Source organism: Stenella coeruleoalba (genome assembly GCF_951394435.1).
Source record: "Stenella coeruleoalba genome assembly, chromosome: 21".
In the NCBI taxonomy this organism is placed as follows: Eukaryota; Metazoa; Chordata; class Mammalia; order Artiodactyla; family Delphinidae; genus Stenella; species Stenella coeruleoalba.
In genome coordinates this window covers 4,578,003-4,722,181 of record NC_137167.1, presented here as the reverse complement: position 1 = coordinate 4,722,181, position 144,179 = coordinate 4,578,003, and positions in this window count along the sequence as shown.

Sequence of the window (144,179 nt, the reverse complement as noted above, 5' to 3'; positions counted from 1 at the left end):
GAAACAGACAGATGGACAGACAGCAATCTGCAAGACTAAATTGCCCACCTAAATTCTGTTTGCTTCAGTTACATTCTTCATAAGAAACATGGGGCTGAAAGCTGTCATTAATTCCTGTCCAGAAATGCACAAGTTGACAGATGCTGGAGAACTGAATGAGGAAGGGCGGCTGCCTTCCACAAAGCTGGCGGGTGACCGTGACAGAAGGCACCTTCCAGATCAAAGGGCTGCACGCGTGAATATGACTACGGGGCCCCCTGCCTGCCAGGACCCATGTCCTGACATACAGTCTTCTCGAAAGTACCCATCCAACTTGTTTACAAAACCTGCCGCACATCATTCCCTCATTTGTAAATCGGGGTATTATTATTTCTAGGGCTGTGGAGAGTATGATGGCAAATCAACCTACAAAGGACCGTACAGATGTCCTAGCACTTGATATTAAGGGACCACGTCTTGGAATTGGCGAATATTCGTGGGACACGCAGTCACTCTGCTCTATTAGCCCAGATGTCAGATCAGCTCTTGGAGTGGGACCAGAAGATGCTCACAGGGGCAGAAAAGATGCTCCAGGCACAGAGCAAAGCCTTGGGCAGTGAGGTTTCATTTCCTATTGCTTAAGGAAATTCTCAAACTGTCCCGTGATACACTCCATATGGAGAAGAGTCCCTGGGGGTGTGACAGTGTCATGCAAGGGACCTGCCATAAACCAAAATGTCTTCAAAAATGCATATTTTATTATGAAAGTCACGCCAATTTTGTATTCTACTCCAAACCGTTTGTTTTAGTACATGAGTTAAAGAATGAGTTGCCCCAAATATTTGTATAACACTGAGTTTCCAGGAAGATGCTGCATATTTATGAGTAGCGTGGGGTTTGAGAAACACAAGCCTCAAGTCTCTAGTCTGCCTTCTGCCTGGCTTTCAGAGTCAGGTGAAACCTGGCCCCATCCCACCTGGGTAACTTCCTCCACCCTCATCCTCATGGACCACGATCCCATCACAGCCTCTCTCAGCATGCTCACTCCAGCCTCCTTGCCTCGCGGTGGCTGCCCCAGTGTCTCCCTCGCACCTGCCTTCTCCTGTGAGATCTCAGCCGTCCTCCAAGGTCCAGACGCATCTCTCCTTCCGTCACTTCTCCCGTCTGCCAGGACGCTTCAATTTTACCTTGCACCACACAAGTTAAAATTAGTTACATTCTTGTTTGTATTTTCATTATTGTTTCCATATGGCCATTTTCATATCTGCTACTCCATGTTACGTTTATTTGGTAGCCTTAACACCACCCCCATGTCACCCCCAAATCCACAGTGATACCCACAGCAGTTAGGACAGTGCAGGCCAAACACTTAGAAATCCCAACAATGAACAGTTGATGACAACATGGACAGATCAACTTCTTTCACGGCTGGAAGAAATGGACATCTGGTAACATCTAGCGCAAGGGTCATCCCGACCTGTTCAAAATGTTCAGGGGAGAGTGTAGCATCCCATCTGGCCTCATTGGCCATCCAAATGCATATCACACTTAGCATCAGTGGAAAGCCAAGAGCTGAAAGCATCACACTGACAGCAGGACCGGATTTTCCCTCCTTCTACTCCCTTGTTCTTCCTGCAGCAAGAAGGGAGCCTGGGTAAGGCCAGAGAGGTTTCTTTTAGCATAAGAATGCATTTAAGTTACCAAGGAAAAGTGATAAACATTAGCAAGGAAACACTGGTCTGTCATGAAGACATATTTGAAGGGAGTACTTTCTATCAAGCATATTTGCCTCCTTTGAAATGAAGAGAAAATCCTGGGGGCAAGGCAGGGGTAGAAAAACTGTGGAGAGCTGGAGTTGAAGAGGGAGACGAGGGATGGAACTCCTGGACTCTCATCCAACATGGTCACTGCTAGCACTGAAAGGTGTCTGATGGAAAAAGCAAATTAGTGTTTTTGCACAATCCTCTGCATTCTATGTTTGGGATTGGCTGGTACTAAGAATGTCTTCAGGCTGGACTTGGGCTGCACACCTTTCCAATTGCTGTGACATAACCAGCAGTTTCCTTTGCAATGCAACAGAAGTAAAGAGTTGGTATAGCAATCCCCCCAAATTGTTAGGGAATTACGTTCATCAGTACACTCTCTTAGGAGAGCACCACGTGCCTAGAAAAGGCAGCTCCCAAGGGAAACTTATTCTCCAAGGGTTACTGTACACTAGTCATCTTCCCCTTCTGTCTTGGAAGTCACCTTAATAAGCTGAGTATGTAAAAGTCTGAGATAAAAAATGCAAGTAGAAATTAATTACACATAACAATTGTGGGCTTTGGTTAACTAAGTGTCCAGTGTTCTTTAGACTTAAATAAAGACTCTTAAATCCCCTCATGCTCAGACTGCTGGAGCGTTTCTCCCCATCACCTGGACATCTATTCTGAGCTACTCTCCAGAAGATGGGTGTTCATTTCCTTTGTAACAACTCCCAAAATACCAACTTCCCTTGGTTTCTCCACACCAGGACCCCCATTGGTCTGCTGGTAGACCTCTGAGCCTTTTATCCTCTGTCTTGACAAAGGCTCTGGACAGCTCTTTTCAAAGGGGAGCCAATAAGATACCCTCAGGGTCCTGCTAGCCACCAGCCCCCACCAAAATTGTCTCCTTTCTCCTCCATGAGAGATGGTTCTATTTACTACTGGCTTATTAATGGAAGCAGATACTTTTTTTTTAACTTCATTTCATGACTATATGACAATCAGGTCTATTTTAACAAAATCCCTTTGCACGTGGGAAGAGTAGGGCATGACCAGTCATTGTCGATTCCCGCAGAGACCAGGGCAGAAGGCATGGGACAGATGAAGCGACAGTCCTGGCATATGGACTGGAGACGGTGCAGCTCTTCCAGGGATCTTAAGAAACAGGAAGACCCTCTCCTCTTGTTGAAATGGTTTAAACGAACGTCTCCCTGAAGGAGCGGCTGCCATGTTCCCTCAGACCTTTTTCTGATTTCTAAATTCTATTGATTTATCTTTTCTGATCCCCTCCTCCTTTCCCCTCCTTCCTCTTTCTCTCTCTCTCTTTCCTTTTCTTATGACTCCTGTTTTCTTTTTCAATTTTCAATATTAGACCCTCTTGATAAATATTCATAAAACTGTCATTTTCCTCTTGTAAGTTAAACTATACTGACCATTGAGCCATTTCAAGCAGAGGAGATATGAAAGTCTAACCAAATGGAATAAATAAAACCCCACCCCTTTGCCTAGATTGTCTAGAGAAGAAAAGAAGAGCAGACGTTCAGTTTTAAAGGATTTCAGGCTACAAGTTGTTTGTGAGTGCAGAGTGACATAAAGGAATAGCAGGTGGGTCTATGGAACATTGCCTTGATTTTTCTCAGGAGTTGGTTTGGGGAGTTATTCTCAGGTAACCTCAGCAAATGACTCCTTGGTGCTGAAATTCATTAACATCAGTCCCATTTTGAAGCCTGTAGCATGAATGTCTGAGGGGGCTGGGTGACAGAGAGGAAGGAAAGAATGATGGAGCCAACATTTCAGCTTAAATCTTCTTAACATCAGTTTTATTGATACAAAATGTCTGAGTGATGGAGTTTCAGAATCCAGCTCTGCTTTTTAGCTATTAAAGAACACTTAAGAAGGGCTAAGCTTCCAGAGGAAAGCTTGGAAATCGACACAAGCTCCTTAAGACAATCTCCATAGCCCAGGATATTGAAGGGCTGAGGAAGAGGATAAATACGCCAGTGTATCTGCAGCAATATCACTGCTGTGACTAGGAGTGGCCTTTAATCGTTTTTTGCCAACTTTCAAGGCACTGCTGGGCTTCTGAGATCTACAGCTTCTATGAACTGGTGTTGTTTTTTTGGTCCTTCCCTCTTGACTCCACTGGGAGCAGCATTTGGCTAAGGATATATGGTCCTTTTGCCCTTGTAACGGTCGCAGTGCAATGACCTGGTCTGTGAGAATAAGAGCACAAATGTGGCAGATTTGTAAGTGGATGTTTTAATAAACTAACAATCAGCTTCGCAGAAAGGCCCAGATGGGATTCTCCATCTTGACTGATTAAGAAGATATTTCCTGAGGTTATGAAGTACATGCAGAGCTTCTCCAAAACTGCGAAAATTCTACTGAACTCTTCACCCTGACACTAAAGGTCTTGAGAGGTGGGGGGCGGGAGGTAGTCATCAAGAGAAGTGCATCAAAGAGCCCTGACCAATAGAACATTTTAAAAACCAAGATCAACAAAAAGAGTGTTTACTGCTCAATACGTACCAATGATGGGAGATGGGGACTCTAAGAGCACAGCACCTGGTACCCACCAGGGCTCCATGAATATGGGTGGAAGAATGAATGAGGGGGTGAGTGAATTGTATCACTGGCTTAAACCTTTGGCTCATTTAACATGAACTTTCATTTCCTGGAGTAACGCATTGTATGTTTATAGGGGGAAATGATTTCCTTTCTTAACTTTACATTTAAAGATTAGGAACGCCTCCTGACCATCACATCTTTGTAAGTTCCTGTGCACACAGGCGACAACACACACAAAGCTACTTCCAACTTTTCCAATTTATTTCCTGAGATCTCTTCACCAGGTTTGGAGGAGCTCCTAACGCTGCCTAAAATCACCTCTGGGTAAAAGACTTTCTTAGGTCATCCTGGAAGGACCCCCTCACGTCATTGCTAACCTTTTACTTTATTTTCATCTGATCGGTGTCAAGGCCATTGATGGTGAGAAGGGTTAGTGAGGAGTTGGAGTTTTAGGAAACTATCCTAAAATAGAATGTGTTTGTATTAGTCAGCTTGGACTGCTGAAAGAAAATACCATAGACTGGGTGGCTTAAAAACAGTCATTCATTATGTCACAATTCTGGAGGCTAGAAGTCCCAGATCAAGTTCTGGCAGGATCAAGTTCTGGGGAGGTTCTCTTCCTCATTTGCAGATGGCCATCTACTCACTGTGTCCTCCTGTGGCGAAGAGACAGAGCTGTCTGCTGTCTCTTTTATAAGGGCACGAATCCTATCAGATCAGGGCCCCACCCCATGACCTCATTTCACCTTCATTACTTCCAAAAAGGCCCTGTCACCTACAGTCACATTGGAAATTGGGACTTCAACATATAAATTTTAGGGAGACACAGTTCAGTCTATAGTCATGATCTTTTATCTTATTGGAATAGTGTGAGTGTAATTCTTCCTGAAGGTGGAGAAATGGAATGTATGGCATCCCAATATCTTATACCTTCCAAGTTGTATTTGTGTGTGGCTTCTGGAAATTATCTTCATTTCCTTTCCTCATATTTTAGTTTAGCTATCAGTTATGACTCTAAGCCAATCTCTAGCTTCTAACAGATGCTTTTTCTTCAGCCTCTTCTTTTTCTTCTTGCTGTCATCACCATTAAATTCACTAATTTTTAATATTAGAACGTTTTTTTAAATATAATAGGACAAAATCCCTACTATTTGTACATTATGATACATGATGCCTGCACCATGTTTTGCAGTCTGCTGTATCCCTCCCTTTCATGGCCTCCAACTGCATCTTCCACCTTTGAAGCACCCTCCAGAATCCCAGGTCTGCATACTTCCCCTTGAGTGACCTCCTTCTCTGAACCCTGGTGTGACTGGCCCTCCCAAGCCCTACAACCTTCCCCTTTTCCACGTGAGCAGACGTGCAGGATGACAGAGCACCTCATCCACCAGGAGATCTCTGTGCAAGAAAGTAGGTGCTCAATAAATGCTTATAGAAGGAATGACACATCTGCTGGTCTGACATAATGGCCACTCTCAGAGCAGGTTGAAAAAAAAGATATAACTAGTTGACCGATATTTGGCATGTTGTTTTTAACCTGGCAAGAGCTGAATTAGGAATCAGCGGATCTGGTGTCGATTCTCAGCTATGCCCTTTTCTATCAGAGCAAGCAACCTTGCCTGAGGTTTAGTTCCCATAACTTTAAGAGGTGTATCAATTCCTATCTTAAAACAATGTTAGGAGGATTATTACATGAGCTAATGTATCTGAATTCATCAGCAGAGTGCTGGATACAAAGCAGTTCTCAATACATGTAATTTCAGCCTGTCACAGGAGAACAATGCATGACTTCTTGATAATGTATTAATAGAAGCTTGCTGGACTGTTTACTACATTTTAGGTAAATTCTCCTTGATTGAAGTACACTGCTACAAAGTAAATTATGATTCCTTCCTTACGAATTATAAAATAGCTCCTCTTAAAATGATTGCTTGAAAGGAATTTTGCAGGCCAAAGATAATAGTAATTTCCCTTTTTTTAAAGAATAGCAGTAAAAAAATATGTTAATCTTTTAAAACAATTCAAAAGACAGCGTTCAGGAACAATGTATTAAAGAAATGAAACAATAAATACAGTTTGGCACTTTAAACAATTATCAAAGTTATTTTAATCTGACCTGATTTTATTCTCCCAAATATGAAACTTTATGTACATACTTGTGTGTATCCATATATAGATATTGGCACAAAGGCTAGTGTGAGGCTCAATGTACAACAAGCATTTCCATTAAAGTAAAAAACAGAATAAGTATATCTATGGGAACCACTTTTATTTAACATTGTTCTGGAGACACTAGCCTATACAACTATATGAAAGAAACAAGTATGAATTTTGAGGGAAAGGAAGTACAACTATTATTATGTGTGTGTGATATATAATCATATGCTTAGAAAATAAAGTTACAAGTACTACAAAATTTTAAATGCATAAAGATGTCTGGTATATAATTAATATACCAAGCTAAATAATTTTTGTATAATTAAAAATTAGTTGGAAGATATAATGAAAATATAGTAAGAGTGAAGTTAAAATACTTGGGAATTTACATTAAAAATGTGTCACCTGGGGCTTCCCTGGTGGCACAGTGGTTGAGAGTCCGCCTGCCGATGCAGGGGACACGGGTTCGTGCCCCGGTCCGGGAAGATCCCACATGCCGCAGAGCGGCTGGGCCCGTGAGCCATGGCCACTGAGCCTGCGCGTCCGGAGCCTGTGCTCCGCAACGGGAGAGGCCACAACAGTGAGAGGCCCGCGTACCGCAAAAAAAAAAAAAAAAAAAAAAAAAATGTGTATCCTGTATGTGATTAAAATTTTTAAATGCATTAAGGGACGCAAATGAAGCATTTAATGAACAAAAGGCATGCCATGTTCTTGAGCAGAAATATGTAGTATCACAAAGATATCAATTCTCCTAAGTTAATCTGTAAAATAATGTGCATAAAACCTACAGGACTTTTGGAAGGAGAGCGGCAAATAAACAGGTTCCATTCTGTACAATAAAAAAATCGACAAGAAGGAAGAGTGAGAGTAGGAGTGGTTTTTATTTTGTTTGTTGTTGTGTGGTTTTTTTTTTTGGAGGACTTATCTGCTTTAAAACATTTAGTTTAGTTTTTTTTTATTTTTAACTTTTTATTTTATGCTGGCGTAGAGCCAGTTAACAATGTTCTGATACTTTCAGGTGCACAGCAAAGTGACTCAGCCGTACAGATACATGTGTCCATTCTCTCCCCCAGATTCCAGACTTCCCTGGAGGTCCAGTGGTTAAGACTCCAGCTTCCATTGCAATGGGCACGGGCTCGGTTTCGATCCCTGGTTGGGGAACTAAGATCCCATGTGCCGCATGGTGCTGCCAATAACTAAAGAAAGAAAAAGAAAAATAAAAGTTGAGCCCCACCAATGGATCATGGAAGAAATCAAAGAGGAAATCAAAAAATACCTAGAGACAAATGAAAACAAAAACACGATGATCCAAAATCCGTGGGACACAACAAAAGCAGTTCTAAGAGGGAAGTTTATAGAAATACAATCTTACCTCAGGAAACAAGAGAAACTACTATTAAAATATATTGTAAGCTATAAGAATTAAGAGAATGTTGTGCTGTTTCTTGACTATACAGAATAATTAATGGCTCTAAATAGAAGTCCCGAAGTAGATTCGAACTTATGTTATAAAGGTAGCATTTCAAATCAATGTAGAAAACATGGCTTATTTTATACATGGTACTAGGGTATCTCGGCTACTATCTGAAAAAAATAAAGTAGAATCTTTAGTGCATATTTTACATGAAAGAAACTTCAGATGAATCAAAAATTTAAATGTAATAATGGGAATACTAAAAGTAGTCGAAGGATACTGTGAGGAGATTTTGTATGACAGATTTTAATGGGGAGAGCCTTACTAAGTACGATAACAAAATCCAAACACGGAGCGAGAGATCCACACATTTGTTCACAACAATAAAAAAGCTTCTGAACTGCCAACGGGGTGGAGGGAGGGGGGAACAGGGGAGGTGAGAGGCACCCAGTAAACAAGATCAGAAGGCAAGTAACAAAATGGAAGTAAAATTTGTGAATAGTGGTACAGAGAAACAATGAATTGCCTTAATATATAGAGATCTCTTGTAAATCAATAAGAGAAAAGACCAGTAACTGGTAGGAAAATGAGCAAAAGAGAAAAACAGAATAGTTCTGCAAAGCCTCTTAAACATAAGGCTGTTCAATACAACTGAGTCTGAATAGAAATGAAAAATACAACCAGATATTTTTCATCTACCGTAATCGCACCTAGCCTAAAAGTGAAAAACGTTTGATAGGGTGTTGGCCACGGGGGCTAGAAACACGTACCCCAGTCTTTGTAATGCTCTAGAAATGTAACAAAATGTAAGACACATCCTCTTTGTCCTCACAATTTCATTTCTAAGGATTTATACCCCAGATAGATCCCCTTAGGTGTGAAATGATGTATGTACAAAGATATTTATCACAGTATTATTTGAAATAGCAAAAGAGAGGACGTGACCCAAATGTGCTAAATAAATTCTCGTACCTCCAGACAATGAAAGACGATGCAGCCACTTAAAGAGAAAGAGGCGACTGGATGGGACCTGATGTGTTAGCAGCCCCCAAGGGATGTTGCAAAATAATAAAAGTAGGATGAAGGATGCTACAAATAGCAGAGAAGTGTGTAGTTATGTATGGTCCTGTCCACATATGGGATGCTCTGGGGGGCACGTGGAGACCTGTTGGCAGTGAGCCCGAGGGAGGGGACCTGCGTGGCTTGAGCCAGGAGTGAGAGGGAGACCACTTTCTGAATCTATAATATACACTATTGTTTTAAAAAATAAACAATGTTTAAAGCCCTTGACTTTGTTCTTTGCTTTAATGCAATCTTGAAGGGAGAAAAGAGCATTTAAAAGGCAAATAGTATTAGGGAGATATGGCCAGAGACCAGAAAAGTAAATGTTACCTATTCTGCTTCTCATCCACACAACTACATATTCAAAAAATAATATTTAAATGAGTTTTCTGCATAACAACTATATCCCTGTGACTGTAGGGAGATTGCCCCTCCTCTGCTGGCCTCAGTTCCTGCATTTTTGTAATGAGATCATTGGACTGGATGCTCTGCAAGTTCCCTCCAGCTCCAGAATTCTATAAAACACTACCCCGGTCTTTCCCTGAGGTCATTTTATTAACTTGCTTCAACATTAGCCCACAAATTAGGGATTACCAGCTGCTGACTACTGCCTGAAACTTCCTCTTCATTTAAATAAAATGGCTCCCTTACCAACCTTTCGCTTAAAGACAAGCTTATAGTAACACACTCTATCGGTGTATCTTTTTTTACTAACAAAGCCTGTTTTCGTATACAACCCAATTTATACCATTGTCTGTTTTCTAAAAGCCAGTCTTCTTTCTGGTTCAAAGGATGCGTAATCGAAATTTAAAACATGGCAAACTTTACATCCAAAGGGGAGTAATGAAGTAGTTTCGCTTCACAGGTTTTCTTTTTAAGGCAAGACAATGCTCAGGAAAGAATTTTTCACTTCCAGTTAACAATCAGTTTGCAAAATTGTCCTCTGTTCTCTTTTCTGAAAGGCACCGGGGGCCTAGGATATGCTTCTCCACTGGACCAGAGGGGTTTCTAAAAAGTGGGTCTGTTTCCAGGGGCCGATTTAGCCAGTGGGTTTATCACCCGAAACCTCAGGCTCCTTTTCATTATTCCTGCTTGATCCTGACTTTTGATAATTTCCAGTAAAGCACTGTTGTCTTATTTTCTGCTTTAGTGACAAGCTTGAGGGAGAGTTTCTTAAGTCACTTGACCAAAATATATTTCGGAGTATGGAAAGAACATAGTTTGGTTTTTTTTTCGTAAAAGGATTCAAAATCGTGTTCACTGACTTGTTAGTTGTGATGTAGTGACGCGACGAATTTCTCAGCCTGTTAGAGGCTTTAATTTCTTTTTCACAAAATGTAAAGAATAACACCTACCTTGCAAGGTTTCTTGCAAAGATTATAAAAAATACGTAGTGCATAAAATAGATAATATATGTAACATGAACAGTGGATATTGTATATATATAGATGTCAATGAAAAAAATGTTGCCTGCCGTATCAGTAAACAAAGGATGTTGCAACCGTCAAGCCATCACATTACAGCCACCCAGATGGTGCACCCTGAGGAGACTCAGGATGGAAACAGGATGCCCTCCATCTAGCAGTCAACTGCTACAGCCTCCCCTGATGGTGAACCCCGAGGGAACTCAGGATGAGAACCCAGGATACGGGCCCACATAGCTGAGGTGCACATCAAAGGAATGGTTTTTGTGAGCCCAGACTTCTGCATCTTCCCATACATAGAAAAACACTAAAAATTCATTAACTCGAGATGTCTGGTTTTCTTTAATTAACAGTAATCTTTCGATGTTCCGACTACCTGGTCTTTGTTGCAAAAACTCCTAAAGTTGATGGCCTCTCCCTCTCCTTTTTGGATCAGTCCCTCAGAGTGAGCTGAGAGGCTGTGTCCCAGGCTTAAGTCCTCAGTTTTGCCCACCAAATAAGACGTATTTCTCAGCTTTGAGGTTATGCTTTTTTTTCAGTCAACATAATATATATGTTAAATATACATACGTATTATATATATACACAAATATACATATATATTAGTGTAGGGGTAAAAACACGGACTTTTCCTTGTGATTTAACCACTCTGAACCTCAGTTTCCATTTCAGCAAAATAGACATATTAACAGGTCCTAAATCACAGAGTCGTCAGGAGGGCTAAACACACATAAAGCAGGTACCCACTGTCTGGCAAACAGTTAGGAGCTCAACAAATGTCCGATGGCAAGGCAGCCCTTGAGATACCAGCAGTCAGTACGTGGTGGGTGTTAGGATTATTGTTCATTTCTTTCAGGGGCAATCTGGAAGCCCAGAGGCAGAGGTTTGGAGGAATTTTAGGGGTCCACACAATACACCCAGGAGGGAACAACACAGGTCCCCTGAGTGGGGTTCAGGGAGCACCTCAGCAGTCCTGGAACTTCCTGCTCTCTCAGTTGGGAGGGTGTCAGTGCTGGGCTTTGTATTTTCAAAAGATGGCCCGGGCCTTCTTCAGAGAGGAGGAGGCGACAGACAGCATGATGATGGCTGATAAAGGTGTGGGGTGATGAGCGGAGAGACAGCTTGTGCCAGAAACATCAATACTCAACCGATGCCTGGCTCTACTTCCTCACCTGTTTATTGATGACTAGGCTTTATCTAGTTTCAGGACTAGAGTAAAACACAACGATTCGAAATAGAGTCACAGATGTAGAAAACAAACTTATGGTTACCGGGGCGGGGGGGAAAGTGGGGAGGGGAGAGGGATGAGTTGGGAGATTGGGATTGACATATACACAACACTACCTATAAAATAGAGAGCTAGTCAGGACCTACTGAATAGCACAGGGAACTCTACTCAGTACTCTGTAATGACCTGTATGGGAAAAGAATCTAAAAAAGAGTGGACTATATGCATTTGTATAACTGATTCACTTTGCTGTACACCTGGAACTAACACAACATTGTAAATCAACTAGACTCCAGTAAAAATTAAAAACACACACACACAAGGATTCTCCAAAGATCTCATGTTTGGACCTGATTCCTAGATCTTCTTCTGGGAACTGGGGGTGGGAGGAGAGAGAGTAAAGGAAAGAGTGGGGTGGGGGAGGGCATAGGGAAATGAGCGCTTCAGGATGGAAGCACTGAAGCACCACAAAAGGAGTTCCATCGATCCTGGAGAAATCCCCTCAAGTCCCCTCCAGGAGAACTTCAAAACTCAGGGCTGTCGATTCAGCGTATCTGAAAAAAACAGAGCAGATGGACGTCAGGATCCCCCGTTGGGATCCTGCAGCTCCATGGCTGCGGCCCCAGCAGTTTTGAGGGCAAACAGCTCACTCCAGAGTATTGATCCAGCCACAGCAATGTGCAATCTGCTTAAAAAAAAAAAAAAAAAAAAAAAGTCTGTTTGAGAAATAGACCCACAGACACAGAAAACAAAATTACGGTTACCGAAGGGGAAAGGGTGAGGGGAGGGATAAATTAGGAGTTAGGGATTAACAGAGACACACAGATGTATGATATATGTAAAATATATGAACAACAGGGTCCTACTGGACAGCACAGGGAACTATATTCAATATCTTGTAATAAACTATAATGAAAAAGAATCTGGAAAAGAATATATGTATGCATGCATGTATACGTATGTGTGTATGCATAACTGAATCACTTTGCTGTACACCTGAAACCACCAACAATGTAAATCAGCCATTCTTCAATTTTAAAAAAATAATAATAATTTAAAAATAATTTTAAAGTCTGTGTATGTACAGCAACCCTACCCCGTCAAGCCGGGAAGAGGAACAGCAGTAAGTGTAGACAGAGGCAGCCCACCTCATTGTCCGCAGCAGCAACTCCAGACATGGCCAGAAGCCTTTTACTGCCTGAGAGTTTAAGCCTATGAGGGAGAAGCTTTTCAACTCAATTAGCATTTAATGGTCCTGATGCTCAATCACAGGGATCAGCTATGAAGTTACTAAAGCCATTACAAGGGCTGGAGTCGCCAGTTGAGTTTGAAATGTCAGTGCCTTTCCCCTGACACCACCCCCCCCCTTCCCACTGTCCCTCCCAATCAGAGGTCCTGATAATCTGGTAACCTTTCACAACAGCAGGGAGTCATCCTTCAGTCCCGGGATCAGGGACTTTGAAATATCCAGGGAGTCAATTACAGCTTGGCTCTGTCCCTGGGAAAATAAAGCAGCAACCGAGAGGTGGAAGGAATTGGGGTCCTGGGCAACGCGGGCAAGTGAGCTCCAAGACTCCTTCTCCCAGATGCTGCCTGCACCCCACCAAAGTTTCCGAGGAGACCACAGCCTGTAGGGCTAGAAAGAAGAGCCTGGGAAGACCCAGCTCTAGGTTGCTATAAGCAAAAGAGAATATGAATGGAGAATCGCCTAGAATTAGAGGAGGATTGCAGGAATGTAACCCTTTGTATTCTAAAGATCTGAGAGTGAATTGGTAGGTAGGTAGGTAGGACCTTGGCTAGCTGTTAATCAATACCCATTGGCCCTTTCTCTTTGCTGCATCCAGATTCCCTTCTACAGCCCCCTTGCCTCTGGGTGGGGCCCTGTGACGAGCCTCGACCAGTGCACCATGCGCAGAAGTGGCTCTGTCCTCTCTGGGCAGAAGAGGCGAAGAGCGTGAGTGCCTTCTCCAAGCTCCCTTCTTCCAGCGTGGGGCTCTGAGGACCTGAGGAAGGTGACACCACAATATGGAAGGACCCTGAGTCCCTCACATCTGCAAAGAACAGAGTCCCCCACTCCAACCCTAGCCAGTAAATCGAGCAAAAAGTAAAACTTTAACCTGTATAGATGAAGAATGTCGCCTGCCCTGTCAGCCAACAGAGAGTGTTGCCATCAAGCCATCATCAGCCGTGGCAGCCATCCCCGATGGTGCACCCGGCGGGGATTCTGGCTGGAGAAAAGCAGGATGCTGGCTGTAGATAGTTAAAACGCACATCAGAGGAATGATTCCCACGAGCCCAGACTCCTGCCTCTTCCCATACATAGAAAAATGCTAAATTCATTAACTTGAGATGTTTGGTTTTTCTTTAATTAACAGTAATCTTTTGATGTCCCGAGTACCTGGTTGTTTGGGGGTTTTTTTGTTTTGTTTTGTTGTTTTGTTTTTGCAAAACTCCTATATGTCCTGGTTCCTCCCTTCCCTCTGCAGTGCAATCTCTCAGAGTGATCTGACGCTGCCTCCCGGGCTTAAGTCCTCAGCAAGTCCGCCAAAAAAAAAATGATTCTCAACTTATAGTTGTGCATTTTTTTCAGTCCACACCTGCTAAGCCACTGAGATTTTAGGTTGTTTGTTAGTACAGCTATCATCAATTATCCTGACTGACAAAAATGACATAATCAGAATTACAAACAAAAATATCCATCATATAAATATATTTATAAACAACAAAATAACTGGATTAACTGTCCAATAAAGGGAGCTGGTTAAATAAAGGATGGTACACGATACAGCCATTAAGACACATGTCTTTAAAATGATGCTGTTAACAAGAGGATACGATAAAAAGTGAACTTATTTTTTTTTATACTACAGAGTAGTAACCAAAAGGTAATTGTAAAATAATTTAAGTACTTTGCTTAGAGTTTTTGAAGGGGATTTATGGATCACAAATTTTTTTTTTAATTCTCCCTTTCCCTTCTTACCACAGCACTTGCTCCCACACTTCCTTCTTCAAATATTCTTGCACAAAATCCCCACCACTAGCCTACTTACCTCTAGCCTCCCCTTCCTTTTTTCGCCAATACTGTGCCCCAAAACTAAAGGAGAGTCCACCATGCAGAAAAGGAGGAGTAGGTGGAAGGAGGGCAAGGATGCTAACGGTCATACATCAGCAATGCTCACCCATAACCTCTGGCAAAAGGAACTTCATTTTTCTACATCTTTCCAGAGTCAGAATCGTGCTCACCTCTAGCCCAGGCTCAAAGGGAGTTCTTGTCATCAGAGAAAAATTAAGGAGTCCTCCACTGCCTGTGAAAGTAACTGAGGATGCTTTCTGATACATTGCAGGCAGGGAGAGAGAGCATGTTTAGCTTAGTCAAGGCCTCTTTCATGAAAAGAGGTCAAAGTTACATTAAAATGAAGAATCAAAGAGTTCTTTGATTTTTGAAAGAAATCATTAATTGCATGACTTTTGATCAGACTGCATGTCTTATCAAATCTGGAGCTCACACTTGCACTTGGATGTATAATACAAGAGTCCCCACGAGATCGCGCTTCCTCTGCAGCCCCGCGTTTTTCTAAACACTTTGGCTGGTGACAGTGGTTTTTTCCTCTACGTGAGTTGGATGGGTTGGGAATGTGCCACTTTGAAAAGAAGATGCCCTAACACCTGTCCATAGAAAAGGCAGAGTTCTGGCTACCTCAGCCCTCCCGTCCATTCTGGGCACCCACTCAGGGCTCCAGAATGATCCTGTTGGCTGGGCCTTCACAGTAGATAGGTGTGAATTAAATGACAAAGCTCTGGGCTGCGTCGGACGGGGGCAAATCACAGTGTCTGATAGGACAGGTATTTCGCCTGTTTTTAAATTTCTACACGATGGGGGATCCTTTTCTAGGCTGACCCATCTGGAAGTTGCTTTTCCCCCCAGGTATCAAATTTAGCCTCAACAGAACATGGGCCTCAGAGATGCCACAATCAGAGAGACCCCAGAAAGAGAAAAAGGACAGCGCTGTAAACCTGGATCTCAAGGAGGACAGAAGCAGCCATTCTGCAGACAGCATGAAAGGAAAGCACAGAAAATGACTCCACTTAAAACAGAAGTTTGAGCTACAACAGCTCCAGGGACTTGAATTCTCTCCAGTTAGTAAATACATAGTTTGCACCATCTTACCACAGAATAATCTGAGATAAGATGAGAGACAAGGTACTAAAGATCGACAAAACCTAGATTTTGAGTGAGGAGGTCTCTGAAATGGGCGAGAATAGAGACATTTGCACTCAATACAAAAAGCTGAGAGTTTTGTCCACCCTTGTGAGGAAGGTGAGTATTAAGAACCTCAGTAAAAATGACTTAGAGTCTTCAATTAATCCTTTTGTTGTCTTAGTAAAAGTGGAGGGAGATAAACAACCTTAGTAATCGTTAATATATCTGGATTATGGGTGTGTCGTTGGCAATGATATTATAACCGTTCATGGAGTATTACAAGGGGCTGGTCACTGTCAAGGGCACTTTCAAATATTGTGCTGCTCTGCCCGCGCGCACTGCAGTGTAGATGTGACGAGTCCCACTTCACAGAACATAAACCGAGACTCAGAGAGGATATATGATGCTTGATAGCACCAAATACAGAAAAATTTAAAGAAAAAAATGTCCCGTAGTCAAATCAGTACTGTTATTTTAATCACTTTTTCTGCACTTGTATTATTAAAATTTTAACAAAATGAAATACTCCATCTAGTATTTTGTGCCCTGCTTTTATACTACATCTTCCCACCTTAAATATTCTTGGAGAAAATCATTTTTAATGAATGAACTGTTTTCCATTTTTTTTTAACATCTTTATTGGAGTATAATTGCTTTACAATGGTGTGTTAGTTTCTGCTGTATAACAAAGTGAATCAACTATACGTATACATATATCCCCATATCTCCTCCCTCTTGCATCTCCCTCCCACCCGCCCTATCCCACCCCTCTAGGTGGTCACAGAGCACCGAGCTGATCTCCCTGTGCTATGCAGCTGCTTCCCACTAGCTAGCTATTTTACATTTGGTAGTGTATATAAGTCCATGCCACTCGCTCACTTCGTCTCAGCTTACGCTTACCCCTTCCCGTGTCCTCAAGTCCATTTTCTACGTCTGCATCTTTATTTTCCATTCTTAAGTTGGGCCATCAGTTATTTAACCAACCCCCTATTGTGGGATTTTTAGTTAGCTTCTAATATCTTTTCTATTACACTACTGGCTGAGATGAATATTCTTGACCATAAATCTTGTACAGAAATTTGACTTTCACCTTAGGATAAGATCCTGAAAGCAAAATTACTGGCTCAAAGTGTACGAACATGTTAAGGCTGTTGATACACAAATTGCCCAGTTACCCTCCAGAAGGTTCGCACCAATTTCCATCTCCATGAGCAGCAGCAGATGAAAACGGCCTTTTCCTTACATCCTTAGCAGCCAAGTTTGTGCATTTTTAAAACTTGCTACCAATTACATGAGCAAAATAAAATAGATTTATAACTTGCATTTCTTTGTTAGGTAGTGAAGTTGAACATCGTTCCATATTTATGGGGGATAAGCTTCTGTTCTATTGTGAATGCCCTGTCACATCTTCCACCCGTTTATCTCTCACTGTGTTGGAAGATGCTGGGAGGCAGAACCTTCTTCGGTGCCTGGTGTGGTTCTACTCCTGCTGATACAGAGTCCTCTCTCAGAGGAAGATGGTTGCTCCTTAGTCCTGAGAAATGTTAGCACCCCTGCAGCCTGCTGTGGGCCTGGAAGTGAGGTCTCGGTGGCTCTGGAGGAATTAAATTCAGGTCCCTGGATTTAGCAACTCGCCAGCAACCAGAACTGGTACTTCACGACTAAATGACTCTGCAGTGTATCAGTTCTCATGAGCTTGACCTTCTTCCCACCTTTTCACGCAGTGACTGAATCAGGCCAAGCTGCGGTGGAGACGCAGCTTCGTCTCTCTTCTCCCGGGAGTGGGACTGAAAAGCCAGTACAGAGCAGATCATCCCTGCAGACACGCGCTGGGTGACCCTGGGGCACAGCAGGACGGTGCTCATCCTCACCCTTCCTGGAGGGTGGAGCCACGTTCCAAAAATAGATGCAGTGAGCACGAACCACGGGACAACCCAGGGGAACTTGACCTCAGCAGTTGGAACGAATAACCCCTCCTTTCTGCAAGTCACTGCTCACCCTGTGCCTCTCTCCATTGGTGAGTGGGTCCTTCTGGCTTGAAATCACTACTGGTGATTTACCACTGCTGGTGGTTTACATTGTTGTTTCCCCCACTAGAATGTCAAGTTCGGGGCACCTAGTTCCTCCGAGTGAAACTCTTTGTAGTTGCTACGGGTGAACGGATGAGTGAGTGATAAATGAACAAAACAATGTTTCCCTAGCACTTCCATGCTGTTTCTAAATGACAGATTTCCACAGCTCCGCCCCCCCCCATACAACCACAGACTCTTTGAAGACATTTCTCTCTCTCCCCGTATGCCTGGCACAAAGGGGGATAAATGCTAATCAAGGGAATGAATGAACCAAACCTTATCTGGACCACCGTAACGCCTACTTGAGCGCATCTTTCTTGAAGTTCTTCCCTTAGGAGACGTGTAAACTGCAGCGGATTCTCCACCTGTTCCCCGTGGTCGCTTGTGCTAGACGGAGCTTTGCAGTGCTCTGTGCCGGCCGTGGGCCGCTGGTGGAACACTGTGTGACGGCAGCCTGCACAGGACTTCGGAGATAATGAAACGTCTGTCTTCCCAGCCTGACGCTGCTGAAAACCACGCTTCCCAGAGAAGGAGAGAGAGCCAGCTGGTCCACACCTGCATACACATTTGTTGACATGTGCAGATGACGGCAGGCTCTAGCAGGACCCACATCAGCCTAAATTCAAGAACTCGGGTGCCAGCCCTTGACAGCAGCTGAAGAAGCGTTTACAAGAGATGCGACCTCGAACCATACCCTAGGCTGAATCAGAGATGCTGTCAGAAGAAATAGGCCGTTGTGTCACTTTAACGAAGAGTTTGGCCACGAGAAAAGTCCCCCGGAGCCCAGCACTGCGGGAGAGGCCTCACTCACAGAGCAGGGCAAGTGTCCCAGGCAGGGTCCCCCGCGCCTGGCACCCCATCAACCCAGCAGGAAGGTGCACCCGCCTACGCCCCAGACAACGGGAGCTCTCCCTTCCTGAATAATTGAGCTTCTCATCCAAAAGAGGTTCTCTTCCCACCCAAACATTAGAGCTTCTAAATATTTCAGGATCCCTGGGTTGTAGAGGGTCACTCGCCGCGCCTTTTGGTTAAATGAAGCCAACGTCAGCTGCTTCTGGGACGGCCTTGAACAAAACCATCAAGATGGAAAATCTCTGCTCCTTCCTCCCGTCACCCCCAGTCAAGCCTTTGCTGCTGCGTGCAGTGACCCGGCTGTTTTGTGAGCAGGTGAAAAGCACCTGCTGTGCGTGCAGTTCTGTGGTCCCTGCAAAGACGAGGTGGGTACGGGGGGCCCTCAACCATGCTGGCCTCTGCGGCCATCCCCAGGGCCCTTGATACGGGCTTCAGCACAGCACAGGCAGCCTCCGAAGGCCTGTGGGACCACTGGGAACGCTCCCACGACTCCAAGGCGAGCCCTGCCAACACCCAGCTGCACCAAGCTGACACTCCTTACCTTTTCCTGATTCCGTTCGCATACCCCCCCTCATACGCATTCTCAAAGCTTCCAAGGGGGTGACCCCACTTCTCTGCTACAACTCCACTCTGAAGGCAGCCCCCGCCTGACGGCACCGCCCGCCCCCGGCAGGGCAGCCCTGAGTAGCTGCCCCTCCACGTGGACTGTCCGTCTCTGGGGCCCACGCCAGCCCATCGAGGGGTGGAGACTCCAGGAGAACCACTGTCCGCTGGCGCTGCCCCAGCATCACCACCGCCACTTGCATCCGCTCTGCATTTTCATCCTGTGTGCTTCCCCACCCCGGTCCCCTGCGTGGGTCCCCCGCTGCGTGTACACAAGCCTGTGCAGAGACACAGCACGGCCACCAAGTCTGAGCCTCGCCACTGACTTCTGTGCTCGGAGAGGCTGGAGGAAGCTGCTCCCCAGTCGGTTTCACCGCAGGGTCCTGGTACCCAGTCTGCCTCCATCAGGGAGGTGATGGGACCCCACGGAAGGATGCCCAGAAGCTCCCCCTGCCTGCGGGGTCCGGGGCTGTTAAGCTCTCTAATGCTGGGTCCTTCAGAGATAAAGTCTTCCGTCACCTGCCTGGGCACCCCATCCCCTCTGAAGATACAAACTAAACCTCCTCCAGGGGCTTGGCCCGGAGGGAGGGGCCGCCCAGGGTCAAAGCCCATCCCCCTCTCTGCCCACCTCTAGACCTGTGGGAAGGGCTCAGGCTAAACACCCGGTGCCTCCTCTCTCAAACCCTCAAATGATAAGAGAAGAGGTATGTCTGTCCACCTTGCAGGGTCCTTACTCCGCCTGCCAGCAGGTGGCGTGGTCCTGGAGGTCCTTCTAAAACTGCCCGTCTCACTGTCTTAGCCTCGGAGTTACACACACCCAGGAAGGACCCCGGGTACACGGGCATCCCGTTACTCCCAGCTCCACTCCTGAGCTTCAGGGTTAGCTGACAGCAGAGGACGACCCATTTCAGGGATTTCTCATTTCCAAGGGCTCTTGAATGCAGAAAGAGTCCTAAGAGTCAAAGGAATTAACTCCACTGGTGAAGTTACGAGTCATCCGGCAAACACTTACAGCTGGAGCGCCAACTAGGCACCTCCCTAAATTTCACCACACAGACCTGCGGATCCAGGCTAGCCGGTGTGGTTCTCCTAAGGTTACTTGTGATACTGTTCATCTTGCAGTTAAAGACACAGCCTGAGGAAGACGGCTGCACCCAGACCATCAGGCAATCATGTTTCCCCATTGACCTACCCTCTTCCTCCCTCACTTTGGAAGCTTTAGCGAAACATGTTTCAATTCCCACTTTAAAATGAAATCATTAGCCTCTAAATAATTAACCTTGCCTGGATAGGAGGGCAGGCAGTCTGCACACACACCTGTGCTGGTCAATCTGTCCAGTGAAAGGGAGAAGCAGAGTGTTCCCCAAGGGCCTTTCTCGGAGCTTCTGAGGCTGAATTTTGAGGATTGACGGGGTGTCCACGTTAGGAAGTGAAAGAGAGAGACTCCAGTGGCAAGAGAGGAGGGGAGAGACTCTCAGTGCTCCTCCTAGGTGGTGAGCTGTCGGAGCGAGTGGCATTCCTCCCTATCACGCCCATGAAACAGTAACACGGCACATGTCTCTGTGTCCTTTTCCTAACAATGAGTTCGTTTTCAAAATATTTTAACTTTGCGTGTTGTTGTACAGGAGGGTCACTGAGTGATATATTTGAGACTAGGACCCCTAACTCCATGAATAGCAAAGTTAATATCTGATGCAGCCAGGAAGTTGCAAAGCCTCTTGGGACCCCAGGTACCCAAGATCACTGTGCACGGAAGATCCAGCTGCGCACTCGCTGCTTATCCACCTGCAGGCTCCCCTGTCCGTTGCTTACGTAGCCTCCTGTCTGTATGTTCCCTGTTGCAGCTCATGGTGCTTGGCTAACTGAGCCCGAAGCATGCAGAGCCCCTTCTGCTGGGTGCACAGAGCACGGATCCCAAGATCTGCACCACGAAAATAGGATTCTAGGGTCGACAAAATGGGAAATCTTGCACAGTTTATCCTCTTTCTAAGGATCCACCGTACTTTCTGTTAGTAGAGCCTCTTAGATAACCTTTAAGAAAGACAGCTGGTTTTCTTTCCAAACTCACTAAACTTTTCCCATGATGAGATTTTTATTAATATCCTGCAGACTCGTGCTTCACAAAAACACTCAGGAAGTCTTTTCCAGAAGCGTACAGATCGTGTCTGCAGCAGTAGTTCTTGCGCAAATGCAGCAGTGAACTTTGCATGACTGTTTCAAAGATGTTTAATTAAAGCCAAGGGCATGATTCCTAAAATGCAATTCAGTGAAGATAATTATACAAAGAAATAAACTAATATGGTTCCAGTAATTGGCCTCTGGTAGTCCAGTGAGAGGCATCTGTTTCATAGTGCCTACAGGGGTGGATGGGGCGGGGGAACTTGGATGGTCACTTCTAAATGGTACTCCTCTCCCGGACTTTGTAAGTACTAAACAGCCAACAATTCGAGGTTAGACTCTCAGAGGGAAATCAAAAGCACTGTTATCTTGCTTTAATAATTGAGGATAGGATCTACATGCTTTGGAGACGAGAAAAGCAAATGGCAGAGATGCCATCCAAGTAGGAAAATTGATGAGCGAATCAGTATTCTCACCGGAATGGAAGTCTCTATCCTCCTCTAGGACTGAGGCAGGGACAGACTTGCCTGAGGTCATATAGCGAGCTGGTAAGAGGAGCAAGTCAGACTTATCCAGTTCCCTGACTCTGTTCAGTGATTACTCACCCTACCAACAGCCCAAAGACCTCAGCTCTTCTTGAATATTTTGAACTCAGTTGTGGGCTTGTAAGGTACCCAGAAGCTCTTTATGGTTTTGTTTTATTTTTATTAAGTAGCTGGAAGTCTGAGACCACGGTTGATGCAGAACCAGAGGAAAGGGAAGGAAAAGAGGAAAAAGTAGGTGAAGTGCGTCCTCCTGAACTCCTCCTATTTTGTTTTCAAACTTCACTTCTCCGTACTCTGACCGTGAAAACACCAACGGTCATGGTGATGGCAGTGGCTGTGATTTACTGGGCACCCACGCTGTGCTATGTCCCGTCTTAAGCAGGCTCTCTTGACCCTCATGCTGGCTCTGTCTCATTTTTCTGACTTTTAAACCTTGGAATGTCCCACCCACTCCTCTTCTCTGTCCTCACACGCGCCCTTGATGATCCCACGCAGCCCCAAGATTTTTAATGAACTACAATACACACTGATGATCGTATCCCAGCCCCGGCCTCTCCCGGGGCCCCGGGTGCTCACACGCCTCTGTCTACCCATCACCCCCACTTGGGTATCCAACAGACAACTGCTGCTTAAGATGCCTGAAGCCAAATTCTTGATCCCTGCACCCCACAACCGAAGGGCTCTCCTTTCACCCCGTTCTCCGTTCCAATATGTGACAACTCCAGTTTACCCATCGCTCAGGACAAAATCTTTTTTTTTATTGCAAAAGTGTTGTTTCTTTTTTTAAAAATTTTTATTGGCGTAGAGTTGATTTACAATGTTTTGTTAGTTTCAGGTGTACAGCAAAGTGAATCAGTTATACATATATATATATCCACTCTTTTTTAGATTCTTTTCCCATATAGGCCATTACAGAGTATTGAGTAGAGTTCCCTGTGCTATACAGTAGGCCCTGATTAGTTACCTATTTTATACACAGTAGTGTGTATGTGTCAATCCCAATCTCAGGACAAAACCTCGAGGTCTCTCTTTGTGTCTCACTATTCACCCAACCCACCCCTCATACGAGCTCATCCTACAGGTTCTACCTACAGAATATTTCCAGATTCTGAGGGTCATTTATCACAACGACCACTGCTGAAATCCAAGCTCTCTTCCTCTCTCACCTGAAGATGCAGTCACCTCCGACCTGGTCTTTTGGCTTCTCCACTTACAGTGTTGTGTTTTGTTTTTATTGGAGTATAATTGCTTTACAATGTTGTGTTAGCTTCTGCTGTACAGTCAAGTGAATCAGCTCTATGTATACATATTCCCCCTCCCTCTTGGACCTCCTTCCCACCCCCCATCCCACCCATCTAGGTCATCACAGAGCACCGAGCTTACAGTCTTAAAATCTACTTCCCATTGAACAACCAGAGTGGCCCTTCTAAAATGTACATCAGGTCATTTCTCTGCTCAAGGCCACCAGTTGTTTCCCATCTCACTTAGAGTAACCCTGCCAGGCTGCATGATCCAACCAGCCCCTGCGCACGCGCGCGCGCACACACACACACGCCCTCTCTGCCCTCTTCTCCTTGACCCCCACTTTCCCACCCCTCCAGCCACACAGAGCTTCTTCATGTTCCCTGAACTTGCCAAGCTCTCTCCCACTCCAGCATCTTTGAAATTGCTCCTTGCCGTACCTGGATGTCTATATCACACCTCATTTTCTTCTAGGTTCTGTTTAAGTATCATCTTATCAGAGATGCCTTCCTTGACTGTCCTTTAAGAAAAGTCATCCCCACATGCATATACTGTCTCCCCTACCCCTCGCCCCGGCTTTATTTTTCTTCTAAGTATCATAACCACCTGACACAGATGTCATCGCCGAGTTTTTCATCTTCCCGTGTTAGACTGTAAACATCCGAAGAGGAGAGACTGTTCTGTTTGCTGCTGGACTTCCAGCACCTAGAATACGCCATAGTATGTATTTATATGTTTATATTATTTGTTAAATCAATGAGTGCAGGTACCGTGATCCAATTTTACAGATGAAGAAACAGAGACTCTTAGGACCTGATGACCTGCCAAAGACCAGTAAGCGGCAAGTTCAGCCAGTGAGTTCGTCAGACGCTAGAGTCTTTTCCTCGGTGTCCAGTCCCCTGTGGTGCCGCCACGTCCATCACATTCACGGCAACAAGGCATCTCCTTCTCCGACCTCCCTTCTCCTGCTTCCGGGACACAAGCTGCTCTCGGGAGGTGTGGTGGGGAAATGCACAAACCAGCAACAGGCAGAGAGAAGTGCATGGTGTGTGCGCTTTCATTGGTGCCACACACCGGCCTCTTCTGTCTCTTGTAATCGAGTCGCTGAAATGTGGACGGCTGGCCCAGATGCCAGGGCACCTACCCCAGAGGAAAAGCGGGGCTTCCAAAGGAGGCTGGAGGTGCCCACGGTCACTTTGCCGGGACTCATCACTCGCACTGCTCAGGCTTCTGGATTAATCATGAGGTGTGGAAAAGAGCAGGAAATCTACCTCCGTAACTGCAACTCAGCTGGGTTCCTTAGGACATTTCCCAGCAGGCAGAGTGAGCCCCGCTTTGCCAGTACTGCAGGCCCATCATTAAGCCCAACATTTGCCATCCCCTCCTGGGAACAGCGTGCCTGACTCGCCCTCCAACCAAGACCTGCCGGGGGAACCAGTGGACGCCCCTGACCCAGAGCTGCCAACAGAGGCCATTGCCCACCTGGCTGCCACAGGATGGGGCCGGGAGGGACAGGGCAGCTGGGCCCAGTCCAGCTTCACCCCCCCCCCCCCGCGCTGACTCCCTCCAGCTCTCCCCCACCCACCCCCGCCCGGGAGCCGCAGCCCACGTGCTCTGCAGGCTCGGGAGCAGGTCTCTCAGCTCCTGAATCTCAAGCTGCTGCCCTTGTACCCCGCCTCCCAGGCTCTTCCCTCAGGCCGAGGGAAGAAACCTCCTCAGAAGAACATCAGTCTATTGATATGGGTCCCAGCCTTTGTGAACAGAATACCAGCGCCTCAAGCCTGCTCTCTGTCTCCGCCACCTCACACCCTAACTGCAACCCAGGCTCTCTTCCCGGTTCCGTGGGCCCTGGCCTGGGCTCTGAGGCTTCAGGGTCTTTCCTCAGCCTGAGCTGAGAGGTGCCGAGAGTGGTGGGCAGTGGGGAGGGTGGGAGACAGGCAGAAATAACGACAGAGAACTGGAGCCATGTGGGGACGAAGCCAGCAGCCCTGCTGCTGTGGCTACTTCAGAAACCTCACTTCTCCTCCCGCCTGTGACCCTTCCACATCCCAAGGACATGTCCCAAGGACACGTGGCCTGGGAGTCTTGCTTCTTTCCATTTCGCAGATTGATCTGGGAGCCCGAAGACAGGTTGACAGGCTGGGTCCTGCCGCCTCACTGCCGCCTCTGCTGATGGTGGTGATGGTGACGGTGATGCTACTGCTGCTACTGCTGATGACGATGGTGGTGCTGTTACAGCATCTCTTCTGGTACCTCCCCTTTCCTCAATCAGCCACTTTCTACTTGTTGCCCTACTCGTGAGCCCATGAGTTCCACATGAGTCCCTGGGATATTAGAAGTCATCACGTGTGTGGAGAGGAGCAATGAAGGGGCCATGGGGAGTGCAATCGCAAAGTAGGCAAAACCGAGTTCAGGGAAGATACACAAATTTCTTTACTGCAGGACTTCTCAGAGCCTTTAATTTATGTGTTTAGATTGGGAATGCCCAGGAGGAAAATGAAGTAACAGTATTCTCTAACTTATTTTTTAAGAGAATGCAATTTTCAAGGCACTCAGCTTCAGACAAGGGCTTCAGAGTCCTATTTTGTGAAACATCACTGTTGGCATGAAACTTGGCATGAGGCTTGGGGGCAACTGGAAAGAGCAGACGCTGAGGTGGGACAGAGAGTCCCCCTTTCAGAGAAGCAAGATGCCCCTGTCAGCACCGCTCAGTCCTGGGAGGCCTTGCCACGTGCTTGGAAGGGAAAGACAGGAGGGTCTGTACGAGGTGGACACCCAGAGGGGGCGGGGCAGGGAGACGAGAGAAGGGAGTGCTGGAACCCTGGCGGAGATGGTCAGCTGCCTCCTGAGATGTGCCTGAGACCCCCGTGCTCTCCCTTCAAGCCTCGGCCTGTCAAGGAGAGAGGAGGGAGGAAATCCGAGGCTGTCTGAGGCTTTGCTCCCAAAGTTTAGGGTTTGTTTTTAATTCTGTAAAGTGAGTCAATGGAACTCAAGCATTTCCATGCATTTCGGTTTATTTGAACCAGTATTTATTGAATGCCTAGGATGGGGCCGGCTAAGTCAGGGGCTGTGAGGAATGACAGTGTGAAACCCAGTTGCCACTTTCAAAGAGTTGGTAGCATTACTGGAGCGACAAGACCACAGCAGCGAACGATCAGGGAACAAAAGGAGACAATGAAGAGCAAAGGGAGAATTACCAGCATGGCCAGGAGGGTAGGGCTGTGCACAGGGAGGCAGATGGCAGGGAGCCTGGGAGGGTTTCCATCTACAAAGACATGTGGATGGTGGGGCACTCCTGCATGAGGACACTCAGGGAGGCACCCTCAGCAAATCCCTCCACCCCAAGCAAGATGGCCGGGAGCCTGAGACGCCCGTGGACATGAAAAGGCTGGAGGGATGTTGATGGCTAAGGCCACATCCCCTGTTGGGTACCCTTAGGCCTTGTAGAAGGGCAGAGGGGTAGGGATAGTGAGGGCCACTGGGGGCGTATAGGGATGGTTAGAAGGTCACCATGTGATCTTCATCACTTTCCCAACTGCCAAGTGGGGATGTTAGGAGCTGAATTGTGTCCTTCCCGCAAAAATTCATATGTTGAAGATCTAACCCCCAGAACCTCATAATGTAACTATTTTTGGAGAGAGGTCTTATAAAGAGGTAATTAAGTTAAAATACGGTAATGAGGGGCCCTAATCCAATCTGACTGGTGTCCTCATAAGAAGAGGAAGTTTGGACACAGACAGGCACGGAGGGAAGACCATGTGAAGACACAGGGAGAGGACGGCAGTCTCTAAGCCAAGGAGAGAGGCCTCAGGAGAAATCAGCCCTGTCAACGCTTTGACCAGGACCTTCCGCCTCCAGTACTGGGAGAAAATGTGTCTCTGTTAAGCCACTCAGTCTACGGTGCTCTTTATGGCAGCCCCAGCAAACTCATACAGGGACTAATGCCGTCTCCCCGGCATTCCCGGATGGAGCAGAGCCTGTCTTCCTATTTCCTCCATCACTTAGGCTTCCCTTTTCTCCACACTTTCATTGTCAAGATCAAATACCATAATACTGTATGGGAAGAAACTTGGAATGAACTTTCTATAAACATCTGGCACCAGGCTGGGCAGTGGAGATTCAGGAATGGGCAATGCAGTGACCCCACTTTCCAGGAGCTCCCAATGGCGTGTGGATGACAGTCACACACATGAGTGGCTGGAGTTCTTAACAGGTGGTAACACAGTGGAACCAGTGAAGCACAAAGGAAGATTGTCCAGAGAGGGGGCATTTGAGCTGGGCTTTGAAGGGTTAATAGGAGTCTATCTGGGAAAGAGGGCAGAGTATTCTCAATAGAAAAAGGAGCATGTGCAAAATCCAGAGGCAGAGCGCATGATGCGTTCATAGAACAGTGAGTAGTTGGGGTGTCTGCATGGACCACGTGGGAAGGGGTGAGAAGGGGCTGGGAAGTCTGATGGGGGTTGTAGTCCAAGGGCCTCTGGGAAGGAAGCTGGCCTTTGTCACCAAAGAGTGAAGAGCTGTGGAGGGTGCTAAGAAGGACTCCAGTGCAGTGTGGACAGAGCCTGGTAGAGTGAGTAGATTAGAAGTCTGCTTCCGGACCGTTTGGCAGCCTGTGGCTCACGCATCTGCCAGGCAGTGACCACATGGGTGTAAAGCTTAGGAGAGGGATTGGAGATGCAGTGGAGGATGTGGGAAGGTGGTGTGGACAGCAAAATGAGGAGGCAGTGGGGGCTGGGAACCCACCTGGGCTAAACACTTAACCCTTCTGGCCTCAGCTTACTCATCTGTAAAATGTGGAGAAAAGAGTTCTCATCCCACATGACCTCATAAGGATGAAATAAACCGAATAAAATAACGTAGAAACTCTCAGCATGGCCTGGCAGGTACACTCAGCAACGTGGGCCCTTGCTGCTGTCTCTGGTCCTGGAGGGACAGGGTGGGGAGCCGGTCACACAAAGTGGAGTCTCCACAAAACAAGGAAAGCCATCAAAGCCCATCAGCAGCCCGTTTGCCTCGGCGCCGCATTTCTGCAACTGTGCATTTGCACTGACCCATTCGTCCCTGACTCAGGATGAAACTGGTTCTGAAGCTGGAGGAGAGCGCGCAGCAGTGTGGGGAGCCAGGTAGGCAATAGGACGGCAGGCTGCCGAGGGCATGCGTAGAGAAAGGGGGGAGGCTTGGGGAGCACAACCCTCGGGCCTGGGGAAGAAAGGAGAAGACGAGGCTGTCCAAGGAGTTGTCAGGGAAGGAGGGAAACTGAAAAACTCACTTTCATGGAAACAAAGAGAGGAGACAGTTTCAGTAAGGAATAGGCTCTTCAAATCCTCCAGGAACAACAAAGTGATGGAGAAGCAAACCAAGAAAAGCTAAGGATGCTGCAAGGGGAGCCCCTCGGTGCCTGGGGATGCAGTTTCTGTGGGGTTGGGAGGGAAGAAGCAGCCTCATGGGCTTGGGCAGCCCCTGGCGTTGGAGAAGTGGAGGCTGGGGGCACAGACCACGATTTGAGGGAAGGTGTGTCAGGCTGGAAGCATTTGGGGGCAGCCGAATCAAAGAAGGAGTTACTTCAGGGGAGACTTGAGATTTTATTTATGTCGGTGGGAGGGAGAAGACCTTGTGAGGAAGAGAAGCAAGGTAGAAGGCAGGCAGGGTCCCCAGGGAGAAAGGGAGGCATGGAATCTAAGACCACCTGGTGGGGAGCTCTTCTGTCTCTGCACATGGGGAAAGGGGTTGAGAGCAGTGGGCAAGGAAGGAAACCTGAGGGAGAAGGAAGGAAACCGAAGCAGCCTTCATCTCCCGGCTTCCATCAGACAGGCTGGTCATCGCCTCAGGAGGGCAGGGGTGAGGGCAGGTGGCTGATACCTGAGGAGAAGGAGAAAGGTTGACAGGGCTGCTACAGGAAAGGCAAAGTGGATATGAGGAATGAAGGTCAAGTCTGACTTAATAAGGTTTCCCCAACGGCAGATCCTGGGATACTGATTTGGGGGCTAGTCTTGGATTTAGGAGGTGACCCCAGGAAGTGTGGCAGGGAGTTGAGAATTGAGACAATAAAAGGCACATTTGTGGGTGAGTAGCTGCTCTAGGAACATGGGCTGCAATCTCTCAGGGTTGCCTTTTGAGACTGGGGAACACACACCTCAGAATTGTCTCACCAAGGGACCTGGAAGCCAGGGTATTTATCCACCAGCCTTTCCTTCACTGGTTGAGGTTATCCCTTGCACTTAGTGTACCCCCAATGTTCCTGTGGCCAGAGAAATCCCTCAAGCAAAGAGACCCAGAGCTTGAGGTGAGAAATGGTGGTAGTCAGAATTCTACGATGGCCCCTAAGAATCCCTCTTCCTGGAGACACATCTTGTCTAATCTCATCTCCTTGCATGTGGTGTGGGCTGCGAATATGATGGGATATCACTCCTGTGATTTATGTTACATTATGTGGCAAAAGAGATGCTGCATATGTATTTAAGGTCCCCAATCCTTTGACTCTAAGCACCATCATTAAGTGATACTGAACGAACCAGGTGAGCTCTTGAAAAAGACAAGAAGCAGTAGTGCATGCTCTCCCCTCCCATGGGCTTGAAAAAGCAAACTACCATTTTGAGGTCCGGAGGGTAGTCTCCAGGAGCCGAGGGTGACCCCAGCCGGTGACCAGCAAAAAAAATGGGGACCTCAGCCCTATAACCACAGCCATGAGGAACTGGATATTGCCAACAACCGGTAAGTTTAGAAGAGGACCCCATCTTCAGCTGACACCTGGATAGCAGCCCGCAAGATGCCGAGCAGAGGACCCAGCTGAGCTGAGCCGACTCCTGACCCACGGGGACCGTGAGGGAGGAGAGGTGTGCTGTCTTAAGCTGCTACCTCTGTGATGGTTCTCTGTGCAACAATGGGAGACTGACGCAGAAGCCAGCAGCGCATGCAAGCCGCGCCTACCAAGCGGCAGGTGACCTTCAGGGTGGCGTGAGGGGAGATGGACCAAGCATCTTCAACCTCCTCCCTCATCCTGAGGCTCAAATCCAATGTCAAGCCCAGGAAGAGGTGGGGTGAGGCTCTCTCCTCCAGGCACTGCAAGGATCAGCTGATCTGCTTGCAGATACTAACACGGGGTGCTGGGCTCCTGGGCTGTGTGTTCTGGAGGCTGGAGCAGGCTCCACCAGGCTTGTTGAAGGAGGTGTTCTGGGGCTGCCGTGGTTGCTGGGCACAGGCAGGTGATTTGCTTCTCTCTCTTTCCTTGAGTTTTCCCATCACTCTTTGGGCCTCGGGCACTGTGATAAGAAGCCCTGGGTTCCTCTTCCTCTTTGCACTGGAGGCGCTGCGTTTCCCTCTGTTGGATGTCAGATGCTCTCTTTGTAACTTTGGATACTCATCCCTCTCCTTCCCTGCTACTCAGCTGCGTAGAAATTAAAGCCAACAGAGGCAACGTTTACAAGGCAGACCAAGAAAAGGTACTTGAAATTACACACAACTCCACATTGAAAAGTCTGGGATCCCCTCCATGGCTAGACGCTGCGCTGAATCATTTTGAAGTGTGGCGCTGAACGTATTACCGCAGAATTTCCTTGTCTAATTGAGGCTCTTGCATCTAATGCAAAAGTTTTATGAAAGATTGACACTCAGAAGGTTAACTGGGAACATGATTCTGTATTAGGCCGTGCTTTCTGTGTGTTTTTTTGTGGTAGGATTACCAAGGGTCATGGTCTGTCTGGGTCTCAGTTTTACAGATTACTGAATTAGATTTTATTGGTTCATCTAAGGATGAGCACGTATTTGGGAATGAATGCATAATCATCAGATTCACAAAGGACTGATGGGTAATCCTCGTGATGGGAGCAGCAAGTCCTGTAGAATCCCCCGCTGAGGTCATGGCCCGGGTTTAAGCTTTGGAGGGTAGGATGACCCCAAAATAAAATTTAAAGTCTTACTCAACAAATATCTTCTGAGTCCTTCCTACGCGCCAGGCACCAAGCCAGACACGTGGTGGATGCAGCAATAAACTGTACTTCGGTCGTGCCCTCAAGAAGCTTCCTTACACATAAGTGTGATGCTGATGAGAAGGTGATACTATTTTTTTAAAAAAGAAAATCTGCTAGGGGAATGCAGGTGGGGGAGAACTCCTTCCAGCAGGGGATGGAGGGAGTGGGGAGGAAATCAGAAACAAGAGAGACAGTGTTCGGGCTGCATCTTGAAGGAAGTGTGAAGGTTAGTACCCAAGGGGTTGGGGATGGTGAGCAAAGACACAGAGGATGGGAAATGAGTAATGTGTCTGATGTGGTAGAGGGAAGGATGCTAAAAAGACAAGGAGGTACCAGGTTATGCCTCGTAGGCTCAGAATTCATGGGATGTGTCAAGCAAGCAGGGAAAGCTTGATGAAGTCACCTTGTCCGGGGTAGGGCCTTCTGTTTACATAATCAGTATCGGCTGCTTGAAACTGCCTCTTCCCCCAGTTGGGGGAGACCCCCTGACATGCTTCAGTTGGCTCTGCTTAGGCCCCTAATTCTTCCTCAGTCATTAAGGTCTTCTGCCATCGTGACATGACTCCTGACGGCATCTCACAGCTCACAAGACTGTAGCTTATCGTGCATTAGTTACTCTGTGCACTGGTGTCTTCCTGCCAGCCTTCTAGAACGTGCCTGCGCTCTGTGGTGAGAGCTACGAGCCTCTGCTCTCACCAACCACGCGGAGACCCACTGCTCCTGAGGGCGCATCCTTTCTCCACCTTTGGCAGAACTTCATTTGCTCCCGTGACAGACGGAGACATTGCCTGACTTCATCTCCATCTTCAGGGTCCACAAGCCTCCCTGACTGCCACAGGACTGGAGAAGGAAATGACCTTGGGTGGGTTGAACATGGCAATCTGGCCCCGGGGTGGCAGTTCGACGAGGTCTTGTGAGTTTCTGCTGCAGAGAACCAGACATAAGAATTGGCGGGGGATATGTCCACGTTACCTAACCGTCCAGAGCTCCAAAAAAGCCCTGGACCTTGCATTTGGTGAGATGTATTATGGCTGGGAAGGCAAGTTCTTGTCAAACAGAACCAGCTCTGCTACTTACCAGCTGTATCACCTTGGGCACGTTATTTAATCCAAGCCTCGGTGTCTGTGTATAAAGGGGGGGTCGAGATCACGCTTACCCCCTAGGGTGGCTGTGAGACTGGCCGAGATGAGGTCTACACTGCAGCCAGCACCGTGCTTGACCCGTAATGGAGCTGGGTAGGTGGTAGCTGTCATCGACACAGACTCAGAGGGCTGGCAGGGGTATCCGAAACTTTTCAGCCAGTGGGAGGCACTGCCATCTACATCCCTGGTAGGCAGGGAGAGCTGGACCGGTTGCCAGCCAGTCCATCCCTCAGTCCCTGAGGCAACTGCAGGGGTTCCTACCAGCCCCTCCCTCCTTCCTGCATCTGACTCTTATGCCATCAGCAGTCAGTGAGCCCAGAGGGACTCTCCAAAGCTCCCCTGCGTTTCCAGTTTCTAATTTCTATCATGATGACCTACCGTGGGTCCAGAGAAAGGCAAACTCTTGGCCACCTGAGGGACAGGGAGGCAAGGTACCCAGTCTCGCTGTGGCTGATGGTAGAAAGCACGATGGCAACTCAGGTTTCTAAGCTTCTAGAGACAGTGGGACCAGGCATGTGCCTACCAGCTTGGGTGAGTCTATTGCTACATCTTGGGGAACTGTGTTAGCCACCTGGCATCCTGTTGGTGACATGACCTGGGTCACAGTGAGAGTGTTAACACACAGAAATCAGCAGACGTTGCCAGTGAAGGTGCCTCCCCTACCCCTACCCCCAAGAGCTGATAAACCTTTATCAGCACACCACCCAGGAAGACTGTTCTCACTCCCCACCCCTGCCTTGGTTGCTTTTAACTATTCCTCTCACACTACACACCCATCTCAAGTGTTCCTGAAATAAACTACCAGAGACAGGTGATGAGAAGTCACTTGGGATGTGACAGGGTGGCTGATCCCCTGAACTAGCAGTAAGGCTCCACCTCCCACCCTTTACTGTCTGTGCTCCTCGGAAGAAAGTTCACCAGCAGGTATTTGGATACAAAGACTCATCACCAAGATGTTTGCACCAGTGCTCTGAGGTACATGTGGACCAAAGAGGAAATCAGAAAAATGACTCAGAGCCCCGGAACTCTGACCTCTAGGGGACCACCTAGGGTCACAGAGACTTGTGGACTCCACCCAGTCCCCGTGGAGAGGCCTAATGAGGAAGAGCTTTTAGGGCTGGTGGAAAAGGAGGGCTATCCAGTGTCAGCCGGGATCAGCAAGCTCCGCAGAGACCTCATCTTCTCTGGGGTCACATCTGCATCTCCCCTGGAGGAAGCTGAAAGGAATGCAGAGCAGCTGTCTTGAGGCTGAGGGAGACGGAGCATCTCTGCCCCCATGACCTTCACCAAATGGACACTGGCCGTTCTGTTCCACCAAGAGCATCGCTGAGCGGCAGCTGCTTCTCCAAGGACCCGGGAGCCCCAAATACTGGGAGTGGCACCGCGGAACCCCCGATGGGCATCCCACTCCCTCCGCCTCTCTCCCCCAAGGAACCCTTTCCCTCCGCAGCGGTAGGCTTCTCCTTGAACTTCATCCTTAAGTGAATCTGGTGCATTCTCTCCTACAATATTTATGACCCACATCAACTTTTCATTCATCCCATCACTCAGCTTCTCAGGCGAGTTTGGAAACTTTCCCTTTGAGTTCTCCTTCTGCTGAGGGTGAGATGGGGACCGGAATAAAGCCCCAGGGACCTGCTGCACCATCCGCCCCGCCATCCTCCTGCCTGGAGAGCCAGTGTCTGCAACGTTAACTGTCAGCCCCTCCGCCACGCTTTCTAAGCCGGTCACGATCTGATTACACCTCAACATCAAACCTTACACCCCACCTCTGCTGCCCCTGCCCCCCCGCCTTCTCACTGTGATCTGCAAACACAAAGCTTCCCCTCCCTCTCTGGGTGCGGAAAGGGGGTTCCCATTGCTTCTGACCCTGTCCTTCCTTTGGTGCTTCTGGCCCCGTCTCATCCTCCAAGCCCAGACCAATTCCACATCTTCCCCCAAGCCACGTTTCCCCTCATCTAACCCCCATACCGTCTCCTTGCTCATCCCTGTTTCACTTCATCCAGTAACTAATGACTCAGTATTTAGCTGTTCTTTAACTATTCTCTCTGGCTGAAGTGTAAGCTCCCTAAAGATAGAGTCTGCACTTTCACTCTTCTGTGGCCTGGTTCCCATGGGGCTTACAGTATATAGCACCAGCTACGTAGTAGGTGCTTCATAAATAAATAGCGAAGAATAAAATAACATAATAAAATGATAAATAATAAAATAACTATAAATAAACGATTTAACACGTAACGCGGTGGAAATCATTTGGACTTTTCTCTATAATAATTGGGTCTTGTTCTTATCTGGTCTAAACTCAGATGTAATGATGATAACACAGAGATGTTCTTATCTCTGAGAAATACGACAGTATGTTAATTATGTTAATAATACTAACGATTGCTCCAAGTTATTGAGCCCTTACTCTGTGCTGGAAGCAGCAAAGTGTTTTACAGGCACTATCTAGCTGACCTTTCAGGGAAGTGTTGTTATAACCCCCATTTCACAGGTACTATTCTCAGGAAACAAGAACAGAATGCTCTAATACCAAGATGGGGCAATTAGAGAATAAGAAAGCTCTGTAAGAAACAAAATTAAAATAATTAATGTTAAAATGTTAAAAACTTAGTGGAAGATTCAATTAAATCAAGTAAATATCCCAGAAAGTACTTTTAAAAGGCAAGAGGAAGAGAAGAAACAAACAAATGAGCTATAGATAAGCTGATAGGAGAATTCAATGAGCAGTTCAGGGGGTCCAATGCTTAACTAGTAGAAGAGGTTCCATAAAAAGAAAACAGGGAAAGAATGGATGGGAAGATAATAACAAAGACATAAAGGAAACAGTATAGGAAAATTTCGATCTGGACAGATTAACAGGGCCCTTTTAATAACCAATGCAATGTATCAAAAGAGGCCCAGAACAGGAAACCCTAATTATGAAATTTCACAATCAGGATAGAAATGATAGTTGAAAGAAAGGGAGAGAGAGAGGGAGAGGAAAAGAATGAGGAGTAAGCAGAGGAGGAGGGAGAGGGAGGGAGAAAGGAAGGTTATATATGATGAAATGAGGATCCGAATGTCATTGGATTTCTCAAGAACAATACCAGATGTTTGAAGGCCTTGGAAGTTCTGGGGGAAATATGATTTTCAGTTGTCAATCAAAATTAAACGCTTGGGGGCTTCCCTGGTGGCGCAGTGGTTGAGAGTCTGCCTGCCGATGCAGGGGACACGGGTTCGTGCCCCGGTCCGGGAAGATCCCACGTGCCACGGAGCAGCTGGGCCCGTGAGCCATGGCCGCTGAGCCTGCACGTCCGGAGCCTGTGCTCCGCAACGGGAGAGGCCACAACAGCGAGAGGCCCGTGTACCAAAAAAAAAAAAAAAAAAAAAAATTAAACGCTTAACCATCAACCAAGTTTGCGACATTTTCAGGCATGAGAGTAAGTGTTCTATCTCCCATGCATTATTTCCTACAAGGTACCAGAAGAGGAGTTTCAGGAATAAAGCGTATGTGCACACATACACACATATAAACACGTGCGTACACGCCCGCACACATACACACACGTACATGCACGCACACACACAAATACACACACGCACACACACACACACGCACACACACACATATACATAAAACAAACTCAGGGGAAGAGGGAGGCAGGAGTAAACCAAGAAAGAAGACCAGATCCAGGAAACCAGTGAGACATCAGAGAAACTGAAAAAAAGCTCCAAGACAACAGTCAAGTGACATGCGTAAAGAAGGGAGCAGAAAAACAGAAAGCTTCTGGAGAAAGAGATCCAGGAGCAAAAGTAGAACAACAACAAAAAAACCGTTACAGTTCAGGGAGTCCCCGGGTGGCCTAGCGGTTAGTATTCTGGGCCTTCACTGCCGTGGCGAAAAAAAAACCGTTGGTTTGCTTTTCTGAGCAAATCCTGATCAATACTAAGTAAAGTAAATGAAAAGAATTTCTAACTCTAGGAAAAACAAAACAAAAGGATGTATAAGAGCAAAAATATAACCAGAGTACGGCATGTGGCTTAGCAGTGAACAATATTTGCATGAACTTAATAAGGTAACGACCAACTACTAGTTTATCTAGAATGCGTGACGTAACACATTCTAGATAATTTAATATTGAGAAGATTGAAGGGGGCGTGTACATGTGCAGGTGGGAGGGGTAGGAGAGCTAAATCCTCATCCAAGTTTATTCCCGCCTCTGGGCTCTTGCACTGGCAGTTCCCTCTGCCTAGAACACTGTTCCCCAAACAAGGCATGGCAGCCCACGCCCTTATTTTACTCAAGTCTCTGCTTAAACGTCCCTTCTTTTGCCCAAGATGTCTAAAATAATGCTCCCCCAACCTACAGCCTGCTTAGCATCTCACTCTGCTTTATTTGCCTTTATAACATTTCTTAATCACGTATAATGTAAACCTTACAGAATAGTGCGTGCCACACAGCAGATACATAACTGATTGAATAAAACAGTGAATGAACTACCATGATGGGAAATCCATAGTCCATGTCTGGCTCAACTTGAGTTTCTCCGGAAGCAGACCCTCAGATAAGAGTTAATCCAAAAGCTTACTTGAAGTGGTTCCCCGGGGTTTAGCGGGGAGGTGGTAATAAGGAGTTAGTGTTTAATGGGCACAGAAGTTCAGTTTGGGATGATGAAATTCTGGAGATGGGCAGTGGTGATGATTACACAGCAGCGTGAGTGTACTGAATGCTGCTGACTTGTGCACTTAAGACTGGTTACAGTGATAAGTGTTATGTTATGCATATTTTACCACAATAAAAATGGTATGTATGTGTTTTTCTTTTTTTTTTAAGGAAAAAAAACCTTACTTGGGAGAAACAGAAAACACCATAGAGAAATAAGTAGAACAATGAGGCCACTGATGACAGTGTGTGATCAGGGCTTCCCTGGTGGTCCAGTGGTTAACACTCCATGCTTCCACTGCAGGGGGCACAGGTTCCATCCCTGGTCGGGGTGTGGCCAGAAAAAAAAGAAAAGAAAAAAAAACAAAACGGTGTGTGATCAACCAGAGTCCACCAGAGCAACTAGATCTTTTTTTTTTAATTAATTTATTTATTAATTAATTTATTTTTGGCTGCGTTGGGTTTTCGCTGCTGTGCACGGGCTTTCTCTAGTTGCGGCAAGCGGGGGCTACCCTTCGTTGCGGTGTGCGGGCTTCTCATTACAGTGGCTTCTCTTGTTGCGGAGCACAGGGTCTAGGTGCACAGGCTTCAGTAGTTGTGGCTTGCGGGCTCTAGAGCACAGGCTCAGTAGTTGTGGCGCCCGGGCTTCGTTGCTCCGCAGCGTGTGGGGTCTTCCCGGACCAGGGCTCGAACCCATGTCCCCTGCATTGGCAGGCGGATTCTCAGCCACTGCGCCCCCAGGGAAGTCCCAGAGCAACTAGATCTTAATCCCACAGAGAAGCTCTGGGGGTGGATAGTGCACGCCCCACAGTCAGGTCCACCAGCAGCGAGGGAGTGAGGGCGTTTATACGCCAAGTCCCATCAGGCTGGGGGCTACTTCTGGGGGATTCCTCAGCACTTCTGGCCTGCCCTGTGCACAGGCAGGGTAGTCTTTGAAACAAGTCCCCAGGCAAAGAGATGACATATCAGCAGCTAGAAGCAGACCAGCTGCTCTGAAGGACTGAGGCCCAGGGGACATGGCTGAGGCACTGACAGGTCTGGGACAATGCCTCAAATTGATACTACATGCGGGTACTTAGAATCATGGAGTTAAACACCTCAAGCCACAGCCAGAAGAGTTAAGAGGGACTGCATCTGGGGAGCAGGACTGAGAAATGGGAAGGAGATTGCTCTTTTTGTCATCAATTCTGATTTCTAAAAGTATTATTTCATCTTTAAACTATGTCCATGTATTATTTTGAAAAGGAAAAAAAAAAGACGAATTTTAAATGAGTTTGAATATCACCGGGAAGTCATCCCACACTGATTTGGTTCTAATTTTTCATGAGAAAATGTCACAAAATGATTAACCAGCCTCGTGGAAAAGGAGCTCAGTGAATGTTAATTGAAGAGGACTGTAGCTGAACACACTAGAAACCGGTAATGAGTTGTAGGCAATTCCGAACACTTTTTGTTAAGCTCCTACTAGGTGCCAGAATCCATGCCTCATGTCAGCAAGATGAAGAGGTGAGACCCTGATCCTGGGGTAAAAGGTCTCCCTGGAAAATTCATGTCCACCCAGAACTTCAAACATGTTCTTATTTGGCTGTAAGTTCTTTGCAGATATAATTAGTTGAGAGGAGGTCATACCAGATCAGGGTATGCCCTAAATCCAATGACTGGTGTGTTTATAAGAAGGCATGTCAAGACAGAGACATGGGGACTTCCCTGGTGGTCCCATGGTTAAGACTTCACCTTCCAATGCAGGGGGTGTGGGTTCAATCCCTGGTTGGGGAGCTAAAACCCCACATGCCTTGTAGCCAAAAAAACCAAAACATAAAACAGAAGCAATATTGTAACAAATTCAATGAAGACTTTAAAAATGGTCCACATCAAAAAAATCTTTAAAAAAAGACACAGACATAGAGAGGAGACGACCTTGTGAAGATGGAGACGGAGAGGAGTGGGATGCGCCTACAAGCCAAGGTCACCAAGGAGAGCTGGCAGCCACCAGAGGCCAGGAGAGGGCCATGGATCAGGTCCTTCCCTAGAGCCTTCAGAGCGAGCGTGGACCTGTCCACGCCTTGATTTCAGACTTCCAGCTTCCAGAACTGTGAGAGGATAAATTTCTGCTTTAAGTTTGTGGCCGTTTATTACAGCAGCCCTGGGGAGCTACTACACCCCTGTTCCCAGAAGTCTGTGGTCTGGGGAGATGACCTCAGCCTAAGGAGGTGTGTCCTTCTGGGACCGTGAAAGGAAGCTGAATATGTGAAGGGAGGTGAGTCATCCAGGTAGAAGCCCCTGGCAGCCACACTGGCCCGGGACTGCTGAGTCACGTGTGACTTGGAAGTGAACACCTACATTGTTTAGGCCACTGTCATTTGGGGGTTCCTATCTCTTCTTGCTCAACCTAACTCTAATTCATCCTGGGAGACAGATTTGCCAATGAAAAGGTACAATTCAGCGGGGTAAATAAATATCTCAGAGACAAGCCATGGGAGGGGCACCAAGGAATGAGTGAGTAACCACGCTGGAGAGATCAGGGAAGGCATCTCACAAAAGGTAACGGCAGCCGGATTCAAGGACACACGAAGGAATTTGCGGGGCAGCCAGGCTGTGGGGTGGCAGGTGGGCGTTTCAGAGGGACATCCATGGTGGAGTGAAAGAACAGTTCCTTCGATGCACCTGTAGTTCTGCACGGGGGAAGCAGGGGACAAGGCAGACAGGGACGAGACTGAAGGGGGCATAGAGGCAAGGTGACAAAACCCTTAGAAAGCCATTCTTGGTGCTTGTCATGGAGAAGAGCCCTCCACGAAGTTGTAACAGTGGAGCAGTAGCATCAGATTAACATGGTGGAAAGACCACGCAGCTAAGGTGTGGGTGGCCACGAAGGTGTAACAGTGGAGCAGTAGCATCAGATTAACATGGTAGAAAGACGGCTCGGCTAAGGTGTGCGTGGCTACGAAGGTGTAACAGTGGAGCAGTAGCATCAGATTAACGTGGTAGGAAGACCGCTCGGCTAAGGTGCGGGTGGCCTGGAGGGAACAGGGAGGAATCAGAGAGACCTGGTTGAAGATTCTTGCAGGGGCTGCTGAGGTTGGTGATGACAGCGTCAACATGAGTGAAGAGACATTGGGGACAAAAAGGAAGGGACAGCTTCAAAATACAATTTAAGAGGCTGAAGTGATGGGCTGTGGGACATGAGAGGACCCCGCTTGGCCGGTTTGGAACATGAACAGGTGAGCCTACCTGAGACCAGGAGCTCAGGGGGAGGGGCAGGTGTGGAGGTGAATGATGGAATATTAATGATCCATTCGGCTCCGATCATCCTTCTGAATTCTGGAGACCCCATTGCTCCATTTCCAGGGGATTCCCTGTTTTCCAGCCACAGGAGGAGGGAAGAGGCTCCCTCGTGTCTGGCTGGCTTCCCACCCGGCTGCGCACCAAGGATGCTCTTCCACCCTCCAGAACCAGCCTGATGTGTCCCTTCAGAAATCCCAGCACCAGCCGACCAGCATCCCTCCTCAGAGCCCGGGGTCCTGGTGCTGTGGTTTCTGCTCCAAACTCCCGAGGTTTCAGCCCAGACAGGCTGAGCTGTCTCTGTGTGGCCCGAGTCTCATCTCCTCAGAGCCTCTGGGGTCTGTTACCTCGACCTCTTCCCGCCTTTAGCGGTGGGAGCTGCTTCTGACAGTTACCTTGGACCCTCTCTGCGTCTTGTCCTCTAATGTTTCTTAACCAATTTCCTATGTTAAACTCACTCTAATAAATACTGCTTCCTGACTGATACAGCTATTGGTACCCAGGGCGGTCTCAGGGAATAGACCCCCAAAGACAAGACTCGGCTGGTTTGGGTGGCTTCCCTGGGTCTCCTGAGGTCACCAGGTGGAGCCACTGGGAAGCAGTGATTAGCCTGCAGTCAAGAAGGGCACTTTGGGGCTTCCCTGGTGGCGCAGTGGTTGAGAGTCTGTCTGCCGATGCAGGGGACACGGGTTCGTGCCCCGGTCCGGGAAGATCCCTCATGCCGCGGAGCGGCTGGGCCCGTGAGCCATGGCCACTGAGCCTGCGCGTCTGGAGCCTGTGCTCCGCAGCAGGAGAGGCCACAGCGGTGAGAGGCCCGCGTGCCGCAAAAAAAAAAAAAAAAAAAAGGGCACCTTTGTGCATCCTCAGTGTTGCGATTCATCCTTTGGGGCACAGAGAAGAGAAAGGGATGAGGACGGAACCCCGAGGAGCCTCAAAGTTTAAACAGCAGAAGAAGAAGCACTGGGGTAGAGGCAGAGTTAGACACAGTGATCTGAAAATTAGGAGAAAAATTGGGAAAGGCCAATGTTGGCCTCCCAAGAGAGGAAGGTTCTGGGAGGGAAGTGGCCCTCATACACTAGCGAAGACGGTGGCAAAAGCAAATGGTGGCCTTGGGAGCAGCCACTCATGACCTTGCGGAGGGTCCCTCCAGTGGAGTGAGTGGGGCGCACAGAGGGCCGTGGCGAAGCTTGGGGAGCTGATGGAAGATGAGACAGGCAGATGGGATATTAGCTAGAGGCCAGAGGAGAGCATTTCTATTTTTACCTGAGGCAGACTTGAGCTCCTTTAGAAGCCCTGGGAAGATGCCAACGGAGGGGAAGCAGGGTGAGAAGGAAAAGAACGAGGCGAGCTGGGAGACGAGCCCACAGCAGCCACTGCATCGCTTTCTCTGAGGCCATGTGTCTACCAGCAAAGGCTTCAGTGTCCAAGGTGGGACAGGCACTGTTCTAGATGCTGGGGATGGCAGGAAATAAAAGAGATAAAAATCAGAGGCTGGAAGCAGGTGGCTAAAAGGGGCTCAGAGTGCGTAGTCTAAAAGCAAAAGCTTCCCAGGTCTCTGGGAGAAGGGGACAGCGGGTTTAGAAAGCTGATTCTGGCTCTATTTTCCCCTGAAGTCATTGGCAGGTTATCATCTGAGGGACGTAGGGAGACCACCCCTACCTCATGACTGATGGCTGCACCCCAAGTAAGGATGTTCAGTTCACCCTGGGGTCCCCTGTCTTAGAAAGAGAGGCACAGAGAGTAACTTGCCCCAAATCTCCTTGATACGACCTTGCGCTGCACAGCCCACGGGGATAGCTCTGACCATTCTTTTGACCTTAGATGCCCGGCAGCGCTGTTTCTCCCTGGATATTGTCACTGCGATCATAACGTGTTACTGTGATTACAAAGAAGGCTCCAGACCCATCTTAAAGGCAGCAGCAACTAAAGCTTAAAGCATGGGTCCAGAGCTGGGAGGGCGTGAGACCTTCTCAGGCAGCCCCGTGCTGCCCAGAGGGTGAGGCTGGATTGATAGGACAGCCCTCACTGTCTCCACGGTCCCATCCCCTCTCCCTTCCAATCCAGTTGCCAAATATGCCGTTTCCCACTTACAACCCTTGGCGTCCGAAGACCTGAGCCTTACCTACCTGTAGCAGCCTTCCCCATGGACACCCTCTGACCCTCTGGTTCAGCCACATGGAATGCGCGGCCCTCCGCGCGCCATGCTGCCTCGCCAGTGTGCCGATCTTTCTTTCTCACTGTTCTTTGGCCAACTTCTACTCCACCTTTCAACTAAACCCAAACATCACCTCCCCTAGCGCCCATCACTGACTGCACCCCATGTTGGATATCCTGCAGGCATTCTCTTTAATACGGACAATGACCTTGCAAGGCAAGTACTGAGGCAGGGCCCAATGGAGTTTTATCCCTTGTCAACCACTCAGGAAAAAATCCAGCAAATAAAACACATCACTTGAGGACTTATTAAAATATAGATTCTTGGACCCCACACATATCGACGAATTCACTGATTCATTTGGGCATGGGCCCGCTATTATCTGTCAATGCAGGAGGTTAGGAAATTTAACTCAGGGCCAGAAGAGAAGTGAGTGATCTCAGCATTATAAAGCCAGTATTATTTGTTCATAAGAAATAAAATCAGAGATATGATTTTAGCGATCATAAGTATCGATCCCCAAACTTGTGTGTAAGAAACACCCATTTCTTCATTCTCTTGAAATCTGATTTTAAAGAGATGGCACGAAAGTGCCTCACTAAGCCATCCAGCATCACTTCCAAGAGCTCAGCTTCACGGGATGCCCAGAAACTGTGCAAGGCCACCAGCTCTGACTCAGCCATGGTCAGTGCCGGCACTCAGTGTCCACAGCGGCAGTGGACTCTTGGAGATCAGAGGTTTGCCTCTTGCATGCTGTCTTTGGGGCATGGGAATCTTTGCTGAGGTCGAGAAGCCCCGGTCCTCTGAGATGACAGCCCCTCTCCTGCAAGCTGCCGCAGTTGGGGTTGCCTGCTTCCCACTGCTTGCCGAGACCATCTGCCCTTCCCCAAATCTCTTCCTTCTCTCTCCCCTCCATCAAAAGCTCTCCTGTCTCTCTCCATGCCTCTAATTCATGACAACTAATAAATCTGTGCAGCGATCTCAAGCCTTGGAGAAAACAAAAGCCTGGAACAAAGTCATATGTGCAGCATGCCAGGTGCAGAGTTCACCCTCCCCTCCCCCGCCGGAGACCTGTCGGTCCCTGAGACCAGAGGCCACTGTAGCGCAGCAGCTGATAGGTACAGGGAAAATGTGGACTGCCTACAATGCCAGCAGACATAAGAAGGGACTGAGAAAAAATAACCTCCTGAAGATGTATAGCTTCTATCATGAAGTGTGACAGATCCCAGGATAAAAGAAGAGGGGGAGAAAATTAAAGAAAAATGGTTCGAGAAAGAGAAAAATGGAGGAACCCATATTATACAAAGAATGCCTACAGACCAAAAAGAGAGCGGGGTCAGCGGGGGGAGACAATCAAGAAAAAACTGGATGAAACACAAATACTTGATGGAAGAAGAAACACAAATAGCCAATAAAGATAAGGAAAGATGCTGGACAGGGCATCGCAAAGAGAGGCGTGGACATATATACACTAACAAACGTAAGGTAGATAGCTAGTGGGAAGCAGCCGCATAGCACAGGGAGATCAGCTCGGTGCTTTGTGACCGCCTGGAGGGGTGGGATAGGGAGGGTGGGAGGGAGGGAGACGCAAGAGGGAAGAGATATGGGGACATATGTATATGTATAACTGATTCACTTTGTTATAGAGCAGAAACTGACACACCATTGTAAAGCAATTATACCCCAATAAAGATGTTAAAAAATAAAAATAAAAAAAACCACAGTGAGGTTTGTTGCATAGCCACCCTATTAAAATGTGGTCATAACAAGTGTGGTGAGAACACAGAGAAATGAGAATCCTTGGTAGGAGTGAAACTATTACAATCACTTTGGAAAACAGCTTGACATTGTCTAGGAATGTGAAGCTGTGAATACGCGTTGAATGCGGCCACTTTGTTACCAAGTACGCACCGTAGAGCACTGGCGCGGAACGTATAGCCCCCAAACCCCCAAGGGTCCCCGAGACTCTTACAGGGGTCCTGCAAGGTCAAAAAAAGAAAATATCATTCTAATACCTAGAAGTGATTTGCTTTTTTCCCTGTGTATGCTCTATTATCATGTACTTACAGTTTAAAAAAACCAACTTTGCCTTTATTACGTAAGAATGTCCTTAACACAGTGAAAGGCATTAATTTTATTAAATCTCAACTTTTGACAAATATCTTTTTAATATTTTAAGTGATGAAATGAGAAATACACCTGAAACACTTCAGCTGCATATTGAAGAGTGAAATTTGTCTTGAGGAAAAGCCCTGATTTGATTGTTAGAACTGTGAGCTGAACTGACCATGTTTTCTGTGAAACACTGTTTTTATTTGAAACAAATACTAACAGACAAACCTAGCCGCTCAGACTTGAATATTTGAAGGATATTTTCGCAAAAATGAATGAAGTGACCCTTTCACGCTCAGAAAAACTAATATTATTTGTTGCCAGTGGTAAAATTCCACCTTTCAGATTCCATATCGCAACTAATACTTAAGAAATAGTCACTTGGCAAGTTTTGGTATAAAATCAGGGAAGAATACTCATAATTAAGTGAAAAGGCTATTAAAATATTACCATCTTTTTCAAGTCCATATCTGAGCGAGGCCAGGTTTTCTCCACATGCTTCAACCAAAACAACAACTACTAATAGGTTGTAGAAACAGACATGAATATCCAGCCATTAAAGAGGTTTATAATGTAGAAAAAATGCCTTTCTTCATTTTTAAAAATAGTCATTTTTCATAAAGATATGTTGTTTTTATCAATATACAATGTTTTTTGGTAAGACTTTACTTGTAGAGGAGTTTTTAGAGCAGTTTTTAGTTCACAGCAAAATTGGGAGAAAGGTACAGAGATTTTCCCATATAGCCCCTGACACCAGACATGCACAGCCTCCTGCATTATCAACATCCCCACCAGATGGTACATGCACTTGTTACAATTAGTGAACCTACACTGACACATCATAAACACCCAAATCCCATAGTCTGCACTACAGCTCACTCTTGGTGTCCATTCTGTGGGTTCGGACAAATGTATAATGGTGTGCATCTATCATTACGGTATCACACAGAGCATTTTCACTGCCCTAATATTACTGTTATTTTAAAAGAATTAATACATATCTTTAAACAGTCTAGATTTTAATTCCTAATACAACAAATATAAGTAGATACAGCCCATATAATCAATAGCTCTTTAAAGTCCTCAAAAATTTTTAGAAGCGAAAAGAGTCCTGAAGACAAGCAGTTTAAGAAGTTCTATTGCAGAGAAATACTCACTCATGAACAGAGGAGAAACATACAAGGGTGTTTATAGCATCACTGGCAGTGTTACCTAAACACGAGACAACGCACTCAACATTCGAATGAATGATAAGGAAAACAGAGTATGTTCATACAGTGCAACAGGAGTGAATATTATAGACAATTTCACACTCGTGAAAAATGGTCTAGAGCAACAGAGATTAATTTCACTAATGTAACGTTAAGGAGAAAAAAGTAAGTGAAAGGAGAATACAGTCAGTATAATTCCATTGACGTACAATTAAGGAATAATCCAAACTAAAAATAAAGGATTGAAACCAAAACAATCCATATATCATTACGCACACTACCAGGACGAGCAATGGAATGATAAACACAGAGTTCCAGAGGAAGCTTCCCTCGGAAGGTAGGTCCTCAGGAATGGATTGTGGAACGGTGCGTTGGAAGCTTCACAGATAATGTTTCATTTTATCAACTAGGAGTAAGTACATTGTTGTTTGTTGTATTTTTATTCTTCATACAGTACACACACTTTATAAAGATTTTGTATCTATCCAGTTTTATCAAAACCAAAACAATAAAAATTATATAGACAAAAAAAAAACTCATGAAAAGTTAAGTCAACTTTGAAAATGAAGAATAAAGTGGAAAGACCTGCCCGCTAAATACACGATCAACCCACAGTAACAGAAACAGGGCAGCACATGTGAGAACAAACACAGTCCATGGAAAGGGAAAAAAAGCGAAGACAGAGCCCTGTGGATATTCGGGAATGGTACAGCCCCACAAATTAAACTGGAACAGACGGTTAGTATAAGGAGTTGGGAAGGTTGGCTCACTAGATTAAGAAAAATAGGACTGGACCTTTATCTAACCCAACATTTCAAGATAGACTCCAGAAGGACTAAATATCTACAATCGAAAGATAAAACTATGATGTAAATCGATAATGACAGAAGCCAACAGCTGTATGATCCAGGACTAGAAAGGAACTTCATAAACAAAATCTAAAAAGCATAGGGTAACAACAATTAATGGATTTGAAAACATCAAAATTAAGGATTTTTCTACAATGAAAGTTAAGTAGCAAAATGGAAAGGGGTATTTACAGCGTTTAAAATTGACAAGAGGCTAATATCGAAAAATCTTCAAGGAACCCCCACAAATCAAAAAATCAACAAGATAAAGTCAGAAGCCCCCAAAGAAAATGCTCGATAACCATGAACAGTCAGCTCCCCAAAGGGAAATCCTGGGGGCACAAGCACACGGAGAGATGCTCACATTGATTAGTAATTAGAGAAACGCAAATGAAGCAACAAGGCTCCATCACTTAACAACTACCAACTTAGCAAAAATTAGAAAACTGGATAAAGCCAGTGGGTTTTGAGGGTGTGGACATGTGGGAGACCCTGGACAGTGTTGGTGAGCAGTGTGGAGGGTGCAGCCATTCTGGGGGCCGTTCTCGAAGTGCTTAGATTAAGCACTCAAATACTCCATGGCCCAGCAAGTCTGCTCCTGGGTGTAGATCACAGAGAAACTCTCAAAGGTGCCCATGTGAGGCCAGTTATTGAGCGTTGATTGTGTCGGGAGTGTCCATTTATGGGGAAAGGATAGAATAAATATGGCGGACACACATGATGGAACACTCTGCAGCCGTTAGAAGCAACAGACCAGAAGTACACAGACCAACAGGAAGATACAAACACATTGCTGCATTTAAAAAAAAAAAGAAGAAGGAAACAACACAATTCTATTTATAAACATTAAAATACTTGCACACTATATGTACATAATCTGCTATAACACAAATCAAAATGAAAGAATATGTAACAAGTACATTAGAAAGATTTCTTAAGAGAGGGAAGGAAAAGGGAATGAGAATAAAAAGGAATAAATAATAGATCGTACCAACAAGAGATGGGCTATTAGATAGATAGATAGATAGATAGAAGATAGGATGGGGCAGGGTGGAGAGGAATTTCATCTGTATGTAGAGAGACAAGAGATGCATTCCAGGAATTGGCTTATACTCTCATTGGGGCTGGCAAGTTTGAAATCCGTAGGGCAGGCCAGCAGGCTGCAAACTCTCAGGCAGGAGTTGAGGCTGCTGTTACGTCTTTCTCAGGTAAGCCTTGGTTTTGCCTTTAAGACCTTCCAACTGATTGCATGAGGCCTACCTACATTATCAAGAATAATCTCCTTTACTTAAAGTCAGCTGATTGTAGATATCAACGACATCTACAAAATCCCTTTACAACAACTCCTAAGCTAGTGTTGGATTGAATAACCAGACACCATAGACCAGCCAATTTAACACATAAAGCGAATCATCACAGATGGTAACCAGATCACATGAGAATAGCCTTTGGCAACAGGTTCATTACAGACAATTGGGCACCCAGGGATATCTACTCACAAATACCATCCTGTTACTAAACTCAGATTCGACTGCTCACTGCTCGAAAGCCAATAATCAAAGAGAAAGTGTCAATAGAAAGGAAGGATGCTTTATTCAGAAAAAACAGCACTCTGGGGAGAAGGTGGACTCATGTCCAGAGACCAACGCCAAAGATTCTTCTCAGCCATGACACTTTTTAAAGGGCAAAAGGGGAAACAATCTCAGTTGATCATTAAGGTAGGAGGTCAGATTCTGCACCATTTTTCCATTGTGTGCAGACTGCTGGCTTCTCTTGATCTCCCTTTGGACGCTGTCTTGCCTGTGTGGTCCACCTGCAAATTTGCTAAGGGGGAAACTCGGGGTAGAGAGTCAGTCATTCTTTAACTGCTTAATTCTTCATTCTTACTCCTTTTAATCCAGGGAAGGAATCCACAGGTTAAGCGAGGCAGTGTGTACATTCAGTAAAGCAAAGATGAGGAGTGAGGTGAAATGTTACCTAGTGATCTCATTTTTAGGATTAAGGTTTAAGGGGAACAGAAATAGACAAACAGGAAAGGGGCAAAAGAGGGGCTTACAATCCAGGCAGAACAAGGATGTCATCTCCTCTCCCTTCCTTTCTGCATCTCCCCTCCTCACTCCCAGCAAAGCTAGAGCTCTGCCCTAGCAAGCAGGTTGTAGTATCATCTTCATTTCACAAATGACGAAGCGTGCTCAGGGTGGTAATTGACGTAACTTGCTCTAGGCCACTTGCTAGAGCTGCTGTGTCATCTCAAGTCAGGCTGAGTCCCTCCACAACAGTAACCCTGCCTTGAACATATCACAGCGTCCTAAGCTTCTTCCTCTGGTCCTGTTAGCAGTCTCTCCCTTGAGCTCTCAGAATAGTCCATAAGAACCTCAGGTATAGCTCTTGCCTCTCCAAATTGTGTCTATTCAGTCACCTGTCTTCCCCACCAAACTCCAGATTCCTGGCTCTCCCTGTGTTCCTGGCCTCATCTGATTCTCGCACATACCTGGTATAAGAAAAAACAGTGCCCAGTGGTCGCCTTTTCCAGAAAAGACTGAGATACAAAGAGGTGGGGGACCTCAGTGTTCACACTTCTGTGACGACCCTGCCTCTCTGGCAGGGTGTACCCCAGACCGAAGCTGGGACAGTTACCTCATCTCATAGATATCTGAAACCCAAACCAGTAGAAGGCCCGGTAGTGACCATGAAGAGGGTCCTAGTAATGGCAGGATCCTAGTAAGATCCTGCTGCTGGGACATCCAAAGCTGCCCCCACCTCCTCCAGCCTTAGTTGTTCCACATCTCTCTCCATTCACAATCCTGAATTCATGAGGGTCAAGGTGAAACAGCTAAAACGCAGAGCCCCAAACACAAGGGCTCCGGCCAAGCATAAGCTCATTCCTTGTAAAGGGACAGTCCAGCTCACTGCCAGCCGCCCTGTCACCCTCAGCTCCACGAGTGTCCCAAAGTCACTGCAGTAAAGCTACTCCAGCCAGAGAAGGAGCGAGAGATGTGAAGGATGTGCCTGTGAGGTCTTGGGGCGCAGCCTAGTGGCGGCACCCGAAACTCCCACTCCCACTCTGGTTGCACCAGCTGTAAGGGTGGGGCTGCGAATGTTGGCCCCGCTGGAGGGCCCGCTCCTGCTTCAACACCATTACTATGGAGGAGGAAAGAACAGCCTTGCTGGACACCGGCAATCCCCGGCTGATAGCTTCTGTTGACTCTTCCCTCCCTGCCCCCAGAGAAGTCAGAGTCTCTTTCTTTTGCTTACAATCAAAGGAAACTGAGTGGAGCCAGTAGGTGCCCTAGGTGAGAGAAGGGTTCATTGGTGGGTCCTTTAGAATATCCCCCGGGAGTGGGGTCCTGGGGGAGATGAGCACAGACTACACCTAATGCATCTAGGGTCAGAGGACAGAGGTCAGAGGTCTCATGCAATCAAAGCCTGGGCCTCGGGGCTTGGGGAGAGTCTGAACTACAAAGAGGGGCTGCTCTTGGGGACCCAGGCCCGGAAGGGGACGCAGTGCCTTTGATAAGGACGGGACCTTATCAAAGCAGCCCAGTCCTGTGTATAAAGCGGGCAGAGTGAGGGCCCAGAAGCACGTGCCGAGGGCCCAGTGCTTACAGAGACCCCACAGGAGTGACCAGAGGTAGCTAAGGTCTTGGTTTCCCGGCCATCGCCTCAGAAGAGTCCAGAAGGGGTTGAGAGGGTGGCCCAGGGCCCAAGCATCTGTGAACATGGCCCCGCCCCCTGGCCAGCCCAACATCCTACAGGAACAGAGGTCCCCCAAAGGCTTTCAAAGTAGAGGCCTTCATGATCATTGGATGAGCTATTAGGCTGCCCAAATACAACTGAGCCCTCCCCGGTCCAGAAGGACCCAGAACTGACTGGATCGGGTTCTGGGACAGAGCCACACACCCAGGAGGGCTGTGGCCACTGTGTCCCTCGGGAGCCTCCCCCTGCCCCTCACCATTCCCCTCTTGGGGAAGCACCTGTGGGCTCCTATCTGTAACCAAGGGAGATACTCATCCCTCACATGTTACCGGCAGGGGTGTTTCCTTAAATCACACACAAGAAAACGAGAAGGAAAAGGTCCACATAGCCAAAGGGGGTGACCCTGTGCATAGGTGAAAGGACACTTCAAGCTGTTCTATAGGACTCTTACAGGTGTGCCTTTCACTTACTCATTTATCTGTCATTTTACATACATGATCTCACTGGAGTCTCAAAGCAACCCATTGTCCGAATAAGAAAACCAAGGATTTCTTATATATATTTTTTATATTTCTTATGTTGGTTTCTTACTTCTAAGTCTGGTGACCTTAGCTTCAGAAATAAGAATAATAACAATTAACATCTGTGAGCACTTAGTACATACCAGGCATTCTACCATCATGTATACTATCTTATGTAAGTCCCAGAGCACATAAACAACACGACGACAGAGGCACTTGTATTATTCTCATTTGACGTATGGGAAAGCAGGCTCAGAACTTGTGATATAAAATCTGAACTTCACAGCATCACAATATTTTAAGGCTGGGTGGTTTCTAGAGCTGACCTAATTCTTTCATCTTCCTCCATCCAGAAACTAAACAGTTGCAGAGATTCAAGGAGATAATTTCACCACCTCCTCTGGCTACTCGCACAAGGCTCTAAATGTTAATTGCAGGAACCTTTCTTTTTGACGCAGACACAACTATTTTAAAAAATTTTATATTGGAGTATATTTGATTTAAAATGTTGTGTTAGTTTCAGGCGTACAGCAAGGTGATTTAGTTACACATATACATATATCTATTCTTTTTCAGATTCTTTCCCCATATAGGTTATTACAGAGTACTGAGTAGAGTTCCCTGTGCTCTATAGTAGGTCCTTGTTGATTATTTATTTTGTATATAGTAGTGTGTATATGTTAACCCCAACCCACTAATTTATCCCTCTCCACCTTTCGCCTTTGGTAACCGTAAGTTTGTTTTCTATGTCTGTGAGTCTATTTCTGCTTTGTAAATAAGTTCATTTGTATCATATTTTTTAGATTCCACATATAAGTGATATCATATGATATTTGTCTTTCTCTGTCTGACTTACTTCACTTAGTATGATGATCTCTTAAGTCCATCCATGTTGCTGCAAATGGTATTATTTCATTCTTTTTTATGGCTGAGTAATATTCCATTACACATATCTACCACATCTTCTTTATCCATTCCTCTGTCGGTGGACATTTATGTTGCTTCCATGTCTTGGCCATTGTGAATAGTGCTGCAATAAACACTGGGGTGCAGGTATTTTTTTGAATTATGGTTTTCTCAGGGTATATGCCCAGTAGTGGGATTGCTGGGTCATATGGTAGCTCTATTTTTTGTTTTTTAAGGAACTTCCATACTGTTCTCCACAGTGGCTGCACCAATTTACTTTCCCACCAACAGCAGACACAACTATTAAAGCATGGAAAAACCCCCCAAATTAAGCTATAACAAGAGACTCCTGATTGGCCCTGAACCACCTTCTCCCCACTTCATACTCTGCAACCGAGAGGCACCGTGCACATTTTACATTGCTAAGAATTCTGCAGCTCTAAAGTAACTTAAAGTACGAAGAAGCTTGGAGTAATAACTTTCCTCCTGGGAGGCTCTCTCCTGGCTGTAAGCGATCTCACTAGGCCCCACTTGTGCCTCAGCAACGGTGTGGTTGCCCAATTCCAGATGGATTTTCTGGGTTTCAGGCCACACGTCCAGGACTCTAAAAGCTGTGGGCGAATTAAAGCAAACATCACTGTAACACACGTTCACTTTCACTTAAAAGGAATCCAAGTCTCAAAAGCAGGCAATCCCTTAGGTGCACCTCTTTAAAAGAAATCCACAGTTTCAATGGACATTAGCCCAGGTGGAATCACTGTCAAGCACCCAAACCAGGAAAGCGCTTCTGTTAGCAAACCAAGCTTGGGTCTGCTCACGTGTGTGCAGTGAAACCCATCTCCTGACATGGGGTCGTGATGAAGGAAAGTGCAGTGTTTATTGCAGACACCAGCAAGGAGTCCAGGCAGCTAGTGCGTAAAAGGCTCCAACTCCCTGATGGCTTTCAGGGGAAGGTTTTTAAAGATAGGGCTATGGAGAGGGTAGCGGAGTGCGTGATCGGATTGTGGGCGTTCTTCTGATTGGTTGTTGGTGAGCTAATCAGGAGTCAACATCTTCAACCTTCTGGGTCCAACCAGTCTGCCGTCTACGTGCTGGTGGGCAGCATGCAGCCAACTTCTCCCACCCGGTGGGAGTTTCAGTATCTGCAAAACAGCTCAAAGGACGTGGCTCAGAATATTATCTACAGCCCTTGAGGAGGAACAAAAGGTCTTTGACTGTGTTTAATGGCGAAATTATGATTCTTTTGTCTTGCTTGACTGTTTTCCTTTGTTTCTGCATTTTCTCATTTCTCTGATTAAATTTGTTCTTAGGAACTAGGGGAAGGCCTAGGAGGCTAAAGTTTTTCTGCAAACAAGAAGCAGGCAGACTCCCATAGGGTCCTGCTCAGTTACGCTTTCTGTCTTGGACAGGGAATAAGAAATCTCCCAAGGATGGTCAGATCTGCCTAGGAAGCTGTGGGCTCACTTAGTCCTGACAGTTGTTAGTTTCATTTGTCAGTTTTCAATTAGACTCTGTCCCGCCTGCTCCCCTCCACGTTGTCCCCACCCCAGACAACTTGGGTTTGTTTTGCATGGATGACAAGGATCCCGGACTGGATCTGCACTTTCTCACCTCTGCCAGCCTGCAGGAATCCTCACTCAAACACACTGTAAACTCTAATTGCTCTTTGTCAAACGTCTGTATTGCTTTTCCATGTGACTTGTTAATAGTGTTCAGAGAATTTGAGTGGCAAAACCCCTCATTTTTAAAATGCTATTAGGGGGCTTCCCTGGTGGCGCAGTGGTTGAGAGTCCGCCTGCCGATGCAGGGGACACGGGTTCGTGCCCCGGTCCGGGAAGATCCCACATGCCACGGAGCGGCTGGGCCCGTGAGCCATGGCCGCTGAGCCTACGCATCCGGAGCCTGTATTCTGCAATGGGAGAGGCCACAGCAGTGAGAGGCCCGCGTACCGCAAAAAATAAATAAATAAAATAAAATAAAATAAAATAAAATACTATTAGCAGAGATGTGACTCTGTCAACATTTGCTGGTAATGATGCTCCAGCCACCTTCTGCCTGTTCAGTTTGGGTGTTTGACCAACATAGAAAAGATGCAGTTTGGGTGGAGAGCCCAGGACAGCAGGTTGTGTCAGACTCACGCATTCTCTGTCCCCTGAATGGCCACGGTGAGGATGGCGAATGTGTCCTGTAGGGAAGACAGCAGCAGCTGGGTAATTTGCTTGAGAAACGTTGCTGAAGAGTTTAGTGCAATGGAGAGGCGTGTCTCAGGTTTGCCAGGGTTCAAGGCACGGCAGTCCTCACAGGCTGGAGCTTAGCGTTTATGCAGAGGTCACGTAAGATAAACTTGCAAAGATGATCCCCATTTCTTGACAATCAGCTGAACAATCTGCTTTTGATGATAACAAACACATGGGCCCCATGTAGCAATTTCATTGTTTCCCTTACAATCTGCAAACTGAAAAATAAAAGCTTTGGTCTTATGGACAGGACTGACCGTCAACTTGATTTAATATGGGGTCTGGGTTTTCTTCCCATTTCATCCACTTGTCACCTGCGGGAAAGCAGGCAAGTTGCTTGTCCACGTTTCAGGGAACAGTGGGACAGGACGCAGAGGAGGACGGCAGGGCAGAGGGGAAAGAAACTGGAAATACAGCGTGTATTCAGTTTCTTGTAAAATAGCTGTGGCCTCACAGACGCTAGGGGACCTTGCAGTTTAATGGAAATCTGTAAATGTTTTTTAAAGAGAAGGAATCTCTTTGCATTATTATTAATTACTTTGAAAATAATTAAGAACCAAAGTACTGAGCTTTATCCAGGTGGGTTACTGGTGGACATCTTTTGCTTGTACCACACTGAGGAGGACACCTGGACACCAGGCAAGGGGGCTGGGCTAAGGTCAGAAGGTCTGCATTCAAGTCCCAGCTCTGCCCCGCATGATCTATGGGATCTTGAAGGAATCCCTTGGCCTCGTTTTCCCTGCAGAAGATAGCCAGGCAAGGCTGTGGTGTGTAAGGTCTGGGGCTTTTAGTGATGTTAGGTTCGGGGCACATGCCGCAGGAGACAGGGCTTGTAGTCCAGGCGGGACCCACTGAACCCCCTTCTGTGTGTGCACACACTCCCCACCTCTGCAGGCTTCATGTCTAAGGCCTGCACCCGGACTGCTTCCCTGGGCTCCCAGAGTCAGACGGGCCCAGAGAACTGAGGCGACTGGGAGTTTACACTCCCCTCCCCCCTAGGCAACAGCGGCTTTGGGTGTGAAATCCCAGCAACTGGGCTGAGCAGATGAACAGAGGAGTGACTGCCGCTCCACAGCGGCCCCCTCCCTTGGCCCGTTCCCTCCCCTGTCTGCTCTCCCACACCCTTCCCACTTTCTCCTAGAAGATTTCCTTGGTCTGCTTCTGCAGAACCTGACTTAAAATGCACATCTGATAGGCACAGCAAAATTAATAGTAATCATAAAAGAGCCGTCTGCATCTGAGGTGCGACCTTACTGATAACTAGAGAGGTTTGCACCTGAAATAAATAGGCACCTAGAACTGCAGCGCATACCTGAGTCTCCAGGACTGGAGGCTGAGGGGATGTTCTTATGAGGGATCACATCCGGTTTAAAACTCTTCTGCCTCCAAGTGGTCCTGAAGAAGCACCTATGCACCCTGAATTTGTGAGTCTGACAAATGGGGGTGATGGTGAGAAGCGGTGAAGAAGCTTAGAGGTAGAGGGAGGACAGAAACGCTGAGGAAGAAACTTGCTAAGAGCCTATGTTCAGTGCAGTTGAGTGAACCAAGGATGGAGCCAGGGAGCAGAGTGTCATCCCACTTCTCCCCCAAACTCCCAGATCCGGAGGAGTGTTGAATGGCCCTTCCCTCCTCTACGGCCACCTTGCCCTTCTCCACCTTCCCCTCATCCTAAGTCCTTCCTTCCCGCCCCGACGAGCATGGAATGGCCATGTGTCCCACACCCAGTGAAGCCCTGTGCATCTGAAGAAGAACCCATCCCATCACGGTGTCTGTGGTCCAGGCAGGACCAGAAGAGGTGCAGTGGGTGTGGTCAGGGGGTGTTTTTAAGGGTCTGGAGGGAGGAGTCTGATGGGCGTGTCTAGGGGTTAGAAATGTCCTCCTGGAGAGCAGGACCTGGAGGTGAGCCTTGAACAATGGCAGCAGGAGGAACGAGACAGGCATTCCAGAAGCACGAAACAGCAGGGCTGCCCAGAGAATGACGTCCTGTGGCCACAGCTTGTGTGGTCGGGGAGATGGGGCAAGAGAAGAGACCAGGTAGCTGGGAGAGGGAAGCTACAGAGGAACCAGCCCAAAGCACCTTCAGTCCACAAAAAGGGGCTTGAACTTCATCCCGTGGGCAGTGAGCGGCAATTGATGGGACTGACCTTCAAGTACCTCCAAGGTCACTCAGAGGCGTCTGAGTTCCTCAGCCTCGAAATCTAGGGAAACTGATTCCTTTTCCCAGGACTCCCTATTCTGGCCCCAGTACCAAAGCCCGAGGCTGCTCATTTCAACTCCCATTACGCTCTGCTGCAGGGCCCCGAGGTCACTTAATGAATAGGAGCACGATAACCTGTTCTGCGCAAAAGGAGGAATTAGGAACTCATTTGTGTCAGTGACGCGGTGGAAGGGGAACAGCAATCTCACTCCAGCCGATCTCAGAGATTCCAGCCCCCGCTTTATGGAGGCTTGATTAGATCTCCTCGGCCCCCTTGTTTTTGCTTCCTGTTTGCCTTTTTAAAAACAAAGGAAGAATACCCATCACCTCGCACCACCGGAGTGCACATTTTATGGAGAGACTACAGACGAAGAGGTTCTGCTTTCTAACGACTCACAGCGGGTTGAGGGGTGAGAGGAAGGCGGTTTGTTCTGCATGAGGCAGGTGAATAATTACTTTTCCTAATGAACCCACACTCAAGAAGCACCACCAGCTACCTGCGGAGGATGCTTTACCTGCCGCCCAAGGTGGCTTCCTGACTGGGATGGGGGATGGGTTAGAGCCGGAGGAAATTGGAACCACAGTCAGCGGTTGCGGTGAAGAGACTTCCTGTGTGTCTTTTTCATGGTGTTGGCATTTTCTGAACTACCATACGACCCAGCAATCCCACTCCTGGACATACACCCAGAGAAAACCGTAATTCAAAAAGACACATGCACCTCAATGTTCACTGCAGCACTATTTACAAAAGCCAGGTCATGGAAGCAACCTAAATGCCCATCGACAGAGGAATGGATAAAGAAGATGTTACTCAGCCATAAAAAGGAATGAAATTGGGTCATTTGTAGACATGGATGCACCTAGAGACTGTCATACAGAGTGAAGTAAGTCAGAAAGAAAAACAAATATCATATATTAATGCCTATATGTGGAATCTAGAAAAATGGTACCAATGAACTTATTTGCAAAGTGGAAATAGAGACACAGACGTAGAGAAAAAACATATGGATACCAAGGGGGGGAAGGGGGCATGGAAGGAATGAGGAGATTGGGATTGACATATACACACTACTGATACCATGTATAAAATAGATAACTAATGAGAACCTACTGCATAGCACAGGGAACTCGACTCAGTGCTCTGTGGTGACCTAAATGAGAGGGAAATCCAAATAAGAGGAGAATATATGGATACGTATAGCTGATTCACTTTGCTGTACAGCAGAAACTAACACAACATGGTAAAGCAACTCTACTCCAATAAAATAAAATGTTACCAAATCAGAAAAAAAAGAAAAGAAAATGTGAGTGACTCAGGAAATTCAGCAGAAAGTCACTGAGAAGGGAGCACACGCGGGGAGTAGGTGCGAGGCAAAGACAGGTGCCGGAGCCAGGAGACTCAGGCTCACGGCATTGTGACGCTGGGCAAGTTATTCACCTCTCTGAATTTTGGTTGACTCGTCAGTAAAACATAGTGAAATTACATCCAGTGACCTCCAGGGCACCATCCAATTCCTATAGGCTTCATGCCCGTGAAGAAAGGGTGACACCCCAGAGGTCGAGCTGGAGGTGGGGAGACAGGGTGACCCCAGGGTGACAGAAGGACATGCATGTCCTCTGAGGGCCTCCACTGGTTTCAGGTGACATCCAAAAAAAGCCAAAAGATATTTCACCCCAGACTCTCAAAGCCATATAAGCCAGCCTGGACCAGAGTCCCCAAATGTCTCCCTCAACCCCCAACTCTCTGAGGTTGGTTTTGTGCCAGAGAGACTCTGAATTGGAGGCTCAGCTGAGCTTGGAGAACCAGCCTGGCTGAATTATTTTCCTCACCATTCGTTGTGGAGATGGGCACTCGCATTTTTCCCTCTTGAGCAATTCCGCTCCGTCCTCTGGCATCACTGTCTCCATGTGTATAGTTTCGGTGGGGCAGTCGGAGCTGGGGTCCAGCCCGACTAGGAGACACAGCCAGTGGGTGGGGCTGGGTGACCAAGCTCATGTCAGAAATGCAGACGTCACGATCAGCAAAGAGATGCAGCACAAAGAAAAGAAGGTCAAGAACACAAGAGACCAAAATCAAGGCATCAAGTCAGAGTCATAAGCTTAGAGAAGGGACAGCAAACTACAGCCCGGGGGCCAAATCCAGTCTATTGCCTGCTGTGTATTTCACCGGAGCACAACTACACCCAAGCACTTACACGTGGTCTAGGGCTGCTTTTGCATTAAAACAGCAGAGCTGAGTGGTTGCAGCAGGAACCGTTGCCCACAAAGTCAGAACTGCTCACTATGTGGGACTTTACAGAAAAGGCTGGACATTGCCGGCTGTGAGTGTGGGCTCAGGTTGCCCCCCTATTTCTGCCCGAAGAGTTGACACTCCAAGCCTCCCACTTGACCTCCAAGCAGAGCTTCTTTCGGGAGCCAGGCTGCTCAGGGGAAGTCCCGTGGAAGCAGCAGCCCCGGGTCCATCTCCTCCGCCCTTGGGAAGGGAGAGGACGGCCCTGCTCTCTCCCAGCTTCACCCACATACTCGGCCACGCTCCTGAGTACTCCCACATCCCAGACAGGGTGTGTCAGCCCCTCATCTTTTTTGGTCAGCACAGGAATCTAACTGTCCAGGAGGTCACTCTGATCCACCCACTAGCTGAGCTGCTACTGAGCTCCCACTCTGGGCCGGTGCAGCCCTCAGCTCCTGGAGGGAGCCTGCTGCCCACAGCCCGCTGCCTGCAGCCCTCAGCAGTGGGCGTGCAGAAATCCCTGCTCCCAGGTCAGGCAATTACTTATGACTCATAAATGGCAGCTAGCCAATTAGCAAAAGACGGAAAAGTGGAGAAAGAGTACGGCTGTGAAGAAAGAACACACACTGCTCCTTCGGTCCAGGGTCGCTCCCGGCTCCCCCGTCACTCCTTGAGCAGCTCCAGCTTCACTTCCCAGCCTCCCCCAGTGGCGCCCCCCTCTGCCCTAGAGCTGCCTCTGTGCAGGTCTCCATCCCACATGCAAATAACCCCCTCCCATCCAGCATCCTCCCCCCAGACCCTTAGTGCCTCCAGGGCAGGGCTGTGTTCTATCCATCTTCCCATCTCCAACTGGGATATTACACAATAAGAAGTAAAAGAAACCAGCAGGCAAATGCCTGGTGCATCTGCTGTAAGAGGGCGGGGGTCCTGACGGGGGAGGTGTTCTGAAGAACAGCTTGACTGAGAGACCCCCAGAGAAGGAAGTCCCAGGAGGATGCCCCGTCCCAAGCAGGCAGGCTGCCGTCAAGGGAATTGCCGTTCCCTGAGAATCCGTGGTCCGTCCCCCGGTTCTCTTCTGCTGCTCCAGACCTCTGCCCCCTCAGCCCCCTCCACACCCACTGCCAGCTCACTCATCCCCAGCTGCTACACCAAGCATCCCAGCAGCGGTTCTGTCACAAAATCACCACCTGTGAGAGGCTGAGGGCCTTCAGGATCCCAGGCTGGGGCTTCACGGATATCCCGCGAGCCGCGGGGTGGGATGGAGACACCCCAGGAGCCACCTACACACACACAGTCTGGGGGGACATTCTGCTTGGCAGGGCTCTGGGCCCCCCGAACCCTCCCCTTCTCAATCAGATCAGACCTCCTTTTGAGCTGACCTGTAATAATCATAAGTTTGGCTTCCACAAGAAATGTCTTTTATTTTTTAACATCTTTATTGGAGTATAATTGCTTTACAATGGTGTGTTAGTTTCTGCTGTATAACAAAGTAAATCAGCTATACATACACATATATCCCCATATCCCCTCCCTCTTGCATCTCCCTCCCACCCTCCCTATCCCACCCCTCTAGGTGGTCACAAAGCACCGAGCTGATCTCCCTGTGCTATGCAGCTGCTTCCCACTAGCTATCTATTTTACATTTGGTAGTGTATATATGTCCATGCCACTCTCTCACTTTGTCCCAGCTTACCCTTCCCCCTCCCCATGTCCTCAAGTCCATTCTCTACATCTGAGTCTTTATTCCTGTCCTGCCCCTAGGTTCTTCAGAACCATTTTTTTTAAATATTCCATATATATGTGTTAGCATACAGTATTTGTTTTTCTCTTTCTGACTTACTTCGCTCTGCATGACAGTCTCTAAGTCCACCCACCTCACTACAAATAACTCAGTTTCGTTTCTTTTTATGGCTGAGTAATATTCCATTGTATATATGTGCCACATCTTCTTTATCCATTCGTCTGTTGATGAGCACTTAGGTTGCTTCCATATCCTGGCTATTGTAAATAGAGCTGCAGTGAACATTGTGGTACATGACTCTTTTTGAATTATGGTTTCTCAGGGTATATGCCCAGTAGTGGGATTGCAGGGTCGTATGGCAGTTCTATTTTTAGTTTTTTAAGGAACCTCCATACTGTTCTCCTTTTTGACCCACCTCCTAGAGAAATGGAAATAAAAACAAAAATAAACAAATGGGACCTAATGAAACTTAAAACCTTTTGCACAGCAAAGGAAACCATAAACAAGCCGAAAAGACAACACTCAGAATGGGAGAAAATATTTGCAAATGAAGCAACTGACAAAAGATTAATCTCCAAAATTTACAAGCAGCTCATGCAGCTCAATATCAAAAAAACAAACAACCCAATCCAAACATGGGCAGGAGACCTAAACAGACATTTCTCCAAAGAAGATATACAGATTGACAACAAACACATGAAGGGATGCTCAACATCACTAATCATTAGAGAAAGAAATGTGTTTTTAAAATAATGATTCTGTCGGTAAAACAAGATGGAAAACCTTGAAGACTGAAAAAGGAAGGTCAGGTATCCAAGGTCACAAGATCAGGAAATGACAGATCATGGTCCAAAACTGGGCTTTTTCACTCCCTGCCCCTCTTCCTCCCTCCATCACCAGCCTCTGGTGGCAGCAATAAGCCAGTTCCAAACCCATCGGCACTTCAGGGCTCTGGCCTAAGCACATCCTTTTTTTTTTTTGCGGTACACGGGCCTCTCACTGCTGTGGCCTCTCCCATTGTGGAGCACAGGCTCCGGACGCGCAGGCTTAGCGGCCATGGCTCAGGGGCCCAGCCGCTCCGCGGCATGTGGGATCCTCCTGGACCAGGGCACAAACCCGTGTCCCCTGCATCAGCAGGCGGACTCTCAACCACTGCGCCACCAGGGACGCCCCACATCCTTTCTTTAAAAATTTATTTATTTTTTGTTGAAGTCTAGTTGCTTTACAATTTTGTGTCAATTTCTGCTGTACAGCAAAGTGATTCAGTTATACATCTATTTTATTCAATGATGTATTTCAAGTGCCTCAAACAGTGCCTGGCTCACAGTAGCTACCCCACAAATACTGGTTGTTGAATGAACGATGGGTGGATGGATGGACGGTTGAACACAGCTGGTCTGTATATTAACACTCAGTCCCAGCAGGAGGTGGGTGGCCACATGACATCTCTTAGCTACTGGGGAGCCCACAGCCTCTATCTTCCTTAGCCTCCCTGGTTTGTGATGCTGTCCTACAGGCGGCACCCCTCACTGGGTGAGAGTCCAGGCTGGGTGGTCCAGCCTGCTTGTCTACCCTCAGCAGTTGATCCGGATATAGGGAGTTGGTGCAGAGCCTCCGGTCTGGTGGGTGACAGGAGCCTGTAAACAGGAAACTGAGTCCGGAGGGTGGTCCAGAGTGTAGGAAGATTGAAGGAGACGTGCATGTAGGGAGCAAAATGAGGTCACGATGTGTGATTAGGGACTGAGTCTGTGATGACATGGGTCACTGCTGGGGTCTGTTCTGTGAGGGTGTGGCTGGCATCAGCACAGGACAGGCTTTCAGACTTTTTTCCATGAACGCACAGACCCTGGCAGACGTGCTCACCGCCGGACGGCCAGTTTCTAGAACAGTGCCTGACACGAGAGGGTGGATGGTGAATAATCATTTATGGGATGGATGGATGTTTGTAGAAAGGGGTTCTGCAGTAGGATGAGACAGTCCTCAGTCTGGTAGCTGTTACAGGTCCCCAGATCTAAACTCTTATCTAGTAGCCTGACACCCTCCTCCCACACCTGTGATCAGAAAGATTCCTTTGTGCAATCGATGCTTACCCTGCAGCCGTTCTGTGGTCTGTTCCGTGGGCTCCAGAGGCACCTCACCTGGGGTTGAACCCATCTGTGTGGCTCTCCACGACTCTGCTTCATCTATCTCTAGGGCCGCATTTCTTCATCCATAAAACGGGGTAGTAACGCTTCCCACATCATGATGCTGTCAGGCCTGGGTCATGTACTCACAGTATTTATCATTCCCGGATAGGGGTCTGGAACTGCTCACTGTATTCAGAGTCAGTGGCTGGGTCCTTCATCCTCTAAGTACATTTCTGTGAAATCGTGATACCGTAGGTACTCACTTGATTCCAGGTTTCAGACTGTACCTCAGTTTTGGTTACTGTGACCTTCCTCTCCCCCTCTTTTGTATCCCTTGCATGTTTAGACCCACCAGGAGCTCACGCTGCCCCACTTCATGGACACTGGCCCCTTCTTGAAAAGAGCTGGTGAGCGGCCCCGCCTTGGGCCTGGAAGCTACGGTTTGGACTTTACCCTAGGGCAAGGGGGAGCCCTCGGAAGGCTTTGATCCATGAAGTGACACAACATAAAAAAGCTGTAGGCTTCCCTGGTGGCGCAGTGGTTAAGAATCTGCCTGCCGATGCAGGGGACACGGGTTCGAGCCCTGGCTGGGGAAGAACCCACATGCCGCGGAGCAACTAAGCCCGTGCGCCACAACTACTGAGCCTGTGCTCTAGAGCTCGCGAGCCACAACTACTGAGCCTGTGCTCCGCAACAAGAGAAGCCACTGCAATGAGAAGCCCGCGCACCACAAGAGTAGTCCCCACTCGTCGCAATTAGAGAAAGCCTGTGCGCAGCAATGAAGACCCAACGCAGCCAAAAATAAAAATAAATTAAAAATAAATTTATTAAAAAAAAAACGTGTAGGGGCAAGGATGGATAATGATGTGGCCTGGGCCAAACTGGTGTCAGTAATGATGCTGAGAAATTGGTTAGATTCTGGATATATTCTGAAGGTAGAGCCAGTAAGGGCCCCTCATAGATTGGATAGATTAAAGAAATTGGGGAATCAAAGATAACAGCAAGATTTTTGGCCTGAGCAACTGTAAGGACTGAGTTGCTGTAAAGAGATGGGAAAGGCTGCCAGTGAAACAAGTCTGAAGCAGGAAGCCAGGAGTTCAGCTCTTGCATGTGGGGTTTGTGGTGTCTGTTGGCTCCCAAATGGAAGTGTCAGAAAGGGAGTTGGACGCGTGAGCGTGGAGTTTGTGCAGGGGTGTGGAGCCTGGAGATGGAAGCTGGGAGTCTTCACGTATAGATGGGGATTAACGCCACCATACTCCTAAGATTGATAGGGGAGTGAGTGTATTGCAGAAGAAAAGGGGTCTGCAAACTACACCCCAGGCAAGAACTAGCAAAGGAGACTGCGGAGGCCCCTGGACCCACTGGACCTGCAGAGGACAGATTTCAGTCCCTACTGCCAGGAGTTTCAGGGGCCAGACAAGACAGAGGCTGAAACCTCAGCCCTGCCTCTCCCCCGAAATCCCGCTCACTCCTTCTCCTAGGTTGAGCCTTTAAAAGTAGCAGATCTGGAATCCAAGGAAGTACTTTTGAACGCTTAGGCAGAATATCTTGAAAAGGAGGCACCCTGCTAGTATTACTCCGTAGAAATTGCTGCTAGCGCAAGTCTATGAGAAGCAATGTTCGCCCAGACTCACGATTTGTGAGTCGGCTGTCCGGCCCCTGTCCAGCCAGCAGTCCAGTGCCCAGCGCTGCTGTCACGCCTGTCTATGCAGAGCCTCTGGTCTACCTGCTCCCGACATGGGCTTCCAGGCAAGGTTCCCCTCCCAGCTGCCCCCTCCCCTATTGGGGTAATTGACCGTGAATCATTTAGGGCATATGTGACTCTGGTCTGAGAAGGTCTCTGTAGCTTCCGAGTCACGTAGCTCAGAACCCCAGGAGCACAGCCATTCCTGTCAGGCCAGCAAACAGAGCTGTGGTCAGGTGACCAGGTGCTGGGGACCAAGAAGATGGGAGGGGGCGAGGGAACAGGCAGCTTGTTACCTGAACACTCATCACCTTTGCATGAAATTTCAAGCCAGTGCCATGAAAAACAAAACGCATCAGCTTAGACCTCAAAAAGTAAAACGTAGTTTAGGAAAAGTGTCTGGCATAGAGCACGCGCCCACCAAGCCATTGTTTTAACCATCATCATATTAAGAGTTTCCTGATTTGTCTCCTGTTTCTCTGCATTTTCTATTATCTTTTAGGCTGAAAGTAAAGGACCACAAGGAAGGATTCCAGCATCTCTTTAGTTCTTTATTTCTTCCCAAATATGAAACCTCTGTAGTTTTGTGGGAAGTCATTTCTAAGAACATTTATCAGCAGTTAGAAAAGAAGGCTCTGCTCTCTCCCAGCACCTGCCACAGCAGGTTCAGAAGAGTCGCACTAGTCCTGTTGCTTGTCGGGGTCCCTCCTGGACTCTGGGCCCACGGAAGGCGGACACCGTGTCTCTTTCATCCACGAAAAGCACAGGGCCTGGCGCACAACTGGACAAGTCCCTCTATCCAGTTTCCTTCATGTCTCCCCCCTCCTCCCCAGAACGCTAACGATTTCGCCTCATCCATTATAACAAGGATCCATTGAAAGGGTTAAAGACTTATTTGCTTTAGTTTATGTTTCTAAGTATAAAAGGCAACAAACGTCACCAAGAATGTACCCCGAGCATTCGTTCTCTCTGATGCATTAGCAGAAGCAATCAATATAAATCACGTTTGTCCCGGAACAGAATTCTGTGAAGCCACGCCTCTGAGCGGCTGGGCGGGGGTGGGGGTGGGGGTGCGATGGCGAGTGAAGAGCGCTTTTTCTAGGCGAAACCTGCCACCGTGTGGCATAGGCTGGAACTGCAGCCGCCGCTCCGAAAAAGCCCGGGTCCACTTCACTGTCGCCGCAAAGACCAAAGGTCAAAATGTCGCTAAGTGCCGCGCCACTTTCAATCAGCTTAGGCCACCAAGGGGACATGAGGATAACAAGTGGGTTAGGCTTAGAAATCAGGCCCCCGGCTCCGATTCCTTCTGTGCTAGACAGGGTCACCCCACCCTCCGCTCCGGCCCCCGAGGAAAGAGCCGCAGACCATCAAACAGAGGAGGGGAGCTGCGGCTCACCTAGTTCCCCCTCTTTTTTTAAAGGGGAGGCGGCAGGATGGCTGAGATTTCTCGCTCTGGTGCCGCGTCCTTTGTCCTGGTGGTTGATAGACAAAGGACACCCCCAGAGATCCCCCTGTCGGGGGCACGTGGGTCCGCGGAGAGCGGAGGGAGGCGCCCCTCCCGCTGCCGCCACCAGCCCGTCGGAGGGAACCCCTCTCGCATCAGCCGCGGGCGGGGCACCTTGGTTCCTAGCCTGTCCGAGCTGAGGGATCAGTGCGGTGGCTCGCAGGGCAGGGCCCCCCGAGTCCAGGGGAGAGCTAGTCTGTAAACCCGCGGCCTCCAGGGGGAACGGAGGCCCCCGCGAGGTCAGCGCCAGGCCCTCTGCACATCCCTCCCCTCCCACCCGGCTGGGGGGCCCACGTCTGGGGTAGACAACACTTGCGAGAGTACAACGAATGGGGGTAAGGGGGCGGGCGTCCGGAGACCGTACGGGGTTGGGGTGGTGGTGAAGGGAGCCCCGGGCCTGCTCTGCTCTCCGAGCACCTGCCACAGCAGGTCCAGAAGAGTCGCACTTGTCCAGCTGCTTGTCCGGGTCCCTCCTGGACTCGGCCCACGGAAGGCAGGCACCGTATCTCTTTCATCCATGAGAAGCACAGGCCCTGGCGCACAACCGGCCAAGGGGTCGGTGCTCAATAATGTCTGATGGAAGGAGAAGAGGGGGGCCAGAAACAGAGTGATGTGACACGGAGACGTGTCCCAAGTGGATGCGACCAGAGCATTGGCCAAGTGATTTATTATGAGGCAAATAACCCACCCAGCCCTGCTTCCTCACTAACCAGCAATACAAAACCTCGGACACTTCTAATCCCCGACATATATTCCTATATGTCGGACGGGAGGTGGTTGTTTCGTTCTTTTAATTTTTCATTGCAAATCTACCAAAAAAATTAAAAGGATAGGACAATGAAAGCAGTATGTCTTTCACTTAAGTTTACTCTTTCTTAGGATCAAGTTTATCCTTCCCATATTTCTTCTTTGCAAAAATAAACAAATCCATACACACATCCATATTTTCATCTCCCCACGCTTCTCACCCGGAAGTTAACAGAATAAAGGCAACCGTTTTGCATTTTGCTTTTCCCCTCCCTGTTCATATATTCCGAAAATGACTCAATGTCAGTCATCCTAGAAATCTTCCTTGGTTGCCTCTGCTGCTAACCGGGCTCTGTTATGTGAACATACCACAGTTTATGCAACCAGTCGGCCAGGGATAGGCTTTTAGCTTGTTTCCAGTATTTTGCCGTGACAAATACCTGTAATAAATAACTTTCTGCATATAGTGTTTTAAATTTGTGAGGATATGTTTTCGGGGGAAATTTCTAGAAATGGGATTGCTGGTGAAAGGTTAAATGCATATGATGCTTGGTTTGCTATTTCCCACCCACAGGGGCCGCCCCATTTTGCACACCTGCCATCACCGGATGGGGGTGCCATTCCCCACGCCGGGGCCAGCAGTGTGCTGTTAAGCCTTTGAACTCTTGCCAGATTCATGGGTGAGAAATGATATCTCAATGTGACTTTAATTTGCATTCTTCTTTTTACAGTAAAGTTGAACATCTTTTTTTTTTTAATAAATTTGTTTATTTATTTTTGGCTGTGTTGGGTGTTCGTTGCTGCGTGCGGGCTTTCTCTAGTTGCGGCGAGCGGGGGCTACTCTTCGTTGCGGTGAGCAGGCTTCTCATTGCGGTGGCTTCTCTTGTTGTGGAGCACGGGCTCTAGGAGCGTGGGCTTCAGTAGCTGTGGCTGGCGGGCTCAGTAGCTGTGGCGCACGGGCTTAGTTGCTCCAAGGCATGTGGGATCTTCCCGGACCAGGGCTCAAACCCGTGTCCCCTGCATTGGCAGGCAGATTCTTAACCACTGCGCCACCAGGGAAGTCCAAAGTTGAATATCTTTATAAGGTTCATTTACATCTATTTTTCTATGAACTGCCTGTCCATTACCTGCTCATTTTTTTCTATCAGGTTTCAGATCTTGTATCCCTCTCAATTTCTAAGAGTTCTAGAGTGATTACTCCAGCATCTAGGAAATATATTGTAAATATATTCTCCCAATTTGTCACGTGTTATGGCATTTTTCTACATTAAAAAATTTTTTTTTAAATTTTGTGTTGTCCAACTTGTCAGGCTAATCCTTTCAATACAGCATCGCATGGCAATGGACATGTAGGACATCTTGCCTTGTTCCTGACGTGATGGGAAAGCCTCTATTGTTCTACCAGTGATGTGGCTTTAGGCCCAAGGTGTAATGATACACCTGGTAATGTAATGGTCCACACACACACACACACACACACACACACACACACATCATGTTAAAGAAGTGTCCATCCATTACTATTTTACCGTGTGGTCTTTTTTTTTTTATGTTTTATTTTATTTATTTATTTACTATAATAGCTCTTTACTGGAGTATGATTGCTTCACAATACTGTGTTAGTTTCTGTTGCACAACAAGGAGAATCAGCCATATGCATACACATGTCCCCACATCCCCTCCCTCTTGCGTGTCCCTCCCACCCTCCCTATCCCACCCCTCTAGGTCATCGCAAAGCACCGAGCTGATCTCTCTGTGCTATGCAGCTGCTTCCCACCAGTGAACTATTTTATTGTAAGGAATAGTTCTGGGTTTGTGTTGAAGGCCTATATCCATCCATAGACATACAAGATTTTCCTATATTATTTAATATGGTGAATTATATTAATCAATTTTCTAATATTAAACCATTTTTGCATTCTTAAAATAAATCTCACTTGGTCAAAATGTGTTATTTTCTTAACATGATATTAAATTCTTTCTGCTACTATTTGGGATTTTGCCTAGACATTCATAAGTGAGAATCGTCTGCAGTTCCCTCTTTTTATGATCTCTTTAGCACATTTACTGTATAGCAATATTGTATTGCTTCATAAAAATAATTTGAAAGTCATTCTTTTTGAGCTCTGAAAAAATTGGTATAATATTGGTCTTTCAAGTTTTGACAGAAGTCGCCTTTGAACTCATCTGGGCTTGGTGAGTTTTTTTTAATGGTGTGGTTCTTGGATGACCTTCTGTATTTCTTTGATGGAAATTAGTCTGTTTAAGAGTTTCTCTACTGAAATCAGTTTTGGTAAATTGCATTTTCCCAGGGAATTCTGCATTTCATCTAGGTTTTAAAATGTATTTGCATAGTGCCTTTGTCATACTGTGATAGAATAAGAAATATACATTTGGTCTTTGTAGGGGTGGAAAATTTTTTCCTTCTTTTCTAGGCTTTTGTGCTGATATAATAGTCAAATTGACCCAAGACAGATTAACAGGAGAAAAACAAACTTAATTTTGTACATACAGGAGTCTCATAAAAATACGAGACCCAAAGGCAGTCAGGCAATTGAGGTTTACATGCCAAAAAAGAATGAGATGGGGGCTAAGATCAAAGGGATCATTCAGGGCAATTCAGGCCAATTCACAGGAAGCTGAGAGCAGATGTTTGGTAATTAGATGTTTACCCTGCCATGCAGGAAAGTTTTCCAGATTAAAAAAATCATCTCTGGTAATAGTTCTTATTCTGGGCCAAGTCCTCTATCTAAAATATTTTAATCAGTTAAGGGAGAGGTCAAAGTTCTTCCTGAGTCTACTGGGTCTGGCTCTGGGTCAGCCATCACGCCAAAGGGGCGCATTTTGCGGTGGCCTCTTCTGGCACAGAGCTTCCAAAACCCTTTCAATTTCCTGATTGACAGGGGTGATAGGAGCATCTTTTGTTATAATATTTCCTCTTAGTCTCCAGTTCCTGATACAAGAGCTTCTAAGACACTGGGAATCTCCTGAGTGATAGGAGAGAAGTCTGCAAGCTAATGAGATGGCTGGCGGCTGGAGAGGCCCTGGACAGCCTGCGGATGGGGGCAGCTTGTCAGAAAGACCTAGCCATGAGCGGAGAGGTGGCGCCGCGGTCTAATATTTCCCTACCCAGGTGTGTCTCTCACCTTCTAAGCGCGATTTTATCTGAGTCCCTCCACGGCTGGGACCCAGAGGCACTTCCCCGCGGTGGTGAGGGCTCCAGCACCGCCCCCCTGGGCTTCAGATGTCAGTTCCTTACTTACTGAGGGTTGCGTGTTCCCTGTCTTTCAGGTGTGTTGTAGACATGGGTTACAGGTCCCGTCATGTGCCCTCCTTCTTTCTCTGTGTGGTTTTTGCAGAACCTGTGGAGAGATTCCAAGTTTGGCGATTACCACCATCCTAAGGGCTCTTGGTAGTTCCTCGACTGACTTTTGAAGACTGCTTTTTCCTTCAAAACTTTTTCTGAAATTTCTTAACTTGGCTTCACTTATTTAAAAAGTGTTGAGTGGTAAACGAGGAAGCTACGTAAGCGATACCCTAACCTGGGGCATTGGTAAGAGACATTTTCTGCGTCCGGAATGTTTGGAAGGTTCAAAGACCCCAAAGGAATCCTATATCCTCAAATCCTCTTTCTCTTCTGCCTCCTCCTACCACCTGGTCCTCCCAGCCTACCTACCTTTACCTCATCTTGTAAGTAGGAGCACAGCTTCTACTCACAGTGGAAGTCAAGTAAGCAAACGACCCATATACAGTCTAGGGCACCAAGACCGGGGTCAGAAGATTGGACTCAGGTTCACTTCTCGCCGCCCAGTTCCAAGTCCTGGGGGCAGTCATGTACGTCTCTGAACTCAGTATCTGTGTATATAAAGCTAGATAGCTCTCTCGCCTCAGGAGATATTGTGACTCTCTTATGAAACATGAAGATGCTTTAAAAAGCAGAAAATGCCATAAAAATGTGAATAACGTTGATACGAGCCAGAGACAGACATATAGATGTCACATCACACATTTCAGTAAGATTAGTGACCAACCTGAATGTAGAGTCATTCTAGGCACTGGTGACAGAACACAAGGGTCAAAGGAATAATCACCTTCGCCATGGACTTGAACATCTGCTGGGAACACTCTCTAGGTACCATAGGGATGGAGGTACATGGTGTGAATTGTAAAACCCTTAATTGGGTTCATAATAGTTTCCTTGGGCAATGGGCAGTTTTGTACCAGGCCATTTGGGGATCAAACTAAGAACAAAGGCGGCAGCCCCTGGCATCTTGAGAAATATTTTTTACTGTTTCTTCTCCTTCCCATCTTTCTTTATTCTAAGAGCAGAAAACAGGAATTGAAGAAGCCTACAGCGTCTTCTCTGGTTCTTGGCTTGCTAATCCTTTTCTGGGGTCTTAAACAAGTGAAGAGTGAGAGTAGCTTTTTACAGAATTTTGAGAAAGAAGCAGCACACTGGAAGTGGCTCCGTCTCAGGGCAGCTGCATGAGGATTATATCCACTTAGTTGGTTATAATCTGATTTATCTCTAGCCCTGCCCTTCCTATAGGTCTTTGGGGGCCACCAGGGAAGACACCATCTTCTCTGTACTCTAGAACTCCCTGATTTGGTAGATAGTTATTATTTAGTGTCTTTGATACCTTTCTTCTGGAAAATATCTCAGCACCTAATTTATGTCCCTACTTTTAACTAATCCTCTTCTCTGCCATCATCTTAGAAAGCTAACAAGAAATGAGAAGTTACAGCATCTATAATACATATATTTAGTACACTCTGTTCGTTACCCAAGCTGTGTCTGTTTCTCCTTCTTCCTTGCTAATAGATCCTATTTTGTATAAGTCTCTACCCTGTGTCATTCAGGGGAAGGAGATCCCATTCCTGGGGGTAGATCCCACTTCATCTGAGCCAATTCTGGTAATTCCATCCCCCTGCCAATGATTGGCTTAATAAAAGACACAATTCTGGCCAGTGATACATGACATATACCAAGGCACTTTTGAGAAGGAATTTGTCACTCCCAAGAATGAGATGAAGGAGGACACCTCCCTTTTGTCACGTCTGGACACAAAGCCTGGAGCAGCCCCAGGTACCATGCTCTAGGCTTAGAATGAAGCCAGACCTCTGGTTATGTGGAATAATGAATTGTCTTTTGTTTAAACTACTTATGTCAGGTTTTTTTTGTTCCAGCAACTAAAACCATCTAATATAATGAGAGTAACATAAAGAGCTTCTGTTCAAAAATTTCCGTCCAGAATCATCCGTACGCAAGAAGTGTACTCCCACCTCATCATAAATCCTTGACGGTGAACATGTTTATGTGGCAGAAGCGAGTGACTTGGATGTACGAAGATTTCCCCCACAATCCCTTTAAACCACAAAGTGTGCAAATTTTATACAAAGATACCTGAGTTATACACTTAGGAACTTTTCAAGAGAAGGCTTGTTTTAAAAGGGTGTACTTCAGGTGTATAATATTTCACTTCCGAGAAAGTAGAAGCTATGCCTTTGACTTCTTAACAAAGAAGACCGGTTTGTTAACAAAGGCTGGTCACTCACAGGAACGACCAGCCCTTGCCTACTTACGAAGAGGAAGTCGGATGGGGTCCCCATCACCGCCCATCTTGTGTGCTTCTCAGATAGCTACTTCCGGAGCCCCCAGAGCCTGTTATTCTAACCAGCCAACCCAAGGCTGTCATCTCATTGACGATGAAAAGAACGTAACACTTGAGGGTTTAGTGCCCCCAAATATCACCAGAAATCCTGATTTTTAAAACAAAGTAAAACTACTTTAAGTCTCTGCCATGAGAACATCACGTTGGCGGCGTCTTAGCCGTGTCTTGGAAGGGGAGAGTGAGAAGTGGGCTATTTCTAGGGCTTTGGTATCTCGGCTCGCGAGACACCACTTGGGTTGAGTCTTTCAAGGCAGGGAACTGATGGGGGAGATTTGGTGATAAAATAGTTTGGGAGTGATGGACACAGCAAAGCAAGACTCCTGAAACAAGTCTTAATATGTAAACTCTTACCTGAGAGTGAGAGCTTGGCCAGGTGAACAGACAGTTGTCTCCAAGAGAATAGTGAAGTTGTTTACAGGTTTGTAGTATTATATTTCCCAGCAAAGTTTCCCTGTAGCAAACAACTTGGTCATGTTGACACAGCTGGTCTCAGTGTTGTCACAAAAGATCATATATCTCAGGGAGCAAGAGAGAAAGGTTTGAATTCAGAGGCAAAGGGAGAAACTGCACGTCTCCTGTTATGTTGCCCAATATTCCCCGTTACATCCTGTCCAAAAAGTGGCCTTGTTTGGTTTGGTTTTTAAGGACAGTGACTTCTTAATGAGCTCTAACAATACGCATGAGTTCATGCCAGGTGTTCTGTACCAAATCATGGCCATGCCTATGTGACCTTAGGCAAGTCGCATATTCTCTGAGCCTTCATTTCCACAACTAGAAAAAATAAATAATACATTCCAGAGTTGGTATGTGGATTAAACCACCTGACGCATGCAAAATGAACTTAGCATGGTACCTGGAATTGCTCAATACGTATATTGATTTCCTTTCTCTTTCTTCAAAGAACTTACAAAACTTTTGGAGGGGCAAGAATAACATAGTTGACAGGTTAATAGCAAAGTTTGAGACTGCACGAGACAACAAATGCCAAGCGGGTCAAGTAAGTGCTAGAGACAACAAGCTTTGGAGGCTGGGGTGTGTGGGTGTGGGGTGTCAGGATGGGGTCCACGGGGAGGCAAGCTTGAGGCTTCTTGGTATTCTTCTCTGATTCCTCCTGGGAAGAGTCCAAGAGAGCATTTGCTTCAGTCCCAAGACTCCGGAGTTGCAAGTACTACCTGTGTATGGTTGTGGGATACTCTACTTCCCCTACAGGAGTTCACGTAGCCCAGACCTCCATATCTGAGCACACCTGATGCACTGTAAGTAATTCAGCTGTAACTGGAGGGATGAGAAAGTAAGATGCCCACTCTTTATCCCTCAACACAAGCTCTATCCTGAGCCATCACTGCCTGACCTCTCTGCTGGAAGGACTACGTCACATAAACAAGGACTCACGGAGATGCCCTTTGACTGTTCCTTTTGAAGCCATTGAACCCTGAGAAAGTACTTGACAGCCAGTCCCCCCATTCTGTCTCTTAACCTGGCTCCTCTAATTCCCCAGAACCAAAGATGCTCTCAGGCAGTAGGTATCCCTCGGCTAAAGGAGGGAGACAGAGAGAGGGGAACTGAGACCCAGAGGCCAAAGGTTTACAGCTTCAGACCTTTCTCCTCCCAAAAGGTCCATCCCCCACTTGAGGACCCAGCTTGTTATACCTGCAGCAGGAAGCAAAGAGGCCATTTGCTCTCTATGCCCAGGAGACATAGTGGCTCCACTTTCCCTTTATCTTTCTTTGACTGTAAGGACACCTCCTTACAAATCTCCCTAGATGAAAACTCTAATTCAAAAAGATATGTGCACCCCAATGTTCATAGCAGCATTATTTATAATAGCCAAGACATGGAAACAACCTAAGTGGTTACCAACAGATGAATGGATAAAGATGTGGCATGCATATATATATAATGGAATACTACTCAGCCATAAAAAAAATGAAATTTGCAGCAACATGGATGGACCTAGAGATTATCATACTAAGTGAAGTAAGTCAGACGGAGAAAGACAAATACCGTATGATATCACTTATATACTTATATGTGGAATGTAAAAAAAAAAAGATATGAATGAACTTATTTACAAACAGAAATAGACTCACAGACATAGAAAACAAACTTATGGTTACCAAAGGGGAAAGGCGGGGAGGGATAAATTAGGAGGTTAGGATTGACATATACACACTACTGTCTATAAAATAGATAACCAGCAAGGACCTACTGTATAGCACAGTGAACTATATTCAATATCTTGTAATAATCTATAATGGAAAATAATCTGAAAAAGAGTATATACATTTATGTGTGCGTAAAACTGAATCACTTTGCTGTGTACACTTGAAACCAACACAATATTGTAAATCAACTGTACTTCAATTAAAAAGTAAAATAAAATAAAACTCCCTAAACTGTTGTGAGTCTGGGCTCCAGCTCAGGATCACTCTTACGGGACCTGGGCCTGAGTGATACGATGCCCCAAACTGCAGCTCCATCAGGGCCACTCTGACGTTTTGGCCAGCGTGGCACCCACGTCAGTCTAAGACTCCAGGAGAAACAGGCATTGCTGACCTCCCTCATAGTTATAAACTGGACCGGAGGTAAGAGGCCTGCAATGGAATAGGAAGATGCAAACCCAGACCCACCAGATGTGATGGTCCAACTCTTAGCCTCTTACGCAGTTCAGTACAAATGCCTTTTCATTAAACTTCGTAGAGACATCTGCTAATTCAAAGGTGACTAGAGATCAGCCTTTTCCAGATAATTCTCATGGGGTGGAGGTGGCAGAGAGTAGAGCTCCCCGTTGGTAGAGAAGGAAGTAGGACATGGCAGGCTTGGAGGATGCTGAGTGCTGTCCCTAGAACCTTCCGTCTACACTTCAGAGTAACTTGGGAGGATAAATATTATTAGCCTCACTGCAAAAGGCCATGGAGTGACTTGCCTAAGATCACACAGTTAATAAGGCACTGAGCCAAGATACAAGGATTCACATCATTCCCAAAGGACTTTCTCCCACGCCTTATACCTCAAACTTGAGTGATTTGAGCACTACTTCCCTGGTCTCACCGTATACGTGTACACGTGTGCTATCACTTACTGGATATCTTTCTTCATGTGGATCTCTTTTTAAACTTATATACATTCTATATTTATGTATTCAATTGTGTTTATGTTTAATATATGCGAAGACATTCTATTTAAGAGACATCGTAAAACCATTTATGGATCAATGATCAAAATAGAAGATAACTCTGAAGATAAAAATAATAAAAATGAGTGTCCCTCCCTCCTCCCCACGTGTCTCCAGGAGAACATCACAAGTACCTGAATAAGGAAAGGATGTCAGCAGGTTTGGATGGAAGAGACCAGTCGTGGGAAACTGACTCCATTGTAGATTGACCTGTGGACCAGCTACTGTCAGCTGCCTGTTTTCATATATCCCATGAGCTAAGAGTGAGTTTTACAGTCTTCATGATTAAAAAACTGTAAATGGTTCCAAAAAAGAAGAGTGTTTTATAACATGTGAAAATTAAATGAAATCCACATGTCCGTGTCCACAAATAAAGGACACAGCCGTGCCCATCTATTTACACACCATCCACGGCTGCTTTCACTCTGCTGCAGAATTATGTAACTGCCACACAGAGACCGTCCAACCTGCAAAACAGAAAGTATTTACCATCTGCCCTTTTGTAGGAAGTTTGCTGACCTCTGGCCCTGGTGGTGGAGGACAGTGCTTTACAAGTGAGTCTGGTCTTTTGTCTTTTGAGCTTCAGGGCTCTTTTATTAGCTGTTATCCAAACCACTCACTGTCACTTCAGGGGACCCCTCCTCTAGAACATTCAGGCTCCGGGTGGCCCAATTTATCCCGTGCCAGGAGATAGCCATGAACATGTCCCACGTGTCACCCCTTGAGTATGGGTGATGATGATGTTGGTGATGGTGGTGACGATGCAGGGGAAGAAGAAGGAAATGGAAAAGAAAACGACAAGACAGCACATAGGGTTTGTGGATGTTGTGCTTGGTCTAGTAATCCACCTAGTCCATCCCATCCCATCCCTATGAGAGAGAGCCTATTATTGGTCCCATTTCACAGATGAGAAAAACCAAGCCTGGAGCGGTGCAGTGTAATAAATTGCACATGGCCACACGGGGGATGGTGGCTCAGTTATCAGTCAGCGTTCCAGCTCCTGAACCTGGATCGTACCTCTCTGTCAGATGGCTGCCTGCAGCACCTTCTGAGTCCCAGGAAGCCTTAAGGTTCTTTGTTGCCGTCATGGTTGATTTCGTTTTACCCAACAGCTTACTGACACCCGCGCAGGTCTACAGCTGAAAAAGGTGATTCTCAGAAACATTATTAAAGTTAAGAAAAAGAAAAAGCCACAGAAAGCATCAGTCATTCACAAAGTATATTCCCAGAGTGATCCAATTTCCAAACCCAAAATCAAACACAGTAATAAATTCCCCACCTGTTGAACTCAGATGCCTGGGCAGATCTCAGAAACCTTCACGAGAGATCGAAGAATCCATCTATGCATCAGGGCTTAACTTTAGGTAAATGAATAGTGTCTATACTTATCAGTGAATTTTAAAGCTAATTAAATGCTATTGTGGTTTAGAAAAGAAATTCATTTAAACAGATTATTGAATTTATATTATCTTTTTGTCATGAGGCTTCCTTTTCCCATCAATAGTTACTAGATTGGAATAACTGCCGCCCCCGATATCCTGACACTGAAAAGTGATTGGGGACCTTGACTGCAAGTTTAACCTGACAATAGAACAAAATGTTTACAGTTGTTTCTTGCCAAGCAGACTCGGGTACACGAGCACCGGATTCAGAGCCCTTCCACGTCCATGAGTCTTTCAAATCGAATCACCCAGCTCTGTGTATATCCATGGGAAATGAATATGGACAAAATTTATTTTGAGTCCCATCCAGAAGCTTTTTCCAGAAACAGGTTATATTTTTAGCCAACTATAAAGTGGGCACTGGCTAACATCAGCTCTGTTTTCTAATAATGAGTAGCTGCCTCAAGCCACAGTGAGCGCTGTGTCACCCGAGTGTATGAAAGAGCTGGATGCAACCATTCAGGAGGGTCGCTGCGGATGGGATTTCTACCTCGGGCAGGAGATGCTGATAACCTCAGAGGACCATTCTGATTCAAAATCTATTATTCTAAGATAAGACCCTGGAGCATTTTTCTGAGACGATCCCAAAGAAAATGGAACAACTCCAGGCACACAGTGGCTCTTGTTCACCACTTAGCTGTTTCTTCTGCCTGCCCGCCCCCTGCCCCCAACTTTCCATTAAGTTCGCAAAGAGTAGAAGATTTGGCTTCTGGGCTGCAATTTAATATGTGTGTAAAAGTGATATGAGGATCCTGACCATCAAGACGGCTGTAGTCCAAGGAACAGGGCAGGCTTTATTAGTTCCTCATCAATTAAACAGGGAAAACCTTCAGGCTCCAAAATGAACTCTGTCTCGGGGGGCAACAGAGAGAGATCGTTTTGTCTAAGACAGCAGAAATCCACTGCGGACAATGGAAGCTCTGTTTCACATGGGGAAAGGGTGGGAGTCTCTTATCTGCCTTCAACGGCTATTTTCAGTGAGGGAGAAAATCCCCCTATAAAGGAGGGGGTGACAAACAAGGGACCCCGGGGGCTATCTCAACCTCCACGTCTTTCCACACCAAGATTCTAGCATGTCCCACTCTGTAGGAAGACTTTTCCCATGAGACTCTTTTTGTGCAACAATGCTATGGGCAGCACCACCTTCTAGATCCTGACACTTTGGTGCAGAAAGAGTGGAGAACGACAAGCCATGACAGGGTGTGTGCCCGGGGATGGGAGGGTCTGATGGATATTTGGTAATATTGTGATAGACAATGAAAGGCAGGGACTGTAAACAGATAATGTTAGAAAATGAGGCTGATGGATGCCTGGTCGTGGAGGGACTTGTGTGCCAGGTGAGATGCTCCTGCAGTTACAGAGCCAATAAGGGTTCTGAGAAAGGGAGTGATGGGGATGTAGATCTGTCAATCACCGCCTGGGGGAATGCACTTGGATGCCCCACAGGCTTCAAAAGCCAAGGGAAGAAGCTTGGACTGGAGATATTAATGTGGGTATCATCAGGGTATAAGTGATTGATAAGGACATGGGAGGTATGAGATCACCCAAAGGAATAGAATATATAAGAGGTATGGACAACACGTGGAACCTATGAATGAGATAAGAAAGCAACAACAACCAAATGGCACAAGAGCAACCAGGGAGTTCAGGAGAGCAGAGGGACTCAGGAGCCAAGACAGATACCATCCAAGCACCACAGAGGGCCACCTTCCTCCCATCCAAGCACCACAGAGGGCCACCTTCCTCCCATCCAAGCACCACAGAGTGCCACCTTCCTCCCATCCAAGCACCACTTCCTCTTTGGGGACAAGAGTGAGAGGGTGCAGGGACCCAGTAAACCGGAATTGAGGGTAACCACTCCTCGGAGATCAAGTGCATTCTTGGTACTAAAGAGGAGAGCAATGATGTAGAGACTTGGATTGTCAAGAGGACATGGCCCTGGTCTAGGGGCAGGAATGTTGAGCCTGACCCTGACCGTGGGACTTTCAGAAGGTCACTTTTCTCCTCCTGGGCTCCACTGTCTCAACTGGAAATTCAGGGGCTCGACTGCTCTGCTTTCTGCCGTCAACTCAAACAAGCTCCATTTCTATAAGGAGATGAAGTTGTCAGTCATCTCCCCAGCCCAGCTGGACCAATCATCATCATCCTCCCCAGTTGCCAGAAATATCAAAACTGAATGAAGGGGGCACAGTGGTTAGGAATCCGCCTGCCAATGCAGGGGATATGGGTTCGAGCCCTGGTCCAGGAAGATCCCACATACCCTGGAGCAACTAAGCCCGTGCACCACAACTACTGAGCCCGCATGCCATAACTACTGAAGCCCGTGTGCTACCACTACTGAAGCCCGTGCGCCTAGAGCCCGTGCTCTGCAACAAGAGAAGCCACCGCAATGAGAAGCCCGCGCCCCGCAACGAAGAGTAGCCCCTGCTCGCCACAACTAGAGAAAGCCCGCGCGTAGAAACGAAGACCCAACGGAGCCAAAAATAAATAAATTTATTTTTTTAAAAATTGAATGAAGGGGCCCAACTCTTTCAAAAATGGAACATTTCCTTTTCTACCTTCAAGCTGCCTTAATGTACACATCGCGCGTCATACCTGGTTCCCAGTGTTACAGTGAAAGTACTCTGTTCTTCCTTCTCTTGGGCTCTGAAGGTCAGTTTAGAACATTCTTAAAAGTCTTGAATGAATCATGAGAGCGTTTCCAAACTCATTTTGGGGAAATGCAGTAGCTTAGGGCACAGGAGGATCATTTTACAGGTGTCTTGGCGACACGGGGATTTGTTGACATCCCAGGGGGTGGGGTGGGACACCTTTGTTTCTCCCCTGCCAGGAGGTTCAGCTCTGTTGCACCAAGAGAGCCCTTTGCACAAGATACCCCCGTGTGAAGCCCTCAGCCCCTCTCACGAGGTAGTTCAGCCCAGAGCCCCTGACACACACTTATTAGTTGGTAAAATGCATTTGTATCAAATTGCACATCACTATATATTTCTGACCTTGTTTTTTCAAAATGATCTTCTTTTTAATTCTTCCATAAAATTGTCTGCTATCACCTCAAAGTTGCAGTTTATGATTAATGATGTGAAAATGTTGATAACATTCAATTGCCTCTTCTCTGTAAATGACAATATTTTTATTTAAGAAAAACTATCTCCAACAACAAATTCTACTAAATGAAGGGTAGTCTTGATTCTAATTTTTCTCACATTGAAATGTATAAATATTTCAACTCAAATATTTTCACACTTTTTTGGCTCCCATTCAGAGCAGCTTTCTTTGACACATACTCCAGTAAGACAAAACAGCAAATAAATTGCCTCATCTTTTTGAACTTTTGACTATATTTAAATGCTGCCAAGTTGTAGGTCTCGTCAATTTTGTTCTATTCTGGTACCGAATACATACATTTCCATTAAAAATAGGAGCTCAACAAATTGAGCTATTTCACAGTGAAATCATAGAATACCAGCATTCACTCTTATTCACCATTTGCAGTCGCATTGTTTCATTTATTCATTTTTCCTTGCTTTATGGAGATAAATTTTAGTGGTTTCCAGTTTGCAAACTTTGTCTTCAAAATCGCAACATTGCAATTTGCTAAAAGTTTCAAAGCTTAACTAAAGTTTTTCGGTGTTCTGTTTATTGCATATTTTCATTAAAGATTTTCAACACCTTTTGAACAAAATGCAGCTACAGTTTAGAGGACTTATTTCCAAAAATGTCCAAATCATCATATAGCTTAATTCACAAAGGTTCAGATATTTCTAAAGTCCAATTGGTGGCAAATAATGAAAAAAAGAAAGCACATACTACCAATGTCAAACTATTTTGGAAGGAATTCAACATTAACTTCATCAAAACAATTTTGTATTTCAGTTATTCTGTGTATATCTGAAAATAGTCACAAACAGCAACACCTCTGGCCTCTACTGTGATTGGTAGATTATCAAGAGCTTTCTGGACACAATTATGAATTTTTAGTGCACCACAACCAATTCCAAGTATATTTCTGCTCCATAATTTTCTTAATTAAAAACACTGGTTTTACCACAAAACTGTGTTCTCGCAGACCTTGTTTACATTATCTCTGTAAAAACAATAATTTTGTCTTCAATATTGAACTTTATAACGACATTTATAATAGTGTTCACAACAATGGCTAGATTTTGCCTTTAAGAAAACGAACTTCTAAAAGCTTTGCTCTGCTGTCATGAATTGGACAAAGAATCAAGCTATTATGAGGATTAATTGGTTTTCCTACTTGGAGTATCTGATGACATTTTATAAAACTGGCATCACTTAGCTGTGGGAGGAGTTCTCTTAATGGAACCCACACGTCAACAGCTATGGCTTCATTTTTTGTATGCACCAGGAGAAACCTGGGATTCAGGATGAGTGATTCTAGAGACCTAGAGTCAGCAATACTGCATCACACACTCCAACATTTGTTAAGAGGGCAGATCTCAGGTTAAGTGTTCTTACCACACACACACACACACAAAAAAAAAAAAACACAAGGAAACTTTTGGAAGTAACGATATATGTCTTTTATCTTGGTTGTGGTGACGGTTTCATGGGTGTATGCATGAGTCCAAACTCATCAAGTTGTATATATTAAATATGTGCAGTTTATTGTATATCAATTATACCTCACTAAAGCTGTTTAAATTTTTTTTATTTTAAGGAGTGGAATTAACTTAGAAGCTATAAATGATGTAAATAAATTCATTGTTATAAATAAAAAGTAATACTCTTCAGAGTAAGTTTAAAACATGCTTTCTAAAGCTGCATATAGCCTTCTTAAAATAACTCCTGGAGTAACTTCTCAGGTAGATGTTGACCTTTCTTTACCATATCTGAGTTCTCTGGGTTTGGGGGGCCGGGGGGGCCTGGTCACTGACACTGCTGAGCCTCCCAGGGTGGACAGCAAAGGCCTGCAAATATTTTGTGCACATTACATGTTGTTGACGTTGATGGTGATCAGCTTTCTTAAGAAACAGAAATTGAGTACATACTTCATTTTCTATTAAATACACAATTGTTTAACAACCATTGTGATCTTCATAAGGATTGCATTAATTGGGAAAGAACTGATATCTTGATAAAACTTAAGTTTTCTAATATAGGAATTCATATATTCCTTCATCTATTTAGATTGCCTTTAGTTTATCTCACTATTACTGTAGAGTGTGATGTATAGAGATTTGACACATTTTTGTGAGATGTATTCCTAAGTACTTGATTTGTTTCATGCTATTTTAAATGGTATCTTTTTTTCAGATTTCATTTTCCACCTGTTTGTTACTGGGATATAGAAGTGAAATTAATTTTCCGACATTGACTTTGCACCTGTTAACCTTGGTAAATGTATTTATCTTAACTTTCTGTGAAGATTATTATTCTGAATTTTCTATTGCATAAACATATCATCTACGAATAATTTCTTCTTCCTTATTTCCAGTCCTTATACATTTTATTTTGTTTTCTTGCCTTATTGTACTGGCTAGTAGCTCCAGTACAGTGTTGAACAGAACTGGTGTTGGTGAACTATACTTAATTTTTCAGCTCATTTTTGCAAATGGTAAACGCAATTGCAAAATAAAATCACTCCAAAGTAAACTAAATAAATAGTTACATGACTCCATAAGATTAATCACAAAATCAGTGTAGCTGGAGTATAGACGACTCGCTGTCTATGCTTCAGCCTCTATCTCCCACATATATTTCACCTACACCCAGCCCATAATTTCTGGTGTTTTCCCACAAGCCAATGGTGGCCTAGAGGCTTCCTGCATCTGGGCCACAGCACAGGTGTGAGTGAAAGTGGCCGGTGCACCAAGTGGTCCCATAGGTACAGGAGTGACAAATACCTCTCCCGGCACCACCTGTGATTAGAGGATTTACTGTCCTTAGCAGCTCCTGTCCGAGAGGACTTCATCTACCAGTCCCTCAAAAAAAGGTGTTGGTGTCTTTCAACTGGGAGAGCTGGGAAAAGAGAGCTGAGTGGTTGCTGGTCATCTTCCAGATAAAACCACTGCACATGCATCTCAGACGCTAACCAATAAGGTCATGGCAAAGTGGGAACCACCAGAGGGAGGTCTACCAAAGCCACCCAGGCTTATTTCAACAGAACTATTGATAATAATATTTCATTTAAAAATGAAGAATCCCGCAAACACTAAACCAAACTGGGTGCTGAGCCAACAGGCACAAACTACCCCAGCCCTGGGCAGACTAAGATATGTGTGCCTCTTCATTCTTCCCTGGCACCAGACTTTTATTCATTTTCTCTTGTTGTATATGAGTCAAATATGCCAAAAATTTGGAAGGTGTCTGCAACAGTCAGTATTTATTCTCCATCAACAGCTCGAATATTTTCCATTTCGGAGACTTAATTTTGGTGTAAGAAAAGGAGATGGTGAATGAAGGCCAGGAAATAGAGAAGCCATCAACATCCAAACAGTGGAAACATTTAAAAAATGTTTCATTACTCTGTGGGCCTTCAGAACAAGAACAAAAGTGAAAAGAAGCCAATCTCCCAGGCACTGCTGAAAAATTGGGGGGGGGGGGTCTGTCTTTCCCATCTGACTAATGGACGTCAGTGAGACAGAAAAAAGCATGAGAGTGTGTGCTTTGGGGCAGGAAAAGGTAGTGTTAAGAGAGGAATTTGTCATCCCCTAAGAATTATTCCCCCAAAGCTATGATGTTCCTTCAAAAGAATTGATGTTTTCCAGTCCACCATAAAACACAAAATTAAAAAAAAAAAATCTTCTTTCCAAATGTTAAACTATCCATTAGATTGATGCTTGCAGCTCAGCAAACTGCAGAACAGAGACTAGGATCCCAGAAGGCTTTGCTCCAACTTTCAAGCTTCCCACGGAAAGACTGGAGGTTTACAGCTGGTTTGAGGGGCAAGGAGAGAGGGTGAGGAATAACCCTGGCCTTGGGTGTGATCCAAAGTGATTTCGGGCAGCTGAAATTTTAGAAAAAAATCACTGTCCCCACACCTGCAGAAACATCTTCTTCCCCCTTGCATTTCCCCCGAAACAACGCTTTAGTAGAGTCTTAACACAAAAATAACATGAGTCTTGTAATCCACTCACAGCGCCCAGAGCATCCTCAAGGTTAGCCAGCTGTCTCTGCAGCTCAGAGGGAGATGCTTCAGTTCAAGTCAAGAGCTGTGGACGCTGTTAGCAGGACGAACCCGGGTTTCAAACTAACTAGAGTCAAAAGTCATCAGTGCAAACTTGGTTGATCCCAAACCCACAATAGGTCTTTCATCCTGCATGACGTTAACTTTGGCTGTTGTTACTAAACAGGGAACAAAGGGGAAAGAATGCTGAGCAGCTGAACAATGGCTGTGACTGTTTTCTGGTCATTAAAGTCTTTTTTCAGGTTCTCCGAGGCAGGGCAGCCTCCTCATTTCCACCCTCTTCTCTGACAACTGTGTTCAACACAAGTGTATCTGAAAATCAAAACGGGATTTGACCTCAGTAGTTTCCTATTACAGATATTCAGTCAATACGGACCAATCTAGCCCCTCTAGCCCTTGAGTGAGGATGGCTTGTAGAGTGTGAAGAGTTTCTCAACTGATCTTTTCTTACCCAACAGGAACAATACTCTCAGCCCTGGAATCTACTATCAGTGATCCACCGATGTGCTGAGTGACCACGGACAGCAGAGGTGTCTCTCCGAGCCTATGTTTCCTGCAAGCAGAAGACAACGGTTACTGGCTTGGAAAGGCTGAGATTTCCTGCAGGTAGAGGTAAGGATGCTGCTAAGACACTATTAGGGTTACTGCAACCAGCGACCTCTGCCAGATGGTCAGTTCCTGGAGGGCGGTGGCCAACGGCTCATCCTCGTCTTCACCACATCGTCCAGCATGATTAGAGCCTGGTACACTCTGGAGACCCAGGAAGCATGTCTTCAATTGTGTTCACAGCCGCCTTCCAAAGGGCCGGTGTCACGGCAATGACTGTGCACAGTCTGAATACATTTGCATGTGATTTTTGCCTCCTGACTTTAGTAAATCTCCCCGCTCCTAAGGACGGCAAATTAGATTAAACAGCACAACCGTTTTCAAACACAATAGTTTGGACAGGATGCACACAAAATGCAGAACAGATTTCCCCATCAATTCCTCTCATCATCTTTGAGATGGGGAATGGCAGACTGATAAGGAAGCACTTGTATAAACAGGGGGAGGAAGAAAGGGAAGGGTGGGCGGAAGGTAAACAAGCTGAGGGGGGGAATAGAAAAGAAGCAAACAGATATTTTCATAACTCCCCAAATTTTTCTTTGAAACCTGCCTAATTAGTTCTTCAGCTCTTCCTTAACTGTGGTTCCATGTTGGCTTTTCACGTGGGAATAGACGGAAAGGAGGTAGAGGGAGGGAACGGGAGGGGTGGAGTTTTTCTTCTCTTTGCGCCCTCAGTACCTGGCCTGGAGCCTGGTCCTCGGGGCTAGAGTTTACTTTTATTTTTTAATTAAAAATCACAATTGGTAGTAAGCTTTCACATGCAATATCTCAGATTATGGGAAATGCAGTTATTGCCATGCTGCCCTAGAACTCTTGCTGAATCTAGCGTGGTGGTGCTGCCAGCTTAACCCCAGTAAGAAAGCTGGGCTCCTTAAAGGCAAGCTGGCGGGCAGCAGCTGGGATGCAAATCTCAGGCAGTCTGAGTGATGCTCTTACCAGCCATGCTGCGCTGCTTCCATTGCCAGTGCCTGGAGATCACAGCTCCCAGCCACTTGGGAGAGAGCAAAGGAAATGAAAGATGAAATTGACAGACTCAAGAGCTGAGCTCTGAGCAATTGCCTCCCCAGAGACTCAGAATTCTCTGTAATTAACATACCTAGCTGCAAGGAAAGGGATGTGCCTTGCTTTTGAAACTCATCTGGTAAACTTGAATTAAACCAGGGAGAGGGCACTGGCTGGTATACCTGGGGAAATGGGTTTCCAGACTACTAGACACTGGGGGTGAGCTAAGATTCAGAGACACCTGGGCACTGACCCTGCTTTATCTGTTCCCACCCATGAGAGTGTGGTCCTGCTGATGAGTTTGGTGCAAGAACCAGGGGAGCCCCATGTTTGCAAACGGTCCTCTAAAGCCGTGGTTCTCTCCCGAATACCTGGAGGGACTTTAGGAACTATTCATGCCTTGACTGCCCTCCCAGAGACACCGACTACACTAACCTGGGATACAGTCTGGTATCTGCGCTGTTTGCTTCTGTCTTCATTTTGTTTTAAGTCTTATTACATGTATGAAGCATAGATTTTAAAACGTACACAAGGACAGTACAGTAAGTCTCCATCCAAGCCCTGTCCTCAGCCACTCACTTCTCTCAGAGGCAACTTCCAGAGATCATTTTAAAACCGACAAGAAATCATATATATTTATACATAAAATGAAAGTGTAGGGGCTTCCCTGGTGGTGCAGTGGTTGAGAGTCTGCCTGCTAATGCAGGGGACACAGGTTCGAGCCCTGGTCTGGGAGGATCCCACATGCCGCAGAGCAAGTAGGCCCGTGAGCCACAACTACTGAGCCTGCGCGTCTGGAGCCTGTGCTCCGCAACAAGAGAGGCCGCAACAGTGAGAGGCCCACGCACTGCGATGAAGAGTGGCCCCCGCTTGCCACAACTAGAGAAAGCCCTCGCACAGAAATGAAGACACAACATAGCAAAAATAAATAAATAAATAAACTCCTACCCCCAACATCTTCTTTAAAAAAAAAAAAATGAAAGTGTAGCGTGCACTGTTCCCCACTTTGCTTTTGCTGTGTTATCTATATGCCTTGAGCCTCCTTGCTTTTTAAAAAGTTTCCCCTATTGGTAACACCTTGCACTAGTGTGGTACATGTGTTACAGCTGACGTGCCAATATTGACAGGTTACTATTAGCTAAAATCCATAGTTTACATTAGGGTTCACTCCTGGTGTGTACATTTCATGGATTTTAACAAGTGTATTCATGACATGTATCCACCATTCCAGTGTCACACAGAATGGTTCCACTGCTCTAAACATCCCCTGTGCTTCACCTATTCAACATTCCCTGCCCCCTCACCCCTGGCAACCATAGGTCTTCATAATTTTGTCTTTTCCAGAAAGTCATATACTTGGAATCATACAGTCTGTAACCTTTTCAGATTGTCTTCTTACACTTAGCAATATACATGTAAGATTCTTCCACACCTTTTCATGGCGTGATAGCTCATTTCTTCGTGTAGTTGAATAATATCCTGTTGTATGGATGTGTAGCAATTTGTTTATCCATTCACCCATTGAAGGACATCTTGGTTGCCTCCAAGTTTTGGCAACTATGAAGAAAGCTGTTATAGACATCTGTGTACAGGTTTTTGTGTGGACATAAGTTTTGAACGCCTTTGGGTGAAGTGCAAGGAGTATGACTGCTGGATTGTGTGCTAAGAGTATGTCTCATTTTGTATGAAACTGTTTTCCAAAGTGGCTGCACCATCTTGCATTCCCACCAGCAATGAATGAGAGTTCTTGTTGCCCCGCATCCTTGCCAGCATTTGATGTTGTCAGGGTTTAGGATTTTGGCCGTTCCAGTAGTTATATAATGCATCTCATTGTTGTTTTAATTTGCAGCTTCCTCGTGACATAGGACATTGAGCATATTTTCATGTTCTTATTTCCCATAAGTACATAAGTCTTCTTTGGTGACGTGTGTGTTCAGATCATTTGCCCATTTTTAAATTGGGTTGCTTGTTTCTTATTGTTGAGTTTTGAAATTTCTTTGTGTATTTTGGATAGTAGCCCATTATCAGATACGTGTTTTGCAAGTATTTTCTCCCAGTCTGTGGCTTGTTGTTTCATCCTCTGAACAGTATCTTTTGCGGAACAGAAGTTTTTCATTTTAGTGAAGTCCTACTTATCATTTTTTCCTTTTATGGATTGTGCGTTTGGTATTGTATCTAAAAGTCATCACTGAACCCAAGATCACCTAGATTTTTCTCCTGTGTTGCCTTCTAGGACTTTTACAGTGTTGCATCTTACATTTGGGATGATGACCCATTTTCAGTTAATTTTTGTGAAGGGTACAAGGTCTGTGTCTAGATTCTTTTTTTTTAATTTTTTTTTTTTTTTGCATGTGTATATCCAGGTGTCCCAACACCATTTATTGAAAAGACTATCCTTCCTCAGCTGAATTACATTTGTTCCTTTGTCAAAGAACTGTTGACTCTATATACCCAGAAACCTGGGTATTTGGGGGTATTTACCTCCACCCCCAGGTGATTCTAATATGTAGCCAGTGTGTGCATTGTTAATATAAGTTCCTCTGGGAAGGTAATGTAAACCCTGGATATAAAGGGCAGCGGCTTAAGAAGAATCCACCTGCTTTCTTAATTCTGGAGGGGAAAGTGTCACCAGCAGCTGCATGTCCTGTTAAAACCCCAGCTCCAAGGAAAAGCCACCTCGAGGTGTGTTGCCTCTGCTCCTACATGAACTCCTTACTTGCTTTAAGAGGAAGATTCCTAATTAAATAGGTTGGGAACGTATAGTGTGTGTGTGTGTGTGTGCGTGCGTGTGTGTCTGCGTGTGTGTGTGTCTGCAGCCTCCTCCTTGCAATCCTTAAACACCTGAGATCTGCACAGGGGTTGAGTATGGCCAGGTGCTCTTTAGGGCATGTGGAAAGCTTAGGCTGGGAGCCAGAAGAGGCAGGAGAGGAGGACAAGACGAGGATGGAGAAGGGAGAGGATGCAACCTCTCCCGGATGAGAGAAGGTCCCCAGGGCTGTTTCCAGCTAAGGGCTTCATCAGTTCCTGTCAAATCACCCCCTTGGTAGGGATAACATGCAAGAGCAAGGCCCTGGTGGGGAGAATGAAGTCAGGACTTCAATCCTGGGGGGTTAGGAAGACAGCGGGAAGAACAGGGCTGGGGAAGCAAAGCAGCCTTGGTGCTGGTGGCAGAGCCGAGGGTCTGTAGCCGGAGGCCTGGTCCAGCCCTTGGGCCACCCAGACAGGAAGGACATTACACAGTGGAGAGGGAGCCACTGCCAGGAACTGGGGGAAACTGGGACCAAGGCAGGAGCCAGGTGGGAACCAAAAAAAACCAGGTTGGTCCCTGGCACCTGGCACACAGCTTTCAGTAAGTGTCTGTGGAAATAATGAGTGAACAAATGAATGACTTTGAAGATTTAATCACTTTAAATCACCCTTCCTGTGATCGTCATCATATAATATCTCTCCTTTATGGAGTTCACATCCATGCTAGATGGTTGCCTATAGGGTAAATATTATTCCCATATATTATGGGCTGAATCATGTCCCCTCAAAAAGAGATGTTGATGTTCTAACCCCCAGGACCTCAGAATGTGACCTGATTTGGAAACAGGGTCTTTACAGAGGTCATCAAGTTAAAATGAGGTCATTAAGATGGGCCTTAATCCAATATGATTGCTGTCCTTGTAAAAAGAAGTTTGGTCACAGAAACTGATACACACAGAGGGAAGATGATGTGAAGACACACATGCCATGTGACTGGAGTGAAGCAGCTACAAGACAAGGAACCCCAAGGACAGCTGACAACCTCCAGAAGCTGGGCGAGGCGAGGAAGGATTTCCCCTAGAGCCTTCGGAAGGAGCATCGCCCTGACACACCTTGATTTCACACTTCCGGCCTCCAGAACTGTGAGACAATAAATTCTGTTGTCTTAAACCACCTACTTTTGGGTACTTTGTTACAGCAGCCTGCAGAAACTAATACACCATGTTAAGGTGAAAACAATTGAGGCGGAGTGATATTCTGTAAATCGTCCAGGTTCACCCAAGCAGGAAGGCCCACTATTGCTATTTGAAATACAGTCTTATTTCTCCAAATCTTTCTTCCACTCTACTATGAAAGTGTGTTGTGGATCTCAAGAAAAAGATGTTTCCCAGCCATGTTTGACCAGGCCCGTGTAGACCCAATTCATCATTTCCATCATGATTCTGCAGCCTAGCATAAAGAGACCCTTCTCAGAGGTCAGTACCTCCATAGAACTTATTCCCATCTGATGAGCCACTCCTTCCTGTTCATATAAAAGGAGATCTTCAGTACGACACTTGACCCAATTTCATTTGGGAATGAAGTACAGAATCAGGACATTTACTGTGACAGTCATTCCAAGGGAATATTCTCTTAAGGACAAGGTCAAAATGGGGTTAAACTCAGAACTTAAAAACCAAGTCAACAATGTTCCCTGCAAATCACTAGCCTCCAGGGCCATCCCTAGGGGGGACCAGCATGGAATTTAGTCCTAAAGAAGGGATTGACAAATACACACTACTATATGTAAAATAGATAACTAATAAGGACCTACTGTATAGCACAGGGAACTCTACTCAATACTCTGTAATGACCCATATGGGAAAAGAACCTTAAAAAAGTGGATATTTGTATATGTACAACTGATTCACTTTGCTGTACAGCAGAAAGTAACACAACATTGTAACTCAGCTATACTCCAGTAAAAATTTTAAAAATAAATAAATAAATGATAAAATACTCTTTAAAAAAAAAGAAGTAGGGCTGTGTACAGGAGCTCCCCTGAAGTGATGAGGAAAGGGCATGTCTAAAGAGTGAGCTCATGGAAAAGTGTTTTTTTTTTCCAAATACAGAAACCAAGAGTGGGGTGGAATGAGGATAGAGTCAGGTGGAGTGGGGATTGGACTGGGACCCCTCAAAGGCAAGGGCAGGAGGGTCCTCAGCCATTCCTGCCAGCTGGTGGGAGTCTGCGCTGGCTTTAACAGCCATGCCCATGCGGGGTGGCTGCCCTGGGGGACAATCCAGGCAGCCACTTCCTCACCATCCAAGAGAACTTCCCTCCGGCAAGAGCTGTAAACACCTCCTCCCCACCTGTCCTCACTTGCCCTGACTTCCCTGCAGAGGGCAACAGCACTGAGCAGGCAGGCACACAGCAGGCATTCGCTGAATGATGCAACCTGCAAACCACCTAGAATGCGAAAAGCACGAAATCACCAAAACGGCACATCCGTCAGCGGAGTCTCCCCAGGCTATGTTCCTCTTCACTTGAAGTTGTGAGCAGACAACCACTGTATCGAAAGGGAAAATGAATGAAAAGTGAGCATCATGTAGAGTTTACTGATCAAGTAAAACATAACCAAGAAAATGGCATGTTGACGCCTCTGTATACGTGTTATTATGTTGCAGGGTGAGTGAGCTGCAGTGGTCAGTCATGCTCATAGATGACTTCTATTGGTAACGTTCTTACCCAGAACACCAAGTTTCAGAGTTTTGTTTGCTTGCTGTTCTGCATTACTTAAAATTGACATCAATGATGCCTCGTTTCTCTGGATTTCCCAGCTCTCATTTAATCAAATATCCACAGCATCTTGAAGTAGAACTGGAAAATTAGAAGTGTTCTATTTGAGCCTCTACGTAACACAGAAAATTAAACCCCACAATACACACACACAGACACACACACACTGTCATCAAGCAGCTGCCACCAGCTCACTTCCCCCAGGTTAGATGCCCAGACGTCAGAAACTCTAGGTCTCTGGCTGTGGGTCATGCTCACCTACAGGGAGAGGAAGTGAAGGGGAGGGGAAATGTTACAGGGAGAAATCTTTGGGGGAGAGTCTTGGATTTGAGAAATAAGATGAGATGTTTAGAACTGGGGGCAGGGGAGAGGAAGAAGAAAAGAGATGTCTTGATACCCTACTCTTCCTTCTAACCCATCTCTGGCCCCAAACGAACTAAAGCAGATATACATTCCCAGGCAGCCTTGGCAACAGTTAGCTCAGTGGCCAGGAGAATTCTCTCTCCACCTGCCTGAAAATATTATCTTGCTGTTGCCAGATGTTACTCTAACCAGAGACAGAGCAGTCCCAGACCCCAGTTACAGAAAAAAGGCTCTTATGAGCAAATACCTGGGAGGCAGAATTTCCTGATGTGAATGAGTTTCTGTCAAAGTTCAAAAAAGATTAGATATCTTTCTGTTTGGATAGAACCAGCCAGATGTCAAAGAATTCAAGCAAGAACAAAACAAAGAGGAAGAAAAGGTCAGGGAGGAAGAACTACAGACACTGGATCTTCTGATTCAGTATTTGGCTGACAATTGATTCTATTTCCAAAGGCAATTTGAATGTTTTTGTGCTGTGAGTTTTCATGTATTTCTAGCCTCACCACCTTTGTGTCAAAATACCCCCAGCCTGATGGATTCCTCTTCCTTTCTAAGCCATGAGACCCTGTGGATCTATCTGACAGTGTTCCTTGCTGTGTACCTTGTACTGTACTTTGGGCGTATTAACCTCCTCTCTTACTAAACCGTGAACTCCTTGCAGGCAGGTAGCATCTGTGCCTAGCTCTGTCTTTTAGATAATTTGGGGGTACAGCAGAGTGGGCAGGAGGGATCCGTTCTCAGGGGTCACCAGAACCATTCTCAGGTTCCGTGATTCTCTAGAAGGACTCACAGAACTCAGAAAAGCAATGATACTCACAGTTGTGGTTTATGATAGCAAAAGAATACAGGTTACAGTCAGACAGGTAAAAGACACATAAGGCAGAGCCCAGAAAAGAGACCACACATGACCTTGTAGTTGTCCTCTCCCCATGCATTTACACAGTGTGGAATTCTCCCAGCAAACAATGTGTGACAATACCACGGAGCATTGCCATCTGGGAAGCTCACCTGAGCCTTGGTGTCCAGAATTTTTATTGGGCGTCAGTCATGTAGGCATGGAGTGTCCACATAGTTGAATTTGGTTTCTTAGTCTCTGGTCACTCCAGAGGTCAGACTGATAAGGTCCCCACCATAAATCACATTGTTAGCCTAAAGGATCTGGCCATGGATCAGGGCCCCAGGTAAACAGAGATACCTGAGATCAGGCAGGATATTTCAAGGGTTTAGAGTATATCTCCCAGCGGCTGTCAAGGGGCAGAACTTCTCTGTAATGTGTAGGGTTTGGACAATCTGGACCTACTGAGTCAAACTTTTATTGTACAGGATCAAAGGAAGATAAACTGTTCACCACAGGTTCATGTTCTGACCAATCGCAGGGGGTTTCTAAGCTGGCCCACCTAGGCTTACAAATGAGAACCAATTCTGGCTGAGAATGAAGTCTACCTAAATGAGAACAGAGAGCTTCCTCATGTTGAACTTTTTAAAAGATTCTGTTTAAGAAATGAGCATGTTTGCAAAACAACATCTCTCACCTTTGTTGAAGTTTTTACCTATGAATTTCATGATTCTTGGGCAAACAGTGAAAAGGACTTATATGAGGCCTATGTTTTGATACGCCAGACATACTTGCTTTCTCTAAATGCAGTGGGATTCCACTGTAATAAGGATTGAAAATATAAAATGGAATAACCTAGATCAAAAAGAGAACTCAAACTACCTCTGAAAGAAAGTGAATGGGAGTTAGTTGATGGATAAAGTAAGCCAAGAAAGAGATGGCCTGGATGAGCAGTTCTCAAAATGTGGGTAATGTCATTATTATATTTTCATGATAATACTAAGATCCTATTGGCCATTTTCATTTGTTGACATTTGCATTGATGGTCCAAAAGCAATGGTGGGTAAAACTGCAGAGGTCTCATCATGAATCCAGGCAGAGGTACCACACTGTCTCAGAAGTCATTGTATTATTCACTCCCATGCACCTGCAGGGAAAAAGTCCATTTCACCTAAGGATGTTACAACAGTTGTTACAAGCTGAAAGAGTAAAATTACTAATTGTATTAATTTTGACCTTTAAGTTCTGGTGTAGAACAGAATATGTATACAGAATTGTCTAGAAAGGCTACTAAAATACTCCTCCCTTTTCCAGCTACATATCTGTGTGAAGTCACATTTTCTCTAATACTTCAACCAAGATTGAATGCAGAAGTAGAAATGAAAACCCAGGGGCCTTTTATTAACCCAGACATTAAAGAGAGTTGCAGAAAAATGAAATAAAGCCACCCTTCTCACAGAACTGTTTTGATTCGGAAAATGTAGCTACGGTTCATGAAAAAAATATGCTTTTTTCTATTAACATGCAATGATTTTATTATTGTTATTTTTAAATCAATGAATACATAATTATTTTTTAAATTTCTTGGTTTTAACTTCTGATTCAGTAAACATTGACAGATAGAATCCAGATGAGTAAAAGCTCATTGGCGTCCTCAATAATATTTAAGAATGTGGAGTCCAGAGACCAACATGTTTGAGAACGTCTAGCCTAGATCATGCTTCTGTCTGTCTGTCAGTCCACCTGGAGATCTTGAGGGCTGAGTCACCTCGAGGGGTAAGACTGAGAAATGAAGCTGAAAGCTGAGGATTAAAGACAGGTCTATATGGGGGAAGGTTGTATCCCACCCACTCCTTCCCCATGGAGCACAGACAGGTCTTTCTAGAACCACTGCTTCACTCTGCCCATGACTATCCTGGATTTTTACTGAAAGTCCCACCACCTGGGAAATCCCTCCCAGATGTGGAAAGTCCTGGTTTTCCATTGCGAGTGCAGGAGATTGGGGGGGAAAGTATAAAACCCATACAGTGACCCCCAAAATAGGGACTGAAGCAGCACTATCGTTAATGTCAAGTGGACGTGGCAGAGATTATTTGCCTTCATAGATGTTGTCATTGTCATTCACCTCTCCTGACCGCCGATGTTGGTGACAACCATTTGTGGTTTCATCCCCCGAGCGATGAGATTCCAGTGTGCGATTCAAATGCACTGGAGCTTTGACTTTGCCCATGAAGTGATGGCTGTGCTTTGTATTGGGATAGTGCTTGTTTAACTTTTCACACTGTGAATACTGTGATCGTGTTTTCTAAGAGTTCATGTCATCAAAATGAGAACAATGAACTCACACCCGCATGACCCAGACATCACTGAACGAGACTAAACAGCTGTGTTATTTTAATGACAGACAGAAGGACGCATACCACTGGATCAGGGAAATAAATAACCAAAGCAGGGCACACTGCATGACATGCCAGAAAGAGTCTGGTCATTGTGGAGAAGAGGGCATAAAAGTACTCCTAGAGACTGGACCTTAAACATCTGGGATGAGACAGGCAAGTACTTCTAAATCCATCCAGTTTTTTGTTTCCCCAAAGACACCAGTGCTCAGTCAAAAACAGTGACTGTTGAATTATCTTGAGTACACCGTGCAAAAAAGCTCACAGTATTGTCTTCTTCTTTTGATTGCTCTATGAAATGGAGGAAAGTTTTGAAATTGAGTAAACATTTTCTGATTAAGAAGACGCAAGTGAAATGACCTGTGGGCAAACGAAAGGGAACATTTTGATAAATTTTGTGTTGGCCCCTGATGCTGTAGCACTCCGCTCATTCTGTAAAATCTTACCAGGGATTATGCTTTTTACTGTGTATCAAAAGAAACATTAAATTGTAGCAACTAAAAAATTCTCCCCCTAGTTCTCAGGCACTTTGATTTCAAAAATGGAATTTCACATCATCTTAATCAACAATCCTGTCCAAAAAAAACCTCAGCTTCCCTCCTCTAGCTGCATATTTGGCAGACGACACGAATGTAAATTTTGGCAAATTCCATTTCCTGTGTAAAGTTCTTACCGAAGAAAATGAAAGCTCTCAGCTGTCAAATGTCCTTCACACCTTGTACAGAACACTGCTGAAAAGAAAAAGATGTGATTTGCTTACCTGTGTGCTACTGAGGCTTTCGTAATGAAAAGTTTTTGATCACTTTCCAGGTGCTTCGGAACATGCGGAAGCACTTAGATTTCCGATATGTTGTAAGGAGGTCTCTTCTTGCCTACAAGACGGCTGTTTTTGTTGCCAGCCACAGAAATTAAGTTAAAAGATTGTCCTCCCGTATAATCATGTTTTCTAAACATGGGACAAGAAGAACGTGGAAACACGAGAGTGCTTGGAAACACATTGGGGATGAGGATGGAGAAAAGGATTACAGTAAAACAGAAATTGATGTGCTGTTTCTGCAAAACAGTTTGATGATCTGTGAAGAGCCCGTAAGCGTCCTAGAAAAGGTGAGACTCACCGCGTCTGAGTTGTTTGATGTGAAATGTAGGTTGCAGTAAAAAGTCACACAGAAAAAAAGAAATGACTCATTTTTTGGAAATAAGACTACTTCCAAACTCAAAAAACTGTTACTGGAAAGGAGCAGTCAACTTAAATAGGAGTTTCTTAGTTTGTTTACTAAAACCATGACTTATTTGAAATCCAGCTTTGATTTCACAAGTTCAAATTACTTCTGTGTTTTTAAAGTATTTTTCCCCCACAAAGAGAGATTTAATTTATGATGACACCCGACGTGCTTCAGAGTGTTTTAAAATGATGGACATTTTGGAGATGGCCGGCCTATATGATGAAATTATAAATGCAAAAGGACCTGATTAGCAGACAGCTGGTCCAACAGGAAAAGCCCATAGATACAAAGTGAATGAACATTTTGGGAGAGCTGCAAACAAATTCCTACAAGTCTACAAACCTGCTAGTGCTGGTAAGTAAAAACCCTAACTATCCTATGGCCAAATGCCTTTGTTGAGGGGTTGTTTAGCTTGAGGTCATCACATTGGCCTGACTCCAGAAATCAGTATAATGTGGGCTTAATAAGAGCGCTGCGAGGCAGTGAATTTTGACAGTGTTCAGTTTTACTACTACATAAAAGAAAAGAAGGCTTTGTATTTAAAGCTGTAAGCAATTCAAGGAATTCCCAGGTGGTCCAGTGGTTAGGACTCTGCACTCTCACTACCGAAAGCCCAGGTTCAATCCCTGGTTGGGGAACTAAGATTCCACAAGCCACGTGGCATGGCCAAAAAAAAAAAAAAAGAAAAAGCTGTAAGCAATTCAAAGAAGCATTATTGGAAAAGGAAACAGAAAGTAAAAGTATCCAACTGTATCAAGGGACAGAAAACATATGTCATTGTCATTTTTATTAAATATAGGTAATAACTATTTAATTATTCCTATTGTATTTCCCTTTTTAAAAAAAAACCCTCACATTTATGCATCTTAGGAATACACAATAATATAGGCTAAAAAACAAAAATATACAATAAATAGTTTCCAAAAAGGGGTAAGATAAATTGTTGTATCAAAAGAGAGGAACATTATAAAAATATAATTACATTTTCTGACACAGTATTTGTTTAATTACTATCAATTAATTTTTATTATTTATTTATTATTAATTCTTTTACTATTAAATACTACTGTCACTGTTCTCTAGTCCTCCTGTTATTTTAAGTAATAGCAGGTATGTAGCAGAAAAGTAAATATTACGGAATGACCTAGAGTTGCAAATAAACACCTGTTTTTCGTATTTTTGTGTTACATTATAGCATACTTAGGTATAATTATTTTATATTATACTATTATGGGTTTGGGGAGTCTGTTTTTTGGTTTGGTTTTGTTTTTAGTCTGATGCAACTGTGGCCCAAATTGAGGCTCTAAAAAAAATTGATTACCCTACCATTATCACCGATACAGCACTATGCAAACCTTCTCTATATAAATCAGAGAAATCTGGGGGGAAGTTAGGTTTCTAGTGGGAATATTGATGATCCAGAATAAGGCCTTTTTTTAGGGATAGAGATGGAGGAGGCCCCCAGTCTCCCAGCTGACTCCTCTCTCAGGTGTTTGCCTCATGCAACAGGTCTGGTAAGAATCCCTCCTGTGGGGGAGAGAGAGAGGCCTCTCCGGGAACCACGCTGCTTACACAGCACCAGAGGAAGCCTCCCAGGCTGCACCGTCCTTTTACATTAAATGTGAACATGAAGCCAGAGATCGTCAGGTATACAAAGAGAATCAAGTATCTTCATTCTGAACAAGATTTTAAAAGAGATTTTTTAAAAAGAAGAAGAACCAGAAGAAACAGAAAAAAACTCAGGGAGCAAGGAAGCACTTTTAAAGCATCCTATTCAAAAAGCTATTTTCCATCCCCAAACAATGAAAACATGCCATTAAAAATGACATAATCAGAAAGTCAGAGACTTTACGTATGGCTGATGAGGGCTGATAAAGTGCAATAAAAGTACCAGAGAACAAAACAGAAGAAATCTCTCAAAACGTAGAGGAAAAAAATAGAAATACGAAGAAAGAGACATGGGGACTAATTCAGGAAGTTCATCTAATAAATGTCCCAGAAAGGGAGCAAGAGTTTAAGAAACAGTCAAAGAAGTAATAAAAAATAAAATTTTCTCCAGATGAAGGTTACAGGGGCCTACTGAGGGTACAGCTCAACAAATGAAAAAGACCTAGACCTATTCTTGTGAAATTATAGAGCATGAAAGATAAAGGGAACACCCTGAGAACTTCCACTGAAGAAAAATAAATTACCTGCAAAGAAACAAAACTCAGATACCCTTCAGCATCACTGGTGACTAGAAGATAACAGAGCAATGCCTTTCAATTTCTAATGGAGATAACTTTAATTCTAAAATATATCTACCAGGAAATAAGTGACCCACTGTGAAGAGAGAATAAAAGTAATCTGAGATGTTCAAGGACTCAGAAGGTTTATATCCCATGCATTGTTTCTTTGGAAGTTCTCCAGGAAATAAAGGGAAAGGGAGAAGATGGAGATTCAATAAAATAAAAAATATTATGGAGAACTTAGAAAAAGGTTAGGAGATAACAGTGGAAGGAAGGAAGGAAGGGAGGGAGGGAGGGAGGGAGGGAGGAAAGGAGGGTGGGAGGAAAAGGGAAAGAAAAAGAGAAAGAAAAATAGTTAGAAACTTTAGGGAAATAATCTAAATGTAAACATGGTCAAAATAAGAGGCGAGATGAATTATGGCATAATTTGAAGCAATGGTCAAAAAAAAAAAAAAACTGGATCTTGCTTTAACAACATTCTCCTTTGAGTGACAAAGGGATCTGCAGGTAGGGATGTATTTTCTCCCTAGAGACCCCGTCACCATTCCAAAGAGACTCACATCACTTAGCCAGAATTTACTCAGAACTGTTTGCTGGTTTTGAACTTTTAGAATCAACTTTTATTGTGGCTACAGGAAAGAAAGAAATGTGATCAACCTGAAGATGGTAAACTTCAGTGTAAGTGACCGAAGGTGGGGAGTGGAAATGGGGAAAGGATGGGGGTAGGAATCCTGATATCTTAATCATAAAAATGGAGTTGAAAGTTGCTGAAACAAGAATTAATTAATGATTAAATACATTATTCAAAGTTGTAAGGCTAACCAGTAAAAGAACCAAAAACAATCGCACAAATATTAAACAATAGAAGACGTCAGGAGACAGAAGGTGGAGAATTCATTAGCTAAAACCTCCTAGTGTGCATTGGGTGACAGCATTAACAGTCCACCAAAGTGGCATGAAAATTACTTTCAACTGAAAACATCTCAACCATCAGCAGCCATAGAAAGAAACATTATCTGAAATTCAGCAGAGCCACAGAAAAAATACAGGTGCTGTTGACTCCCCTCCAAGAGTCTCCTGTTTGGGAGAGGACTGACCCTTAGCACGGGAAGTGAAAGCTCAGCTTCCCAACAGCACCAAAAAGATCAATTAAATCTTCTATACTTTGACACTGAAGCTCTAAACCACACCCCTCTTTTGTTAAGTTGGTTATAAAGGTTTACCTCTGTCTATTCAGTGAGTTACTCAATACTGAGTACTCCCACATGCATAGTAAACTTTTCTCCTGTTGATCTGTCTATTGCCAGTTAATTTGCAGGCCCTCATGCACAAGACCTAAATGGATAGAGGAAAAGTTTTCCTCCCAATAGTTTTGGTAACAAGGATGGGGATGGTTGGGACTCCCACAGCCTACAGCTCAGCTATTAGGGGCTCTGACAAGCCAGCACAGGTAAGAGTAAGCTTTCTTACCAATCAGACTCCCAGATCCCTGCTCAAGGTCTGCTCAAGGGAGGGCAAGAAGAGCCTCTGTTTCCCTCTCTATTTTTAAAGGGGGATTTTTTAAAATTTAGATTTACAGGATACAATTTTGCTTAAAACTAGTTCTTTGGATATTTGATTCTTAGAGTTGGACCAGCCCCTCCCACATATAGCCATTCTCTCTGCCTTGCGTGTTACCACTTTGTATTGTCCCGACTAAAAGTGTTTTGTGTCCTGCAAGCTTGGCTTTGGAAGCCGGAGTGTTCTTTCTGGCTTTTCCCTGCTAAGGGACACAAACTGTTGGGTCTCTCTCTAGAGGCAGCCAATTGCCAGTTTGAGGGCCCGAGCTTTCTTACTGAATGTCCAGTTCCCCTGTGATTGGCTAAATTCAACTTCCTTTCTATCAAATTGCCTTTGTGGTGCTGAGAATTGCCATCTCAGTATCACCCATCTGGTGTCATGGATTGGTGGGTCCATGACTGAAGGCAATTGATGGGGTCAGCAATTGTCAGTTACACCCCCAGAACCTACCATGGAAATTAAAATAGAGGGTCAGGAGCTGGATTTTTTTCAGTTGATACTGGGGCAACTTTCTTTACCATCTGCTCAAAAAAAGCTTGCAATCACAATCCCTTCCTCTTTGCCTGTGAGATGTAATCTCCTACCACCCGGAACTATCTTCTCAGGGTCTCCTCGGAGTAAGTGCCAGTTACTGCCCTCCCCGCTTCTTGAACTCCTGCTGACTATATGCTCAGCCACTCCAGCACCAACTGTTTCCTTTCTTATGGACGTGACTTACTGAGGATAATTTAGAATTTCAATGGCTTCTTTGAGAAAACTTAATATCTCTCAAACTGGATCCTCTAACACCTTTCTCTTCTCATTCTGCCCTTAAAATCCGTATAGTCACTAAGCTTTAGGCTCCCTGCTCCATCAAGGGTGCTCAAGGGACTCAGGGACCCCCAGAAGCAGCCACCTCAAACTAAAGAGGCTAATGGCAAATAGACTGAATATTTCATCCACTCAGATGAGCTTGGGAGACGCCTAGACAGCTGTGTGACACCTCCTCAGCCCCTTCTCCAAAATTTAGTCCACAGCCTCCTTAAGATTACGTATCAGGGCAAATGAAAAGCTTAAAAATCTCCGCTACAAATATTCATTAAAAAGCTTTAGCCCTCATATTGAGCAGATAACCTTAACTTCTTCCATTTGCCAGAAGCACAACTTGGATAAAAGTATACAGAGATGCAAAGATGAGAATGAATTCTAATATAAACCAGTGAGTTTTGTGTTCCTGTTTATGCCTAACTCCGCTAAACTTTTAGAATGAAAGCCGAAGGTCTCTACTTGCATCTGTCTGTATGTTTATGTAATTATGTATATGTGGTATTTTCCTGCCTCCTGATACTATGCCAAATTAATTTATAAAATCTTTTAAAGGAGCTGTATTCTAATTGGCTTAGAGAAAAATAAGCACTTATATAAATAAAATATGCCTAAAATTCTCAGAAATATAGAAATTAGTCCAAATGCTTTTCAAGTTCACATGATTTGGGCAAATAAGGCTCGTTCGATATAATTGATTTAATAGAAACAGGTATTTCTTCAGAGTCGTCAGCAGTAAATACAGTCCAAGCATACATGTTTACTCTACCTGGGTCAATGAGTCGAATAAGCTTATAGTATATCTACCGTATGTTTAAGATTATGAAATTTACACATTTGAATTTAATCAAATTGAGTCATTGTTCCAACACACTTTATTTGAAAAATAATTACGCTTTTTCATACCTGCCTAAAAATAGTTTCCAAAACCTTTTTGGTGACTTGCAAACTTAGAGTTATATTTCATGAAGTAACAGATATTCATTAAAGATATAAATCATTTCTAAATAAGAAACTACTAAAACATTTATTCTGAGTATAAGTTTCTATACTTTTAAAAGAAACTAGAGATATTTGGATTAGTTATTTTTTAAAAGAAAGCTAGAGATATTTGGATTTGTTAATAAACGTGTTCTTTTCCCACACTGAAATTGTTATTTTTTTACTTTAAAGAAGCATATATCTGTAGAAATTGTGAAATGGTGTATTATATTCATAAATTTGCTAGTCACTATAAAATGCTGGTACATGACAGACAGTTCACAATGGTCTACTTCCTAGTTTTCTCTGCATAACAAAGGTTACTCAGAGTTAAAACTTATAATTAATATATGTAAATGAAACTACTAGAAATAATGAAAGAGGAGGGAAACAATTTTGTATGCAAGGAACGTAAGATGTATCTTTGTTAAGGGAAAAAGAAAGTAATTTTGTCCTAAAGTAATTGTTTAGAGGTTGTTTAAAGGTTGTTTCACAATGAGAAAGACAAAAGAATAGGACAAAAATCTGAATGGACTTAGAAAGCTATAAAAAGCATGCAGGGAGAAAAAGTGCTCAAGCTGGCTTAGATCAAATAGATTTATCTGTGAGGGTTTAAAATGAGCTTTAATATTAGTAGGTTAGAGACTTCCCTAGTGGTGCAGTGGTAAAGAATCCACCTGCCAGTGCAAGGGACACGGGTTTGAGCCCTGGTCCGGGAAGATCCCACATGCTGCAGAGCAACTAAGCCTGAGTGCCACAACTACTGAGCCCGTGTGCCACAACTACTGAGCCCACGTACCACAACTACTGAAGCCCGTGCACCTAGAGCTCGTGCTCCGCAACAAGAGAAGCCACCGCAATGAGAAACCCGTGCACCACAACGAAGAGTAGCCCCTGCTTGCCACAACTAGAGAGAGCCCACGTGCAGCAATGAAGACCCAACGCAGCCAAAAATGAATAAATAAATAAATAAAATTTATGAAAAAATAATATCAGTAGGTTACTGATGTCAAGCTAGACTTTTCTGTCTCATAAAATGACTAAAATTCTTGGGTTACTAATCTGCTCTTCATGAAAGATTGTAAAAGGTTTTTCTTTAGTTCTTAAAATAATCCATCTAGGAAACAGATTCTGTGACTAATCAGAATAATCTCCTATGTTGTCTTTATCATGTTCTCAATAATTTAAGAGAAACAAATTTTCTTATTAGTTAAAGAGCTAAGGTTTTTTCTTGATCAAAACTGTTACCTCCTGTATTTACCTTTAAAATCTTTCATCATCACTTTGGTTAAATAAATAACAAAGTATTTTTTTCACAGTGACCTACGATCTTATTTAATCACGTGTTCAAACTTTTTGACATTTTTGTCAACTTTTGATATTTTGCCTTCCCCCAAATCAAATTCTAAATGAAATCTTTATCTCAAGCTGACTTAGAGATTTCCCAGAGGGAATCTGGAAAATCTCAAGGGATTTGTTTCACTTTCTACAAAAAGAAATGTTAGAACATAATTAGGTTTACTTGATACATTTAATTGTATAAAAAGCATTGTCAAATAAGAAGAGATCCTGAACCTTCCCTAGGTTATTTTTATATGGGTAAATGTCGTTAATGTAAATATTTCAGGAATTATATCCAGTTCCTAGAAATTTGTCAGTGACCTTGCTGTTCATGACAGGTCTTTATGCTGCTTTGCCTGACAGTAGAAAACAATGGTATAATGCTATCGGTCATAATTCCAGAAACTGTTGAAAATTTTGTATGTCACAGAAACAACCAAATTTCTTAGTCAGTTGCATTATGTTTGTAATGAACTCTCATTAGATCATAAACCATGCCCTTTCTAAGTTTTTCGTCATTCACAGATAGTTATGGGTTTACCCTTGTTCTTCTCTGAAAGCACTTGCAATCAGCTACAGACCAAAGTGAAACTTCAGCAGAAATGAACTGTCTCAGAAACCCAGGAAGAAGACAATGCCCGGTCTGGGGTACAGGTTTTTGATAGCATTATTTAATTCACTTTGAGATCATACCACCGGACCAAGTCAAGTTTTACAAGAACGCTAGTGGAAAAGCCAATGAGTTCATGAAACTGCTAACTCAAGAACAAGCAGAACAAGAACTAATTACATGGGAGTGAATGAAGTGATGGAGAATAATTCTGATTTTTTATGGATTTCGTTTGGAACATTGCATGTTCTTCAATGTTCTATTTTCTAGATGTAAGGAACTCCTTTCTCTTAAGCTATCCATAAGTCATAACAATTTAGTAGATTACACTTTTGTAAACAGAAATAAAACATGATTTTTTTCTTCTGCCTGATTCCTCCAGAATTCAAAAACTCTTATTGAGTATTCTTATTTTCATGTCAATATCAGTATTTACAGTTTCAGTAAGAATCTATCCTCCTGGTATTAAGACATGACTAGAAACATTAGTTACGTAATTGAGGCTTTGACTGGAAAGTCATATTTGAGAATGATGTGCGTAGAATTAGGCATGAGCACTCAGTTCTATGGAAGTAAGGTTGAGTTTACGGAGCCAATGCTTACAAAGTCCTCTTGGAAATACCAGCCTGGTACCTGACTTTCAGTGTTCCCAACCTTACAGGTCATTAAGGAAGGTAACTTCCTGGCAAGCCCAAGGATTTTAAGATATTCAGGGGACGGCAAGAAGAGGATTCACAGAGATCTATAGGTTCTGCATGTGAAGTCTGATGACAAGTTCTTGGTTTGTCTTCCTGGTCTCAAGAGGCTTTAGAAGTGCAATCCGAGACTCCTTAGCTTCCAGCACAGCAAACTTTAAAAGGCCTGTGCGGTCAATTACTCTTCATGCTGCCCTTATGAATAATCAGGCCACATTTAATGAGATAAGACATTTTTGTAAGCAAGAATAATCTTACTTTGTTTATCTGTGACTAAAGAAGGAGGTAAATATAGAGAGATGTTTCAATAGAAAACTATAACACACCCTTGTGGGTTATCAGATTCTAGTCCTGTTGGTTTTCTTTGAGGTTTTATTATCTGCCTGTAAACTGGACTGGATCATGCCATCTTACACATTTTGTTGGTCTTTCCCAAATTCTCTGTTCTTCTAGCTTACCTTGATTTTGAATTATGACCCTCAAAATGAACCTTTTCAATTTCTCTCCCACCCTACTGACTTGGTGTCACTGAAATCAGACCTGACTGCCCAGATCCTCCCTGGAAGTCTCTAGATTGTCTTGTAACTGCCCTTTTCCCCAAGGATCTGAAAAAGTCCTGCAGACTGAAGCTGGTTGACTTGAAAAAAACTTCCAAGGACTGATCGACCCATCAGGTCATGTGTGGGAGGCCATGAACAAAGACATTCAAACTGAAAACCAGAAAATCCATTGGATTGCCACTGGCATCCTCACCCCACCATCTGAACGTGCTTTGAACCCAATGTTTAACCCTCTAGATTCAGAAACTGGGCTTATAATCTGCTCCAACCATTCATCTTCGCTTTTCTTCATTCTAATCTGTTCTTCTTTCCCTCTGAAGATGGCTCACGTCCCAATTTCTAAACTGAGTCTTCTCTTCCTAGCAATCAACACAGCTTTTTGTCTGTGAAATTTCTTGAGAAATTTCAAAAAGGGGAAACAAAGGAGTTAACAGCTTGCCAAAGCGGCATGAAAACTTTTTTCAGTTACTTTAAACTGGGGGTGATCAGCCCCCACAGAAAGAAACAACATCTTCCCTTTGGGGAAGCTGAGCCTCCCCAAAATACAGCTGCCATTGACCCCCTCCTCCCCTGATCCCTGTTTGGGAGCAGACTGGCCTCTAGCTTTGGGAAGTGAGAATTCAGTGACCCTTTAGTATCAAAACAACCAACAGACCCTTTCATACTTTCCCATTAGAGTCCTAACCTCCCCCTTTTTTGTTAAGTTGGTATATAAACCTTTACCTCTGGCTACTCAGCAGGTCACCTGCTACTAAATATTCCCATGGCAGAATAAGATTTTCTCCTGTTAATCTGTCCATTGCCAGTTAATTCACAGGCACCAATTATACAGACATGAGGCGGGTAGAGCAGGGACCTCCAACCCCCCAGGCTGCAGACCGGTAGCGCCGGCAGTCTGTTGGGAACCAGGCCGCACAGCAGGAGGTGAGCAGCTGGCGAGAGCGAAGCTTCATCTGCTTTCCCCATCGCTCGCATTACCTACTGCCCAACCATCCCCCACAACCTCCCGTCTGTGGAAAAATTGTCTTCCACGAAACCGGTCCCTGGTGCCAAAAAGTTTGAGGACGGCTGGGGTAGAGAAAGTTCTCCTCCTACCAAAGATGTCAAAAATTAGTGTCTAAAATTGACAAGTCAAAGAAACAGGGAAGTGCATTATAAGTGTATTGTCTGTAGTTACAAAGGTAACCAATAGAAGACCTCAGAAAATAGGTGCAAGAGTTTGTCTTGGGGGGAACTGGAAATGGGGTTTGGAAGGGAAAGGACGAGCAAGTCATTTGTTTTTCGTTATGAACCTTTCCATTGATATCTGATTTCTTGGTGTGCACATAATAATACTCTGATAAAAAGAAAATGAGGGCTTCTCTGGTGGCGCAGTGGTTGAGAGTCCGCCTGCCGATGCAGGGGACACGGGTTTGTGCCCCGGTCCGGGAAGATCCCACATGCCGCGGAGCGGCTGGGCCCGTGAGCCATGGCCGCTGAGCCTGCGCGTCCGGAGCCTGTGCTCCGCAACGGAAGAGGCCACAACAGTGAGAGGCCCGCGTACCGCAAAAAAAAAAAGAAAAAAAGAAAATGAAAGTAGTGAAAGCAGAGGAAAGTAATGCCTGAGGACAGGTGTGAACACTTTCACACACTCCACGGAGTCAAACTTCTCTCCTCACCATCCCCCAGGCCTCCCACGGATGTAGCACAAAACTGTGAGCCTGAAACGTATACAGCCCAGGGGACTCATACCTGGGCAAGAGTCCCAGCAGAACCTAAAGGGGATGTGGAAACTGACTGAGACTTCAAACTCCAGACCCTGGTGAATTACACATTCAACTGCAAATGTTTTTGCTGTGCACTCTGCCAGGCCCACAGTCGGAGGTATTCATGTGCTAATCAGAACTCACAAAACAATGTTATCCATCAGCTGCTAAAATCAGTACAAATTGTTAGTGCGGAGAAACTTTCAAGAAGCCAAAAGGGAACAGACTTCAAAGGGACCGCATCTAGTTTATTATGGAAAATCTGATTTCCCCACCTCTATCAACTGTGTTGCCTTTCTTTGGACTATCAAAGGGTGTGTACACCAGATAAATCTAAGTTTGCAAAGCTTCACCTCCACACGCAATTTTCACAGGCTTTCATCGACCTCCAGAGGCTTGTTGAACTGGACGCCCTGCCCTATTTCATGCACATGTGCTGTTTTTCAAAGAAAACCCTGAAACTGAGGGATATACCCAAGAGGTTCCCAAATTTTCTGGGTTCCTGGTGTTTTCAGTGTCTCAGTAATTTGTTTTAGCATTCCAGGCCAAAAGTAGTTGGGTCCCAAATAACTTAATACATATTTATATTCTTACTAACTCAATAACCAGTTGAAAAAATATACACATAAATTGAAAAAAAAAAATTATTCTTAACCACAACTACTTACTACTGGGATGTGTGCCCTGGGTGCACCTGCTTCGGGGTGCCACCACCCTCATTTCCTGTTCGCCACTGATTTTTTTCACAGGATACTTTATTTTTATCACAGTGGAGAGTGGGGAACATACTTTTGCCTCTACCCTTCTGAATTCTTAGCTGAGACCCCTGTAATAAAAGACAGATTAACAAGAGAAAAACAAACAGAAGTTTATTAACATGTATACCCCATGTATACATGGAAGATACCCAGAGAAAATGAGTAACTCTCTGAGGCGGTATAAAATTCAGGCTTAAATGCCATCTTCGTAGGGAAAAGAAAGGCAGGATGTAGACCTCTTCAGGGAGACTAAGTGATTTTTAGGAAAGATGAATGGGCCCCTCGAAGAACAGAGGGGAGATATAATAGTTTGTGACAACGTTTGGGTATGGTGTTGATTTCTAGTCTATTCTCCAGTGACAAGAGTCCATCTTCCCTGGTGGATGAAACACCCAGCGAGGTGACTTAGGATAACTGAGCTCCTTTTGGAGGATCTAGCTTTAGGCAGATAAGGAGGGTCCAAGGAAAGCCTTTCCCCTGCATTTGCAGTTTTTCAAGCTCCGGCAGCTCGATAACCAATATGCTAAAGTGGCCTATTTTGACCTGAACTCCCTACAGCCCTATTTTGGGGTGACACATTGTTACCGTTCAGCAGCTGCCTCAGAAAACACACGTTCAAAAAGGTAGGGTATCATCAAAAGGAATTAGTGCAATTGTGTTGAAACTGGACGGTCTCTAGCTAGTAATTCACAAGGGGAGTAAGTCATGAGGTGTCTGACAGATGTCAAGTTCCCCCCAAATTTCACAGTATCCCCTAGTCTATTATGAATTCACTGTGATGCTGGGTGCCTTGGCATACAGTCTGTGAATCACAGACCCATCCCAGACAAATTTGAGGCCACACATAGGTTTCTGAAAAGTTTTTGCTGTGCACTCTGCCAGGCACTTAATACCAGGAGATGGTATTAAGTGGCAGCCGATGGGAAATTGGGGGCCTCGCCTGAATACCAAGTAATCAGGAATTTCCAAAAATCGATAGATTTGAACTTTAATGCTATCAGCAGAAGACTATTACTGCAAAAAAGTGCCGGAACATTCAGAACACTTCTTGTTCTACAAAGTAAGACATGTAAACCTCAAAGACTGTTTAAACTAGGAGGCATGACGGAGATAAGGCAGCTCAACCCCTCCATTGTAAAGCAGAGAATTTAAAAACGAACATTATTGAGCTCTTACACACATCAGTCACTATTCAAAGTGCTCTACTTCATTAGCACATGTATCCGTACCACAATCCCATGAGTTGCTATTATTATCCTCATTTTACAGACAAGTAAACTGAGGCAGACGAGGTCCAGAAATTTACCCAGCATGGGGAGAAAGTGGCATCAGACTCCAGACCTCCTGGCCCCAAAGTCCAAGCTCTTCCTCACGTGGAAAAGAGACATGAAGAAGATTCTTCACTAGATTTGGTTCAGTACCTGACGATTTACAACGTGCTTTCAAATCAATTGTCTCCACCAAGAGTGATAAAACTGCAAGGTGGGTGGGACAAATGTTGTACCCAAATTTCTAGTGGGGAAACTGAGACCGAGCGGGATCCAGGCCAAGGTCAAGTTGCTAGTGAGTGATTATATAGGGCAAGCCTGGCTTTCTGGTGAAATCACAGTTCAGTGATTTTCTTTTTTCTCATAAATTTTCCAAGATAATACAAGTTACATCTTGGTGGAAAATAAAAAGACTATTACTGTTCACTAATCTTCAGATAAAATAATAACAGCTTCAAATCACTGCACCACGTGCCAGGCATTGAGCCAAGCCCTGTACCTCACTAAGTCTTCTCCACAACCTTACAAGGCAGATGCTGCCCCCATTTCACAGATGAGGAAGCTGAGGCTCAGAGGTCCTGCTTAGCCACGGTCCTTAGCGGTTTCTAGAGTTGACCCTAGTTTTTAGAGATGGCTCTAAAAGCTAACATATGCTTAACCATTGTGCAGGTTTGACAAAACCTGATTCGGTGAAAATAATATGCTTCAGTTCCAGGAACTAAAGAGAGTGTTCCCTGGCAATCCTGTTTTCTGGGGAAAATAATCTTATCTTACTTGCTACAAAATACAAGTGTGACTTTGTAATCACTATTTTCTGTTCTCAGAAATTGGTGGAAACAACAGGAGTGATAGCATGGAGAAGTCAAGAGCCAGGGTTTTTATTTAATTTGGCTTCTTGTGTAAGTAGAGCAGTGGAATTTAAGGAGATTAAAAACTAGAATTACAGAGAGAGCGGCTTAGGAAAACAAAGGAAATGAATAGTGGTTAAACCCCTATGGTATACCACAAGCCTGACCCTGTTTCCTCCTCAAATCCCCTAACCAGATGAGCATTTTACTGGTTTAATAGTGAGGAAACTGAGGCTGGTGGTTAAGAACTAGTAACCCACTCACAGTGACATGGGTTGGGGGTGGGACGTGAACTCCCAAACCTGAGCTCTTTCTCCTGACAAACTTCCAGACCAAGGAAACTTACAACGCGAACGTTGGAAAGTGATTATTTGTGCAAAAGTACAAATCAACAAAGAACAATATCCTGTAACAATTTGTAAATAATAAGTAAAGGATTAATAACAATTCATTTAAAGATCTCATTTCACCACGAAAAAGAGGCGAACAACCCACCCAGGATATCGAGAGGTCACCCCACTAGGTCAGCGAGGGCTGTGATCCTTGCATCTCCCAAGAAGCCAATACTTTGTTTTTTATATCACCTTCATCAAAAAAGCAAAATGAGGCTTTTTTTTTAATTGTCCATGAATGATTCCCAAATACAGTGCTTAGATTAAAAGACAAAAACAAAACACCACTCTTAATAGAGTTTAATAACATGGACATCTAGGTTTAAACAGAGGGTTTAAAATACTTGCAAAGAATTATTACAAACCATTGCTTTGTAAAGGGGTAAGTTCTAGAAGAGCATTACCCCCTTCAAAAAAAGAAAGAAAGAAAAACGACAGATCACATTCCTACAACTTGTCAAAAGCATATGTAGTGCTGTTCCTCGCATTTACCTGTACAGCCTATTACCTTTGTTTTTTCCCTCTGACGGAAGTTGACGTGTGTATTCAGATAAATTTAACTCAGATGCCACCAGACACACACAGGAAAAACACGCAAGTCTTCACTTATGTGGACTGACTCAGGACCTACAGAAGAGAAACATGAAGTGACCTTTGAGCTTAACAACAGCAAAAAAAAGGAAACAGTGTTTTTATTTGGGGTTTTTTTTCTGTTTGTCAAATTAGTATCCACTTCATATGATTGTTGTGAGGATAAGTGAGTTAATTTGTGTCAAGTGCTAAGAACAGTGTAAGCACATAGTAAGTGTAATAGGGAAGAACAAATCTGACTCCATATTGAATCTCTTTCTTTTAGTTTAACCTGTGTGTTCTGTTGCTTTTGCTTCAAGTTAAGAAGGTTGCCTATAGCCTGAAATATACAGGAAGCCCATTCTCAAGGCTCTGACCTTTAAGGGTATAACACTTTTCCATTCATATAGAGATAAAAAATTGCAGAACAGAGAATAACATTTGTCTTGTTGGAAGTTTACAAGAATATCTGACCTGACCTAAGTGGACAGCTGCAAGAACAAAGGATTCCAGCACCAAGAAGTTTGCAACAGCTAACCACGCTCCTCCCTCACCTGGCCTTTAAAAATACTTTGCTGAAATTCTTTAGGGAGTTCAGGATTTGGGGGTCACGAGCCACTCTTTCTCCTCATGTGGCCGTGCAATAAACGTTTCTCTGTTCCAAACTCCAATGTTTCGGTAATGTTTGGCCTCACTGTACATCAGGCACGTGAACTTGCATTTGATAACATAAGCACTCCAAATTAATGTTGCCTATTATTGCTACTATCATTATTATCATTCTGACACCAATTGACCCACACTGGCATCCTGTGTAAGGCTCCAAAGCCGGAGGTGGCCATGACAGAAAGGTCACGGGACATGAGCTTAGCTCAGCATTGCTTTGCCTGTCACTCCAACCAAGGGAGCCTGTCCGGGCAGGGACATCTCTTAGAGCAGACTTGTCTTCAGTTTTTAGAATGCCGTTGTCACTGTTAGAAGACACATTCTTAAGTGCCTGAGTATTGAATCTGAATTCAGTGTTTGGCTTGCTGGGAGTAAGTTACTACCATGTTGAACTTGAAAAACGTTTAGTTCTGTCCTAATGTTAAATTTCAAAAACTGTACAACATAGAGTAACCTAAAAAGGATTAACTCGGTGTTGTCTGTTTTTATTTCTGTTTCTTCTGGGGTTAAAAAGTAAGTTTAAATAATATGTGATGGAGGCATAGGAAGAAGGGGGAGGTGAGAAACATGTCACCATTTAACAAGAAGTGTACCTGGTATTTTTAAGCCTTCCGTCCACCAAAAGTAGCATGTCTGTTATATAAATCAGAATATTGAATATACTTCTGACAGAAGCCGGAAGTTTGGATGTGTATATGTCACTCTATGCAATAATTGACTCATGAAACCCCTTCTCCACGATTCTTCTGGTTCCTAGTGCTTCCTCCTTTGCAGAAATCGAGTTCTACCAATTTATCTCCCCTACCAGACTGAAAGCTCCTTAGAAGTGGAGATTATTTTAACTTTGCATCTCCAGAGTATTCCCATTTGTGCTTTAGGACATAATAGCCTCTCAGTTACTATTTAAATGAATAAGTTAAACATTCAGTGAGTAGTTAACGAGTATCCACTTATCTATGATATATAGTCCTATCTTGACCCTAAGGGGGATGCTGAGATATGAGAAGGAGTTTCTATCTAAAAGGAGGATAAATAAGACTTGATACAGACTGTTAGATAAGGATGATGAATGAGGAAAATGGAGATGGGGATTTGGGGAGGACAGCCACCCTGCCATGTCCCATCCAGGAGTCCCCGCAGTGTCTAGCATTATGGCAGGTGTCCAAACACTGCTTGTGGACTGAGTCAATGAACATAACATCAGCGGTCGGATTTGAATGAGAACTCAGGGTTTATGAAGTCTAACTCCTCATTTTACAGATAAGACTGTTCTTTAGCAGGGTTCCTCCCGCTCTGTTTATCCTCCCTCTTCTCCATTTTTTCAGGACCCCAGTTGTACTTCATCTTCTTGGCAAGAAGATACGTTTCTGACTCTTTCCTGACTCTCTCCACGCACAGTGACCTTACAGCTCTACGACTTCTTGTAAATCTTAGTTTCTTTTCTTTTCTTTCTTTCTTTCCTTTTTCCTTTCTTCTTTTCTTTCTTTCTCTCTTTTGTAAATGTGTTCCTTTCTTCTTTCTTCCTTCCCTTCCTTCTTTTTTTCTTTCCTTCTTCTTTTCTTTCTTGGGTCTCCATTTTATTAGTTACACATTGTACATACAATTCATTTACAATCTTTTAAATTATGAAACATTTCAAGGACACAGTAAAGTACAGAAAAGTGATAGAACCAAATACCCACTGTCCAGATTTATTAAAAGTTCACATTTTGCCGCATTTGCTTTAGCTCTTCATTTAAACTTATAACGATTCACTTGGGAACATAGACTCCAATCCCCACGTGGTCCTTACCTCTGAGAACAGAGGAGGTGGAGAAGCAATGGGACGAGAGACAGAAGTTGGGCATTTAGCTATTAACTGCCTCTGAAACATTGACGACAACAACCCAAACATCCTGGAACCTGATTTCTCTCCTCCTGCACACTCCACCCCGCCTTCTGATGTTTCTTTTTCACTCCATCCCCCTTCAACAGTCAGGTGCTTCTTTTTCTCCAACTGAGACTGTCTCACTATGATACAGCTTCTCTGTCTAAGTGTTGTCTCAATAAACCAACTCGATTCCAAGCTCCTGGAGGGTAGGGGCCACGTCTTACCCACATTTGTCTTCCACTCAACACAGAGCCATATGGAACACATTGGAAGCTTATTTCATTTTATTAAAACGTATATCTCCGCTGAATGTGGCATTTGCAGCTCATCTGTTTTATTTTAATAAGGGTTTCTCTCTCAAATGATTACCTTTGCAATGTCTTCATTCATCATCTCATGCCTAGTCTTCCCAAGAATGTTTTAAATGGAACAAGTTAAATTTACACACTCTCTCAAACTTGTTTCCAAGGGATTCCCATTACGATGAGGATGAAAAATTGCCCAAGGCAGTTTTCAACCCCATCTGCATGTACCATGCTTTGGGGATTCATTAAACACATTTTCTTTGCTTATTTGGAAGATAAACTGTTGCAGTGTCTCCATGGTGGGGCAGATGTAATCTTCCCTGGCCGGATCCACTGCCGGTGCTCAGCTGCCCGGTGGAGTTGAATGTCTCGAAGGTCAACAGCTCTTTCTATCATTTTTCATTAGAGCGCTTGGAGCAGGCAGTTCCTAAAGGAGTAATTACTTGGAATCTGGCATGTGATGCGAGCTCTCCCCGTGAGTTAACGTTGAGCATTCCAGCCCAAAGCCAGCTCTTGACAGGTTTTTGTGGGAGTTTCACCTCACACCTTGGAACAACTGAAATGTCTTAGGAAAGCCACAATTCCAAAGCAAGAGTTCCCGGGCTGGCTGGGAGACACAAAACGCCCCAAATCACCATGCACCCGGGTGGGCTGACTCGCCAGATGGGAAAGGGGGAGTAGGGAAGGGAGAAACCATCGTGTGGGCTTCGTGAAATGGATTGTTTCAAAACCTGATTCCCAATAGATTCGGGGAGAGAGCAACAAAACGGTTATTATTCTAAACTCCAGGCTCTACTGACAGAATCCAGCTCCTAAGCACAGCCTCAGCTCGACCCAGACACCTTGGGACCCCAGGTGTCCTTCTTGATCAGCAGAATCTCGTAATCCAGATCTGGTTCCCGTGGCCAGAGCTGAAGGTCCCACAAGACAGAGGCAGAGTCAGGGTCTGGGGACAGGAATAATGTGGTCCAGGTGATGTCATCATTTCAGACCATGAACGTGACCCATTGGGAGCACTGAAAGCGTTCTCTGGCAGAGCTGCAGAATCATCTGTACAACACCCGAAGGACATTTTGGTTCCATTGGTTTATCAGTGAACGTCCCTTGGGGTGCAAAGAATTCAAACTACTCTGGCTAGGGTAAATCAGAAAGAGAACAGGATGGAAGAGAACTGGACTGGCTCAAGAAGAAAAGACAGCTGAATAATATATAGCCCAGGCCTGTGGAAGCCAGGAGCCACTCAGCCCCAGGGCCTTCAAGAAACATTTCTCTAGAGCAGTTTTGTCCAAAGGAAATAAAATTCCAACCACATATGTCATTTCAAATTTTCTAGTAGCCACATTACAAAAAATAATAGCAGACAGACAGAAGGAATTCATTTAAATAATATATTTTATTTAACTTGATAGACCCAAAATATGATCATTTCAACGTATAATTCAAAGAATGATGAGTGAGATATTTTATTTGCTTAATTTTTTTTAACATCTTTATTGGAGTGTAATTGCTTTACAATGATGTGTTAGTTTCTTCTGTACAACAAAGTGAATCAGCTATGTGTGTATATATATCCCCATATCTCCTCCCTCTTGCGTCTCCCTCCCACCCTCCCTTAAATGAGATATTTTAAATCCTTTTTTTTTTCATATCAAGTCTTTGAAATCCAGTGTGTGCTTTACACTCACGGCCCAGCTCAATCTGCACGCATGCTCCGTAGCCTCGTAGGGCTACTGAATTGGCCAACACAGCTCTGGATTCTGCCATTGGTCCAAATTATTACCATCAACTCCTGATATCAGGGTATCTAAGCTCAAAATGCCAAATCCCCGGGAGACAGAGAAGAAACTGGGCAGCTAGCATCTTGGCCGCAGCTGGATCAGTCAGCCATGTCAGGGCAGGACCACCGAGCACAGACATGGCGGCTGAGGGTCCAGACGCGGAGAAGGGGGAGTCATGAGCAGGGTGCCTCGGGAAGGGGCAGCCAGAGTAGATTTGGGGTGGACGTGGGGAGTTTCCAAAGTCCCATGGGAAACTTACAATGGGGGAGACGGGAATCACTGGCTGTTATCCCGTTTTTTACAGATAACAACTGAGCCCAGAGCATCCACGGAACTAGTTCAGATATCAGCTTCTTTCCCTGTCATGTAGCTGTGGTCTCAGGGTGAGAGACGGGCAGCTCTGACGATGTTGTGTCTCCACTCACTGAGAAGGTCCTCTGTGAATGCTTTCAACCTCCCGGGGAGGGACTGGCCCTCCCTAAACCCATAGAAAGTGGGCAGTTTTTGTTATGACCCCAATACTTCAAGACACTGCCTAGACCACATCAGCCCTTTCCAGCCAGCATTGGTCTAAAGGCCTCAGGGGTGCCTTCTCCTAGCTTTCTCTCTCTCTCTCTCTCTCTCTCTCTCTCTCTCTCGGGAGCTCTGATTTGTAGCACTTGCCAATTTCTGTAGCACTGATTTGTAGCACTTGCCAGTGTCTGTGTGTGTAAATGCTCCTATCGTGACCAATTTCAAACTACCAGCATGACATCAATCTCCCTGTGAAAGTCCTAAAAATTTTTATGTTTTTTTCCTTTTTTCTTTATTGAAGTATAGTTGATTAACAATATTGTATTAATTTCAGGTGTGCAACATAATGATTCAGTATATATATATATAATATATATAGATATCTTTTTCTTTTCAAATTCTTTTCCATTATAGGTTATTACAAGATATTGAATATAGTTCCCTGTGCTATACAGTAAATTCTTGTTGTTTATCTAATTTTTTTTTTTTTTTTTTTGCGGTACGCGGGCCTCTCACTGCTGTGGCCTCTCCCATTGCGGAGCACAGGCTCTGGACGCGCAGGCTCAGCGGCCATGGCTCACGGGCCCAGCCGCTCCGCAGCATGTGGGATCTTCCCGGACCGGGGCATGAACCTACGTCCCCTGCATCGGCAGGCGGACTCTCAACCACTGCACCACCAGGGAAGCCCTGTTTATCTCTTTTATATATAGTAGTGTGTATCTGTTAATCTCAAACTCCTAATTTATCCTTCCCTTTCCACTTTGGTAACCGTAAGTTTGTTTTCTATGTCTGCAAGTCTGTTTCTGTTTTATAAATAAGTTCATTTGTATCATTGTTTTAGATTCCGCATATAAGAGACAACATAATAAAGACATCCAGGTGGCCAACAGGCACATGAAAAGATGCTCAACATCGCTAATTATTACAGAAATGCAAATCAAAACTATAATGAGGTATCACCTCACACTGCTCAGAATGGCCATCATTAAAAAGCCTGCAAATAACAAATGCTGCAGAGGGTGTGGAGAAAAGGGAACCCTCCTGCACTGTTCGTGGGAATGTAAATTTGTGCAGCCACTATGGAGAGCAGTATGAAAGTTCCTTAAAAAATTAAAAATAGAACTACCATATGATCCAGCAAACCCACTCTTGAGCACATATCTGGAAAAGACAAAAACTCTATTTCAAAAAGATACACGCACCCCAAGGTTCGTAGCAGCACTATTTACAATAGCCAAGACATGGAAACCATCTAAGTGTCCATCAATGAATGAATGGATAAAGAAGATGTGGTACATATATACAATGGAATATTACTGAAAATTTAACAATCAGATCTGGCGACCCAGTAATGAGCTGGATTCAACATACCACGGTGGTGGAAACAAAACACTTCCCTGTCTGAGCCCTGCCCATTCTCCCCCTTCTTCATGTCCCCAAAGCAACAGCATGGTATGCATGCCAGCCTCAGAGCCCATCAGAACATGGCTGGTCTCCCGGGTCAGACTCTTTCCCCCCCAATTGGTTTCTTTGATATTTGGGTTCATGTAAGTAACTTACAGGACAGTGGTGAGGATTAGAGAAAATTCTTGTAAAGCCTGCACGTAGGAAGTACGCCGCAAATGCCACTATTCCTAACTTCCCATTTTGAGTTTTTGACAAGTAAACTCACGCAGAGAGCCAGGATAGAGTCAGATTTGGACACAGGGAAGTCCCTCCAAGGATTTCAAACTAAATGGCCAATACTGTCTAGTTCAGGATGGTGTAGACAGGTATGGTACTTCTGACCTTGTGTACATCCCTTGGAGAAAATTGGTGGGTGGGGGGAGTATCACAGGGAGTGAGACGTGAAATTGACATTTGCATCGTAGTCACACAGAAATGAAAAATAATATTAAGTCTTGTTCTTTGTTTCCTGGGATTGCTGTAAGGAGGTATCACAAACTGGGTGGTTTACAGCAACAGAATTTATTCTTAGTTCTAGAGCCTGGAAGTCAGAAACTAAGGTGCCAGCAGGGACTCATTCTCTCTAAAGTCTCTGGGGGGTGGCTACTTCCTTGCCTCTCCCAGCTTCCCAAGGGACCCCAGGCATTCCTTGGCTGTGACAGCAAAATTCCACCCTCTGCTTCCGTGTCCCATGGCATCTTCGCTCCCTGTGTGTCTCTCCCATCTTCATCTTACAAGGACACCATCACATTAGATTAGGGCCCCCTCATCTTAAGTTGACTGCATCTGCAAATACTCTACTTCCAAATATGGTCATATTCATAGGCACCCATTTTTTTTTTCAGCATGTCTTTAGGAGGACACAATTCAACCGATAACAGTTCCTTTGTAAGATCTGGACACGATAGCATCAAATCCCTAGAGGGTATTCTCAGCCGTCTAGCTTCCTTTCCTCAACAAGAAGAAAAGCATTTTGTGTATTTATAAATTAAACTAATATATTGTCAAACTCTGTTGACAGCATTGGAGAACCTGGGCCTCTTCTCTAGGTCCATCAGCCAGACTGAATCTGGCAAAACGTAGTTGGCAGGTCTGTTCTCAGCAGGAGGACTCTTTTTTTTTTTTTTTGGTACGCGGTCCTCTCACTGTTGCGGCCTCTCCCGTTGCAGAGCACAGGCTCCGGACGCGCAGGCTCAGCGGCCATGGCTCACGGGCCCAGCCGCTCCGCGGCATGTGGGATCTTCCCGGACCGGGGCACGAACCCGTGTCCCCTGCATCGGCAGGCGGACTCTCAACCACTGCGCCACCAGGGAAGCCCAGCAGGAGGACTCTTGAGTGCACAGATACGAGAGGTCCCTGGTCACACAGAATTAGAGCTCAGTCCCAACATTCAGATGTGTAGAATATCTTTTCAACCTCCTTATTAATTTCTTCCCTCCCTTCTCTACCTCTGCTCTCCCACAAAATGGTCATTGTTCATTCATTCATTCATTCATTCATTGAACAAGTAAGGATTCAGTGTCCACCACTGAGGGGTCCTGTTGTGTAGTATTTCCAACCATGCCTGATTTGAATACTGGCTCTACTTATGAGCTGTGTGACTTTGGGCAAGTTACTAAACCTTTCTGTGTCAGCTGTAAAAGAGGAAGAATAACAACACCCCCTTCCTTGAGTTGGCGGGAGGACGACACATAAAGCGCTTACCACAGTGCCCGGCACCTGGTGAAGCGCTGAACACACATTGGTCACCATGGTTACCATGAGCCTGGCCCTGGATCAGACCCTGGAGATACAGTGACAAAAAGACCAACAAGGCCCAGTTCAAGGAGTTACCACCCAATGTAGATACTCGCAAACATAACAATTCAGACAAACATAGCAATTTCAGATTTAAATCACTGTACTTTGTAAAATCTCATTTCTACAACTATTCCCTTGGGCCCCCCGAGTTTCTGATTTTGTGGCCAGATGTGTTGAGGGCATCTCAGCCAGACAAGACTCTCCAACCTTCCAATGCTGTCCAATGAAGCGCTGCCGGCACCCACACGTGGGGGAGGTAGATGGAGGGGTAGGGGGTGGGCCCCTATCTATTCTCCCCAAAAAAGTCTTCCAATTTGGATGCTCTTGAAAGAAGAAAGAGCAAGAAGTAAAGAGATTGAGACAGTTTTCCATGTTGGAGTTTCACCAATATAAGCCTGAAAGCAACCTTGATACACTGCATACTCTCCCGGAACATAAAGAAAAATGTACCACTCTATCAGGGTTCAGGTCCAGTGAGAAATATCCCAGCCTCAGTCTGATCATCAGTAGCTCTGGGAAATGGAGACTGGAGGCAACGGGACATGGGTCAGTGCGACCCCCTCCAGGATGGCCTGGGCTCCTTGTAGGGGTGGGGGAGGGGTGCTTTACTGGCATCAAGAGATTCTCGCTTGGCTCTTATAAGAAACTCTATTAGTTCCACGTGTATTTAACTATCTATATAGTTCTCTTCTACCTGTAATGAATCGATGGGTCAGTTCTTTTTTTTAAAAACATATAAAGCTAATAATTTTATTTATTATTTTTTAACTTTTTATTTTATAATGGAGTATAGACAATTAACAATGTTGTGATAGTTTCAGGTGCACAGCAAAGGGACTCACCCATACATACACATGTATCCATTCACCTCTATGGGTCAGTTCTGATTTTAAATATTCAAATATAAATTAAGCACAAAGAACTATATTCAATATCTTGTAATAACCTGTGATGGAAAAAAATTGGAAAAATATATACATGTAAATGTATAACTGAATCTCTTTGCTGTACACATGAAACTAACACAATATTGTAAATCAACTATACTTCAATTAAAAAAATACTAAATTAAGAACTAGCTATAATTTATGGGTTTTGTTTTTGTTTATTTTTTTTCAGTACGTGGGCCTCTCACTGTTGTGGCCTCTCCCGCTGCGGAGCACAGGCTCCGGACGCGCAGGCTCAGATGCCATGGCTCACGGGCCCAACCGCTCCGCGGCACGTGGGATCCTCCCGGACCGGGGCACGAACCCGTGTCCCCTGCATCGGCAGGCGGACTCTCAACCACTGCGCTGCCAGGGAAGCCCTTAATTTATGTTTTAAATTTGTTTTCAAGAAGACATATTATAGCTATCTTTTCATTAAATGTCTTTGTAAGACTTCTCATGTAAATTATTTAATAAATCAGGAAAAAAAAAAGCTTTTCCAGCCTTGTACACTGATGTGCTGTTTGTGGGATATGATCACTGCTGCAAATCCATCAGCTACTTGAGAACAAAAACACAATCAGAGAAAAGGCGGCTTAAAGATCATCCCACCCCAAGACCTCCAAATGGATTGCATCAGAGTCACAGATAAGCAGATTTCTGCAGACTCCCTTCGCTGGAGGCCGGTCCAATGGTCTGCAGTGAGATGTGGGGATGTGTGAGTGCCTGTGTGTTCATCTTCCCCTCCCCTTGGTAGTCAACCCATTTAAGTAGTACCCGTGCCCGACCCCACTGCAGACGATTGAGACCTTGTCTTTGGTGGTGAGGGCTGAGTAACTGAAGCTTGAAAGCCCTCTCCAGTTGGCTTTAGTATGCTTCCAGGGCTGTGATCCATTAACCCGGTGGGAGAGGCAAAAAGGAAAGCAGGTAGAGGGAACACCTTGTGGTTAAGGCTAGAGCGGGTGGGCAGGAAGGACACACCAGCCCTGCTGTGCATGCAGCATGTGCTGTTATATGTGCCTGGGTGCATTGGAGGCGCTCCTTGGTGAGAAAAAAAAAAGGCAGCATCACAAAATCTAACAAATGGAATGTGTCCATTCAAAACTCTACCGTGGGCCACACTGTCCCGAGAAATTCAAAATAGGGGATAGTTTGTGAAAGAAGAAAACTAACCCTGAACTTGAGGAGTGTGAAGGGAGAAGAGACACTTACCCGGACTGTATTCAGAAGATACTCCCACATGAGCCAAAAGATTTTAAAGCAAGGTCCCTGGAAGCTGCATTTCCTTCAGGTACAAGAAGAGGCAGATAACAGACCTGAGTATTGAATTTTCTCCTGACAGCTGATAAGGCTTCAATTCTGTTGACTAACAAGTACATGAGACGTTCAATTTCCCTGGTAAGCAAAGAAATGCAAATGAAAGGAAAACACCAGCTTACACTCCTCAGAGTAGGAGGGGAACTGGGACCACCATCCTGAGACACCCCCTGGCAGTCAGTCTCTCAGGACACCAGAAGTGCATACGGCGGCAAGCAGGAAAGCCCTCTCTTGGGGGTGTGCTGCTGAGAATACATGCATACGCATCCAAGCATGTGTATCAAACGCATCAGACTAGGTGCAGATGGGGAGAGCAGATGGGAATAGGGATGAGGACACAGAATTAATGAAACAAAGAGGGGAGCCCTACAAGACAAGCTATGGTAGCCTGCCACATGCTGCGGGGTTTAATTAACTGGATGCTCTCCATCTGAAGCCCAATTTCATTAATTACCTAATTGATTAATTACCTTGACTCATCAGCCTCTCAGGGCCAGCTCATCCCTTGGCACTGACAAAAGGTAAGTCTGAACCTTCCAGGCAGGGGCTGGTTTCAACCAAGGCCTGCCTTGGATGATGTCATTGTACACCATGAATGCAAATCATCTCTACAGGTAATAATATTTTTAAAAACCTTTTGCCGTTCTGATGAATGGAGAACTGGATTTTGAAAGATACACAAGGATTTAAAAATTAGATCTTTCTTTAAAAGTCAAATGCATTGGGCTTCCCTGGTGGCGCAGTGGTTGAGAGCCTGCCTGCTGATGCAGGGGACATGGGTTCGAGCCCCAGTCCGGGAAGATCCCACATGCTGTGGAGCAATTGGGCCCGTGAGCCACAACTACTGAGCCTGCGCGTCTGGAGCCTGTGCTCCGCAACAAGAGAGGCCGCGATAGTGAGAGGCCCGTGCACCGCGATGAAGAGTGGCCCCCGCTTGCCACAACTGGAGAAAGCCCACACACAGAAACGAAGACCCAACACAGCAAAAATTAATTAATTAATTAATAATAAAAACAAAAGTCAAATGCATTTCATTTTATAAAGTGAAGATTTAGTGCCCCTTGTTGATGCCCAAGAAATTCCAAATTATCACAAGGTTGGGCTTGGTCAATGTGATGGGTAGAATCATGACCTCGCAAATGTCCAAATCCTCATCCCCAGAACCTGTGACTGTGTTACCTTACATGGCAAAAGGGACTCTGCAGATGTGAATAGGGTCAAAGATCTGGGGATCGGGGAAGCGATCAGGATCATCCTGGTGGCCCTGTGTAATTACACAAGTCCTGAAATGCAGAGAACCTTTCCTGGTCATCATCAGAGAGGGAAGGTCAGAGAGTTGTGACATTGCCAACTTTGTAGACGGAGGAGGGGACCAGAAGCTAAGTACTGCGGGCTGCCTCCAAAAGCCAGAAAGGCAGGGAAGTGGATTCCTTCCTGGAACCTTCAGAAAAGAATGCAGGCCTGGGATACCTTGATTCGAGCCCAGTGAGACCCTGCTCTGAAGAACCGTATAACAATACATCTGTGTTGTTTCAGGCCACTACACTTGTCACAGTTTGTTATAGCAGCAACAGGAGACTCATACAGCAAAGGCGACCTATCTTATCTCGATCCAGACAATCTAGAGTTAGCTTCTCTTTCTTTTTTTTTTTTTTTTTTTTGTAATTTGCCTGCTAAAACTCTACAGAGTCTTCAGGAGTACCATCAGATAAGGCAGGACTGTGGACAGCTCACAGATTGTTAGAACTGGAAGCCATCCAAGAGGAAGCCCAGTGTAACTGCCCACCCAAAGCCAGAATCTCTTCTACAGCATCCCTGAGCAGTGGACACTCAGCCTCTGCTTGAACCCAGGGGAGAGAGCTGCAGCTTCAGAAAATTCTACATATAGAATTTTCTCTTCCTAGCTGACTTAGTTCTGCTGTCAGAGAGCACTTCCTTTTCTTTTTTTAAAAAATTTTTATTGGGGTCTAGTTGCTTTACAATGTTGTGTTAGTTTTAGGTGCACAGCAAAGTGAATCTTTTATGTATTTACAAACATACATATGTACAAACATACACTCTTTTTAAGATTCTTTTCCCATATAGGCCATTACAGAGTATTGAGTAGAGTTCCCTGTGCTATACAGTAGCTCCTTATTAGTTATTTATTTCATATATTGTAGTGTGTATATGTCAGTCCCAATCTCCCAATTTACCCCCCCCCCCAAGAAAACATTCCTTATGAGGAAGTCTAATGCATGGCTGGAGGGCTATATTAAAATGTTCTTTCTTGCTGTGAACCAATATCTACTGCCCTAAAGGCTCTATATTTGGGCATTAGTTCTGCTCCTGCAATAAAGTAGAAGAGAAGATACAGGGTGTACATTGGGCCTGAGATTAAAAGATTAGGTTCAGAAGACAGGTTAGCAGATTATTGAACTGCCGTTCAATTCCAGCCCATTCAATTCTATATACGTTCATTGAGCACCTATTACATCCCAGGCATTCTGTTCGCTACTGGGAATGTATTTGTGAGCACGCAGACATGGCCCCTACATGGTGGAGCTTACAGTTAAAATGAAACAGATAGTGAATAGATACAAAATAAAAATATAATTATAAATTGTAATACATGATATAAAAGAAAAGTACATGTGTAATATGTATAACAAATGTACTTAAGTATGTGCTTAATCATTTGTCAAAAGGGTTCCCACCCTGAGGCTTAGATCTCAGTGTGAAATGAAACTTTCTTTTGTCACTAGACAGCCCTTTGAGTTCTCAATAGTTCAGGTGGATATAAAGCTGCCCGGTGCTACCTGACTGTAATATGGTTATTTGAATTCAGGGGCCTGTGTTATATTTAGTATAAATAAGGCCACAGCTGCCTTAACTATATGTTTTTGGTGGATTTGTCAGGATTATTTTGCCTAGGAAGCCAGACCCTGAGGGTCTGAACACCTTTTCTGTACTTAGGCATTTCATCACCTAACCACGCAATCGCCTTAGCCCGGCTGGACTGGCTACTCCAGGGAAGAATCAGAACTCCACACAGCAGATCTTATAAGAGGACCCTGACGGCTCTCAGGGTGTTGGGCTGTACCCTGCAGGCCTGCAAGCCCTGTACTTGCCCAGCTGCAAGATCGAAGAGCCCAGAGACAGCCACAGAGACATCAAGGGTTTAATGGATGGGGCAGATTACCAGTCTGAAGCAAGGTCCTGGAGCAACACCCCATACCCCATGGTGCGCAGCAGACTGCAGGCAGGATATGGTGACTATCTTTGTATCCCATTAAAGGAGGAATTGATGTCAGGTTGGTTACCAGGGAAACTAGCAGAAGGTCACTCCCGCCCCTTTGATAAGCATAGTGGAGAGTTTTGAGCTAAAGCTAGACTGATCCTTAGCTGCAACCTGGAGCAAGTATGTAGGAAGGGCAGTCAGGTGAGTGGGGTGTAGGTGAAGCAGGCCCTGGTAGAGCAGAGGATGTACAGAGAGCAAGAGAGCAGCCATCTGGAGTGGCCTGACCATGCAGTAGGACAGCCCGAGCCTGTAAGACATCCAGCCATCTCTGATGACATGCTGGGACATACAATCAGAGGCTGTCCTTCGTCTGGTGATCTTGAGAACCCACTGCTGTCAGACCAGAAAGCTGGTTATGTCTACTGATTGTATAGATATATATATTGATTGATTCATCTATATTCATCCATATATCTATATATTCATTCATCTGTGTATCTATATAATCAATATTATCTATGGTAATATAGCTAACATTGTTGGTGAGGGAGAGGACCACCACGTAATGGTAGAAGGTTCCCTTTGCTAAGATGTTGCTATAGACTGAAGGCTTGAATTCCCCCCCACCCCCAAAATTCCTATGTTGAAACCTAATCTCCAGTGTGATGGTATTTGGAGGTGGGGCCTTTGGGAGGTGATTAGGATGGTCATGAGGATGGAGCCCTCATGAATGCGATTATAAAAGAGACCCCAGAGAGCTCCTCCCTCACCTCTTCTACTATGTGAGGACACTGCAAGAAGACAGACATCTGTCAACCAGGAAACAGGCCCTCACCCGACATCAGATCTGCTGGCACCTTGATCTTGGACTTCAGCCTCCAGAACGGTGAGAAATAGATTCCTGTTATTATAAGCCACCCAGTCTACGGTATTTTTTTATACCAGCCCAAGAAGGCTAAGACAGATATTATTTTTAAAATATATGTACCTAAAAAAATAGTCTCAAAATACACAAAGCGATTAAAAAGATCAGTCTTCAGGAAGAAATAGGAAGTCCACCATCAGAGTGGAATATCTTTCTGGATAAAAGGAACATCTTTTTGTCTTTGAATGATCCAGAAGACAGAAAGAATATCATCAGGGACATAGAAGATCTGTAAAACTCAGTTAACGAGCTGGGCCTAATAGACATGCAGTCCTGTACCCAACATTAAAGAATTCGTATTTTTCCCCTCAAGAATGCAGAGTAGAGTTCTAAAATTTGATTGTGGAAATTAGTCAGGCTTTATCTACCCATATATTATTCGTTTTTAAAAATGTATTTTATTGGGCTTCCCTGGTGACGTAGTGGTTGAGAGTCCGCCTGCCGATGCAGGGGACACGGGTTCGTGCCCCTGTCCGGGAAGATCCCACATGCCGCGGAGCGGCTGGGCCCGTGAGCCATGGCCGCTGAGTCTGCGCATCCGGAGCCTGTGCTCCGCAACAGGAGAGGCCACAACGGTGAGAGGCCCGCGTACCGAAAAAAAAAAAAAAAGTATTTTATTGTAGTATAGTTGATTTACAATGTTGTGTTCATTTCTGCTGTACAGCAAAGTGATTCAGTTATACACACACACACACACACACACATATATATATATATACATTCTTTTTCATATTATTTTTCCACTATGGTTTATCACAGGATATTGAGTATATTTCCCTGTGCTATACAGTAGGACTTTGTTGTTTATCCATCCTATATATAATAGTTTTCATCTGCTAATCCCAAACTCCCAATCCATCCCCCCACCCCCTCCCCCTTGGCAACCACAAGTCTGTTCTCTATGTCTGTGAATCTGTTTCTGTTTCACAGATAGGTTCATTTGTGTCATATTTTAGATTCCACATATAAGTGATATCATATGGTATTTGTCTTTCTCTTTCTGACTTACTTCACTTAGTATGATAATCTCTAGGTCCATCCATGTTGCTGGAAATGGCCTTATTTCATTCTTTTTATCGACCCATATATTACTCTTGCTTTGTTCTGGCAAGGAGGAAATGAAAGCCTTGATAAGGTCCTGTTGGAAATGAAAACCTTTAAAAAGGTCCTGTTGGAATAGAATTTGCACTTGGAGTCAATAGGCCTGTTTACACCATATCCGAGTCCTGTGATTTTTCAGTTCTTTAATTCAGTTGCTTCATCTGAACAATGGGACAGATACCAGACCCCCAACTTCAGAGGGTGATTATGAAGGCCATGTGAGATCAGTTATGGGCTTATCATCATCCTTGTCATCTTCTGATCCAACCTCTCATTTTCTAGAGGAGGACTCCAAGACTGAGCAGGGGGAAGTGATTTGCAAAGATAGCCAACAAAGGAAATTCAGGATGTCGACACCCCCCCAGGGCAACTCTACACCTGCCAATGTTAATCTTCCCCAGAGAGAGAACGCATTCCCCAGCAATTTGGGCAAAGCTGTCCTTATTATTCTTACGGGACAGCAAGTCTGCAGGCAACTCAGTAAGAAAATCAAGTGATCTGGTTTCCTTGCCAAAGGAAACAATATCCCTAGTTTCCTAAATGAGCATAAATGTCAGGACCAGGGGGATTAGTGGCACCACTGTCTGCAGGATGGAGAGCGTTTCAACTTTTCCTTTTCCCCTGCAGCTGCAATTCCTCCAAAGAAGCCAGAGCAAGTTTAGGATTAAAATAAGCAACCTGGGTTTGGAGGGTGCCTGAGGACGGCAGAAAGAAGAAACACCACTTTCTGCATTTCCCCAAGCAACAGCTCCTGGGGGATCCCAACCCCATGTTTTGACTTCGTTCCTCTGGCACAAGAGATCAGTGTTTTCTCATGTTACATCCTGAAATTCAGATCCTCTGCAAAACAGTTTATCTCAGACGACTCTCATCTCTGCTTCTCCCCTTGATTCCCTCTACCCACTACAGGATGGACTTTGGGGACATAAAAGTAAAGGCAGATATTTCAGGGGAAAGAGGTAGCAACCAACCTTTGTAGGGCACCGAGTCTGCTGTTTCACTGGATCATCACATCTCAACGCTCCCAGCATTGTTATATCACCATTTCATAGATGAGGCTCAGGGCAGGTACCGGTCATGCAGCTCGGAAGTGGTGCGGTCAGGAGGCCAGCCAGTTTGTCAAATCTTAGATTGTCCCCAGAGCTTCTTAAACTTTCTCAGGACTGAAATATCCCTAGCAAGAAAGATGCGTTCAGGACTTCCCTGGCGGTCCAGTGGTTAAGATTCTGTGCTCCCAGCACAGGGGGTGAGGGTTCAATCCCTGGTCCGGGAACTAAGGTCCCACATGCCTGGCAGCGAGGGCAAAAAAAAAGAAAAAAAGAAAGATGCCTTCATGTACATTCCCGGGTGCTCTGGGCTCAGTAGACACAGCCCGTGGTGTTCAGTCTGAATGGAACATTCTTCCTGAATGTTTACTGGGCAAACTCCCTGACATGCTTCCAAATCAGCTGGTCATCATGTCCTCCAGGAAGCCGAGTCCCGGGCTGGCTCAGTTGCCCTCCCACGTGCTTCAGTATTGCAACACCGGGGCTTCCCTGGTGGCGCAGTGGTTGAGAGTCTACCTGCGGATGCAGGGGACACGGGTTCGTGCCCCGGTCCGGGAAGATCCCACATGCCACGGAGCGGCTGGGCCCGTGAGCCATGGCCGCTGAGCCTGCGCGTCCGGAGCCTGTGCTCCGCAACGGGAGAGGCCACAACAGTGAGAGGCCTGCATATATAGAGGTGTTGCAATATATATATTGCAACACCAATGAGGGTGCTCCCCTGGGTGGTGCTGCTTGTTTATTTGTTTGTAAGGCCCACGAGGTCAAGGACCACGTCTGCCTTGTGTATCTCCAGCAACCAGAACACTGCTCAACACAGTAGAGCTGCGTGATTAATGCTTTCTGAGTAAGTGTTGACTCAACTTTCTAGCTCATATGGGAATTACCTCTAGAAGAGCTCTGCAAGCACGGCACCATCACCAGAGAGCATGGACATCCCACGCCACATCCATTCTATCGCATATTGTTTGCACTCGAGCCACACTGGCCTTTCTTGAGTTCCTGAAATATGCCGTGTTCCCCATACCACAGGGCCTTTGCACACACTGCTCCCCCGTAAGCGTACTGCTTACTCTTTCTCCAGATCTCTGCTCACGGTGCACATTCTTCTAGCGCCGTATGCTTCTCCCTCGCATCATTTAGCACACGATTCATGTCTGATTGCCTGGCTCTCACACAGCAAAGGCAGGCAGGGGGCCTTCTTGTTTGTTTGCTTGTTTACCCTGGTGACTCAAGCATCTAGCACAGTGTCTGGCATGTAAGAAAAGCTCAATACATTGTGCGTGGACGATGAAGAGATGCTTAAATGGAGATCTGTGTGGGGCAGAGTATTCCAGGCAGGGGAAACAGTTTAAGCAAATCCCCGAGAAGAGAGACGTCATCTGTATTTAAAACCGAGTGAAGCCCATTATGTCTGGACCACAGAGGATGAAGGGGAGAGTGATGCAGGTGAGGCTACAGAGAGGCAGACAGTGCCAGATGCTGCAGAGTCTTCCAACACATGTTAAGGCCTTGGACTTGACCCCTGGGGTCATGGGAAGCCGTCAAGGGGTTTGAAGCAGAGGAGTTGTTCTCCTGTTCCCCACAGGAAACCTGTTCATCCACATCATCACATGCCACCGCATCTGTGAAGTTGGGCTTTGGACCGAGGGTCAGCGTTTTACATGTGCACACATCAAGCGCCACCATGTTTAACCGAGTCCATCGTTCTCACCTGCTGAGGTCGTCTTGCGCCTTCTTTGTATCTTGCCTTCCAGCTTGGCGTCAACAGCACTTTGAGGTAATAGAAGAAGTCCCTGCTGTCAGGAAATATTAGAAAAAACAAAGGCAGTTATGTTTTTAGAAGGCCTCCCCTCTGTAGCTCCTGTGGTATCGTGAATTGGATCCAGCCTTAGATTTCTTGGAATGTGACCCCCATCTGTTACAGACTATATGATAGCCAGCCTCACCCCTCCTTAAGCTATAATTTTATGTACATGTCCTTTTATTTTTTTATTCCCTTATCTTCTCCTTTAGTTCTTCCTAATTGTAGTTTTAGGGAAAAATATTTTAGGATGGGTACATTTGATAAAGAAGGTGAGGAAGAAGAATTTCCTGACTTACTTCAAATATATAAACTGGACTTCTTTTCCCCAAAGAAATGTGCTTTCTTTTCTTCCTGCTCTCTGATACATTTTAATACATTTGTTTGGGTTTTTTTTTTTTTACATGTTTTCCAAAAGATATCAGAAATCCAGGCTTTGATAAACATTTTGAACATAAGAATAACTTCAGCTGGTGATTTTTTGAGGGTCACGACGTCCTTCTGGTTTGGAGCAATTATCACTGGAAGGGACAATTCTGTTTCTCCCGGGCACAGTTACAACAGGATAAACTGCACTGATAGCTTTTTGTTTGTGTGGATTTTGCGAGTCTTTTTGTTTGTTTGTTTGTTAAAGTATAGTTGATTTACAATGCTGTGTTAGTTTCAGATGTACAGCAAAGTGATTCAGATAGATAGATAGATATTCTTTTTCAGATTCTTTTCCATTACAGGTTATTACAAGATATTGAATGTAGTTCCCTGTGCTATACAGTAGGTTCCTGTTGTCTATGCATTCTCTATATAATAGTTTGCATCTGCTAATCCCAAACCCCCACTCCTTCCCTCCCCCATCCCCCTCCCCCTTGGAAACCACAAGTCTGTTCTCTATGTCTGTGATTCTGATTCTGCTTCATAGATAGGTTCATTTGTGTCATATTTTAGATTCCACATATAAGTGATATCATATGGTACTTGTTTTTCTCTTTTTGACTTCACTTAGTATAATAATCTCTAGTTGCCTCCACGTTGCTGCATTATTTCATTCCTTTTTATGGCCGAGTAATATTCCATTGTATATATGTGCCACATCTTCTCTATCCATTCCTCTGTTGATGGACACTTAGGTTGCTTCCAAATCTTGGCTATTGTGAGTAGTGCTGCTATGAAAATACAGGTGTAGGTATCATTTTGAATTATAGTTTTGTCCATACATATGCCCAGGAGTGGGACTGCTGGGTCATATGGTAACTCTATGATTTTCTTTTTCAAATATTTTTCAAGGTTGGACTGAGGGGTATAGTTTACCTCCCCCATGCCTTCTTCCTCCTCCTGCCCTCCTGTGTTGGTTTTCTGACAGATATCAACCAAATAGGAAAACATCCAACAACTCTTTACTTTTATTTTTTAACATGCACAGATTTAGAGAAATCATTTCAAAAGCTGAATTCTAGATGCTTGAAACACGCCTCATGGTTCATAATGGATAATGGTAAAAATGGCAATTTGGGGATTATTTCTATACCTGTGCTCATATATCAAGAGAAAAAGAAAACACTCAAGAACTAAACAATTGGGCTTCCCTGGTGGCGCAGTGGTTGGGAGTCCGCCTGCCGATGCAGGGGACACGGGTTCGTGCCCTGGTCCAGGAAGATCCCACATGCCGCAGAGCGGCTGGGCCCATGAGCCATGGTCGCTGAGCCTGCGCGTCCAGAGCCTGTGCTCCACAACAGGAGAGGCCACAACAGTGAGAGGCCCGTGTACCGCAAAACAAAAACAAAACAAAACCAAAACAAAATAAAACCAAACAACAACAACAAAAAACTAAAAAATTACCAAAGGGGAAAGGCGGGGAGAGGGATAAATATATATATATATATTTAGCTGAGCCACTTTGCTGTACAGCAGTAATTATTTTAAAAAAATCAAAATGATAGATCTGCTTTATCAAATTGAGACTAAAAGAAAAAAGATGGTTGCTCCAAAATAACTCATAAAACGGTGGGAGAGGGCAGTGCTGAGCACACTGTCAGGCCCTCAGGCAATGATGGTCATGACCTCTCCAGGGTCTGCTGGCCCATCAGTGGGTCAACTCATTGTCTCCTGATCGGCCCTCATTTCTCCTCTCGCCCACTAGGAGACGAAGAGGGGGCCCTGGTGAAAGATCTCTCTGGAACCCAGGGGTACCGTGCCAGGCACCCCACGACCCATGAGGATTCCATAAGGCCAGTTCCAGAACAGGAAGAAGCTGAGTCCAGGCCAATGTCTCAACAAAGCCTCCAGCTCCCAGTCATTCCTGCTTCTCTTTCCAGACGCTTATACAATTTGTTTTAGCGTCTTATCACAGGTGGCTATGAAGTTCTCCTCAGGATCCCTGGTGGCACTGACCTTCGTGCCTTCTGAGCACAGTGTCTACAGCATTGCGCACACAGAACCCGGCACAGCTGCCCAGGTGGCCGGTCCTCCGTCAGAGCAGAGCCTGTGACCTCCTTTCAGCACTTTAACAAAGAAGCAGTCATCCAAAAGCAAACATCTTCGTTCACAAGAAAACAAATTCTTCCTGCAACATTTTTCAACCCAAAGAAAGTGCCAGAATGTTTTTAGATTGAAAGTCAGACATGGTTCATGAAACTCCACTGACCAACCGGAGCCTCAAGCCAGTGTTTTGCGCACCAAATGCTACAGACCCCAACTCAGCCCCCGCCATCCAAAGTCATGCAAGGTTCTGGAGAACAGGCCACGAGTGCCGCAAAGAGACCCCTGGGCCAACGTGGGCGCCAAGCTGTTTACTCATTCACAATCAGCCCACAAGGAACCACGGGGTCCGGGATCCTCCCGGCCGGCTCGCTGCTCTGCCCCGCGGCCCTTACCTGGGGGTGGGCACATGTCGGGGACTGGAAGCCTGATTCTGTTACCATCTGGCTGATTCAATCCAGGTGCTCTGTTTATCTCAGAGTGCAAAAACACACACCAAGAGCTTAAAACTTACATTACAGACAGGAAACGCACTCCAGTGTCTGAAACTTGGAGCTGGGCCTCTTCTCAAACAGAGGCTGTTTCTTTCCTGGTGGAGGCCCATGTCTCCTGATGGAAAGGGTCCTTCTGTCTCCTCACCCTGGGCAGTTCAAGGCTCGGCTGGCTACACATTACATATTTTAAATGTACTTTGTCTTCCTTTGTCCTTAACATTTAAAAGCAGATGGTTTACACTTGATCCAGCCACACTGCCTCCAAAGAGACAGTCCTTACAAACTGGCTGTGATGTACCCCTGCTGGCACAGACTGGGGTTCCTTCCCTTCATGTGCACAGGAGAGTGCCCAGGATTAGCAATAGTTACTGCTTGGAAACAAGCAGGACTGCAGTGCCAGGCCTCAGTCTCTTCACCTGTCAAATGGGGCAAGGACAGGACGACTTCCCAGGTCTATTCCAGCCCCGGAGCTCTGGCTGCCATGTGCGCCCCTGTTGAAGGGGGCTACCTGCCTGTCTCTGGAGCCTCTGCAAAGCTCTCTTTGATATCCAAAGAATGCAAACGATGGAGAAAAGATGAAAAGGAAACTGGTTAAAACCAAACAGTGACGGATCCATTTCCCAGACTTTGGTTGTAAGCCCTAAAGCTCTGCACTAACAACCTAAGCAAGGAAAGTTCATTGGACTGAATGGAAAAACATGCTGACCAACGAGGCGATCAGAAGGACAGATTCAAGGGCAGGTGTGGAGGATTTCCAGAGATGGGGCTGCAAACCACCCCATTATGTTGCTGACATCAGAGTGAGTCATCTCCAGCTGACTTCTTTTCTGATATCTTCACTAAAGATTCCAGTTCCTGGCAGAAAAAAAGTTTTTTGGGTCCATCTGAGCCACATACCTCCTCCTGTGGCTACGGGCAGCATCCACAGGAGGGTGGATGACTGACGGATGACCAGGACCAGGGACAGGGAGGGTCGGGGGCTCCAGAGGAAGGGATGCCGAGTAGGCAGAGCCAATGGATTCTCATTCTCAGGGGTCACCTCTGGGTCATCATGAGTGTTCCTTGCTTCTGAAGCTTTTCTGTGACATCTAATTGTTTTAGATATTAAACTTTTACTGTTCCTCAATTACGTGTATGTATGTGTGTGTAGACATATACTGTATATATGTACACATATTCATAATATATGTACATATACGCAACATATATAACATATACGTGTATATATATATTCTTGAGAAGATCGACACTGGATTCCCTAACCCCTTAGGATGAGTTTACCATTGACCTTTGGACAACACAGGTTTGAACTGCACAGGTCCACTGATACACAGATGTTTTCACACTAAATATGCCCTACAGTACTACACAACCCAAAGTTGGTTGAATCCTTGGATGTGGAACTACAGATACAAAGGGCCAACTATAAAATTAAACTCGGATTTTCAACTGCATGGGCGTGGTCGCCCCAACTCCCCTGTGTTGTTCAAGGATCAACTGTTTTATAATCAGAGGCTGTTTTCTAGCCAAGAAGCGTTCTGTCCACTAAAAGACTGAGAGCCCAGGCAGTGGAAAGAGCCTTGCAGGTAATAGGCACTCAATCAGTTGTGTTCAATAAAAATGGAATGGGGAAGAGCTACAGAAAGAAAAGTTAAGAGGCAACTACTTCACCTGTCGTTGACCCATCCTCTATCCCCTGCTGTGACCAGGGGATTTGACCACATCCTCCTTCCCCCAACCCTATTGCTCTACTGCTTCTCTTCAGAGGAACAGCTAACGAATCTACTTTGAGAAGAATTTTCCTGCCTTTAATTTGTGGTTGCAAATAAAGCAGATGCTAGGTCTCCTCCTCACTCTGCATTGTTGCCTGCACCTTAGGAAAAAATGCAGCCTCATACTTGCAGGACTACATTGAACAAGACCAGTAGGTGGTGTATGACAAAGCCCACCTCTCTGGTTTTTGCCTCCCACTAGCCCATCAAAGTTCATTTAACAGAGGAGGCATTCTCTCTGCCTCTAGATGACATTCAGCAAATTGATGACTTGTCCTTTTCCACTTTTAGCATAGACAGAGTCCTATGTTCACTCCAAGTTCCAGAGCTGCTCTAAGTTCAGAGGTTAAGTGTCCTGCCTACAATGTTGACGCCACACTTCGTTCTCCATTCTCCCTCCTTGACAGAGCCTGTGGTCAGTAGGCAGCCAGGCTCTGGGGGATGAAGCCACTTCTGTTCTTCTCTGCTCATGCCACACCCCCAATTCACTAGCTGCAATTTTGAGTCCTGCCTGGTTTGAAGGGGATGGTTGGGGATTAGGGAGGAGAGTTGAAGGAGCGGACAGTTCTAGCTGTGGGAAAGCACTCCAGCTCTCCAGCCCAGCAGTTGGTGAAAGCTGACCCTCCGATGGGCAACCCCGTGGGTTCTCTGGAGATTCCCAAGCTGGGGTCGTTCAAATGGAGCCACTCAGATGTTGACTCTATCCATGGGCCCCTCTGCCCACTGTGCTCCCCTCTCTAGGATCCATGCTGGAGGTCCTAGGAGGACCTAGGAGGTCCCCTTGGACAGGACCGGGAACAGGTCCTTATGACCCACGTGTCCTCCTTAGGAAAAAGGTCCATCTTCAGAGCAGACTGATTTTTCTCAGCTCCCCTCTGCCGCTCTACCCTGCCTTTCCACTCATGTTCCTGCTGCAAATCAAGCCTAGGGCATGGAATTCTCCACCTGCGAGGAGTACGTATCAAGTCTCGCAAGCTGTCCTGTTGAAGACGTTCTCTCTTTCCCTCTCACTGTGTCTCCCTCGTCTCCAGGAAAGGAGGAAGCACCATCAATCCCTGCCCTCTTAGGGGGTCCAGCGGACCCTAAGGGGGCGGGGCTCACACAAATGCCCCACAGACACCTCTCCTTGCTTTGATGCTCGTGGCCTTTTTATAGTCCCACCATGGAGAAGGTTTTCAAAAATCAGGGAGCGAGTTCTTGAGCAGCTGTTTTAAAGCTTCCTCCAGGTTGGTGGGTTCTTATGCTCCTTTGGGCAGCTAAGATTTACATCTGGGTCAAAACTTCAGTTGTGACATCCTGTTACACTCATGTACTTACAGCTTTTCCACATATTACCCATCACCCTGAATCTGTACAATACCCCTGGGGAGCTTTTTACCCCAGATAATGGATAAGAAAAGGGAGCTCCGGAGTTACAACCTTGCCCATGGTCACTCAGTAGGCAGCGGGGGAGGCCAGAGGGAACTCCCGGGCTGGCTCTCTGCCTCCCATGGCACCAGGCTGGCCTTTGGAGGGAGGAAAAGTCTGACCTGCCCCGTAATACAGGATCCAATCAATTCCTGGTAGATAGCTCTAGTCTTACACTGTTATTCGGTCCCGGTAGATCAAACATGCCTGTGTGAGGCTCTCCCTTAGAGGGGATGCTCAGTACCCAGGGGACAAAGATGAGTCAGGCCTAAGGCCAGTCTGTTGTACCTTGCACACTTGCTCTAGGATTTAAATGGTACAGGGGTGTCCAGCTATAGGTAAACCCAGAATCCACATTGCCACAATAGCCTGAGAAAGAGGTAACACTACCTACGCTGTATAAAGATTCACCTTTAAACGGTGAAGTTTCCCAAACAAATTAAATATAACTCGACCGACCATGCTCAAATAGCCCAAAGCACCTCTTCATAAGCAAGGGCGGCCTCCCCTCCTCCCCACGGTCGCCATGGATTCCAGGACCTCACACCCAGCAGATCCACAGACAACAGGCACTTTGGAGAGAAATGGCTGCCTTGGCCCAAGAGAGCAGGGTCAGGCTGCCCTCGTGATAATCTGCCGTGTATGAAACCTGCACAAGAGCGATACCAAGCAGGGCTCTATGGGGGTGCTGTGCACAAAAGCCTTTCTGTGCCCCCATTTCTTTGATTACAGGAAATAGGCTTCATTCAGCCTCCATGACCTTTCCTGAGTTCGAATGGGCAGATTTAAGCAGTTGATAATTGAAGAAGGGAGGAGATGTGAGACCAGGGAGAAACAAACAGTCAAGAAACAATAGTGCAGGGACTTGCCTGGTGGCGCAGTGGTTAAGAATCCGCCTGCCAATGCAGGGGACACAGGTTCGAGCCCTGGTCTGGGAAGATCCTGCATGCCGTGGAGCAACTAAGCCCGTGCGCCACAACTACTGAGCCTGTGGTCTAGAGCCCACGAGCCACAACTACCTGAAGCCCGTGCACCGCAACGTGTGCTCCACAGCAAGAGAAACCACTGCAATGAGAAGCCCGCGCACCGCAACGAAGAGTAGCCCCCATTCGCCGCAACTAGAGAAAGCCCATGCGCAGCAACAAAGACTCAACACAGCCATAAAGAAAGAAAGAAAGAAAATTTTAAAAAGAAAAAGAAACAATGGGCAGGCTTGGGGCAGGGTCCTGGATCCCCCTCAAGGGATACACACAGTAATATCTTTGAGCTGTTTTTACAGATACCAAAACCCCTACCAGGTGGGAGAAGTTATTAAGGACGGTATGCTGCCCACAAGTACGTAGACCCCAGACCAGTGGGAACCTGAGGGTTGATGATGCCGACTCCTACTTACCTCACCACCAGCCAATCAGAAGAACGTCCACAAGCTGATCATGCCCTCTCTGAACCATTACTATGAAACTTCTCACTAACTTCTCCAAGTTGGGACACACAGTTTTTCGAGGCAGGAGCCCGCTGTGTCCCCCTTTGCCTGGCAAAGTAATAAAGCTATCCTTTTTTACTTCACCCAAAACTCTGTCTCCGATCGATTCAGCATGGGCTGTACAGAAATGCTCAGCTTTCGGCACGGAGAGGACCCGAAATTTCCTTCCGGGGGACGGGAGCGGCACTATTTCCTGCAGGGAGTAACCATGACTCTGACAAGTTGAAAGTCTGGCTGGTTTTTAGGGAACTTAAACTTCAATTTTTCCCTGATTCAAGGGTTTGGCCAAGATAGGAATTTTACAGAAAGAGTCAAGAAGCAAAAAAGGAGATTTGAAAGAGAGAGGAAGACACAAAGGCGGATGAGAGGGAGAAAGAAGGAGGGGCTTCAGAGCAGGGAAGGAAGTCCTCCAGCTGCCTACAGACCCCATCCTCCTCCCCTACCACCACCTGGCCCGACCCCATCCTGTGATCCCACCACCGCTGACTCCTAGGGACCAGGGCTCGGCTGGCCTGGGACTCCTTCCGCCCCATCCCCACCTCACTCCCGCCTGTGCAAACCTCAGCTGCACCCCCAGCCTACTCAGGACCCTAACCAGCAAACGGGGCCACAGGGAGCCATGGCTTCCCCTCACGCATCCTTCAAAGGCATCACAGGACAGTGTGTGAGACCGGGAAGAAAATGCATCTGAAAGACCAAAACCGTCAGCCTAGAGAGGAGGAGCTCGTGAAACATCACTGGCTTTCTTCGGGCAATGCTTCACACACACACACACACACACACACACACACACACACACCCCTCACAATAGTGCAGGGCCAGCTCCTCTCCCCCGCGCAGCCCTGCCCCTGGGCTCACACCCCTCTGTGTGCCCCCTGGCTTGCTTTCCCCTCTCCAGCCCACCCAGGTGATCGAGCACATCATCTGCGTGTCATTTTTCTGGGTTAATCGTGTCTCCTCAGGTGCGTGCAGACTCACTGAGGCCAAGCCTTTAGCCTCTTCTTTGATTAAAGCCTCCCCAACATGCACTACCGAACCCAGCACAGAGTGGGTCCCCCAAATATTTTCTGCAGCCCGTGGATGTGGCCCACAGGTTGAGAGCCGCCTTGTTCGGAGCTGTGGGACCACGAGGTCACACCTGCCAAATCACAGCCCGGACCAGAGCTGGGGCCCCGGGATTTTCCAGGCCTGTCCCTCCCGAGTCCCCAGGTCATTCCCTGTCTCGGCCATCAGGTGGCACCACGGGTCCACGGGTCACCGGGACCGTGACGTGTGGGAGGGCAGCTTTCTCATCGGGCTGCCGCGAGTGGACCGTCCCCAGCCTGCGTGGAGGGGAGCCTGGGGCCGTGACCTGAGCCTGGGGCCAGGGCTGCCCCACCTGCCTGGGGCGTGTTGATTGCCCAGCATGCGAGGACACAGCCCCTCTGCACTGAGCAGGTAAGCAGGGCTCGCGACTAGGAGGCTCAGGAAAGCACGAGAAGTCTGGCTGTATCACTGACACTCACCTTCACGGGGCGTGCCTGAGTCCCCACATCCTTTCCCTTCATGGCCACCTGCCCCTACCCACTCCCCTTTCCTGATTTAGGCAGGAAAGTCATTTGTATTCCCTACGAAGGTCATGGTGGACACGAAAGGGGCAAGGCACACAGAGGACCCTCTGCCCCCGAAGCCGCAATTTTCTCAAATCCTACAGCCTTTCCTCCTAAAGCCACTTTGCCTAACAAGACTTTTTATCAAACTCTCAGCAAATTGATCAGAAAAAAGTACTTACCCAGTACATTTATTTTTGCCAATTTACCTTTCTTCTCTGAAGGCATACAGATTGGATGATGTTGAATAATCTTGATTTCAAATCAGTGCATCCAGGGCTATGACCACAACTCAGCCCAGAGACCCTCTGGCGTATCTGGTGCCTCCGACCTTGCCCTTGAGTCTGTGCACCCCTTGTATTACACAGCTAAGGTCGTAACAACACAACCCACTGGGTCTCTAACGGTCAGAAGGAGGAAGAAGGAAGGAACACGACTTTAAAAGATTTGGTAACAATTTAAAAGCTACAAATATTTTAATATATGTGAACTGCATACCAGCGACCCGATGAGTATGCGGATCACACCGGGCTCGTCTCTAAGCTGAGCTTTATTTGGAGTTCACATGATCCCCAAGGCAGCTTTGAAATTTGAGAGTTCTCTCTCTCTTTCTCAGTCCCTCTCTGTTTCACACACGCACACAAACACATATCTGTCCTTTGTGTCAGGAGTCAGCTGGTCACTTATGCCAGACGCCCCTCCCTGACCCCCCGACCCACCAAACTGAGTGCGGCGTGATCCGAGCCTCTTAACCTTTCCCTGAATCATAACCGTCCGCGGGCCCCTCTGTACCATTAGCTTCCTGGGAAAGGCAGCTGTGTTCCGTCCTTCTCTGGCTCTGGCGCTGTGCTCTACAGGTCTGTTACACCCATGAACACACGTGCATGGGGTGTGGACACACACACACGCACACAGACTCACACCTTTTCACAGGAACTGGTCTCCAGGGAATCTCCAGGAGCCGCAGGGGTCAGACCCTCCCTCGCAAGGCTCAGGGATGCTTTTCCAAAGGCAGGTTGTAGAGAAAGCAGCTCCTGTGGACGTGGGCAGCCCAGCCTTACGTTGACACCTGTGTGCGGGGGTTGGTGGGGATGCAGACACACCGTTCAACATCAAATCAGTAGGAGCCAGACTCAAAACAGCCTTGTGACCCTCTCTTCCCTCCGGTGCCCGGAAATGCCCACTTCTGATGGCCCCGGAGGCCCACGCCCCTTCCTAGCGGCCACCAGCCTGAGGATCCGCTGCAGGGAAATTGCCTGCCTGGCGGGCCCTCTGCCACAGCGCCTTCCCCTCCTGGTTATGCGAGGGGAGCGGCTGAGGTCCACCTCTGCCTCCTCCAAACCAGAGCCGACACACTCATGCTCTCCCTCTTTAAAATCCGTAAAACCCCTGCTCCACTGGGGTATTTCCTCTCACCAAGGTCCTACATTCTTCTAGGACTGAAAAGAAATATGTAAAAATGTTTTAAATTGGAAGATGATAATTTTGCTCTTCCCCGATCATTTCTGTTGGCCGGAAGGAGTAGAGATTCTTGCTCTGCTCCTCTTGACTTAATAAGGAAACAGGGAGGCCAGCACTGATCTTGGGACAGGTCCAGAACCGTCATGGGATCAGAAAGGCCCCGACCTCAGTCTCTGAAATAGTCTCCCCACTGCCTCACCCCAGGCTCCCGCTAACCCTTCCGCGGCTTGCTTTTTCTTCCTGGCAACCTCCCCTGCCGGAATTATATCATATATGTATTCATTGGCCTGCTCTGTCTTCTCCAAGGGGAGTTAAGCTTCTCGAGGTCAAGAACTTTGTCTCATTTATCACTGTAGCTGCAGAGCGTGGAAGAGCGCCCAGACACGGGAGGAATTTGACACGCGTTTAGAGAATGAACGAATGAATGAATGGTCACTCCTGACCCTCTGCGTCTCCAGCTCTGCCTCCTATACTCTTTCCTCTGTACCTGGGCCACCCTGGCCTGCAGTTCCTCTGCTCACCTCTTCTGTCCCCGGATCCCGCACACCTAATATACACCCAACCCCTTCCAGACCTCAGCAGAGACCCTCGCCACCCATCCCCCACCACGCATGTCACACCTACCTGTACTTCTTCTGCACAGCACTTGTCATTCTTTGTGATGTTGTATTTATTTGAGCGATTATTTACCCAGTGACTGTGCCCTCTGCCCAATTTCTCATCACATATTCCCCGTTCTTAGCACAGGGGAACACAGCAGGGGCTTAATAAATATTTGCATTTGATATTTATTCTGGCTATGATATTTATTATGACTAAATCATATTGATTATGATTTTGTCGTGAATAGACGTTTCCTTCAAACTCTTTGAGTTTGGGAGTAAAGGGTACAGTTTACAAAGATAGAAGTCATGCCCCAGGTTGCCAAGAAGTTTTAAAAATCTTTCTGGGCAGACTTTGCTAAATTTTCCTACTCTTGGAAGCCAAAGCACATAGGATTAGACCCATTATTTTTCAGCTATTTGCTAACGATGATTTTCTAAGTTAGGTACCAGAAGGATGGAGAGGTGAGGTCTGGAGTGGGAGGGGAATGGGTGATAACAGGGGAACAGGAGGGTTTGCGCAAGAAAGAGGTCAAGGGTTTTGGTCTTTCCTCAATAGGGACTACCTTCCCAGCCCCCCGTTGTTATATTAGGAAAGGACAAAAAACAAGCCCTTATCACAAAACACCTCGGCAGTTAAGACTGTGAAAATGTCTGCTTTTCCTTACTGCCACAAGATTAGCAAGACAACCTTGGATCCAATTTCATAGCATTTTGTAACTTTAAGATATTGGGGGAATCGTGCTACCCGAGCCTCTAACTGTACAGATAAGGGAACTAAGGTCCACAAGTTAACCAGGTTCACAGAATTCAGTCCCGTCTCCTACACCGCTCTCTCAGAGGCAAGTTTTTGGTTTTCTTAAATTAGCTAAAGTTTCCAACATCGCTGTTTGGAGCAGAATATGGTCAGTAACACAAGGCACATGACTGCTGATGAGAACCACGTGTGTGTATTAAGTACCTAGCGTGTCTTCATCTGGGTTTCCCCCAAAGCAGCCTGAGACAAGGGTTTGAGTGAAAGCAGTTGATTCTGGAAGGGGTGTCAGGAAGGGGGTAGTGATGGGGAGGGCATGGGGGGAGGGGAGTGGTGAGACAACAGAGGGAGTCCATAAAGGTGGGCTGACGAGCAATTTCTAACCTCGCTGGAGACACCCCAGGTTGGTTAGTCGCCCAGGTTCCACCCCTCCTCCCCTGAGCTCCCTCGGGGGGGGGCTGATGGGCGAGTAGCACTTACCACCTGCCCACTGGCTGTCTCCTCGGCCATATAGCACAGGGCTGGGGAGACATGAGACCGGCTTCAGGCAGCCTCCACGGCAGGTCAGGGGGCACGCACAGACCCCCCCACCATTGTGTAGGCAGGTGAGATGCAAAGCCTTCCAAGGCATGACGCCTCACCCCAGATCCCTACAAACAGAGGGGCCTTGGAACTCATCCAACCAGAGCTCGGCAAACATTTCTGTAAGGGCCAGGTAGTCAGTGTTTGGGTTTGGGGGCAGCGTGGGCTCTATCGGGACTACTCACTTCTGGCTCTGTAGTGAGAAAGCTGCCATAGACAATATGGAAAAATGGAGCATGGCTGTGTCCCAGGCAAACTCTGTTTACAAAAACAGGGTGGGGAACTGGGCCTGGCCCTAGGCCGCAACCCACTAACTCATGATCTAGACAAATGTCTTTATTTTAGCCTAGAGGGAAATAGACCCACAAAACGGACCTCTGCTCAGGGGTCAGAGCCACTTCTGTGTCAGCTCAAATGACCCAGGACCCTTCCTGGCCCCAAACCACATAGGTTTCAACCCACAGAGGTAAGTCCTGCTAACTCAACCCTTGGGGAGCTGCCCGGGGAGCGGTCCCTACCATACGGGGCATCATTGCTGGGGGAGAAGTAAGCTAAACACAGGCCAAGACCTTGGCACCATGGGGCAGGACAGTCACATTCGGTAGAAAAGTCTGTGAAAACCTCCCAAGTGGCCCATGAAGTGCGGTGCCCATGGTCTTAATTCTGAAAACTCAGCCTCTGTGCACAGTTGCCAAATCGAATCTCAGAAACAGTTTCGGGTGAAGTGGAAAAGAATAGCTTTATTGCTTTGCCAGGCAAAGGGGGACACAGTGGGCTCGTGCCCGCCAAAAACTGTGTGCCCCAACCCGGGGGGGTGGGGTGGGGCTGGGGTTGGTGAGGAGTTGTTTGTTGGGTTTTTTTTTTGCGGTACGCGGTCCTCTTACTGTCGTGGCCTCTCCTGTTGCGGAGCACACCGGACGCGCGCAGGCTCAGCGGCCATGGCTCACGGGACCAGCCGCTCCGCGGCATGTGGGATCTTCCAGGATCGAGGCACGAACCCGCGTCCCCTGCATCGGCAGGTGGACTCCCAACCACTGCGCCACCAGGGAAGCCCACGGTGAGGAGTTTTATAGCAATAGTTCAAGGGCGGGGTTGCTGATAAGGGTTAGAGTGTGTGAAGGGCCTGCACTCCTTTAATCTGGCCTCAGATGGTCTCTTGATGAGCTTCTCGAGGTTATCAAACTGTGACCTCTCTGGAACATCTTCCATCTGGTGGGGGTTTTGTGCTGTAGAAGCTCAAAGACATTGTCACGTGTATCCCTTGAGGCAGAACCAGGACCTGCCCCGAGGCTGCACTATTGTTTCCTGGCTGCTCCTTCCTTTTCTCCGCATCCCCTCCCTTCCCTGATTAGCAGCTGTTTGAATGGCCCCCTTGCCCAGGAGCCCCACAGCGTCCTTCTCAGTTTCACTGTCATGCACACTGTTGTACATCTCCTGGCTTCGCCTCAGATCCCTCCATCCTTCCCCACCCTGTGCCCTGTTTACCCAGAGTCTGGACCATAAGAACCACAACAGCAGGCTCACATCCTCTGGATTCCTGTTGGGTTCAACAGGGGTTGGGAGGAAGGGGGACAGTAAAATCAGGACTTTAACTCTCCCATGTCCCTCCCAAGGGGTCCCTGCAAACTGAACGTTTCCCTCTAACAATGGTCCGGCCAGGCTGGTCCTGATACCAACCTGCCCGCGCTCCTTCCAGCATAAGTGAAACTGCAACTCAGATTGGGACTCAAACCCACAGTCTTTTAACTGAGATCACACACCTGGTCTCAGGACTTAATGAAGCTCAGGTCCTTGATGTCTCACCACAGAAAGAATTCAGTGAGGGACAAAGTGATAGGTAAGGAGTGGATCTATTTAGAGAGAAACACACTCCACAGACAGAGTGTGGGCCATCTCGGAAGGCAAGAGAGGCACTGAAATATGGCATGGTTTGCTTTTATGGGCTGGGTAATCTCATAGGCTAACGTGCGGGAGTATTATTCCAAGTATTTTGGAGAAGGGGCAGAGATTTCCAGGAATCGAGCCATCGCCCACTTTTTGATCATGGCGCTGGTGGGTGTGTCACTTAGCTTATGCTGATGTATTACAGTGAGCGTACAATGAGGCTCAAGGTCTCCTGGAAGTTGAATCTTCTGCCATCTTGGATCTAGTTACTTCTAACCAGTTTTTGTCATGTCCTATGGCTACGTCATTCTTTCAAAGGTTGTGCCCTGCCGCCTTCCCTCCTGTTTCATAAGGGTGGATAAGGCACCCCCGGATTCTAGGGCCAGTATCTTGTTTTCCTCTATCCCGAGTTCCCCGCAGGGGCGGGGGTGGGGAGTGTGACTGCTGATGGCTTGGTGGCTGCAGATCCTTTTTTACTGACATGGCAGGTGGCATTCTTTGTCCACAGGACCTTGGGAGCCCCTCTCCCATGCTCGCTACTCACCCGTCAAAGGCGGAACTAAGTCAGTATTTTTCTCAAGGTATGATTCTTGGATCACCCTTTTCAAATGACCAAGGTACGTGGTGACAGTGCAGACTCTTGAGTCCCCCAGGCTGACTAAATGATGTTTACTTTGGGACCCCAAGACAAAAGGATCCCTCAACCTCTTCCAGACCATCCGTCATATGACCATGTGACCACACAGAGACAGCAGTCAGCTCCGCCCACCTCACCTTCCCACCTTTGAAAGTATCAGGTCTTCAGCATCAGAGTCTGATTAAAATACCGCCCACACTTCACTTCCTTCGCTGAAGGCTCTGGCCCACCTTCAAGTCAAATCTCATGGAATAAACTATTATCAGTCACTTACACCTAAGTCAGGCCAAGCTTCAAATCCTTTCTGAGGACAGATATGAACATGGAGAAAAGTATGGCGGGAGGGAGGAGAGGGAAGGAGGGGGGAGGGGAGGAGAGGGCAGAGGGCCCGGGGCTCTGCTGGGATGAACGTTGCCCCTTCA